The 144,179-nt window shown below is 44.3% G+C and overlaps 1 protein-coding gene across 3 annotated transcripts; it reads left to right on the forward strand.

Annotated features, from left to right (window-relative positions):
* The first annotated feature begins 271 nt into the window (after positions 1-271).
* Sema6a (semaphorin 6A) lies at positions 272-121,612 on the forward strand. Of its 3 annotated transcripts, XM_005069131.4 has the most exons (20): positions 272-1,109; positions 61,946-62,082; positions 64,175-64,292; positions 68,912-68,972; positions 69,905-69,967; positions 70,683-70,784; positions 75,773-75,863; positions 79,090-79,209; positions 79,885-79,973; positions 80,811-81,028; positions 83,336-83,467; positions 85,982-86,137; positions 87,458-87,634; positions 87,954-88,094; positions 88,181-88,261; positions 90,348-90,406; positions 92,771-92,791; positions 92,910-92,960; positions 98,220-98,384; positions 117,471-121,612. In XM_005069131.4, exons 2-20 carry the CDS (start codon positions 61,983-61,985, stop codon positions 118,670-118,672), a joined length of 3,147 nt encoding a protein of 1,048 aa, XP_005069188.1. In that variant the 5' UTR covers positions 272-1,109; positions 61,946-61,982; the 3' UTR covers positions 118,673-121,612. The 3 variants fall into 3 exon arrangements, with proteins under 3 accessions (XP_005069188.1, XP_005069189.1, XP_012968191.1); XM_005069132.4 differs by lacking the exon at positions 92,910-92,960 and having other exon boundaries at positions 273-1,109; XM_013112737.3 differs by lacking the exons at positions 92,910-92,960; positions 98,220-98,384 and having other exon boundaries at positions 274-1,109.
* The last annotated feature ends 22,567 nt before the right edge of the window (positions 121,613-144,179 follow it).

The raw sequence follows: 144,179 nt of genomic DNA on the forward strand, positions 1-144,179 counted from the left end.
TCCCTCCTCACTGTCTATTTTTATTTATTTTTCTGCTTTGGCAGGACTCAGCAGTGCTGTTTGGGATTTCTTTTTTCTCTCCCCCCTCCCTTTTTTTCCCTTCTCTTCCTAGAGCAGATGTGGGGGTGGGGAGAAGAGGGCTGAGGGCTGGGCTTCTGGAGTCGCCCCCGCCGGGACCTCCCGGGTGCGCGCCCCGGGGCGGGGAATAGAGGTAGTTAGAAGCGGTGCTGGAGACTCAGTCCTAAGACTCTACCTGCAGCCACGCGGCGTCAGGTCTCTCCTTCCTTTGGCTGACTCGCACTGTCTCCATCCCTCTCCCCCTCCCTCGCGCACACACCACAGCTCTCCTTCGGGTCGGAGACGCCAGCCCGGGGAGGAGGGGTTGCTGGAGGAGAGTCCGCTCTGCGTAATCCAGTCCGGGACTTGGCTCCGCCCGGAGCGTCGGCCTCTCCGGTGACACTGGAGTAGTGAGCCGCTCGGGGTGAGGCTGCAGCCAACTCCGCTCCCCACGCACTCGGCTGCCTAGGCGCTCGGGACGCAGCACAGGCGCTTCTCCGCGGTGCCGACTGCCCGAGATGCCCGCCTAGGAGCGTGCGGCCGCGGCCAGCGTCGCCACACCCGGGACACTGAGCTCGGGGTTGCAGAGCCGGCCAGAGCCCTGCGACTCTGCCTGAACCCCCACCCCGCCCCCCGCCCTGAAATGACTAGTTAATGGGCGCTGGCACCATTGAGGGGGCTCAGAAGTGAATCCAAGTGGAATCTGGATTTGGAAAAGAGTTTCTTGAACATTTACCTTGGTTCTCGCTGGTTTTTCCTGTTTTTCCCCCCTTTTTCTTTTCTTTTTCCTTTAAAAAAATTTTTTTGCCTTCCCCTCCCGTCCTCTTCTGTCATTGGAGATGAACACAGCTCGCTTGCATCCCAGAAAGTAATCGCCGTGACTGTTGCCCCCAAAGAGACAAGCACACATGTAGGAATGACAAAGGCTTGCGAAGGAAAGAGCGCAGCTCAAGGCCCAGAGAGATCTTCTCGATAATGGATTACTAAATGGGATACACGCCGTGCCAGTCCGCTCCGAGCCGCGGCCGCCTGCCCGTCGATGCACCGAAAAGGTATGGCCCTAGCGTCCCTGAGCGCCCCACCTCCTGGATCCAGGCTGGGGAGAGGGCCCCGGGGTTACTCCAGGTGCGTGTTATGGGCTTTGTAGAGCCTGTGTTGTATTTGGTCTTATGTCTCTGTCTCCCGAGCGTTGTTCCTTCCTGGGGGAGTAGCCCCGAGCCCTGCCTGCAGCTCTTTTCAGTCCCGAGCCCCAGAGACTCCGGGCTCCATGTCAGGAGCTTCCCCACCCGATCGCGCACACGACCGGCGCCGCCCCGGACCTAGACCGAGCGGATGGCTGTCCTGTCCAGCGGTGTGTGTGTGTGTGTGTGTGTGTGTGTGTGTGTGTGTGTAAGATCCGAGGCTAAGAGCTCACTCTTGGGCCAGTGGAGGAGAGCGGCCCTGGAGGGTGGGATTTTCAAAAGCGCCGGGTCCTGGTGTCGAATGCTGGGGAAGGGGAAAGGGTTCTGCCCTCGAGGGCCAGAGAGGCTTGGGGACTACAAGGCTGTTTGTTTCCAGCCACAGGTTTAGGCTCTGGTGTGGGAGAAATGGTTGTGCGGGGCCGGTGGAGAAGAGATGAGGATCTTTTGTTATCAGTGCGGGGTCTGGGCTGGGCTCCGCGGAGTGCGTGAAACTTGTAATGGCCCTGAGCATCTGCGCGCCCTCTCTCTTGGTGGGATCCACTCTCCAGTCGCCGCTGGCACCAGAGAGAGGTTCCTGGCTTTGTTAGTTGGAGTAAGTGCCTAGGAGCGGTCCGTGTCTTGGTATGGCGCGGCGCCCCCGCCCTAGGTCCTGTCCCCTGTCTCAGCTCCCACCCGAAAGAACAGGGCACCATTTGTCGTAGCTGCGTCTCTGTCAAGCACTGAGCTCTCCACGCTAGGACTGGCCCCTGCTGCGCCTTCCTCCAAGACCTGTGCTGTCCCTCTCGAGAAAAGATGTACCCCGGGAGAGAGAAGGGTGGGGAGACCTGGCAAGAAATAGCTCTGGGCTTGCCACTCTGATGAAAGCTCTGCCTGGCTGCAGATGGTTGGGTGTCCTGTCTGCTCGTTGTGTCCTGGAGCTGTCTCTGGAGCTGTGGGGTGCCCGAAGCAAGCACCCCTGCTAGTGACCCTACTGGGTGGGCACGTCACTTTCCCCCATCGCCTCGTTTTTCTCAGCTCCCCACGGAGGGAGACGGTATAGAGCAGGATCCTGAGCAGTCAGGCTGCTCTCCCGATCCTGCGTGTGTCAGGGATGGAAACCGGACCCCGACATTTTTCCCGCTCGCTCGCCGCCCCTTTCCCAGCTCCTCCTCCCCTTTACAGTGCAGGGCCCCCGTGCCCGGCGCTTCTGGAAAGTTTCTGTGATAGCTAAAGACTGCTGGAACCACCAGATGAGGACTCAAGAGTGTTCAGTCTGGCCCCGAGCTAATTGAGCGGACAACTGGGATGTGACTAGGAGCTAGATTGCCTGTCCCTTGGAGAGCAGCACCTTCTCTGGCCCGCAGCACTTGCTGTACTAGGGTCTCAAGCAGCTGGAGAAGGCCTGGGGAGCCGGGATTGGGACTGTTGAATTCGGGATGCTAATGTGATCACAAGTGGAGGACAGAAGCTGCTTCTAGGGCACGTGTGGACACTGGCTCTGGCTCGCTGGCTCAGGAGTCTTTAGCTCCAAGCGCAGCATCCCGACCCTCCTGCGCCAGTGGCAAGGCATTGCAGCTCGCACATGCCCAGGGAGGAGAGGAGCAGGGCCAGGTGTCGGTGGAGCGGAGGAGAGAGGAACGATTGGAGGCGCTGTCCTCCTTGCCTGAGCGAGCTTTTCCAGCGGCGGCCTCCAGGCTGTGGGGAAGTAGGCAGTCCTGCCGGCAGTTCCGCCTCAGTCTGTGGCTGCCTTCTCGAGAGTGCGGTGACAAGCACAGCCACAGAGGGATCTCTCCCTATTTACTCTGGATGAAATTCGAGTTACTACTGAATGGGATCCTTGAAAGACTTAAAATGCAGGCGAACGTGGACACACACACACACACACACACACACACACACACACACACACACACACTGTATTCATAACTTTACCATTTAATTCAGCTGTAGTCTTTTATTGTGGGTCTCAGAAAAAGCTGTCGTTTAGTGCCAGTCTGCTCTGGTTTTCATGCTTTTCTCGGGTAGGGAGGTCGAGTATCTTTGCCTTGTTTTTCCTCAATCCTGCTGATTTAGGCTTTCCTTCCCCTGACGGACTTATATTTTGGCGTCAGATCCACCATCTGCTACCGTGATGGCAGGGGGTTAGCGGTTTTGGATACATCAATCCTTTATTTAGCTTACTCCCCCCCAAGGTAAAGTCGCCTGTGCTCAGTTTTTGACTGAAAACGCTACACATTTTTTTCCTCCTTACCCAAACAGCTACCAGAAGTCAAGATAGCAAGCATTTTGTATGGTTTATAAATTCCACATTTAGTCTTCTACAATAAACTTTTATTAAACTACTCCAGGCACCAAAGTTAATTATTAACCTAACCTTAAATACAATGGCAGATCTGTGTCTCCCCCTATTAACCTAAACTGTCTGTTAAAACGTAATTGCACTAGCTGTTTGAGTTTGGTTTGCCCATTTCTGTTTATGTAGTAGCTTCTATTTGAATCTTAGGAAACCTACACTGTCTTGTTTTTATTTTGATTTTATACATTCTTGAATGAAGGGCTTGGCAAGCCAATCTGAGTGGAAAAGAATGAGTAACAGATTTGATAGCTTGATTTTGTTAAGAGTCTTTAAACTCATCTTGACGTAAGGAAATACTGTATTTGTATTTCTTATTTGCTGTGATTGGGAGTGATGGTCTCCCTCATGTGTTATGATTTATAGCTATAACTAGAAATCCCCACATCTCCAAGAATGCATGCAGCCTGCATATATGAATTTTTCCCAGATACCCTAAATCATTACCTTTGGGATCGCCTGAAGCGTATGTATTGGACAAAACAGCTAAATTTAACTAGGGTAAGAATACGCATGACTTTGTGTGGGACACTCAAGTGAATGATGAATGAATACATAGATGAATGAACTGCTCACACATGTTCACTATTTTCTTGTCCAGCAGGCAAGTCTATCTTTCCTGTAGTGCAAACAGCCTATGCTTTCAAGTGAGTGGTTGTGACAAAGTGATAAGGGTTACCCTTTGCACACAAATACACACCCCTCAAGTTCTTTCTACGACTAGTAATGCTTTTGCTAACATTTAAAAGAGGAGAACATTTGCATTTTGAGGAGGCGTGTAACATTGCACCAGTGAAACTGAGTGTGCTAAATGAGGATGGGAAGAGTTATACAGGCTGTTACCACTGAGCAAAAATAAAGCATCCAGGTTTTCAGGACTTGCACTAAATTTGCAGTAAGCACCTATGCTTTGGAAGTGAATGGGTAATTGCACTTTCACATGAAATGGGGGAAAATACTGTTTTGCATGAAGAGGTGTGTGTCTGACGCATATTATAGTTTAGTTCTCTTCGGAGTAGTATAGAGGGGTGTTGATGGGATGGAAGGGCTTTTTAGAACTAGTTTTGCAGAGCTGGTATATTCTCCCATCTAATTTGTTTGCACAAAGGGAATCACAGAACAAGCCAAACTAATTGAAATGCCTTAATTAGGCACCTGCCATTTCCCTCCATGTAAAGTCTATCTCTGCACTGCCCCTCCCTGCCACACCCTCCTGAAGGTTAAGTCAGTTTTTTGTCCTCCTCCCAGAGTTGATGCTTTTTGACATATTTACTTAAGAGCCGTGTGCTATAGAACCTGGGCTTGTGCCAGCTGAAGGTGAAGCATGGAGCACCCTGTTGTGCCTCCCCCCTCCTCTCCCACCCCCACACCCCTCCTCCCCCTTAGGGTATCCTAGAGCCAAATAGCTCTGAGATATTTCTATCTCAGAGTCAAGGCTTTTCTCATTTGCCTTAAAACGTACTGCAACAGCAACTGAGCTATTCTCTCTGGCAACCACATGGCTGCCTCTTGGGGATATGGTAAGGTAGGGAGGGGAGGGAGGCATTTAATCCCTCTGAAATGGGCAAGTAAGATGTCATACCCACAAACCTCAAGGGAGAAGACAGCTCAGGACTACTCAGCATGGGACTATTACGTATATACACGAGGGCATCTTGCTTTGTGAAACAGATGAGCTCTCGCAGACATTTTTATTAGAATGATTGTGATTACACTCTCGCAGAGTCATACTCCACTACCAGTACACTCTGCTCATGTAGCCTCATTACCCAGCATTCTCCAAGATCAGGGTTAGTGAGTAGCCAGGCCACGCTGGGTAGGTAGCTCTTCTCAGACCTAATAGGTATCTCAAATCAAAGATGTTCCAAAGCCGTATTCTGGCTTTTTCTACCCTACATTAGTTTTCTTCATCATCTCCACCATGTTAATTCCATGAATTTCTCAGGCCCCAGATTGTAAACATTATCCTCAACTCCCGCTTCTCATCATGTGCCAGTTACAATGCTGTACTCCACCTTCAGAAGGCACAGACACTCCATCCCGGCCTGCCACCTCCCTGGCCCCGGCATAGTTCTCCTCTGCTGGGTACTGTGCATCTGCTTGTGGCTCCTGTCAACTTTTCTCAACACAGCCAGCTAAAACACAGCAATAATTGAAAGTAAACACATTCCTGTGCTAGCGCTACTAACCCATCTTCTTCTACTAAAAGCTTAAATCCTCCCTCTGGCACAAGATCTATACTCTTGTGGTCTATACCCTCTGCCTGGCTTCCACAGCTCCTTGAGGTTAGTTGCATGTGGAGGCTTGCAGTCTTAGAGGCCCTCCTTGGGGTCTTTTGCCCAGGCTTGGGGGGGGTGGGATTGGGGCAGCTCTTTCCCCAGATATCTGCATGGTTTGCTCCTCACACCCTAACAGACATTTACTCAAATACTACTTTCTCAGCAAAGGTTTTCCATACATCTGATTGACTTGACCACTGGACATGAAGAACTTCTCATGTTCTTGTAGGCCTCACTTTATTCCCTTGTTTATATTCTGTCATTCTCTAGAACATAATACCAAAAAGATGAGTGTCTTTATGTTTTGTTCACTATATTATTTCCACTCCCTCACCCCCCCCCCCCCAAAAAAAAAAACCCTGCCCGGTCCATCACAGGCCTTCTATCTCAAGTGTTTGTTGACTGAATAAAGAGGGCATCTTCTTGTAGGTAAGTAGTCTACATATTATGTCTTTTTTGTTCTGCCTTGCCTTTTCTTCTGTCTCGATTGAGATGCCACCTTCCTTCATGTGTCTGCTGTCTTCCCTGTGTGTAGGCATGATTTCTGAATGCGTGTCTGCTATCATCCACGTGTGATTTTTCATCTACTATTTGTGGGATATTCACAGTGTGTTGTTTTTCTAGTCTTGATAATGGATTGGAGTCTGTTCATTCCCACAGCTCTCACCCAGTCCCCTTCTAGGGCCAAGAGCACACATCTGTGAGACACCTGGTTATAGCTGGAGGGACACTGAACGAGGGAAAATCAGCTTGCCAAGAAATGGAACTCTGAAGTAGCCAGCACTTGTGGGGACTGAGCTTTTGACTCTGGTCTTATTTGCTCTACACTCTAACACAGGATATTGAATAACCCCCCCAATAATTTTCAATTTGTATGTGTGTGTGTGTGTGTTATGCCTGTTAACCTCTGCGCTGTACCAGAAGAACTGATAAAGAGCCTAGACCCAGAAGACCCACGCTCCAGACTCCTACTTTCTCAGTTGAAACACTTTACTTCCCTGAGGCTGCATTATTTTCAATAAGTTCTATGAATTGTAAGCCCACTCTTTCCACCTTGTGGGACCACAGACTGAATAGTATGAAATGTGAATATGTTTCATAAAATAACTACTAGAAACTTGGGAAAGTTTTTTTTGGCAGGATAGGGTTTCTCTGTGTAACAGCCCTAGCTGTCCTGGAACTCACTCTGTAGACCAGGTTGGCCTTGAACTCACAGAAATCCACCTGCCTCTGTCTAACTTGGGAAGTTTAATGTCAATTCTTTTTTCTGTCCTAGAGTGTGTGGCATAATGTAGACCATACATAGTCTTCTATATCATCAAATGAGTATTGTATACTGTTGACCTTGTTTGAGTGTAAACCACATTATGAAGATAAAAAATTTCCTGAAACTCGTCAAAAAACCCATAGTCCATATCTAATACGGATCGAAGCTGTATCAATCAGAATGTCAACTTCATCAAGTAAGGATTGTTTTCAATATGACCATTACAGGGACAAGGTCATGAGAGTGGCACTCTGCCAGACATTATAAAAGAAGGAAAAGGAACAGAATTACTCTGCAATCATATGCATCAGTGTCAGCGTGGCCATTAATGTAGAACAGATATGTCAGGGTGAACTAGAAGTACTGGAGGAAGCGTTCATGTTTGCAGTAACAAGGGCAAATTCATTGTGGTTGGGGAAAGTTTAGGCTGCTGCATGGAATGCAATAAACAGGTGCAGAAGAAGCAGTTCTGAGGTCTGGTTTGGCAACACAGCACACTCGTGTGTGTGTGTGTCTGTGTGTGTGTGTGTGTGTACATACATACATACATATATACATACATAGTATGTATGTTGGTCATTTTACAAATAGAATGGCTTTGTTGCTCTGTCTCAGTTTCCATTTGTAAATTTTGAGAGTGCTGTTAATGTTGTAGATGCTGGAAGGGGTAGCACCTGTGACTATCACAATGCCTGGCACACGAAAGCGCTCATTGAATACAAAAGCTTACTTTTATTTGGGTAACTGCAGTCATGGAAAATGGCCTGGGAATTGACTTCAGAACCGCTGATACTGCTTTGTGGGGGCAGAGTACAAAAGGAAATGGCTGCAGATCTGTAAAACAGAGAGAGGATACAAAGGAAACAACCCTTGGACTCCAAAGGAACAACCACATCACGAGCCAGCCACAGGGTTACAGGGTTGAAGCGTGTGAACCATTTACTCCAGGGGAGGAGCAGCCGCCAATCTCTTCTAACTTAGGAAGTTGAAATATCACACCCAAAGCAGGGAAAAGGGACACAAACAAAACACTATACAACTGTAATGATACCAACAGCTCAGGAATGTATGGAAGATCAGAGACCAAAGGACTGTGGTTGTTGTTGTTTTAAATGGATAACTGCCCTTGCTGACCATATTTAGAATCTGAGGGTCATGTCTTCAGGGGTGAGCCAAATCCCAAAGAGAAAATGTGTAGAAGAAAAGCTCTGCTGCCCAGTGAACTTCTGGAGGCTCCACCTGCAGGGTCTACAAGACTACCTTCAGGGTGGCCATTTGGCCACCAGGTCACTCTTCCCTGACAACACTTGAAATAAGTTTGGAAGAATGAGGTCTCCAAGCAAAAGCAAAGGACTGACTTCTCCATTGCAAGTGGGAAATAGTGGCGCCTGGAGCAGAGCCTGACGCTTCACTGTACTGGCCGAACCCTCTCACCAAATGTCAACTTTGAGTCAAGGGGCAAGACTTATCAGTAAGAAATATATGATTTCTAAAAGGTACGACAGAAGGAGAAATAAATTGATGTTACCACTACAGTTCCCTGAGGATGCTACCTGCCTTGTGTCCTCCAGGACACCCTCCATCCCTGAGAATCAGTTCTTTTCAGACCCAGGGATAAGGAGGCTTCTCAGATTCTGTAAGTGGAGAGATGGTGTGAAGAGTGGGACAAAGTTAGTAATTAACATGCTCCAAAGACTGAAGGGCTGGGTCCTTCCAAGCAGCCCTTGTGACGGCTATTACTTTGAAAGGATGGTTAGCAATAGATATTTCCATATAGGTACCACTTTTAACATGGCCAGGTGCTTCTCAGTGACCAATCTTCTGCCATGATTTGATCTGATAACATGCAAGACAGTATGTGTCATTTTATACTATGAAAACATGCCCTTGGTAGAAAAATCAGTATGGACCAGAGAAAAGGGAGGGGTATGTTAATTACTGTGCGATGCTGTGTGTGAGTTCTGCAGAGGAGCAGTCTGTGATGGGTCCTCCTTTCCCTTTGTTGTTGGGTGGTTTTTTTCCTAAGGAAAGTAGTCATCTTCTCGTTGGAACTACAGTATCTCTACTGCTACTTCCCCAGACTCCAAATGCCCTTGAGTGAGACAGCGGACAGAACACTGATAGGCCTAGTGTGTGGCCACAGTCCTGTCCCCCAAATGGGATGCTTTATGTAATAGCACATTCTGCAAACATCTCAGATGACCCAGTCGCTGTCCTCCCTCAGAGAGCCATGTGACTTCATTCACATGTTTGGAAGTTTGAATGCATTTGTTCTTAGGCCTCAGGCACCCAGGTGGGAAAGCCTCCTCAGCAACATTCCTTTCACTAGTCTCAAAACAAGTCGGTATCTGAGTCACTAAGCAGAATCTCTTCCTGCATAGTGAATGAGAAATAGAAACTAAATTGTCGAGAGCCTTTGCAACTCCAGTGTGTGTAGCAGAATGGTGGTGTGTTGGTTTTTGAAAGAATCCTTGTTAATGGCTTTCGAGATGGATTCTGTGCTAATTCTGCTCACATCATGAATGATGGTCCCAGCTAGACACTGTCACGGGAATCTTCATCTATTAATCATGGAGGCTGCTTTCTTATTCGGTTGCCATAGTTTCAGTGCCTCAGCTAGTATTGGGGTGTCTTGGGAAAGATTTGAGACATACTAGGGCTTGCAAGCCTTGCAGTTATTTTGGCAGTGGCGCTCTGGAAGGAGCTGAAAGCTGCTTCTGGTGTAATTCAGTGCTAGATTAAAAGAGGCAACTTCTGAGAGCATCTCCCTGGACCTTGTTATGTGCCCACCCAGCTGATATTATATACTCCAGGATTTGCCTCTTCCTTAGTCTTGAAAAAAATTCCTCAGTGGAAAAAAATTACAGTCCAAGGGCTCATGTCACAGATGAGGAGGTAAACAAAGGTATTCATGACTTTGCTCAAAATTTCACCTCCCCCAGCTTGGTTTGGGCTGTAGATTTCTAAATTAGTATGATGACATCATGAGGGTTATGCCTTGTATTTGGCTTTGAAATATAAAGGTTTGAACTTTACTTCAGGTTTAACCTTCCCTGTTTTGACACTCATTACTGAGGTGTTTGACGCCATTGTTGTCTCTTAGAACAAAAGGGTGACCTTGGACCAGTGGTCTCCGGGCCTGTGTCAGCTCTCTCGCTAATTGACATTTTTCAGGTCTTTGTTGTTTTAGTATTTTGTTTTGGGGTTGCTGATCAGGAAGAGTTCTCTAGTTGTGTGACTACATCTAGAAAAGACTAGGAGGAAGCAACTGCTGCAGGAAGGAGACAAAGGCTGTGAGGCTGGCTAAGCCTCCTCTGTGAGGGAGGCCACAGCTGGCGGTCTTTAAACCCAATTTGGCCCTGTATGACACGTGCTACTATGCTTCTTCCTAGATCAGATAGATCAGACAAGATTGGGCTGGTTCAGGGTCGGATGGCCGTAGATGCTTCTTAATGTCTTAGCTCTCATTTCTCTAGTGGACTTTCTGCAACTCCTACATGTTCAAGCCAAGCAATTTGATTCCTTTGCAGATTAAAACATAAAAAAATCTTATACTTGAAGAAGAAAATCGGGCTGAATTCTGGACATGCAAGGCAGCATATGAAAATCCAGGAGATTCATAAAGCAAACTTTGACTTCATTACAAATAGGGCTAATCTAGAAAATTAGTCACTTAAAAAATCCTGGAAAATGACTAGTTTTTATTTCAAAGTGAGCTTCAAAGCAGCCGTTTTAAATTTCCCCCAGATCTAGCTTGCCAAAATGTCTGTGTAAGATCAACAAGCATTTTGAATGCACGTGCCTATTATATAAAGATAACTGCCTTACTCGACCACACTAGATGATTAATTTCAGAGACTAATAATATGAAGTAAATGAAAAGGACAACATGGCCGTAATTGCTACTGGTTTCACCCTGTTCCTGGACACGGGAATTCCTTGTGGAGAAACACTTTTAAGTGTCACATCAGTTTTTGATCATGTGGGCTGCCTGCCTTACCCATAGGTTATAATTACCCATCAGCCCTGCTGTACCTCCTCTTCCCAGAAGCAAGGAAATCGCCCTTTTGTAAATTCAGTACTATAGAACCTTGATTTGGGGGGGAAGGTGAAGCAGGGTAAGAAAATGTCTCTGCTCATTCTGCAGTATTTTGTGCATGTTTGCACATGTGGGCGCGCACGCAAGCCCAGGTACACATGCACACACCCATGTACACACATTCAAGCAGATACGCGCATGTAGACAGATGTGCTTTCACACGCGCACACATGGGTACAGAAGTGTAGAGATGGACGGGAAGAGAACAGTAGAAAAAGATAAAAAAGAATTGTTGTTTCTAAAAGAAGTATTCTAGTGAATTTAGTTCACTGCCCTCTCAGTGGTAACAAGATTGTGACTACCTCTGAGGATCCAGTTAAACATAGTATTGCAATACACTTTTTAGAGATAAAAATTCTGTGCTTTCTGTGTGGATATCAGTCAAACACAAAGCAGACTTGAAGCAAGTTTGTTGATCACCAGTGGTGCTGGTGTGGGCGACTGTATTTAGGTGGAACATTTCTCAAAGCAGGGCTGTGAGCATGTGCTCACTGACCAGCTAGGGAAAACAACCACACTGGACTCTTAGTGTGAGGGAGAGAATAATCCTGCCTCCTCACCAGAGTGGCCAAGTAAAGATAGGAATATTTCAGATGGCTGGAATGCTGTTAAGTGGTAGAGCCTTCGGATCTTTCTTTCCCTCTAACAATTCATCCATCCCGTCTTCTGATATTTACTGGCTCCATTCTGGATTCAAGACTATTTCTTCCTAAGACTAAAATGGGACATAGAGTGGTTCCCCGGATCTTTCAAATTAAAGCTGCATGCTGGACACTGGTCAAAGTGACAATCCCTTTACCTCAAAGCCCCTTTAGTTAGGGCTAAACATATCAGGATCTTTGAAAACTGTGGCGGAAACAGGCTCTAACTTTTGCTTAAAAGAGTTTTTCTGTGTCCTGAGTTTTACAACAGATAACAAGATACTGAATTATAAATGTTAATGTGCTATTTACATTCGCCTTTTAACTAGAGAGCCTAATAAAAGTTAGATATAATACATAAATGCCAACTTATGAATTAAATTTCGGTCTGAACAATCATTCTGAAGCTTATGTGAAACCTTAATGACATATAGCCTTATCTAGTTTAGCATAATTTGTGCGTATGAATTATAAATGCTGAGCTTTTACAATTAGACTTACCCATCTGTAGGCATCTTAATGAGAAATTACCAAAATTGAATTGATTTGTAATATCCACTATACTGTGTTCTAGAATAGTGATTACTACCCAAGGTGATTTTCAGAGCCATCTCCCACAGCATGCAGCACGGTATTGCGCTTACTAGAAAAGTTCTGTGCTGTGATCCCTGTTTGACCAGAGGAGAGGAGTCAGAAGTAAAAGAGCAGAGGCATTTCATAGGCAGCCAAGAGCAAAGGGAATACATCTTCTGAGTTTTCCAGTTTTTTAAAACTTACTATTACTTGTGTGTGTGTGTGCATACCTGCAATCCATCGCATGTGTGCTGTCTGGGCATGTGGAGGTCAGAAGACATTTTTAGGGGTGTGGTTTCCTTTTTGCACCTTGTTTTGAGGCAGTCTTGTTTCTACCATGCTGATGTGTACTCTAGGCTAGTTGGCCCATGAGCTCGAAGTCGATGCTTGCCACACACACACATCTGGCCTTTACATAGACTTGGATTAAATACGCATGTCAGGCTTGCACAGCCAGAGCCTTTGACTGGCCAAGCCACCTCCCTGGCTGGCCCTGGGATACTTTTTTTTAAAAGAGATGTTCAGAGTCCAGGACATTTTCTATTAAAAAATCAACTTTTATATACAAGGTGTTTCCTCTCATTTGTGATGAGGGGAAGTCGAACATCTTGAATATGCTGATTAATTAATTCTCCAGGGATATCTCAGAGGGTGGAGCTCTCGTGTCCCATTTTTCTGTGCCTAGAACACAAGCCCTGTTACTATCAACCACATCCTGTCCCAAGAAGAAAGAGAACAGCATCACTGTCTCTGCCAGTTAGAAAACAGTCACATGCAACTCTTCAGAAGACCATTCCCCCAACACACCAGGTGTGGAAGAAAAGGCTTTGAGATGTTGTGAATAGCTTGACATTATCACATTATTATTGAAATGCAAATTCTTCCTAGCAGAAATGAAAGAGTGAGGACGATGTATTTTTTTGCATCAACCATTGTCCTTGCCTTCCTAGCCTTAGCTGGAGGGCTTTCTTTGTGAAGGGTACTGGTGAGGTGCATAGTAGTCATTCATAGCTCGTATTTACTGTGCAAAACACCCCTTCCCAGGCAGTGCTTGTCCTTAGTCTCGAAGGAAAAGATGGCTGCCAGCGGTGAGCTGCTCCTATGGGGCCCTTCTGTAAGGGAAGGTCTTCCTTTCAAGCTGTCTTACCAGGTCCTGCACCAGCACTAATTGGATGTATTGATCCTTGTTGAGGGTGTTAAGAATAAAGGCTCATTTATATACAGCGCTTATGTTTTTCTAAAGTATGTCAACAAGCGTTGCCTCATTTCAGCCCATTGCAATTCTGGGTTGTAGGGCAGGTATGATAATGGGTTAAGGTGGGGCAGGTGTTATGCTCAGTTTGAAGATAACTGAAGGGCTGAGAGGTCAAATCATTTGCCTGAGAGCGCATCTCTGATAAAAGAACAGAGGCCCCCTACCTTTAGAACCTGTTTGTTTTTCTTCTTTTCCATCTCTCTAAAATGTTGTTTACTCAGTACCTAATTCCTAGCCACAGATAATCTCACCTCTGCCCGTCAGCAGTTTGAGCCCTGATAAGGGCCACATTTAAAAGAAGCTGTGAAAGCCATCAGAGGCTGCAGAGCAACTGGGCTGCGGATTCATACTTCTCAGGGGAGGGGGTTCCTGAAGTAGGCACTGTCCCTGGCAATGCCTGAAATATTAAGGTAACAGTCTCCCGAAGAAGACCCATTGGCAATGGAGCGTATTTTTTATTTGGGATTCTGCTTTATGGCTGGAGTGAAAACAGGAATGTCAGGTAGAAACTGTGACCCTGAGTGGGACAAGAGGGACAAAAAGTTGAGCTGGGTATTTTGATGGGAATAACCTTCTAGGATATTGCAGTTTACAACCATGGCACAGAAATGCATTTTTAGTAGGAATAGAGTAGGCCTCATAGCACATCCAGGGTGACCCTCCCTTTGGCAGCCATTTTAAACGTGACTCGGACTAACTGCTAGTTTAGCGAAAAGCACAGCTGGCCTTAACTCAGCCCTTAGACATTTAGCACCTTCTCTAGGCAAAGAAGCCTCCTAGCTGCTGCACATAAAACAATGGAGGGGTTTGGAATATACTGACTTATCATGAACCAATAGAGGGCTGGACCATGGGTCCATCTTCTATGTTTTTAACAAGAAGGCATCACCAACTAGGATTTTCTGGTAAGTATACACGTGACAGGGCTGTGAGAGAGAGGGAGCAAGCTCTGGCTGTAGGGGCAAGGTTCAGCCAGCAGGACCTGGGACCTCATTAGAAGTGAGGCACACAGAGTGGAATGAGTTTGTCATAGCTCGGAGATGTCCCATCTGGCTAACTCAGTGAAGAGCGGTAACACTGGCCAAGGCAGGAGGCCGGGTCTACAAAGTATTTAGCTAGCAGCCCCATGTCCTGTGTGTAAGTCACGTGCAGAGTTAGAATAAGGCTTGCACACTTGTCTACTGTGCATACGCTGCCTCTGTACTGTCTCAAAGGCCTTTGGATGAAGGGCTCCATGCTTTACCCTGACATGTTCTCTAGCCTTGAGAGGGTTCTCGGTATGGTCAAAGTTAGATAGCATAAGGAAGACTGAGCACTCTCTTGTGCATCTACGGCTCATGGGAAAACCAGGCCGTGCACAAGCCACCAGAGCCCCACTAGTCTCATTCTGAGTAACTGGACTTTTCAAAAGGCTTTGCATGTGAAATTGAGCATCCATATGCTTGTCCCTTTCCCTCACTTCTTGTGGGGCATTTCTAAAGGAGTGATTGTCTCTTAAGCAAATGAAATGGCACAAATGACATTCCTCATGAAACACAAATAATAAATACCTCAACTACACTGTTTATTTAATAAGACAGTGTCACCCAGGCAACTAGTGTGTGTGTGTGTGTGTGTGTGTGTGTGTGTGTGTGTGTGTGTGTGTGTGTGTGAATGAGTGCTCTTGTGTGCATCCAATGGAAGGGAGAACATGATGTTTAATGTTTTATTAAAAACATCTTTACTGTATAGGCGATTGAGGTCTCACACATTTCATTTTGTGGTTCAAATCTTTAGATAAATATTGACATTGTATAGTTGCCCAGAAGAATATTTCAGAGTAGTATAAATATTAAAAAATATTTATCATTTTGTAGAGTTTCCAAAAGGAGGAGTCTTCTATGTTTACTTTTATGTTGCATTTTTCTTATAGTGTTTTCTAAATAAAACCTGTAGCACAAAAGTCTTACTATTGTCTAATATTTCCAAAAGGAGGTAGAAGACTATGAGAAAATAATAGCACAATAAAAGTGAACGGTCAAAATTGTAAAGACGAGAAACTTCAAGAATTTTCCAGGGCTTTAACAGACTCGATTTCTAGAAGGGGAAACCCTGTATTTTAAGAGCCCATTCGAATTGAAAATTAATACTTTGATTCTTTGAAAAAAATTGGCACCATGTCTGAGTTGGTGTCATAATGCCGAGAGCTGAATTTAGATGACAATATCGCGTGTCACATAGCATAGATGTGGACCAGCTTGTTTCTAACTTCACTGGTAGACTGCCCTCTAGTGTTACTTGGTCTCAGCACATCCACTTTTGTTCTGTTTCCCTGGAAGGTGAACACACTGAGTTACCACAGCCACAGCCAGCCCAGAGTCAAGAAACTTACAATAAAAGGTCTGAATGGTTGTGAGAAATTAAAGCATGCCCATCACAAATTCTCTTGATGGCACAGAGGACAATGTTATGTGGAAAACCATGTTGATGATTAGACGTCAACACCAAACTAAAATGAACACCTAACAAGTTTCAGGACTATCAAGCAGTGGCACTTCTACTTGGTGTTATAAAAGACCCAGAAGCACTAAAATAAGATCCATGTAAACAAGTTTAGAAGGGATTTTAAATAAGATTATATAAAAGTAGCAAGTATCAAGAGAACTGTGTACCTTGGAGTTCTCAGACTTGCACGTTTCCCTGTTGCAAACCCTCTAAAAGGAAGTTTAGCGCTTTGTTCTCCGACCGTATGAAGTAGCTGGCTGCAGCCACACGAGGCGTGAGTCCTGTGCTGACAGCGGTGCCAGCCCTGCTTTTCCTTGACTGGGAAGGGAGTATACTCCAGAGTCTGCAGTAAGTGCAGGAGGAATGTCAGGCTCAGCAGTTATTTTTTTGCAGTGCGACGTTAGCATTCTGCCTGAGGTACAGCGGTGGCATGACAATGATCCAAGCGCATCCATCCACAGCAGCAGAATGGCTGTCATATTTCAGAACAATGGCAGTGTGATGATGCTGTTGCCCTGGTGGTGGTGTTTGCCCCCGCATCTTAAAATGGAGATCAGAAGGGATGAGGAAGAGCACATTGACGCCAAACACACAGCACAATGCAGAAAGTCTACTTTATACTGGGGACCTAGCGTTGTATATGATGTCCTAATAGAGTTCAAAGCATGAACTCCGACATTCGCTATTTGGTTGACTGTGTCTTTTTGGGGAAGTTACCTTAAGTCTCTGTGACTTGTTTTTCCCATCTGTAATACTACTTGTGCCTATCTCATAGGGTAATTGAGATAACATTGGCCTGAATGATGTCAGATATAGGCAAACACTCAAGCAAAGTCAGATGGTGTTTTCTGGTGTGCATTATTGGAATGGAAGTTAAAACGGAAAAGGCGAAGATTATGAGAGCACGACTGTTCCTATGGAGACATTTGCTTGCTCTCTTCTTGTCTCGTGGCCCATTGTGTGTTAGTGCATGATTTAAAAGAAATGACTCACTAGCCATGAGTTCATTATTACATGCCTCCTACATGCAAAGAGCTAGGTTAGACCTTACATTGGTAAACCTTTTTGTTTTGAGACAGGGTCTCAGTGTATGAGCCAAGCTGCTTCAGCCATCTAAGAGCTAAGGTTTACAGGCAACAGCCATCGCACCCAATTCCAAAATGTTGAGGAAGGCTTGAGAGGTGAGGAAACTGAATTGTGCCTTCCTTGAGTTCAGGGCTCAGTCAAGAGCATGATGTGAGGCTCCAGATGCCTGGCCAGGTTGTAGCTTTCCTGGATTGGGGAACAGGAATGTGAAGCTCTGGGGTTTGAAACTCATGGGAATAAAGGGATTCAGTTTTCTGAATGCAGCGTTCACATTGGAAGTGATGTTATGTTTGAAATCAGGGAGTGTCACAAGAAAGACAGTAGAGAGATCTCTTTTAGTTTAATGGTAGCCTCAAAATCAACACATAAATGCAAAGAAGTTGACTTTCTACACAAAACACTGTTATTAGCTACTTCCACCAGCATTCTACCTGTCAAATTGAGGCACTAGCATTACAGCCGTGGTTTCCAAAAAATAAAAAAGCCTAATTTCTGAACAATAATGTGAGCCAATAAGAAAGTCACTCCTTATTTTTAAAAATATTTTATTTATGTATGTATTGTGTATACAGTCTTCTGCCTGCATGCCAGAAGAGGGCACCAGATCTCATTCAAGGTGGTTGTGAGCCACCATGTGGTTGCTGGGAATTGAACCCAGGACCTCTGGAAGAACAGTCAGTGCTCTTAACCGCTGAGCCATCTCTCCAGCCCTCTCACTCCTTATTTTGACCAGATCTTTACCCCCTACTATGCCATGAGGTGCCATGAGGAGATGGGAAAATTGGGAGATTAAAGAAGAATCCAGAGAGATGGCTCAGTGATTAAGAACATATGCTGGTCTTCCAAAGGATTTGAACTCAGTTGTCAGGTTCAACTGCCTGTAACTCCAGCTCCAGGAGATCCAACACCCTCTTCTGGTTCCCACTGGCACCCGCACTCATTTACACAAACCCACACACAGACACATGCATATACATATAATCAAAAGTAAAATAAATGTTATATACATATAATCAAAAGTAAAATAAATATCATATACATATAATCAAAAGTAAGATAAATATTTAAAATATCTATATATAAAAAGGAAAAGTGGGCTGGGGATGGAGCTCGCTTGGTATACTGCTTACCCAGCGTGCACAGAGCTCTGGTTTCCATCCACAGACATAAGTTTGGTGGCACAGCCCTGCAATCCTATAATCTCAGCACTCATGAGACAGAATGGATCAGAGATTTAAGATCATCCTGGTCTTACAGAGTAAGTCTGAAGGCAAACGCACTCTCAGAACAAAACAAAAGAGAAAGATGGAAGAAAGTAATCTCTAAGCCAAACTGATCACTAACCTTCAAATAAGTAAGAGTTAATTCTGGCCTTATCTTTCCCAATTGTTTATTTCAATGGACAACAGAGCCAAATTTACACAAATAAGGAAGTTGTTGGTCAGGGTTTGGAGAATGTGCTAACAAGCAGGAGCTTGGAGATGGGGTGTCTCTGGAGGCAGATAATAGGAGCTGGGGCCCTCCTCCAGTAGAAGCAAAACTTGTGTTCATTTGGGATTCATCCAAAGTCAGGACCATCTGACAGCTGTGTGGTGTTTCTTATGAAATGGATTTGGACCCAGACCAGATGCTAGTGGACAGACGTTCACAACAACAACAAAAAGTTCCATCAAAATAGGCACTAACTGACACTGTCCTGACATCTTCACAAGTAAGGCAGGAATGAGCAGGTCAACCAATGGCCATCACCACCCAAGCCAGGCTGTAGACCCCTGTCGGGCCAGGGACTTTGGATCACAGGGTTTCTTACACGAAGCTTCCAAAAGGGTGTTTAATGCTTTCTTTATGTATACCTATGGCCTTTTAAGATGATCAGCAAATCAGAGGCCATGTGAACATCATCACCCCTTACTCACCATGCCAAACCCTAATGCAGAATTCTCTCCACCATTTTGGATTCTCTGTAGAATTTATGAGCAAATGTTTTACAAAAGAGTTATTAAGTATTCTTTCACATGAGCACTCCAACTGAACCAGTATAGTCCATTTCCCCCTTTGCCAGTTATTGACTGAGGGCAAGTACAGTGGAGTTTTGACTATACACTTCAGCTGAATTTAAGAATTTAGAGTTTAAAAAATGACATTAAAGCACGTGCTTTAGGGACAAACTGGTTTGACAATGGCTCATCAATAATTATATGGGCTTGCACCTACTGTGCAGTCTTCAATTAGCTGTTTTTAATTCAGCAGTCATTGGAGTGTCTGAGGCATGTTTTGAATTGGTTACTCTCCCTTTTCTTCCTTCAATTTTGCAAGCTGAAAACAAGTTTTAAGTCACTTAAGTACCAAAATTTGTGTCAGTGTGTACTGACAGGATCTATTAGCCTTCCATGATGGGCAGATTATTCCCGCTAAGTCAGAGTGCAATTTTACAATGTGATATAAACCTTTTCATCCATATTACTGTTCATTGTTTCTCTTTACAGAGTCAGGCCATATATAAGGGGAGGGGGGCTCTCCCTAACTGTAGGGCTCTCTGTGCTTTACTTCCAACACCCATTCATTCCTCTTTCCAGAGACAAAGATCTATCGGGGACTCCAGATCTTTTCAAAATATCGAGCACTCTAGATCCATGTAATCCAGCTAGTATGCTGGATACATTTTACTCATCGTAGCTGTTTGTTTAAAAGAGATTATAGTCTTTGTTGAAGCTGTGTCCAATTGGGTGTGAAAAGCGGTATGTCTGTCCTCATCCTGGCACTCATCCTACTTGCAGATATGTTGGGTTTTTCGCTAACATCTTACTCTCAGCATCTCTGCTACTGTGAGCCACCCCTCTCCCCTCCATTTTCTAAGGTGGCTCCTACTCCCATGAATGAAAAGCAGCTCTAACTAAAGGAGCTAGAATGTGCCCAGCAACCAGTGCCGGGTACTATTGAGCCCATTGTTTTCTCCCAGCTCTGTGGAGCCAAACCTCATTTTATAGTACAGTGTATTCTAGGAATTCCACTCCATCAGGACAACAGCCTTTCTCTAATGCCTTCTTATTTCCCCCATTTGCTGCTGTCAGGGGCAGCGCCACACAGTCCTGCAGCAGGCAATTAGAATTCATTCCTCCCCAAGACTCCGCTCTTCCCCATTTGCAAGGGGACCACAAGGCATCAGCTGCCATATTAAGTAGACATTAATGACAGCAAGCCGTGATCAGCCAAAGCAGTGGCAGAGATGATGTGTTTAAGATTTAATTCCTGTGAGGGACTAAACCTGGAGTCCAGATATGCTCCCACCCCTGTGCTAACACACTGAAGTTTAGGAGAAACCGGAAGAAGGTTATGCTTGATGGGTTTCTCAGATACTCGAGAGTAAATTAGGTGAGTATGTTTAAAGTAAATACATTAATAAAAGTTTCCCATTAGGGTCACAAAAAGTAGGTCTGATGTAAAGTTACATAGTGTGCTAATCAATGTGCTGTATATATTCGCTTTTTTCTCTATAGTTCTCAAAGATTGCAAGCTAGTAATACTGTTCTGTTTTCCAAATTAGGAAGTGTCCTTTGGAGACTTCCCAGGCATCTTGGAGCCGGTCCTCTTCCTGCTGGGCCCCTGATGTTTTTCTCTGGGATGTGGGATCTCCATCACTACTAACTCGCCCCTGCATACAATCCAGACACTTTTTTGGAGAATTTCTAGCGCACTTTGGCAATGCTGAGGGACAAGTTATTCATTTTTGTCACATCTGGTAATACTTGAGACCACTCATGGAATAATTTCCTATTGGATTTATAATGCTGCCCCGTTGGTCATATTCCTCGTGAGGTCAAGTGTGAGGAGTTATAGGTGTGAATGGGCCTTCCCATAGTAGTCATCCCCCCACTTTAACTTGGTTGTGGTCTTCTAGTAGAGAGTGCTCAGCCTAATGCCATCATTAGGGTGGGCTGTCTCACCTTCCTACTCCTTTAACTAGATTCTTTAACTAGATTCTTCCATGGTCTGTTTTCTGACCGTGGCACAGTGTGTTCTCTCCTGAAACTGGCCCTGGACGATTTCATTGAGTACCCAACCATTAATTGACCCGGGAGGTGACCAAGTAGTCAGTAGAGATTTTCAAAGCTCTTTTATATTTACCGTTTCATTTTGTTTTGACAGAACTGCATGCACCTGTCTGTGTCAGTTGGAGAAATAGAAGGAACATTCTTCTCTCAACACAAAGAGAGTCTGTGTAAAGTAGCTAGATTTTTTAAAAGAAACCGCCTCCCTCCTCCCCAGTGTTATACGGTGCACTCTCTAGCTTGACAAACTAAAACATGTTGAAAGGAAGGCTGCCTGCAAAATCCCTCCTTCCAAAAGTATGTGAGCATAGGAGGATGCCCTAGGCCACAAACTATGTTTTTTCACACTTTTTTGGGAGGTGGTAAAGAGCAAGGACTAGCCAGTGGTCCTTACAGTGTACTTGTAGTTCTTTGACAAGTGTCAGTGACATTCCAGTTCAGAGTGACTGCCAGGTTTTTCTCTTACTACTCTTTGGGTTAGTCTAGACACCTACAGGAAGCTCTGTAGACTGGACACCGTGTCTTGCAAGAGAATGCCTGTGGTAATGTCAGGCAGATGCCCCAGTGTCTTGCCCTGCCTGTCTGTCAGAGAGTTGATGGTTCCTGATGTGCTAGGCTGTCAGGCCAGACACTCACGTATCCTGAGATTATTGGTGTTGCCTTTTAGCATGTCTGCATTTAATTGCAAACCCAAAGCTATTAGAGGAAGCATTTGATTACAACCTATGTAATACCTGGTGTGTTTTAGTCCAGTAATCAGAACAAAAGTTAGAGGTGATTGGAGGGAAATGACTCCAGCAAACAGAAGTACTTGTGGAGCAGACAGCACATTAGTGGCTATCTACAGATCAGCCAGTGCCTAAAGTCAGATCCATGTGCCACCACTCACACTGTGTGACCCCAGGCAAATGGTAACCTTACGATATCTTTATTTTCTTGTACTGTGTGGTAGTTGGGTGACCTGATATGAGTCATAAGGATTCATTGAGTCAATATGTGTAGATTGCTTTCTGAACCTGTTCCACTGTTAGTACTGGGGAAGAACTCGCCACCCCCATCCGCTGTGAATGTGTGTGTGTGTGTGTGTGTGTGTGTGTGTGTGTACGTGTGTGTACACCAGTGTGCAGGTATGCTGGAAACGAGCACACAGTGAGCATCGTGCTCCTGGATTTAGCTTTTGTAGACTCCTTTACCTGTTTTGATACCTTCACTGCTCTCAAAGCTGTGGTTTCCCACTCCCTTCCGCTCTTTCTTCCTTCTACTCCTCCACCCATGTTTCTTTTAGTAGTGGCAGGTATCTCAACCAGGTGACCCTCCACGAATGCCATCACGTCACTCGTCTTTTGTGGGCAGTGTTGCTTGTTGAATGTGCTCATGGGTGACAAAGGATTGGAAGGGGAGCTAATTTCTTTGTCACTGTGGGCATCCTCTCGTTGTTGTTTTGTCCCATGTATCCCAGCTTGGCCATGTACTCTCAACATATTTGGTTAGTTTAGGATGACCTTGAGTTTCTAATCCCCCCCCACCCCTCTCTACCTCCCTTGGGATAAGGTTACAGGTGTGCGCTACCACACCTGGTTTTATGTCATACTGAGGTGATCAAACCCAGAGTTTTGTATATGCTAGGCAATCACTCTAAAAACTGAACTACATTCCTAGCCCAGAAATCCCCTGGATCAAAATCCTCACGTTTGAGACCAAGGAAGTCCATGGAGATAAACGCCCTCCATTTCCTGACTGTGAATACTCAATCCATTCTAGAAGCATCCTGAGAATACCATTCCTTGTATGTGAGATGATTTTGCTGTTGACCACATGATGGCCCACTTGCTTAAATGCACCAGGGAACTCCTGGTAAACCTAGCATTATTAAGTGCCAGACATCAGGGTTCTTGTTCAAGACCTTCAGACTACAGAGCACAGAGACGTTCATTGGGCACATGTGACAAGTCCTTCTAGAGATGGTCACTGGGGAAGATGACATCAACTTGGAAAAACATCTCCTTGTTTTCATGGAAGTTCAGGAAAAGCCAATCAGATGCAAAGTTTCAAGTCCAAGAGACCCCTGGGGCTCTTCATATCACATGGTTTTGTTGGCCTTGGTACTTGAGCATCATTATTTCATAGATCTCATTTCAAGTTCAAGAATAAAAGTGAAATTTGTGATGACCCTTCAGTAAGTGTGTATATTTTTGCCCTTAAAATAAAGACATAATAGGCCAAGAAGGAAATTAACTACTGAAAATAATTAGCAGGAATGAATAATTACTTTAAATTTGTTAAGCACCAAAATAATTGAACAAATTAAAACAAACAAATAAACAAAAGAACCCTTTAAACCATCAACCCCTTTCCAACCAAACTGCCAAGGGAGACACATGGATTCTTACTTTCTAGGTTAGGCTCCATCAGCAATTTAAGTATGATGTTAAGATGGCCATTTAGCAGGACCATGAAGGGTGTAACTCGGATTTTGGGGTCACAGCTGGTTGAGCTGAATGTGTGTCCTGATGGGCTGTATAAGTAGTATATACCCTGGTCAGAGAGATGTCTGTGATCTTGCAAAAATATTGGTTGAACATTCTAATTGTTGCCTATATACTATTAGCTGTTTTGAAAAGTATTATAATTTGCATGTGGCATAAAGAGAGGGGAGAAACTCAAGAACTTTGCAGAAATAGCGTGCTTTATTCCTGTGGTTGCCAGGAAAACCCTCACATGGTACATTCTGCTAACAGTAATTGGCTATTTGTGCCTCATTAGGAGTGTCATTTCCTAGTTATTATAAATAGCCTCATTGTTGTTCTGTGTCTCTAGTTTCCACACTTGCTTGTATGTCTAGGAATTGTTGACAAAGCTAAGATGAAAAGTGACCTCCACAACCCCTAACAGAGGATGAGCAACAGGGGGACCACTGGTTCTTCCCGTTGGGGCTGTCTCCGTGTTGGCTGTTATTCCTTCCTCTTCCTGACATCACAAGGCTATTACAGTATTGTCGTCTGTCAGACAATAACACAATCAAGAATCCGTTTCTGGTCTCTCCAAGTCATGGTGTTCCTGTCTTAATGTTAGAGGTTCCCCTATACCATAGAATGTTTAAAGCAGGGGCATATATTCAGTTTTTAAAGGGACCTCTCAAACACTATGAGAAAATTTTATCTCTTCACTCAGACCTCAGAAACTAGAAATTTATGAAGAATATAAAATAATATCTTAGTAGATACTTGGCTATATCCATGCATTCAGTGTGTGATTTTTCTACCCAGTTTTCAGAAATCAAGGAGAAAAAAATGCATGAGGTCCACTTTATTGTTTGCATGTATATACTTTTACTTGACCTTTGCATCAGCTAAGACCCAAAGTCCCTTTAAAGCTAGTTTACAGTACAGTATAAGACCAGGTTTCTCTTTCTGTGTGGTTCTTTCTAGAGGCAGGAAGTGCAGGTAGAGAAGGCTGCACATTCTGTCACTGTTTTAATTTCTAAGGCAGCATTCTTTTAAGCATAGTGCTTAAAGTACTTTGGTATCCTTTGTGGTTTATAGGAGACTGTGCAGCTGTTTTGAGATGAATTGAAGTCATCCAGACAGTGAGAATGAACTGTCTTCCTTTTTTGCCTTTTTTTTGAGGCAGGGTTTCTTTGTATAGCTTTGGAGGCTGTCCTGGAACTCGCTCTGTAGACCATGCTGGTCTCAACTCACAGAGATCCACCTGCCTCTGCCTCCCGAGTGCTGGAACCATCGCATGATCTTTCTTCTTACCTCTTCTACTGGCACTGTGTGACCTGCAGCCAACTGTTCCCTGGCCTCAGTGATCATTCCAGTGAAAAGAACAATTTTTGGTGGGACAGGGGTATATCTCAAACTCTTCAGCTGAAGTGGAAGTATGTATGGTGTGAGCACACTAACTTCCCTGTGCATGATCTCTATACACCATGCAATGTAAAGAGCTTTGAATTTAGCACATGCCAGGGAGAGGAGAGGATATTTTATCATTCTCATTAAAAAGTCTGAAATGTGCCAGGTGGTGGTGGTGCATGTCTTTAATCCCAGTTCTCAGAAGGCAGAGGCAGGCAGATGTCTGTGAGTTCAAGGCCAGCCTGGTCTACAGAGCTACACAGAGAAACCCTGTCTCAAAAAGAAAAAGAGAGTCCAAAATGAGTGAGCAGTGCATCTCTAGCAATCCTATAGCACTCGAGCGGGAGTTTCAAACTTGCCTCCATTCATCATCCCAAACCTATTTGCTCCAAAGTCGCAAGAATGTGATGCTTACCAAGGTAGAGCATGAGATTTGAGAACCATTGTTCAACCATGTATAGAATCAGAAGTCTGTGGGTTTTCCCTAGAATCAAGAATTAAGGTTCATAAATCAAGTACACTGTCCCCGAAAGAAAGCTGTCAAGAAGAGTGAAGTCACTCTAAAATGGCTTAGTATTCCATAGAGCCCAACTATGCCGATTATCGGAGCTTTGAAGTCTGTTGAAGATCCATCAGCCCAGACATCTCTATTGGGAGGTGTGAATGGGGATAGATGGTCTTACACAGTAACCAGAACAACCATGAAGCTAGAAGTGCCCAGCATGAAAGATGCATCCAGTGAGAGATACCTCGCTTCCTGGCTGGAAATGACATTAGTTTGTAACACTGCGCTTCTCCAAAAGAGTAGTTTACATGTTGTAGGTGCATATTGTAGAATTCTAAGTGTAATCTACTTAATTAATCATGCAGGCCGTGTCTCTTCCTTATTTGCAGACTTCTTTACATTCTCTGGTATTGACCAGAGGTCATTCAGTATCTTAATAAAAGTATCAGATTATAACAGTTTACATCATTGCATTTTCTCCTCTGGTTTCAATCCAAAGATATTATTGGCCAGCCCTAATGCTTGCTTGTTAATCACACTGTAAGGAAATAAAGCTTCTGTTGTAGGGACTTCCTTAATAGATAAACCAGAAGTCTTTTCTTAACCAGTATATTACTAAAGGGTGTCAACTTGTGAAGGAATGAAGGACAATGACAAAAGCTTTTAGATTGGTTTTGATAGTACCCTCTTTGTATGCTTGAGTATTGAAACATAAGCATAAATTGTAGTGTGGACACTCAGAGGGCTTAGTGTATGCCTTGGTAGCAATCCAGATAGGATGACCTGGAAGAAAGGGATCAAAGTAGGTATTTTCTATAACTCTGGACATGGTACTTTTCAGCCAATCAATTCCCAACTTTTCAGGATGCTTAGCACTCATGGTATTACCTACCATTATTCTTTAATGCCATGAGATAAAAAGGGCTTCCCCCCACCCCTTTGACTAATAGATTTTTTAGAAACTCTTAAGCCCTTTTTAGAACAGCAGGAAAAACTGATTCAAAGGCAGGGCACAAACAGAAGGACTTAATGGAAATCAGGCAACAAATGCAAGGGGAAAAACAAACTAGGTTTGGAACCTAAAATAAATTGAATATATAACACCTTTGCATTTTGCTCCGTGTGTGTGTGTGTGTGTGTGTGTGTGTGTGTGTGTGTGTGTGTGTGTGTGTGTATCAATCTGTATTTATGGAAAAGTCAGTTGATTTCTTATCAGGCCAAAGCCTGTGTTTGCTCAGACTAGTGATAATGAACAATAAAAAGACACAGGAATGGCTAAATCTGGCAGAGATAGGACAGGGAAAATGGGTGGGTTCTGTACAGGCTGTGAGAGCTCCATATTGAAAGCTCCGGAATTCCCTGCTGCACTCTTACGTTAATTGGAGGGGGTTTACTATAAGGAACTGTAATGAGTATGGGGGCTTCCCAGGCAATCTCCAGACCCCAGGGAAGAGCTCTCAGTAATTACTTAGTTACATCCCCATGGCTGGGTTGAGAGGCATCTAAAGCCTTGTTCTGAGCCAGCCTCAGCCCTGTGACCTGAGAGCTGATTAGAAATGCAGATAGTCACACCCATGCCAGCCCACCCAGAGAGGACTCATCACCCTGTCATGATCTGTAGGTGATTAGCATGCAGGTTAATTCGAGAGAGGCGCTGGTTAAAAGGACACATGGACTTGAGGTATGGGCTGCAAAAATGGGGGTTATCTTAGGAAAAGGAGGGGCAGGCTACTTTTACCTAGTGCATTAGCTACATTGCAAATGTGTGAGTGTGTTTAATAGTAATTTATCTTTCCAAAAGTAAGGAAATCACAGTGTCTCTGGGATATAAAGACCTGGACTTTGGCTTGTCCACGAAGTGCAGTGCCGAGACTAGTGTTTACGTAATAACCCTGTGGACTCGTGGACAAATGCAGCAGAGGTAAGAAAGCTGGATGATAAGGAGGATCTCTATTTCAATGGCCTGTAGGATTATAATTATCACCAAGCTCTAGGCCTTTCCCATCAGCATAACATGACTCTGCCTGGGTCTCTGGCACAAACTTAATATGGAAATGATTTATCATTTTATTAAAGCTTCTTGCTTCCAAAATGATTTATAGCCCTTGGGAAAAAAAATCTCAGTCATCCTAACAGCCTCTGGAATAGCTAACAGCTCAGAGCTGTGTTCCTTCAATTCTAAAAGGTGAGTGGTTTCTGCCACAGTGCCTGAAGAGCTACGATGGATGGCAGAACCAAAGAGCGTCGTGAAGGTGGTGGGGTGAAGGTGATCCCTCTTTGGAACAGGTTGTCACCATATCTGAATGATCCTTCTGAACCTGCATCAAAGTATGGATGCAGTGCCGCCATTTCCCAGGGCAAACAAGCCCATTTTACCTGGGCCAGTTACTTTCCCCTCACATGGTTGCCTGTAACAGGGGAAGGCGAAGCTGATAAGTCGTCTGCCAATTCATCTTTTAAGTCAAAGTTTAAAAGCAATAAATACCAAGCTAGAGAAACATTGACCAGAAATGGTGACATCATGGTGATCACAAGACTCTCTTTGTTCCTGGCCTTTGTGTGTGTGTGTGTGTGTGTGTGTGTGTGTGTGTGTGTGTGTGTGTGTGTGTGTGTGTGTGTGTGTGTATGGTCGTCTCAGTCTGTTTGACAGACTGACTCCATTGTTAGGGTCATGGGAGACCTCTCCACAGAAGTAGAAAAGGAAGCTATAGAGTTGGTAGATGTCATAGACCCTGTGTCCCTGTTAAGCCATAACCATGTCGCAGGGTGAACCTTGAGAAAGATTGAAGAGGAAATGCATCAGTGACCCTAGAAACTCACTTTGACAAGGAAGAGCCACTCATAGTTGTGATAGTTGGAAGGGGTTGGTTGCCTTCAAAGTTCCTAGAACCAGCAAGGAAACACACTGTAAATATATTGTTAGGCAAAAGTAGGCTGGCCTTATCTTTCCCGATACCTACATTAGCAGAAACATTGAGGGGCAAAGAAAATCCATTGTCTTGTCTTTGGCAAGGTGAAGGTGATCCACAGAAGAACTTCGTCAGTGAACACAATTTCCTGGCATGAGGAGTAAAAGCCTTCAGCCCCTTGTTTGGCTTTGTGGGTATACTAACAAGCCTGCGTAATCAAAGGCCCTCCATGTGTATTTTAAGGAGCTGCCCCGAGGATCACAGACCTTAACGGACAAGTAAAGAAGGCATAGATGCAAAGACAAAGTAACAAAGGCAGAAGTGATAAGGGGCAGCTTGGTCCTGAATTTAACCGCACTGGGCTGTTGATCAGGAGCCCCGAGGCTTGACCACACTATCAAACCACATCTGCTCGCTTTAGCCTCTTTACCTTTTCTTCTGCCAGCAAAAACTCAGGTCAGCATGTGGGTGCTTTATTTCTCCTACCTAATCTTTGTTAAACAGTCCTGGAGGGTCAGGAAGCCAGTTAGATTCTGAGCCTTTGGAGAAGATAAACTAGTCATCCTGTGTTAATCATTCCTAACACTCTTTGGGTTCGAAAGCAGAGTTCTTGGCCTTGTTTTCAAAAGCAACAAACTTAGATATTAAGCTTTGGTGGAAATGAATGGGGATTTCTCTGCAGCCAGTTATGTTTCCAGTGTAGTGGAAATAACCGGGGGTGGGGTGTGCTTAGCAGAGTCTAGTGAAAGAGAAAGACAAAAGATGGAGTGAGATACGGCTGTAGATTTGCAGAACACTTCAGGAAAGAGAGCAGAGGACTTTCAAGTGAGAGAGAACCACTTCTGAACTGGGTCATTTTGTCACATATTACGTGGGAGGGGTGGAGAAAGGCACTTTACTGGACCAACAGGTCACTTGTGAGAGTCTTCCAGAAACATTAAGTATGGTTGAATTAGTTATGAAGTGCAAGGTAGCTCTTTTAGGACTTAAAAGAATCCGTGTATTGTCATAATAGAAAATCCTGTCACCTCTCCATAGTACTTGGAAATGACTTGAAAGAGAAAAGCTACCATTTCCTGAGATTGCGGTAAAAGCCTTCTACTTGTATCTAGGTTTTTGAGTATGCCAACAGGCACACATAGTCCACATACAACTGAATCTCTTGCATTATAACCGGAAAATAATAGAGTCTCCAAAATGAAAAAGGAGGGGGTTCAAGGGTGTAGGCTGAGGCAATGGTCTCTGACAGTCAAGGAAGCAGTGACAGCCCAGGGATAAGTAGAGGCACTGTCATGGTGCCTGCATAGAAGAGGGACCCTGCCTTTGATTCCTTTCTCGTCCTCATCGCCAAAGACAATTCCTGCGTCTCAAGCTTGATGCAAGGACAGCTTTATTCCGGGTTTCAAGTGATGATGGCACCACACTTTTGGCCCCGACTGATGGCTTTCCAAAACCTTTATCTTCAAAGAAATCCAAGCTGTTGGAATCCCAGTAGAACATAGTTATTTGCCTTTTATTTTGTTAGTTTATTTGATGCAACAGATGTAGACACGCATGGTGCTTTTAAATTCTGTGTAGTAGGAAATTGGGGAGGAGGAAGTGAATGTTTTTGGATGCTGGTAATGAAAGATGAAAGGGCAGGAAGGGTTGCTGCAAAGGGAGTATTAAAATTACATGTGTATGCATATATGTAGAGAGGTTGGAGGCGCTTCTCATGGGAACAGTCCCAACAGAGCGATAAAGAGGAAAACAAATGACATGGAGGACCCTTTAGATGGGGATTTACTTCTCAAAGTGATGGGATATTTGCTTTTTAAGAACACTCAAACATTGATCTGTTTTGGTAGCAGACTTGAGTGAACGGCATGTACGATTAATAGATAGCATCTGAGAAATGGTGTAATAATTAATTAAGTCACTGCCCTTCTCAAAATCTTTGGGGCTGAGAGAGGCTTAGTAGTTAAAAGCACTGGCTGTTCTTCCAGAGGACTAGAGCTCCATTTCCAGTACTCACGTGGTGACTCACATCTCTCTGTAACTCCAGTTCCAGAGGATCCTGTGACCTCTTAGGGACTCTGTGGGCACTAGGTATGCATATGGTTCACAGACATACATTTAGAGAAAAAATTCATACGTATGAAATAAAAAATTGATTTAAATTCTGCTTTTTATATTTCCACCGAAGAGAAAAATAGACTTAATCTAATGGTACAGAAGCCCCAGAAAGCATGAAGAAGAAAATGAATGGGGGGTTTCCGATTTGCCTAGACCTGACCTGTGTTTCCGCACTTAGATTTTCTAACTAGCTAAAGAAGGTTGTCTTCAGGAATTTTAGGGGTTTGTTGTTTTTTTGTTTTGCTCTGGTGTCCATTCATAATGTTAGATGTTTCTAAGTTGCCCCAACTGTTAATTCGTCTTTCATTTGGTACTGACAATCATGCAAGCTAAGGGTTCCCAGAACAAACTTGTATGGGTGGCCTCTTAGCACTGGAACATGCACAATAACCCTCTGCTTTGCCACATTTTGTAGCATGGCTCCCTTTGAGAGCATTGGTTTCCAATGTCATTGAGTACTAGTAACCATTAGAATAGTAATAACCATCATTTTCATGATTCCACTCCCATCTATAGCATAGGAAGCCTGTAAGCTAACACATCAGGGTTAGGCAAATGCCAAAACCTTTCAAGTATTAACTTAGAAGCTGCCAGATTTTGCATATCTGCTGCATGCTGGCCTTTTGATTCTCACCAGCTTGCAATCTCTGTAGCAGGACAGCATGTGGTGCAGCTGGTTTCCTTCCCGCTCTGTCTCCACCCCTTCACTGCAGCTCCATGTTTGCTGCCCAGGAGAGACGGGATCCAGATCTGACTCCTGAATTTCTCCCCAAATCATATCAAACAAGGCAGAACAGTCTGTCCTGTAAGCAATTTATGCTGTCGTCTTACTATTTGCATGATTGAGAATTTTATTGTCTCGGGATGGACTGAGAGCTGTGACATGAGTTCAGGGCTGGTAATGGAAAACATTACTTACACAAGGCTTTCCTGTCTGTTTTCAACCGTGTGTAGAACTACGCTATCATCTAAGTGCCAAAAGATGCTGATCTAAAGTAGAAATTGTTGGCATTGGTATTGGTGCCTGTCAGATGAGAATACACTGCCAAGGAAGATGCAAGTGAAAAAGATAAGTTAGCCCATTCATACTCATATTCTCTCTCCCTCCCTCCCCATCTCTCTTTCCATCCCACCTCCCGCACCCCTCTCCAGGGTTATGCATATATACAATGTCAATCCACTGGAATTATAAAGCATGGCTGATTTCTAGGCAAACAGCGAGTCTTGAGAAAAAAACTCTAAAACCTGCCCCTGATCTTGCCAGTTTTATGGGCAGCCCCGCATCTCTGGCTTCACATGAAGTGTTATATGGGAATGGTAAGAGAGTTGATTTTCTTCGGTATTTCAGAGTGTGACAAGGGCCAAGCCCTCTAGGAGGAGTGGTACAGTGAAAACCATGGTACCTTTTGTGAAACCCCCAAGCAAGAGGCACCCATGGTGACAGATTTCCAGTGTGGTGGAGATGACACTCAGCCTTGGGCAGAAAGCAGCATCCTCGACACCTGTTTAATTGCATGTTTGTAATGACGGCAAAGTTGACTGTGACTCCATGGCACCATAATAATTTTTACTCCCTTACTTTGAAGGAAGTATTTGAAATGATTTTCAGTCAAGAGCACGATGATACAGTGTTTTCCAACGAAAATATGACTGTTTTAGTGTTACAATAACTATATACTTTGACACAATAAGTGTTTGAATCCTATGTCATCTATGTAAAAAAGAAAAAAGAACAGACTAAGCATATACAGAACTCTTTTACTTAGCCAAGATGTTACAGTGAATAAGACAAAATGAACTTGTATTGGGAAGAAAACAACAGCAGGAAAGAATGTGACCAGTAAATTCTCAAGTTTTAATCTACAAACTAAAATTTAACCAGACAAAGCCACATATTGCATTCTATTAGTCTAAGATATGTTAAGAACAACAGGGACATCTGAAAACCTAAATGATTAATATTATATAGAAATCAAGAGGCTCTTGTTCAGACAGAAGTAAAATAATAACTGAGTGCAAGTATCCACATTTCAAGAATTCTGGGAAATAATTTGTCTGGGCATCTGCCACTGATGTTAACCCTTCTGTGGGTGAATATCAAGAGGGAAACTCATCTTTCTGTAGACATTGTGTGTGTGTGTGTGTGTGTGTGTGTGTGTGTGTGTGTGTGTGAAAATCAAGAGGGAAGTCCATCTGTCTTTTGACATTGTGTGTGTGGTCTGAGGGAGCTTGATTGGGTATAAATTAAAGAAAAGAGTACACATATCAATGGGAGAACAATTGTTGAAATCATTGCATGGAGGTCACTAGGCAGGAATCCTGGGAGCCTTTCTCTGGAGAGTAAGTCTGGCACATGGGATCAGCTCTGCACACCACCCCACACAGCTGCAGCAGCAAGAGAACTCTCCTGTCATGACTCTCAATGATTTGTTTTGTTCTCGGATTGCAAAACAGGGCAACCGCTTTCAAAGCATGTCATGTTATGTGCACACTCAACAGTCTATAGAGCTTTAATTACCTTAGATTTAGGAATATGTGACATACTTCAGGGTAAACACTATAAAAACTAAATAAGAACTGCAAGAGCAACCTACTGTTGCCTGTAGCTTTCGGAGGCAGAACCACAGTGTAAGCTTCACACTGAAGATCTTGGAAAGATTTAATTCTTCCAAAGGAAGAGAGACTGTTTCTTGGCATTTCCCAAGATGGAAGCCTGGTACGATGGTACATAATGATGGTGGTGGAGATATTTAAAACTGAGGCTGATACTGAAGAGTTTGCAGAACACCAAATATTTTGTTAGCTGTTATTAGTGCCTTCCAGTGCAAACCACAGTCAACAAACGCCAAGGTTGTACTGACAACGAAATGTATTGTTGAACAAACATGCGAAGAAAAAAGAAAAGAACACTCTAGAAGTATATAAGAATTGGCATGTTAATGGATGTCACTGGTGTGGGATAGACTAGGAGTGTTAGAGGGTGAAGCAGTTTAAGATTAGAACAATCGGCCAGTCTATGGTGGTGCACACCTTTAGTTCCAGCACAGGTAGACACAGGTGAATCTCTGAGTTCCAGGCCAGCCTGGATTACAGAGCAAGTTTCAGGAGAACAGGAGCTACACAAAGACGCCTTGCTTGAAAAAAAGATTAGAGTAATGATCATGTTGAACTTATTTATATTATGAGAAGATGATCACCATGCATTAGGTATATAGTTTATGTGTGAAAAACAGCCACATAAAAATAAAGAGTAAGTCAATTAGTGAGGTCACACATACAACATTACCAATTATTGTTGAAATCAAAACCACACCTTGTGGCTGGGAATGTAGCTTAGTTTGTAGAATGCCTGCCTACCATTCCTAAAGCCCGGGGCTACATGACTAGCACTGCATAAACCTCCCAGGAGGCTCCCTGTGTGAGCAGTTTTAATGCCAGGATAATGTGGGGCATGCCTCTTGGCTATCCGCATTAGTACTTCAGGATACCCACTGATCATCTAAAAAAATCTAAAATGTTCAGCAACAAATTATTTTGAGAAAGACACATGGTGCTTTTAAAAGATCAATGAAGCCCTATTACTAATATTGGAAAAAATGAAGTCCAACCATTGAGCCTATTTAGCTGTATCAGAAGCATGCTATTCCATCTAAGGACGGCTGATAATTACTCACACCAAGCATTTGGGCCACGTTTTCAAGAGCATACAAAACCATTAAACCTCTGGCTTGTGTGACCTACCTGCATCTATCTATCCTGCGTATGCTGACTTTCGTACACCTTTGTAGTTATAAGCTATGTATTTCCCATTACCGTGTCTCTCCCTCTTTCCCTCCCCCCCAACCTTTCAATGCCTGAAATGAAAATAGTACTACTTTTTATAGAAATAAGCTCAGCCACCAACACCTATATAGTGTCCATGGCTTACCATGGTTGCAATCCTAAAGGCATATGTTACTCTTGTCCCCTTTTTTGAGTCGAGCTAGTTGAGATGGGAATTTTCCCTTACAACTAGAAAATAACAACACTAGAGCAGCAGCGTGTGACGAGGTCTCTGTGGAACCTTCCACACTGTTTCGGGTGCAGAGTGGGTAAAAGGGCCATGGCATCTCCAGTAAAGGGTGTTACGATATTGTTTGCTGATGAAATATGCAGGTGCCTTTTGGTGAGTCCCTTACCCTCCCTGGAAGAACAGGCTTGTCCCATGCCTGAGGCCCAGCTTTTCTGGTTCTCTGGTTCCTCCTGGCCCTAACCTTCCTGTGATTATGTTTCCTATTACTGTCTTCAGTGTCAGATGTTTGTTGTGAAGACATGCTGTCATTTCACATAGATAGGTCTGTGTGTGTGTGTGTGTCTGTCTGTCTGTCTGTCTGTCTGTCTGTCTTCGTATGCGACTGCTGCCTGCAGACACTAACCTCCTAACTGCTGGCTAGGTATGTGTTCCTAACACTGGCCTGCTCTTGTCGTGAACTTCATTCTTTGGAACGCCCATTCTTTCTGTCCACACATGCTAATACATTGCCCATCTTGCCTCTCCTAATAGCCCGTGAGTCTTGAACTTGGAGCCAGCAAAGCACTGCCTTTGTAAAGCACAAAAGAACACCAGTTTGGTGGGCTTTCCCCCCCCTTTATCACACAAGGCCTGAATGAAAAGCGTTTCGGCCATTCAGAGGCTGCTTGCATTGTGCAGTCGCCCCCGGACTGCCGAGAGCATCTCAAGGCTGACAATGGAGTACCTGACTGAGACTCCTCTCAGAGGACTTATTCAGGGCCTCGGGACTGGGACTGCTGCCAGTGTGCTCTGGGGAAGATTGGGGCCCTTTTCTCCGTCAGACCCTGATAAGCATATTGCAGTTTGTTGTAGCTGTTGTTGGATCTCAGGGCAAGCTTTGTTCCTGTTTTGGTCCCACCTCTGTGAAATGTACAGTGAGACTTGGGTCATAGTCCACTCTCAGTGAGCAATACATCACCGTGCGGACTAAATTCCCATGACGCTGCCTCCTCGGGACAATGTCTCTTTCTTCACCAAGCTTATGGTAAATATCTGGTCAACCTCGTCTATTTAAAACTAGCCAAGCAGGAGCCCTAGTGCTGGGAAGAGGATTCCTTTATTTGCTTGTAAGTAGACAGTGGACTCAGCCCTTCCTAACTAAAATTAAATGCCAATCACTCTTAACGTAATACCAAAGGATTAATCCAGTTTCAACAGCAGGGAGGGACGGGTTACACCGAGACAAATTTTCTGGCTACTGTTTCACACCTGTGCCTAATACCTATTTTCATGACTGATGACCCCTGTGCGAAGACAATTGTGCTCCTTGCTGGCGGAATTGGGCAAATCAAAAGTCAGGTGGGCATCGTTACTTGAAGTCATTCTGTTCTTGAAAAATAGGATTAGACTGAGGGAGGTGCTTGGGTTGGCGTTTAAACATTTGTGGGTTTTTATTTTAAGCTAACTAAAGAGTTATGCGAAACGGCCGTCATGTATTCTTGCTCTGCAGTGACCTTGGGTCTATGATTAATCTCTGGAAGTGGAAATCTGGTGTTGAAAACTTGAGCCAGGAGGGCTGATATGTTTTACAAAATCTATTGATCCGAGGCTCTGTGCTCATGGCTATAAGTTGCTGTATTTAAACACTCGACTTGGTTAGATAGATGCTTGCCCGGCATGTTTAAGGCTTCCGGTTCGATTCTCAAAACCACAAAATTGATTAATTAATTAATTAATAAGTGTTAGATATTTGTTGAAAGGAGCTATGTGCTTCCAACCTCTCCAGAGCTGAGGCCCAGCCATGTTTTATGGGGTATACTAGTACCCCAATGGAATGAATAGTATGTAAATGATCTGAGTTGATAGGCTGTCATCTCTTCAAGTTGAACTTAGCCCTCTTCTCATCAACATACATTCCTACTATCTGATATTTATCTATCAACGTTTTTTGCCTGTATTTCTTTTTTTGCTTTTCTTGAAGAGAGATTTTCTCACATAATGTACCCTAACTATGGTTACTCCTCCCAGTAACTCCCCCCACCCCATCCTGGCCTACTCACTTTCTGTCTCTCTTTAGAAAGGAATGTTACAGAACAATATTACTTTTATCATGGTGTCAAAATCCAAAGATCACAGCCTTCCCCAGACCGCTTCTACCTTCTTGCTCTTACAGCTGCAACAGCCTCCTACACCAGGGTGCAGTTTCTGTTCATTGTCACCCAAGTCCTTTCTGTCCTGCTCCCCTAACCAGCAGGGAAGCCAGCTGGCCAAGCAGTCCTTCACTGCTTCCTCTAGACCGGTGGCTTTGTTACCTGGCCTATGTTACCACTGCCTAGTGTTTCTCTCAGGTGTCTGTGTTGCTGGCTGCTCCTATCTTCAAGCTCCAGGCTACCTTTCCGCCCTCTTCTAGTGGCAGGAGTTACTCCTCCAGTGTTTGCTTTATGCTAGTACTTTCCTCGCCTAGGCTGAGTGCCTTCATTTACCTATATATAAGGGTTACTAAGTGCCCTCTCTGGTATTTAAATTGCCAGAAAGCTTAAAATGTGAATTTCTTCCATCGCACTTCATCGGGTAGGACTTCTGCAGTTCCAGAAAAGTCTTGTACAGTAAAGGAACAGTCTTCATCTTTTCGTTCATGAATTCAATAATGATGTTCCTGATACAGACCTCAGCACACGGGGGGGGGGGGGGGGCCCGGGCTGCAGCCTGGAGGATGTTCACAGTAATTCAGTGAGTTTGCATAGACGGGCATTTATCTTTACAGCTGAGGCTCACTCCTGAAGGGGCTGAAGGGAGGGACGACTGCGTTAAAGGATAAAGACAGTGCTGGTGAGGAAGGTGGGCTGAGATCATCTCCAGGTCAGGAGCTAGCATGAAACTCAAAAGGCAGTTTGCCTGGAAGTCATGTCACCCCAGGCAGAGCAGGGCCGGGAGCTGCACAGGAAATCTGCCCATTGTTCTCCGTGCTTTGGGAAGCTTTGATAAGACCCGATTTACTCTGGGTACAAGTGAAGCTAAGCAAAACAAATGGTGGCAGCAATTTGAGCAGAGGGAAGGACCGCTAGTTAAATTTAGGAAGAAAGAACAAGCCTTGGATTTGGTGACTGGTCTTTGATGGCAGGTGCCGGCGGCTCTGGGAAGTTACTGGGGGAGAGAGACTCACTTCTGAGTGAATGGGAGAATACGCAGTAAACACTGCTCCTAGCCCAGGCATTTGGTAAAGGCTCAGCCTTGTACTCAAGGGAAAAAGGAAGAAGAAAAAGAGACTGGCATGTTTATACGAATGTCTGTGAACAAGAAGAAAATGACACCACAGGACAAGGGCACAGGGATGGAGGGCCTGCTGGAGAGTCTGGGACCAGAGCAAGCTTAGCTGAGGCAGGGCAGCCTGGGATTCAAGGGCAGACTGCAAGAGAAGGCAGAGGAGGGGAGCGCTGGCCCCTCCTGCCTGTTGTTTGGTCCTTGGGTAAGTGAGGAAGTCAGTGCTACCAGGGGCAAGAGGCTTGGAGGGAGAAAAAAAAAACCTTGGCATCCCAGCTGCCTCTGGGAACTGCTTTCTAGCAAGAGGAAGGACTGGCCAGCGGTTAGCAGCTTTTCTAAATTTGTTTTTCTGCCTTTCAAAACAGCTCTGTTCATTTCTCTGCCACAGCTCTACCTCACTCCAGAGAAAAGTGTGCTGATATGCTTTAGAAAGATTTTCAATAACAAGGGCTTCTAAATAACTTTCAGTTTCACCAGGAAATCATTCAACCGGAATGCCCTTCCCCCAAGAATTCCAGTTAGTCAGAGTTTTACTGAAACATGTCAGCACTGAAAAATGCAGAAGGCAGCTAAGTCCGTCCAATAAAAAAGGCGTAAGAAATGTCCCATCTGCGCGAGAGCAACAGGGGCTGCCTCTTCAGCTGCCTGCCGTTTCCAACATTCTGTATCACAGGCACTGGAGCCCCGAGAGCTACAGCTCAGAGCAGAAAGAGGCCTCTTCCCAGGGGTCCAGGAAACATGTGATTGCCTAGTTCCACAGGACATTCCCAACTTGGAAGTTACCCGTTAGCATCAAATAGCTGTAGCGTTTTACTTGTTGTTATTGTGTGTGGTGTGTGTGAGGGCACACACGTGATATGGTGAGGGCGCATGTGTGAAGGTCAGAGGACAACACTGTGTAGTTGGTCCTCTCCTTCCACCTTTTTGTAGGTCCCAGGGATTGAACTCAGGTCAGCAGGATTGCACAGCAATCGCTTTTACCTCCTGAACTATTTTTACCAACCCCGAATCGTTTAAAAGTGAACAATTAAAGAGTCTCAAATGGCCAAAGTGTTACCAAATGGATGCCCTACAGGATTTATTTAAAGACAGCTCGGTGAGTGTGTGTACATTACATACAACAGAGAGAGAGCCAAGATCTGGTGTGGTTGTGAGTGGTTGGCAGAGGGTGTGGAGAAACCTGATCCTGCACGTCGTAAATTATGAACTGTTTACACCTGTCATCTCTGTCTGGGGCCATGCTAATGATACCTTAACAATTGGCTATGTGTACATATGAATGTACACACATAGGGAAGCTAGGGGTAGGTGAGGTAGATGGCTTCCTTGATTGCGCTCTACCCTTAGTTTTTGAGACAGGGTCTCTCATTGACCCCGAAGCTCATCTGTTGCACACACACACACACACACACACACACACACACACACACACACACACACACACACACACACACACACACACACACCAGCACTGCCTTTACAGATACACCGACCACCACAGCCTGCAATGTGGGTTCTGGGGACCTGAACTCAGGTCCTCATGCTTATACATCAGGCACCTTACCGACTGAGCTGTACACAGCACCTGAACTCTCCCCCTTCCCCCATCCCTTTTTCCACTTTATACCTTCCCCCACCTCTAGTGCAATGCCTTGTACAGACTAAGTGGCACGTATTAAATGTCTAGTGGATTCAAGATCAGAAAGATGACTATGGTTAGATGCACAATATACATAGTTGGGAATGTGGGCTTTGGAACCAGCTTGGCCAGGTCCAAATCCCTGCTCCCCCACTTACTAGTTAGTGTGTGGCCTTGGGGAGTCTCCTCACTTGTAAAATGGGGATTAAATAACAGCTTGCACCTGAAGGTGTTATGAGGATGAAATGACTGACTCATTACACATCAACAGCTGGGTCTGAGCCCGACACGTGGTAAACATACAAAATATTACTTTGCAAAAATAAATCCCTTTGGGTCAGGTGGTGGTAGCGCCTTTTATCCCAGCACTCAGGAGGCAGAGGCAGGCTGATCTCTGTGAGTTCGAGACCAGCCTGCTCTACAGAGCAAGTTCCAGGACAGCCTCCAAAGCTACAGAGAAACCCTGTCTTGAAAAAAAAAAAAACACAAAATAAATACAAAATAAATCCCTTTGGGCAGAGAGCTCATTTATGAAAATACACTAAATAAAGGCAAGCAGGTGCTTTTGGTCCCTGATTAATGAATGAAGGACACACAGTCTCTATATTTCTAATAGCCTGTTCTTAAGGTATACACTTTTGTAAACATGGGCTTGGACCTTTCAGAATGCAAATGAAAATTGTATATAACCTTAATTTTAAAATAAAAAGTTCAGTATAAATCTTCTTTAGCAGTAAACTAATTTTTCTAGAATATTTTTTTTTTGCCTTTGGAGGAAAAGAAGCAATTTCTAGGCTATTTCCTTTTTGGAAATACATTCACATAAGGGATGCCAAATTTCAATCTTAATACAGCATGGGACAACTGAGTTATGATTTGCTGACCCCCTGGAACACACAGACTTCTGATGGGAATGTGGGAAAGAGCATTTATCTTTTCAGTTCAGTGGAAACGGAGCCCACAATAGTTTAGAGAACTGAGAGAATAATTCATATTAAAAATTAAGACCATGTGTGACAGGGTGTGTCCACATAGCTACAATTCTGGACTCTGTGAGATGACCCTATGTTCAATGATCACAAGCATTAGTAACTCATGTATTGGCGGTATGTGAGTAATGTAAAGGTCAGTAATTTAAATGTAATTTAATGTAAACTAATTTACAACATATTGGTTCAAATGGATGTACCTACAGCCACAATGGCTCTCAGCCACCTTCTGACCAGGAAAACAAAACACTGCCCTCGGAAAAAAAGAGCAGACAGAGAATTCAAAAATCGCTTCCATAATGTTCAATTTTCTTCCATATGACAGCCTCTTATAGATAGCTATAAGTCTTAAGATGCTAAAACAACTCATTGAAATAGAAAAACATTCTTTATTCAAATCACATTCTTTATTCACCCTGCCTAAATTCTGTTTGGTTCTTCTGATTTTGTTCCAGCCTAAGTGTTAATGGTACCCTCAGAGACCGGAAACATCTACCCACTGACATCAGGACCTTGCCTTATTGTTATGCCAATTTCACAACTCGAATCCATTAGTTAATTTAACACAGTCAGAGAAAAACTCATTTGTCAAAGTCAAAGTGACACCTGGGCAGCGCTGTCTGGTGGAGGAGGACAGTGAAATCAACCCCTCACCCCCATCCCCCACCCCCGGGTACAGACATTCAGAGCCACGGGACTGGACAGAATTACAGAACCACAGCAGCCCGCAGCGGCTGGGTACCTGTGAAGTATCTCTGCACATCAGTCAGGACTTAGGAAACTTGCTGGTTGCATTTGGGGAACTGGAAATGCCAAGCTGGGTCTGTCTGTGAAGCTTCTGCCTGGTTTTCAGATGGGAGAGGAGGAGAAAGACTAGCAGCGTGCTGACACTTCTGCCAGGCTCCTATCGCAGGCTCATTAGCTGAGTGGACACTTGAGCCTAGTCTGTTTCAGTACTCTGAGGGTTCACCTGAGCCGGCAATCCTGAAGTTCAGCCGCTTCTGCAGTATCAGCTTGATATCGAATATAGACCAGAGTGGGGCTGGCAAGCGGAACTCAGGTCTGTGTGGTTACTCCCATTTCAAGAGAGTGGTACCCCAGTTGCACATTATATTCAGGGGTGTGAGAGACAGCAGGGAGTTTGCTAAGTCATTACCCACTTTTGATTTCAGAGGATTGCATTGGATGTGGAGGGGCCATGCTCTCTGTCCATCACATAAGAATGCCATTAAGGAGACGACAAGGAGAAGGAAGCAGAAGAGATTTGTTGATTGGGTGTTAACTCTAGTGGGGCTGGAGAACTGGAAATTGCTTTACAACTAGACCCACTGAGCTGATAGGCCTAAAGGAAAGCTTTATCTACAACTAAATCCCCAACAGGAGCCTGCTCAAGGAAGGGGAAGCTGTATTGTTTTCTCCCCACTTCTCTCTCTTTTTAACTTGCATGCTAGTTCTCTTTGATTTTTATCCATTTTAAAAATGAGGGACAGAATAGTGAGTTTCATTATGACACTTTCTTTTGTAAAGATTAAAAAAAGAATTTATGTGTATGTTAGGAATCCTACATGTGTTTATGTGTAGCAGATGTGTGCAGGAGCCCTCAGAGGTCAGAAGAGCACTCCGGTCTCCTGGCCCTGGGATTGCCAGAGGTTGTGAGCCACTACGTGGACACTGGCACCTCAGCCCACTCCCTCTCTAAGGGCAGTAAATGCCGTTAACTGCTGAGCCCCTCTTCCGCCCCTCATTATGGCATTTTCATACATCTGCACATGGTGTGTTCCTCCCATCATTCCTCCCTTTCTCCATTCCCTTCTTCTAGAACCCTTTCCCCACTTCCCAAATAGTCTTTTCTGCCCACCCCAGCACACACAAGAGCGGGGAGACATGTGTGAGAGAAGACATGAAGTATGAAGTCCCACAATTACCCTCTCCCCTCCCTTTAGGCCCCTTCCTCTCTCCAAACTCCTCCTTCTACTTTCATGACACGGCACACACACACATCTACACACACACACATATATGTGCATTCTACATGTGAGAGAAAACATGGTATTTTTCTGAGTCAGACTATTGTTTAACATGATAATGTCTGGCTCCATCTGTTTCCCTGCAGATGGGAAAATTTCATTCTTCTTCATGACCGAATAAAACATTGTATATCTAATGTTTGTCTGTTGATGGACATTGGTGCATATCTAGGCTGGTTCAATGTTTTGACTTTTTTCTTTTTCTTTTTCCTTTCTTTTTTTTTCTTGTTTTACAATAAACATGGGTCTGCAGACATCTCCATCACAGGCTCACTTAGACTACTTTGGAAATATGCCCAGGAGCGATGTACCTGGATCATATGGTATTCCGTTTTTAGCTCTTTGAGAAACCTCCGCACTGATTTCCATAATGGTTGCACTCCTGTGTATTCCCACCAGCAGTGTGGACCCTTTCCTCTATATTTGTCCTTCTTTTAATAAGCGGCAGCCTTGTGCCTTTTAGACTCGCAAGTTATTAAACTAGTGGCACCTGACTTGGACTTGGCATTCATTAGATGGGTTTGGATGCTCAGATCTGAGCTGTTTGTGTATAATAATTTAATCTTATCTATAGTCTTGTGCAGCACTGGTTGTCACCTGACAAAAAACTCTTACCGCTTTCACACCATGCTATTGACTCTGACAGCCTAAGACTAATAATAAGTCCTGGCCTAGAAGTGACTTATTTGATGAGAAAAATAAAGCAATTGTCAAATATCACACACACACACACACACACACACACACACACACACACACACACACACGCAGGCACGCACGCTCACACCCCTTAGGAAAAGCATTTATGTAAACGTGAGGCTGAAGTGTGTGGTGCCAGTGTCTCCTCACATCAGCTTTCAGGTGGCAGATGGATAGAATTCCCCCCCATCACCCCACTTATACTTTCATATTTTCATGGCTTACTGGGACGAGACCAATCACATTATTTATCCATTCATCATTCATTCATTTATGTTCAAGGATGTCACAGTGCACGTATGCAAAAGGTCAAGGGACGCCTTTCCTTCTACCATACAGGACCAGGGACTCAACTCAGCATATTAGGCTTGGCAAGTGCCTTTACCCACTGAGCAACCTTGCTGGGCCATTTTCTGACAGTATTTGTGTAAGAAATGCTTCCCTATGTGTAGAAAGAAGCCCATGTATTTTCTTGCATTGAAACATTAGAAATAGCTTGTTTTTATCATCATTATCATCATCATCACCATCACCTTAAAGCAAGCCTATAAATTAATTTCCTTAATTTGACAATGCTTATCTTTTGGTCATACCCAGTTTTCCTTATCCAACACCAATACTATCTATCACCTGGAACTTGCAATATAGACCAGCTGGCTTCAGTCTCGTAAAGATCCATTTGTCTCTGAATCCCTAGTGCTGGGATTCAAGGGATGTGCTACTACACCACTCAAGATGTTTAATGTTAGGTGTGACTGACAGTAATTACCTCCTTCTTGATTTTCTATTTTGCTGGTAGTAGCTTTGGTAACAGTGTTAACTTCATTGTCAGGAGTAGATAAAATGAAATATCATCTTTTCATACTCAAGGGATTCTGATCTAGCTACATCTCTCTGTGTTCTTATTTTATTGTCCATAAAATTGAATAAAATATCTCCTCTAATGCAATAATAAGGCCATAGATTTAATAATACAGAGCTTGGGAATACAAAATTTACTTTTCTCAAAAATCACAATTTTTATCCTGTGATGGGCCTCATATCCACTCAGCTAAACTCCCAGCAATGTAATGAGGTCAGAGATTCCAGAGAGTGCTGAGGTGTTTGTATTACTTTAAGAATCCCAGAGTCTTACATCTCATGGGGTTGTGTTTTTGAGGACAGAGACAAACATCAGTGTGTTGAGTTACTAGGGTGCTTATATGCAATGGGCCTTTGAAATGGAAACTCTACTGCCATCTGTAAGAACCATTCACTTCAAGGACACCAACGCATGTGAAGCAAGGCAACAGAACAATGTAAAGTGTAACGCATACAGTGTTTTTCTTGTGAGTTACATATGTGTGCACACTTCATTTTGCAGTTTGTTATTACCACATCTGTCTCCTCCCTGAGTTACAAATCCCCCAGGGCAGGGATTGTCAGTAGCACTGTTCATCGATCCATTCATTTACACACCAAGCATTTGTGAGCCCTTGCCGGGGCTCCCCATCTAGTGGTGTGGACAGATTAGTAAACAAATAAGATCTCCTTGCTGGCTGTGATGAAGTGTGTGGGGTCAGGTGCTCTGGAAAAGTGAGGAGAGAAGCAAGGGATCGGCTGTCAGTGGGAGTCGGGAGATGTCACAGAAGAGCTGAGGTCTGGGGGAGCCTTAATGGAATGGTAGGAATTCCAAAGGCAGACACAAAAATGGGACACAGGGAACTGGGTTGTGGACAGGATGTGAACGGTAAAAATCATCGTTATCAAAATAAATCCAAACGCTAGCTGAGGGAAAAATAGTGCAAGGTTTGAAGGGAAACAAAGAAGAAAGCAAATGGAAATTCCAGAAGAGCCACCCTTCCAAACCCTTTGCTCACCTGTCCAATTCAAGCGAATCGGAGTCTGGACCATACTGCTAACCCCAGGTATTAGGCAGGAGAGCCCCAATGTGGTGCCGAGGCAAAACAGCTCACCCCACTGCTCTCTGAGAAGATTGCAGATTGCTGAATTCTGCTTCCGCCCTGCTTTTCGGATCACCCACCCTCCTCTTTGTGAGGGTTATAGTACATCAATAGCACCGTGCTCATAAATAGACAATCATGCTTAGACTAAATTGTTGGAAAGAACTGGAAATAAAGACAGACTCTTTGCTCTGAGGTGTTTGTAGTGTGACTGGCAAAAGAGCCCTGGGCCAAGTAAATCAGGACCAACACCAATGACTGCAGATGACGCCTGTCTTTTCGCCTGAACACGACACTGAAAAATGGACCCAACAAAATGCCGCCTTCCTTATCCTGAAGGCATTCTCTAAATTTCCACCAAGTTTTATAGTCAACAGCCAGAACACTGTGCTCAGAGTAACAACAAAATAGGGCCAACTCCAGCTTGAGGAGCAATAGGCTGTGGTTATGAAGTTTTGGGATCCAGGAAAAAAATGAAAGCTGTAGCGATGAAACAGTTTCATGGGAAGTAAACAATGACGTATGTATGAGAGGCACCTACACAGTTCAAAATGAGGGATGACACAGATACTTGAGCTCTCCAAATGCCAACTCCAAGGACACTGAGAGGAGATAAACATGCATTACACAGTTTTAAACGTGGGTTGGGGTGTTTCATCCTCAGGATGACCAAAGGAAAGGAAAGGAAAGGAAAGTTCCATTAACCCATTTCAAATCCAACAAACCTGAAAATTAGAGACTAAACAACCCAGATAGGACCACACTGGTAACTAATGGGAGGAATATGCCCATCATAGAATATTTCTATCTGAATACAGAGACTTCTTCACCAGTAAATCCCAATATCCACAGAATGCTCACGCATTAGGTACCCCAATACTTTTCTTAATCCAGAATTCAAATTCCATGTCTAGGGAGTACATAGGGGCCAGTTAGTCACTGAGATGATACATTCTTGTACCTGCTCTCAGGATAAAGAATTGTCAAGATAGGCATGCAAAGCCTATCTTGGGGAATAAATATCAAGGGGAATAAATAACCAGGAACAATGAAGACAAACGAGATAAGGAAGACTAAGAGTTAGAGATAGTGTTGCCTAGATCTTTGTCCAAAATATTTTTTCTTATAGTAGCAGAAAATATTTCTTTCTTTTCAATAAAACAATTGCTAAGGCAGCATGCAGAGCATCAGATTTCTGGTGAAGCTGTTCTGAAGGCTGTGTGTGTGTGGGGGTTAGGTAGGTACCATGTGACACTGTGTGACCTTACCCACATTCTATAGGAGGGAAACCCGTGAGCATCATTTGCTCTACAGAAAGTCTTTAACTCTGACTGGAGCATTTGTTGGTGGAAGCTCTGTAATTACTGGTAGGACTTTGGTGGAGACTGCTGAGGATTTCAAGGTTTGACAGCTGCCCTCCTGATATTTATGTGTTTCTTGCTAGGAGTTCTGAGATTCACAACTCCAGGCTTGTAATGAGGAAAAGAACATAATACAAATAACATGAAAAGGACTCTGAGTCGGATACCACCGGAGAGACAAATCACATATTCTAGCTGCTTTAATTGGAAAACAGCTCTTTCATGGGGTTACTTTCCCTTCAGCTGAGATAAGTAAGCCTGGGCAGACACTGGTGACCAGTGCCGAATGATATATGGTTAGTTACTAACAACGCAGCAATCAGCAATCGAAATTTATATTTCCCAGGTTACAAGAGCATGGTTGAAGAGAAAGGCAGTTTCGATAAGGCTGGGAGAGGGCTCCCTAAGCCGGTATTCACATGACCTCCACTCCTCCATCTGGGTGGGTTAATTAGGCCTGCTTTCTTTCAACTCTGTCATAGGAGAAAGCACACCTATTGTCTGTGTTGACATTAGGAATACTTTGCAGGCCCCATGCTGGAAAAGAAGTTTCTGCGTGGCTCTCTGTAATTTTTAATGGATTAAATTATATTTGTAAGTGGATTGGTGTGAGGGTAGGTGGGCACAAAACAAACTCAGATGTTTTTAAAGCCTCTCCATGAAGCTGGCCTGAGCACAGGGTCTTGAATCAGGATTAATTATCCCTGCCTGTGGTTGAAAGCTTGGTGGTGGAAGGGATTAGGACTTGAGTTTGGAAACCCTTTGTGTGTGTGTTAGAAGTTCCCAAACTGGATTTGTTTACTAGTAGAAGCCCCTGGGGATCTACTAACAATTCTAAAGCCCAGGTCACGCTGCCAGGCCAGTTGAGTTGCCATCTCTGGGTGTGGTGCATAGACACCTTTAACTTTTTGAAGCCCTCCAGGCAGCTCTAATGTGTGGGCCAGTTTGGAAGGCAGAGGTTAGGCTGATCATATTGCGGACATCTGTGATTGGTTATGGACATGGTAGTGCATCTAGTGGTATAAGGGAAAGAGGAAGGCCCCATCTCAGGAACATCACTTGCCTCCAAGTTTCAAGTTGGAGTTAAAACGGGAATAAGAAACTGTCCTGCCCCAGTGAGAGCTTGAACTCTGTGACCCACTGCACGAGAGAAGCAGCTTCAGAGGCCATGGAGTGGAATTGGTCATAAAGAGTGCCCATGCCAAGAAAAGAGGAAGTGAGCCATCATGCTTCCTAGCGTCCAGTTCAGTGTTTGTGAATGGGACAAGTGAAAAAACAAGCAAGTGTCCCCTTGCTTCTCACGGTCAGACAGGTGAGGGCTAGCATGGAGGATACTCTTGAAGATCATCTCCCCACACCATGGGTACCTCGCTACTCTGCCGTGGTTAGCTCAGTAGCCCTGGGCCACCATACAAAGACTGTCCCAGAGGAAGGACATCCATTCAGCTTCTAAGCAGCAAGTGTCCTTTGGGTTTATGTTTAAAAGTGGAGAGAGAGGCAGCTGAGAAAAAGATAGTAAAGTTAGGAATCATGGGACAGGCATGTGTGCAGAAATAGACATTCAGAAAGAGGAGAGGGGAAACCCCACATGAAATAGTAATGCCTTATTTTGGGGAGAAATAGAGAGAGAGCATTTGCCTTGAGTTTGCTGATTCTTTGTCTTGGATTTCACGGTGCTCCGCCTTTCTGAGTTGGCCACATTTATAGAGGGAGATTTGATATTAGGCAGCTGTTTATGTAGCATTCAAGAGGCTGAACACTGAAAGGATTCTGGGGTTGAGAATTGGCAGATATTATTGGGCTAAAATTTCAGGTTTGCCTCTGGAGATGAAGTTGTGGGGACCTTTATTTTAAATACAGTAATAGCGAGGTTTGTTCCATACTCCCCAAAAGTGTAAGAATCCACCCCCCAATACAACTCATAAAAAGAATGCAATATAAAAAGTGTATTTCATTCTCCCCCTGACCCTTTGTTGTCCTCCCTCAGAGACACTGTTCCTAGATGCTTACATATTGGAGCAAATATGCACAACACATTTTAAAAGAATCAGTCAGTCTTGGCTTGCATTTCAGTTTTCATTAACAAAAATAGCCCCTTTTACAGTCATTGTAGGATATCATACACTGAAATTTAAAAATATTCAAAGGCACTCAAACTAAACCAACAGCTAACAATGTGTATAATTTTTGTTCAAGCAAGCTACTCTGAATGGAGATTTTACACACATATTTCATACTTTTAAAAACAATCAACTAGTGCAAATTTATAATAGCACAATAAGGAAGTCTTTGTTCTAGATTATATTTTTCTCCCAATCAGAGGTGATCTTTTTCTTTTCCCTGCCCCCCAACTTCCCAGTCTTTCGTACATACTCTAACTGAGGTCTGTGTGTGAGGTCCATCAGGGTGGGTGGCACACTCTGGTCAGGGTATCTCTTCTACCTTCTGCGGATGGACCCGGCAGAAATCGGCCCATCCCCCCCCCAAATAAAACATCCTGAGACTGCAGACAAAGAAGAGCTGCTGTGTACTGTTTCACACACTTGTGTGCTACAGGATGAAAGCGGTCAAGCAGACTCGCTCTTCCCACCCACATGGGGAGAGGGAAAGCCCTAACCCCATGGCCCACTGAGACAGTCTGAGAGGACAGCATGAATGGGAGTTCAGAGCCCCTGGAGCTCCAGCCAGCAACATCTGGATGTCTTCGCTCCAGCTGGCTGGTCCAGCTGTTCTGATGTCAGGAGAAAGTTATGAGTCACTGGGAAGGGATTTGAGACAAGGGTGAAGTTAAATCAGCTCATGGGGTCTGTTTGTCATTGACAGTTGAATCTTAGCATCAAGCCCGTGGCTGACATCCCCGGAAGGCCACACACCCAACACCCTCTAGGACTCAGCTACCTAGACTGAAATGAAGTGGGATTATATGGATGCTGTAGGTCCCCAACCTCAGGGACCTCTGGCCATAGCTCATGTTTCTAATTACATTATTGACCTCTCTCTCTCTCTCTTTGCAAGCATGTTTTGACTTTTGACCCATAACCATGCTGCTGGCCAGACAGAAAAGCGGGATGGGTGACACTTTCACCAAAGCCTGAGGACTTTGGGTCTTTTGATTCTAGGCACATTATTTCATCATCAGAGCCAGAGGGAAGTAGCTGCTCAGAGAGTCTATTCTGGACGCGCTGTGGCTTCCTGCTCCAAGCAATACTTTCCCAGGATGTGGGAGGAAGATTGTCAAAGGGTGTGAGAACCATAGGCAAGCAAACTCTCCGCAGAGACCATAAATGTTGTGTAATTTGGCTCTAAGTCCTCTGTCTGGGTCCCCTGGATACTATTTCTTCTGTCCTTCTACTCACCTGGACCCGCTGTACCCTAGGATAGGCCAACTCCTGTTCGTGTTCCCGGGACTGTGGGAAATCCCTCTCTCTTCCCCACAGAAGCTGTCTCCTCACAGTTGCTACTCATTGCTCTTAGTGTCATCCCACAACCATATTCAAGGCTTCTCTTCAGAGAGCTGAAAATGCCTAGCCTTGCCTTCGACAGCTCTTCTCTTTCCTTTGTCTTAGCAGTAATCTTTCAAAAGCTGTCTGGAGTAATAGTCACTCATTATTCAGTGAGTATCTTTTAAGAGTTTTTGGACACATTAGACTTTTTCTAGAATGAGGGGCGGCAGTGATATGCCCACGTGGACCTTATATTCTAGTAAGAGAGCAACAGACAGTGGCAAACGGGAATATAAATATGAAAAGACCACTTAGGTTCAAATCTATTGCAAAAATTAGGACTAAAATGATAGAAAGTAAAAAAGGTGCGAAGCTATTAAGGAGGCCAAGGAGGGTCTATCTGAAAAAAGTGATGTTTTAACTCAGTGGAAGTTAGCTATTTCCATAAACCCTGGTGTGTGCTCCTTCAGAAGACAAGGACAGTGAGTCCGCATAGAGCGGCCTTTGAGGAAGGCGAGACAGAGTGGGTTGGAGCACGTGGAAACTTGCAGAATGGAATGTTAAAAGGGAGGGAGGGAGGTGATACCTTCTGTTCTAGGGGTTGGGGTCTTCAATTTTGTTGTGAATGGAATATGAAGCCATCAGAAAGGTTTGTACAAGGCAGGAGGACATGATGTCGTTTATGTTGTTGTTTTTCTTTTCTTTTTCTTTTACAACCACTAGTTGTCGTATAGAAATTAAACTGAAGGGAGACTAATTAGACAGGCCCTGCAGAAATCCAGATGGTGAGGGGGTTGGGTTAGGGTAAGAAGATTGTAGCTGCAGATAGGGAACTGGACAATGGGGCGTGCATTTGAGACCCAAGTCAATACCTGGATGGTGTCTCTCAGTCTTTTTAACCTTTGCAGCATAGCTGCAGCTGCCTAAATGCCATCTGCCTTGGTCGTGAGGAGGCTTTCTAACAACGGAATGCTTGCAGAGCCCCTGGCCGGCCTTCCCTACTTCCCTTCCCTTTCAGCAGCTTGTCTGGAGCAAGCGGACGAGCAAAGGTAGTTCTGTGCTTTATTGAGTATTGAGAGTGACACCTCCGTTCACTGTTTACACGCCTGCACAGAGCTTTCTCATGCCTCATGTTCTTGATGGTAACTCCCCAGACACTGTGAGAATAATCCATGAGGTGCAACGGTAATGTTCCTTTGGAATGAAATTACTTTCCAAGAGTGGAACTGTCACTGATAACGATTCTCATTACCTTGGAAGGAGAGACATCCCTCTGCCCCTCACTTGCAGCAAGATGAAAATCTTGTGCAAGCTTCACGTGGCATCCGCTCTCTCTCTCGGCATTGAAGATCCTGGAGAATGCTTAGCCTTTATTCCATGCCTTGGTGCCCCGGAAAGAGCTGATTACACAGATGTGTGAAGAGCGCATGTGTCTATTTTTGCGTCACACTCGAGAATGACTTTTCTCCCCACTCTTCAGCGAGATGAAGACTCTGTTAACTAAACAGGAAGACTGTTGTTATTCTTAGTCTTTTAGTTATTCAAAGTGAACCTGGGATATCTCCTTTCTGAAATAATGTTCATGCATGATTCACCTCCAAGCTCCACAGCTGTGGAGTCCTGTCTGTCTGTCTGTTCTGACCATCCAGTCCTTACCAGATAACCCATGAGGACCTTTGCTTCCCTGTAGCCAGGGCATCGGAAACTTCCAGTCCCCTGTCCCGTGACCTGTGCCTCCATCTCCTCTCAAAGTAAAGGAAGCCACTGCTTGCTTTGGATCTTCCTGCTGCAAGAAGGGGACAGGCCTGGGCTCCTCTGCTGCTAGGTGTCACATACTCTCTGACTCATCATTTATTCGACCCTCAGCACATTAATTTGGTCTCTGCCTGTCGTATTCAAGCTTATGGGACAATTTCATGTTTCCTCCTATTTGGAACTCTTCAGCAGAGATTCTAATTACAGTGATTGTTTCTTGTGCTATTAGTTTCAAGACAGTGATTGTTTCTTGTGCTATTAGTTTCAAGATGATAATCGTGTTATCTTCTCTCCAGGTAATTTGAACTGCAGTAATTAACCTCATGTCCAGGTTATATGATATTAGCCAATTGCCTCCAGTTTTACTTCATAGTTAAAACTGATTACCATTGTGCCTGATAATCAATGCCCACTTAGAAAGGAAAGAGATGGAGAGTGGAGAGAGAAGAGAGTAGGGTGGCCTGGAGAACAACAACATTCATGGACTCATATATTTGAGTTCCCACTTAGTGGAACTATTTAGGAAGAATTAGGAAGTGTGGCCTTGTTGGAGGAATTATGTCACTGGGGGCAGGCTTTGAGGTTTCAAAAGACTAAGCTATTTTCAGTTTCTCTTTCTTTGAGTCCAATTTATGGATCAAGATGTAAGCTCTCAGCTGTTCTTTCTGCTTTGACTTTGATATGCCATTTTGGACTCTCACTCTCAGAAACTGTAAATTTAACTGTAAAATTAAACACTTCCTTTTGTAAGTTACCTTGGTCATGGTAACTTATCACAGCAATAGAAAAGCAAACAAGCAAAACTAAGATGAAAGTTGATACCGGAAAGTGCGCTATTACGTTACTGTTACAGATGTAACTGCATTGTTTTTGTTTTTGTTTGGGAGATCTGTTTGTTTTGTTTGGAGGACTATGGAAAAGTCTTGGGCTCTGGACTAGAAAAGCAGCCAGAAGCTTTAAGTGGGACTTCATAGGCCATTCTAGAAGCCTGGAAGACAGTGCTGAGAGCCAGGAGGACTGTGGAGGCCCAGCTTAAGAAACTCAGAGAAAAGCAGGGTCTTTAACAGCAATGGGAATGGAGGCCGTTCTTGTGGATGTTTGGCAAAGACTAGGACTGCATTTGCCCTTATCCTCAGAGTTTGCCTGAGGTGTAGTGGAAAAGTAATGGCTAATTTCTTTGGCAGAGGATATTTCAAGACAGTGTAATAGAAACGTAACTAAGACAGGGTGAGAGCTTGTGTGTCTTCCAAGCCCATGTTGTCCACTGGAAAGATCCTGTGAATCCAAAATTCCAACTTCTCCTTTTTGTTTCCTAGTTCAACAACTTCTGGTTTTACAAAAAGAACGGAGCAGGGATGGAGTGGAGGGGTGGCAAGGTGGGAGAGAGAAAAGACACGAAATTTGCAGGTGTTTGAAAATTTAATGTACAAACAAATAAAGAAGCTACTGCTGGCCCCCCAGTGCCATCCCTGAAAAAGGCTGTCCCTGGAACACTGCGCTCTTGAGGTCAGATTGGAGAGAAAGTGAAGCTCACCCGAGCAGAGGGGTGTCAAGCCTAGGCAAGCAGCCACTTCTGTTGGTTAGTCATTGCCTTCCCATAGGACACTTTACAATCCTCCCTACCAAGATGATACCTGCTTTGTGAGCCTTGTTGCATTTTGTGGAAGCCTGGAAACCTGCTAATAAAAACACAGAATAAAGGAAATTAGAAGGAGACAACTCACTGAGCAATTTCTAATCACTGAATGATCCCTGAAGAACAATGTGACACTAGAAAAAAATACATCAGTTCAGAGGTTCTTTTTAATTCTCTGAAGATTTCACAAGATGCCGTGTGATGATCAGAGAGTTTGCTGTCTCAACAACAATGCATTGACAACTCTGTCCTGAGAACTTTCCCTCTTTACTCCGTTTCCACTCTCTTCCAGGGCCTCTGTTTTTTAAGTCTTGGAAAACGTATGTTTCAGAGTTTAAAACTTAGCAGGTGGTGGGAAATTGACTAAGGAACAGATACTCAAATCAGGTCTGCAGCAATGTGTAGCAAAATTAAACCTACTAATAGTTTTGCAGGGAAATGTGTAAACATTTACTCTAAAGACAGTAAACAAATGGCCTCATGCTAGTTCAAGTCAAATGGCGATGCCAAACGAGCAGGGAAAACTTTTGGCTTTCAGGAGGCTTGTTTTGTTTTGTCCGTGATTGCCAGTAAGAGGCCGTGTGCCTGTGTTTCCAGAGAAGCATTCCACATACGCAAGAGAAGGGGGAAGCAAATTTTGTTTTCCTTTAAACTTAAGGAGAGTTGAGACAGATTTAAGGACAGCTGGTGACACCAAAATGGTTTGTCCAGATGCTGACCACCTTGATGGGCTCTGTCACTTTCCAATAAACAGGACTGTAACCCTGGATCTGTGTTCTGACCCTTAAGTCACCTATGAAGAGAAGCACATCTTAGGGCATGGAGACATTTAAACAAAGCCCTGACTTCCTGGAACTCATGTTCATTGGCCTTAAAGAAGCATTTATGCAGGATGTTTAGGAATAATTATTGATTTTGAAGGTAGGACTTCTTATTTAAAACAACAACAACAACAAAAAATTGAGTGAATATTTTAAGGAGTGGCATGACCGGAGCTGCCTCCAATTTGGGCAACTAGGGCATGCGTCTCCTCTATCCCAAAGCAAATTGATAACTGCCTTTGGGAAAGTCCTTGGTTACTTTGCTCTCAGTAAATAATGCCAAACTCTTGAGTCACTGTTTTATGTGTAAAATACATGAACACAGCTAATGAAAATGGTATTAACTTAGGCAAACTTGGCAGTATCTCCCCAATTCAAGAGTAGTTTTAAATGCGTGGGCTTGCGATTTCACTCTGATCGTTAGGACATGAAGCAGACTTTGGGAAAAAAAATTAATGACGTATCCACAGGAATGTAGGTAAATCTGGGAAATGGTGCTTCGATCTCATTTATGTGTGTGGTCATGTCCAGACATTAAAAGGCCTTACTGAGGGGGATGCTCTATTAGGGAACAGTCTCTGTAATGATATTATGTCTCTTTTTGTACAATCAGAAGCCATTAGTCAATTACAAGTTCTATTTTTGGCCTTCCTCGAGCATCAGAGCATCTTTGCAGAGGCAGAGAATGGAAGGCAGGGAGGCATAGGCAGCTAGCACCCAAGAACTTGACTGCAAAACTAAGGTTATGCACTATTCCTACTGTTGAGACTGTTTTAGCAAAGACAAACCTTTATAAGCAAGAAAACAATAAGGGTTTGTTGAGTTTCAAAGCTTCCGTCATCCATGATTGGTAGGGTCACTGGTGACTGGAGTGTGTGTATGCGCAGTGTTTCTTCGGTTGTTTGAAGTTGATACCCATTCCAAAGTGAGGAAAGAACACCTCCACACAGGATGGGAACCCCACAGGCCAGGGAGAGGAAGGGTCGGGAGTTTAGAATTGTGGCTCGGGTTTCTTTTCTCTGTTAACTGTCCTGAGACAGTCCTGGATAAACTAATAGAGCATAGTGATTGCTTTATTTCACTTTACGCCCTCTCTACGTGCTGACCGGGACCATAAAAAGCTCTAGCCACCAAGTCTCTGTAGTTTTCGCCTCTCAAGTCATTCTACACACGCTCTTCTAGGCAGCTGGGCAAAGTGCCTTAGACCTACTGTGTTTCACTTTTACTGAAATTAAAAAAAAGTAAACATGTACAGAAAATTAGGCGGACTGATGTAAATGACCCAATGCGCAGCTGTGGCCACTCATAATGACATCATTAGTTTGTCCCTTAGAGCAGTCCTCACCCTTAGAAGAAAGCCCATCAGACAGTCTTTATTTTGAGTGGCAATACTTTTAAGTATTTGATGAAATGGGGAAAAAATCCATCCATTACATTGTACAAATGTTTGACTTTCCTTAAGCAAATTTTCCTCTGGGCCAAAGTGAGCGTCTCAAAGTCCAGTCAGCACAGAGTTGTCTGCATACTGCCTTGGCTTACTACTTACTTCTCTCTGAACTCAGAGAGGAGTAAGGATCACAAAGTGTCCCCAGGCTCTCCCTAGACTTCTGCTGGTCTTCTCAGCCCACTTAACCTCGGCAACACCCAAGGCCAAGGTAAAATCCTAACTACTTCTGAGAAGTTGTTACATTTGTGTTCTCTTTGGTGCAATGCCAAGAGTTGTCAGACCCATCCGTGACACGAGAGAAGACCAGAGCATATTCACGGAGTTCCCATCCCTGCGTCAGCATCTCTGCACCGTGCCTGGCTCCTGGTAGAAAACAGTCAGTGAGATGAAAATCAAGTGAACATCAGGCAGCAAGCCAAGGAGAAATGAATGAATTTTGGCTCCCTTTCAGAAGGCAGCATCATGTTGGGAGAGCTCCACGGAGGAACAGGAGCCCTCAACTGCTGCCTGGCTTTGCCACTTTCCTTAAGTTCCGTCTTTGGCAACTGACCCCACTTCTTGGGGTCTCAGTTTTCTTAACAGTGAGATGAAAGGAGTGTTTGTTTCTGCAGCTGGAGCAGATATTTGAGTTCAGCCATATTTTTTAAAGTTTAAAAGGGACGGGCATGGCAAAAAGCTGGGTTTGCCATGGGCACACAGGGTTGGGCCAGGCCTTGCTGGTTTCTGAGATCAAGATCTCTGCCTCAGTGTTTTCAGGCCTGGGGTTATCATGCCTACAGTGACAGAGACCAAATGAGCCCATAGATTCTATCTGAAGCAGATAAGCAAAGTCCATTGAAGACTCAGGGTGTGTGTTTGGGGGAGGGCTGAGGGAAAGCAAGTACATAAGACAGAAGCCTCAGCATGCCCTCTTCCCTCTGAAGGATCGCAGATATGCACCAGCCTTTATGCAAAATATAAAACTAAAAATTTTCTAGAAGTGCTTCTGAATTCACGGCTGCTTTTGTGCCCCGTGGTTTCAGACCTGAAATGGACCATCTATTATACACAGTCGATATTTATTACAACCCTCCATTGAATGCCATCACCGGTCTCCAAAATGTGTTGAAGTTAGGTCTGTGGCATTTCCCTTCCCTCTAAACTGGCTACTTTTATGTCTCTGTTAATGGCTAAGAAGAGAAAGGATGCTGTATTAAGAGGCTGATGCTTTATTGAGAGTCTAGAGCTATTTTTCTCCTTCTCTGTAACCCTTATCTCTTACTGCAAACACCACTGGGCATGTGGTTCTAGCTCATGGTCCCCTGAAGCCTGCATACTGTGACCATTTCTACCACAATCAATGGGCCCAAGTTGTTTCTAATTTCATTCGGGAAGTGTTCTTTCTTCACCCAGCTGCACATCCTGTGGACAGCAGCATCCTTCCCCTGCTGCCTGCAGTCCTTGAAGCAGGGCTGTCCAGGTCAGTGAAGGACACCTACTCTCTAAACACCCATTAATTCTTTACATTTTCTTGCAGTATGAGAATAATCAGCAGTTTCGATCTCTGGCAGGTCTCTAGCGTTCAGTGAGCTGGGTTTTCTGCACAAACACCTGCTTCCCCACCTCTCCGTGGATGTAGGTTCCTCTCTGGCTCGAGAGCTATCCACTCTGTGCAGGCAGCCTCATTCTTGCCCTTAACAAATGACACTACTTTCTCTGAAGCATCTGACTTTAAAACATCACCATCAAGGGAGGCAAGAAGGAGGGGCTCTGAGTGGCCCCACTTAACACGGTGGTGTCCTGACATAATCAATTCCTCCTAAATCAGCGGTGGAGAAGCATTTGCATCTTCCCTTCACCCTAGGCCTGTGATCACAGGCCCATAAAATGGAATGAACCTGAGTACCTACATGTTTGAGAGTGACTGTGTGCTCAGTTTATGGATTTTTATGACTAATGCCATTAGGGACTTTCAGCTACTTTATCCATGTAAGCAAAGATACATCAGGCAGTATTTGGTTATTATCTTAAGTGAAATTTCTACTCATGCTTTCCCTTCCCCTTTTCTGTCCCCCCTCCTTGAGGTCCTAGGAAGGACATAAACATTGCAGGCAGTCACACAGATCTGGGTTTGAGAGCTAGCTCTCCGTTTTGATTATTGTGCTGCTGCTTCTTCCTAATGTGCTGTAAATGTTTACTGTGTGCTATCTAGAAATGTAACTTAGCCTCCTGCCTGCCTGGGCCTCAGTTCCTTATATGGGCACAGTAAGGCCTGTCCATCAGGATTGCCATAATTATGTGATTATGCTCAGTGTAAATAGCAGTTAAACACTGAATATGTTTAAATGCTGACAGTAGCACTGTCTCTGGGCACATTAGAAGTGTTTATCAGACTCACACTTGACCCTGATGTTGAGATGACGCAGCACGGCATCCTGGCGGTTATTGGCACCAAGATGAAATGTAAACACCGCCTTCTACACTGTGTCCATTGGCATCTACTAGATCAGTGGGTCTCAACCTTCCCAATGCTGCGACCCTTTAACACAGTTCCTCATGTTGTGGTGACCCCCAACCATAGAGTTGTTCTTGTTGCTACTCCGTAACTGTAATTGTGCTACTGTTATGAATCATAATGTAAATAGCTGTGTTTTCTGATGCTCTTAGGTGACCCCTGTGAAAGAGTCCTTCTACCCCAAAGGGGTCGTGACCTACAGGTTGAGAACTGTTGCACTAGCTTGTTGCTAGAAGGATTTTTCCCCCACCCCTCCTGTTCATCACACACAGTACCACACACGGGCATGCAGATTGTCTCTACAGTTCTCTCTCCACACACTGGGGACAGTCTGGAGGAACTGGAGGAAGGGAGGAGTCCTGTTCCATGACTGACTTGGCGAGCAGACTTCCCAGGTACTTGGAACTTTTCTGCCTGGCGAGTCTGGCTCTTGTCCCCATCTTAGGACCTCGTCTAGGTTTGGGCTCATTGTTGCTCCTCTGACTGCTCGTTCTCCCTCCTGGTCGGTGGCCTGACCCAGTGTCGCTCCCTGTGCTACACATCCTTGTCCTGCTTTCTCCCCTCTTCTCCCTTCTTTCCTTCCTCCCCAGCTTCACAAGAGCACAGCCTCAACCTTGAGGGCTTTTAGAATCCATCACGTTTCCTGTCCTTTCATTTTACAGATGACAAAACTGAGAGCCAGCCAGCCTGACTGAGTCGCCTAGAGTCACACTACCAGCGTGACCTTCCTTCTAATAATGACAGTGTGAATTATCGATTATCGTTAAAACTTCCTATGATGTCAGTAGAAGATGTGTTTTTTAAAGGGATTGCTGAACCTTCATGGCAATTAACTTGGCTCGTGAGGAAAACGCCCCACTACTACTATCATTTCCTCTCTCTATTCAAAGCTACCACTAGGGTTTCCAACTATCTTCCACATCTTTGCCACTTACACTTTGAGTGTGAACATGCTGGAAGATTGCATTGTGTGTAGCAAACCAGACAAAAGTTGTACCTGTACGGTCAGGTCCAATAGTGTTCACATATTTCCTACAGCTGGACTGGCAGACAGTGAGTGGAGCAGCCCCATGCGGTCTTAACTCAAGCAGCATACTCTCATTTATGTGTGTAGACACTGGTCCCACAAGGCTGGCTAACTTTAACCACTTTCATCCTTGGGATGAACTCGTTGACCACCCGACGGCCAGAAGATAGAAAACAACTATTCTTTGCTGGCAGAGAGCCCGACTGTAAACCGGTGGTAAACATTGGTGATGTATCTGAGTTGTGATGCTGACTCTATGTGAGCATTAAAAGAAGTGGTAGAACTGCATAGCAGATTTCTCAGTTTTGTTCTTCCAGCCAGTTTCAGGGCTTGAGTATTTTGCCCTAAGGCAGAAAAGAATTAAGATATATTAAAGAAGAAAAAAGCGGGCCTTTGTCATGAGCTTGTGGACATTTGTGCAGGGTGAATGCAGTTGTGGAAAGGTAGAGGCTTACTAGTCATGTCAAGAAAAAAAATCTTTAAAAAGCATATATTACCTATTTCCCAACATTCTAAGGGGAGGCGGCTCTGCCTTCTAAGTCTCCTTTCCTCTTGTCCCATGCTGTCATGCTGTAATTCTGCCCTGGTAATGCTGCTGCTTGCCTTATGTTTTCTCACACAAAATGTAACCGCCGATGCGCGTTGTGTTTGTGTTTTAGTAGCTCTTGTTACCGATTGCTCCCCCCTTAATGCCATACCGAGCAGGGCTCCTGAGAAGCAAGTGGGGGACCCCAGAGCTTCTTTTCTTTGTGTTCACACGCCCCAGATTAGGCAGTACTGGCAAAGAAGGGAATGAATAGACCTGTTGTTAACCGTCCTGTAAATACATGCTATGTTTCTTGGTAAAGGATTGCTTTTTTTCAAACAAGTAATCATTCAAAGTTCAGTTTTAATCTTTACATCAGAGATAGTGATATAGAACTGTTTAGGTTCTTCTCTCAACTTCTGTCCCTCTTTGATTTCTTTTGAGATAAAGCAAATTAATTAATGTGCACTTTTCAGTTGAAGAAATGATTAAGACCCAGCTGTGTCTGTGAAATTATAACCTACAGTGCACCCGGGACTTGTTAATGCTTTTTTTGGCATGAAGAAAAGAGGCATAGGTATCTAATAGTAAGTGGTGTTCCACAAAATGTAAGTTAGCAGTTTGTTTGCCAAATTAATTTTCAAAGACATTTAGGTTACTAGGTTTGACATTTCTAAACACAAATCTTAAATGATTGATGGGCTGCTTTAGAATAGCTTTGTTCAGAAAAGATAATCTTTGGCAGGCTGCTTCAAAGAATGATACTCTAGAAAGATGAAATGATTCCCTATTTTACGTTAATTTCCCCGACACATCAACGCTTATTTGAAATACTCCTGAGAACGTTGTGGTATTTACTGTAGCATGAGGCTATGTTCACTGTATCCTGCAGCTCCCTGGGACTTTTATATCTAAACTGTAGAAGAATCTTTCTACAAATGAAAGCTGCTCGAACAGAAGACAGCTGAGCAGAACAATATCATTGCAGAGCAAATGTGCAGAGATATGATTCTCTTTAAAAAGCCAGCGAGGCTCTTCCAAGATGCCAGTTCAGATTCTCTTGACAGAACTGGAAATGGTGTACTTCTTTTTGAAAATAGATTTGTGTACCCCCACCCTGACAAAGAACTACAGGCAACTCGCCATTGATGAGAGAGAGTGTGAGAATTAGTCTTCTCCAGGGACGAGCCCCCTAATATAGAGTGACACCAATCAGACCAGCAGGTTGTATTTCTATATTTCTATGTTTATATGAATATGTGTGTCTAGCAAAGAAAAGAGAGGTTGATGGAGAGTAAGAGGGGCATGGGAAGGGTTTGAGGGAGAAAAGGCAAGAAGGAAAATAATATGATCATATTTTATTAAAATAAAATAGATTGTGTAATTTTTATTTAGGTCTAAGGTCACTGTAAAATGACATAGACAAGAGTTGAAAAATCTCAACTCAACTAAGTAAGGGGTTCCATAGGAAATAAGAAAATAGGGTCAGTTGTGTGTTTTATGAGTATATGTGTGGCATGCTGGAGGCAGAGGTATACTATACTGTCCTTGGATCACAGAATAACATATATTTTAAAGTTGGAATTCTAGATTATCATCAGTTATCAGCATTCTTCACTACTGACAATGCCATCACATTTCTGAGACATTCTTGGCTGGTCAAAACAACAAATAAACAAAAACCACACGTGGAGATGGCAATTTTTGACCTCTGTAAAGGAAAAGGGGAAAAAATAATGCTTTCAATTGTTCATACATTTTGGAATCCAGAGTTTCATAATCGTGAGATTGTAGTCACAATGGCCTGTAACGGCTGAGTCAAAGGAAGTAAGGCTTTTTACAAAAAGTGTGTGGTACCAGGGTGACGTTGGGCACAACGGCTACTGGGCACTGTCTTTATGTAAAATGCTGTAATCTGTGAATTCACTGTGAGCCAGGCAGAGCACAGAAGCCTGTTGTCTCGAATTATGTTCAAGACCATTGCACTTTCTGGAGCTGAATGAAGCTGACTTGCAAAAGAAAAAAGGGGTTCATTTTTGCACTCCCCTCTCCTCTTGCTCTTCTATATCCCTTCCTCTAACCCCCCCCTCTCTCTCCCCTCTGTCTCTTTCTTCCCTTCCCCCTTTAATAAACTCTGTGGTTTATGTAAAAAGAAGGGGGTGACCCCGAAAACTAAGCAGCCTCCTTTGCTCTTTGGCAGGGTGAAGTAGAGAAATACGTCTCCCCGCTGAACTACTATGAGGCCAGAAGCCTTGCTGCTATGTCTCACACTGCTGCACAGCGCTGGGGCTGGTTTCCCAGAAGACTCTGAGCCAATCAGTATTTCGCATGGCAACTGTAAGTATCACACACTCACGCACTGGCACTGACTTTTGAGGACACCAGCCTGCACCAGTCTAACCAAAAGTGAAAAGGAAGCAGGGAGGAGGCCCAGTAGCTGCAAAGTGCACTCCCGACAGAGGCAGGTCACTCACATGTGGCCAGATGGGTGGAGTCACATGGGTCACTGTTGAGAGCTTCATCAAGTGTTGTAGCAACACCTCCAAGTCTTTGAAATTCCTCTCCAGCTGCCCGCCCAATGGAGTCTCCCCCTACACACAGAGACCTGCTCCTGCTCTCACCCCAGCTACGGGGGGGGACGACTGCCCTCATTTACCAGAGGACTGAGAGTGTTATGTGTTTCCATCTGTAACCTGAAATGCTATAAAACATCATAAAAAATAACAACAGGTGTTTTGAAATACTTAAGAGAAAAAAAAAGACTTTAAAAAAAAGCCTTACAAGTTTGCTAGTCTCAGGGAAGGACTGGCTTTGAATTTGTAGAAGATTTAGTCCACTTTTGTCAGAAGTAGATGCTGACATAGTTAAAACTTTGGATGACTCCCTCAAAGGAAAGTCTTACTCTGTTTAAGAAAGCACATCCAATTTCTTATTTTATTGTCTGCCCTCCAAAAGACCAGTGTATTCCAGCAAAGGCAAAGGTACTTCCCCAAGTACCATTTTCCATGTAGTTATCCCAAACCAAACACTGACAGGTGAAACATACCAAAAGGATATTCAGTAACTCCACCAGTGCTCAGCTTCCAGCTGGAATTTCTGAAGAAGGAGATAATTTTATATGCAAAAATGAGGAGCCAAGACTTGAATATATAACAATGAAAGGACAAAGGGTCAAAGGTCAATGCTATCACTTCGGAAATAGCCAAGCTCCCCACACTTAGGATTGGGAACCAAATAACCATGCATTTATCTTCAATCAAAATAAGATTTCGATCTTTGGTGTCCCACTACAACAGGGACCCCAGCCTGAGTATGCTGTTGACGATCATCAACGGTCACACAATAACATGATAACAGATGTGGGAGTTACCATAGCAACCCCCATGATGACCACGTATATGAAATTAAAGAAACATTGAAGGAAAAGCTTAAGATAATTGTACACCAGCCTTGTTTGGGAGTTAAATATATGGAAGCTCTCTAGTAACACTGCTGTGAGAAAGCCCAGATGCCACAAGGTTAAAGTGTAGTCATCCAGGCATGAATCTGTGAATGGTTTCCCACTCATAGTTAGACCCCCATAACTCACCAGAAAACATGGCCTTTTGAATGTGACTCATCTTTCTTTCCTCTTCTTGGAGGATTGCCAATGCTCTGGAGACTATAGGTTTAGAAACAGAGAGATGTTGAGATACAGGTATTTCTAAAGGTCAGATATTATTACACATCACAGACTCAGCCAAAGAGCACTAGAGGAAAGAAATGTGCTCGTGGACTATGCCAGATCAGCCGACTGGCTACGCTTACTTTGGCCCTCTCCTGTCAAAGCTCACTTTTCTGTGAGATTAGCCAATTGCTTAGCTCCAGAGTGCACTTCCCACAGTTCCTAGAATGCCAACCAACTTAGCCGGGCTGCCCTCAATGGTAGATTATTCCACCCGGGCGCCTGTGGAGACTGTATTTTTCTTCTGGCTCCTGGATGAAGGCTCTCGCCTCCAGACCACATTGCCTTTGTGGTGATTGATGGGGAAGGCAGCTTTGAAATAGTTTTGTCCGGAGACAAGATCTTTGGCAGCCTGCCCCCCCTCAGGCTTAGCACTCCACAGAAGATGAAAAGAAATCTAGGGAAGAAAAGAGCACCACCTCCATGCAAAGGGTTGACCAGCAAGTTTAACCCTCAGAAATGGTGACACTTAGGAATGTTATGACCAGGTTTATTATCATTTGGAATTGGAGTGTAACTCGATCATCCTGAAGGGGCACTTTCACGTAGTTCCCAGAAACAACAGCTTTGCCAGAGATGGGAAATGATGGCATGGTCTGAATTAAACATGGTTTTGTTCCGTGGCCCACCCCCTCCTCACACTACCCCGTTGATTCTTGGCTTGATCTACATTTCCCTCTCTTACCACATCTCCTCTTTTCACAGATACAAAACAGTATCCGGTGTTTGTGGGCCACAAGCCAGGACGGAACACCACACAGAGGCACAGACTGGACATCCAGATGATCATGGTCATGAACAGAACTCTCTACGTTGCTGCTCGGTAAGAGACCTTCCTCACTCACATCTTCAGAGGACCTGAAGATTCCAGTCCCCACTCACCAGCAGTGTCTCTTTCCAAGGACTCGAGGTTCCTAACTGTACTATTTAAACTAAAAGCTAAATTGGATTTGTCAAGCAATCATTCTTTCAAGATTTTCTCTGTTTAACCTTTTTGGGATTTTCTATGTCTGTTTAACCTTATGTGGGTTTTTGGAGGAATAGTTGCATATTTTGGAGTTTAAAACTCAAATAATCCACTGTGTCTCTTGAACATATATGCAAATATTTATCCTAGTACATAGTAGAGAACCCTGTCACTTGGAAGTTGTTTAACGAACTTGGATGTACTAACATGTATTATACAGTGTGCGTCTATTAGGCCTATCTATATTTTTGTAGTGAATATTTGTTATTATTTTGATAGAGCGGTAGTGATGACCAGGAAAATACAACACTGTGTATGTTTCATAAGTATGTTGTATTTAACAGTAATAATAGAATAAGCTCTACTCATCCCTTGGGATATGACATCTGGACATACTTATATCCTAAGGCAGAGTGGAATTATAAGAATGCCGTTTGGACAAGGGCCACGTGGATCTGGGCTTTTGTTGTTACCCTGCCCATGTTTCAGCTGTTCCACAGCCTCCTCTGGTTTTATGTGCCCTCTTCCAGGGGAGAGGTTAGGCAAGTGTCTTTAGGATGTCCATGGTGATTCCAACAAGGTGTGGAACTGTGATGAGAACAATTCATAGGAGATGCCCAAGTCAACCTATTTCCCACAGTTCCAACCAGGTTTGGGGTATGTAACTCATGGGGGAGGGGTGTACCATCCTGAGGTGTTCCTCTGGGGACTTACCTGACTCTAAAGAGATGAGTTATTTCATGATGGGAAGAAGACAGACAATGTTTGTACATGTCTGTGAGCCCAGGACCAGAGCAGCTAAAGTAACAACAGGTACCAGACTCCTTGACAGTTTAGCTGTGGGTGACAATCTCTGTAATATACAGTGAAAAGTCATGAGTGTGATGAAAATGCCCCAAGCCCAGCACACATTTGGTCACAAGAAGCAACACTGGACACTTACACAACAACAACAACAATAAAAGCCTTCACAAATGCTGCTCCTGTTGGCATGTCCATACAAGTAAATGATGTAGTCGTAACTTCATAACTTTTGGTTTGCTGGGTCCCGGAAACAACCTCATGAGAAAGGCCAGCAGCCCTCCCCACTTCCTGCAGAAGGGTCCCAGGGGACAGAGATGGGAAATTAGTGGTCCCGGTGAAAGCTGCAGTCCTTGAACTAGGATGGCAGTGCTCTGATGGCCAGTCACATAGCCAGTCATGCCCTGTCCTGGGCTGCCCACTGTGAAGTGAAACTCTTCATCCTGAGTTAATAACTTTCCAATGGCTATTGACTGAGAACAGCCTTTGTGGGTATTCATTCCAGAACATTCCAGTAAGGGCTCAGTGCCCACCTCTTAGGAAGCGTGGCAGCTCCTTCTTTGGTAGTAAAGTGAGATTATACTTATGTCACAGCGCAAAAAAAGGCTGGTCAGAACAAACGGTTAAACATCGAACCTGAGAAAAATAGGTTGACTTGGGTATCTCCTGTAAATTGTTCTCGTCACGATCGAGTCACTGGGAACAAAAATGGTTGTAACAGACAGCCCTTGTAGCCAGTGATGGAGCATAGGTATGGGCTACAGACCCAGGCCAGCAGGGACATTAGAAGCCAGGTGTTGTAGAGCCTAAGAAGCATTCCTTATTCCAGCTCATTAAATTCAAGACAGTTCCATCTGAACTCTCTTCCTCAAGGAAAGGAAAAAGGGGAAATAGGAAAAAAAAAAAGAGTGTTCCCTTCCAAAGCAATGGAACAGACTTACCGTTAATTGAAGGTCAAGGGTCTGCAGCATCTTAACATTGACATGTTGCATTTACCGCATACCCAGGAACTTCCCTTCTATATACACTCTGAAAAATCCCAAAAGGAGTTTTGTGCCTGCTGTATTTAGGGCCTCTCTTTTTAATTTCACATCCCCAACACTATCCCGAGGCATCCAGGCTCCTGGGTTAGCACGTTAACACGATTTCAAGTTCAGTCCTTCTCTGAGACTCAAGCCATGGCCACACAACTCAGTGGTATTCAATGGACTGGGGAAAAGGAAGTCCTAGGATTAAGTCAGTTTGAATTCTAGTCCCTACATTCAGATACAAGAGCATCATATGAGTCCCAGGATGCACTTGGGCAGCTAGAAATGATCCTTTACCCTGGATTATAGTTGACCATAAAGCCCCAATTTATCCACTGGGTCCATGTGATCTTTGAGATACTGAAAAAGATTGCCTCTGTCCAGAGGAGATTTCACTCATGGAATTGTTTTTAAAAGGTTTCCCAGTTCTCCCAGACAATTGGTGTCAGCGATCGAAAGCCAAATCCCATCCAGAACCCTGGGGACTGATGGGGCTTGGTGACAAGGACGCCTTCCAATTCTTATTATTATCCACTTTGTAAATTCTTCTTTCTTTTTAATCTCTAAACTGCTAATTAACATAAACAGACCATGCCAAAAGGGGGCAATCTGAGAGCTTTCTGAGGAGCTGCCAATGCATATTAATCAGTGGTTAATTTACAATTCATATATTCAGCTTCTACTTAAGTTTTGAAGGGAAAAGGGGCAAGGAAAGGTTTCTTCTAGTCATCTCAAACCCAATGCCAATGTCACAGGCATTTCCAGGCTAATAATGTGCCTGACCACAGCGCCATCATAAAGTCAAGCAAGTAATAAACGAATGCAATAAACGGCCTCGAAATTAAAGGGCAGAGGGATGTTGGCACCCTACTAAAACTGGGAGAAGCTTCCCAGTCCAGCGGTTGGTAAAGCAGACGCCTTGCTACCCACTTCCCTACTCTGACACAAACATGCGTCTTTTCTGCCAAATGTTCACACGCACACACACAAGTGTGCACACGGTTCAGAAGCAGGCCTTGGAATCTGTAAGCCAACCCCCCTGCGTTCTCCTTTACTCTATGTGAGAAACCGTTTTTGATTTTTCTGCTGTGTTTTCTCCAAAAACAAAGTAAGCAGACGTCTCAAAAATGGAATACATATGTATATGTGCATATTTGAATATATACATGTACACACAAATATCATATATGAATCTTACAAATAATTGCTTCTTTTCCTCTCCCCAGCCCCTGTTTCTTTCTAACTAATGAGGCAGTTTGAAAGCCTGCACAGGAGCCCTGAGGTCCTGCTTTAAAGCTGTGGATAATTTTCCAGCCCCAGGACTTCCTGCATTTTAGAAAAAGTCAATGTTATTTCAAGGGAAAATGAGCTGTTTGGATTTGCCCCCACCAGCCCCCCACCTCCTCCATTGAGTGCGTTTCTTTTCTTCTCTTTCTTGGGAATTCCAGACAAAAAGGCCCTTGTACTCCCCTCACACAGAAGGGAGGTTTAAATACAGCCCCACACCTGAGCTGCTGATTCTGAGTCTCCCCTTTCAAGGGGAGGTTGGTAGCAAAAACTGTAGAGAAAACCAAACACAGAGCAAAACCAGAGGGTTTGAAGAGGCACAAGGTTTCAACCGTAGCTCAAGTACATTTATACTTTAATTAATGTGATCTTGCGGAGGGAAGGGTAGCTTCTGGAAATAATTTTACCTTTCTTCTATCTTGTCTATCAAATTATCAAATGTACCATGTTGAATACCAAGCAACTTGTGCATGGGTTTGAAGATACTGACAGCCAATGTGAACCCATCTCTGCTCCACCTCTGGATCACATAAATCTGCAGATCCTCCCAGCTGAGCTCCGTTCACATGGTTCTATAGTTCTGAGATTAGGAGAACAGTTACTAAGAGCTTTTGTATATCAACCCAATTCCACCATAAACCATAAGTACTAAATATGGTTCAAGATAATCTCTTACACTAAATTCTTTCCTTTTTCTAGCATGTGAGTATCTTGTTTTTGTTTTCTTTATTTAGGTTAGAAACAATCTTGTTTCACATGTCAATCCCAGCTCCCCCCCCCCACCAGATCCCCCAGGCCCCAACCTAATCTCCACTCCAATCCCCAGGGAGGGTGAGGCCCTCCATGGTGGATCTCTAGTGACTGTCATTTCATCCAGGGCAGGGCCTAGGCCCTCCCTCAAGAGTCCCGGCTGAAACAGCCTCCCATATTGTGGCATGGGCACTCAAAGTGCCAGGGATAAATACTACTCAAGGCCCCATAGATTATTGTTTTTGTTTTCTGTTGGTTTTTTTTTTCCCAGACATGGTTTCTTTGTGTATCTCTGTATGTCCTGGAGCTTGCTCTGTAGACCAGACTGGCCTTGAACTCAAGATGTCTAAATCCCTCTGTCTCCAGAGTGCTGGGATTAGAGGCATGTACCACCACTGCTCAGCTGATTTCTTTCTTTCTTTCCTTCTTTCTTCTTTCTTTCTTTCTTTCTTTCTTTCTTTCTTTCTTTCTTTCTTTCTTTCTTTCTTTCTTTCTTTCAACAAGTATGATCACAGGCTTATCTGCTCCAAACATAATAAACTTATTCTGTAGATAATGAACTGTTCTAACTGTCGTGTTTCACTTTGTATTATTTTTTTTCTTTTATAGGGACCATATTTATACTGTTGATATAGACACATCCCACACAGAAGAAATTTATTGTAGCAAAGTAAGTTCTTTTTAAAATCATCATTCTAAAATGAGGTCATTAGGAAACATGTAGCTTAAATGCAGTGATTGGGATGCTGTGGCTAATGCCAGCAACACCTTTTATAAAGTCTGCTTTAGGGTTAGTAAGGGTTTATTACACATTCCAAAACACATATTTCATCCCTGTGTGCATATACATGTTGGGGATTTGTGTAATTTGTAAAATCCTTTAATTTAAATATGGCCATGTTTATCCAAGAAAACAACAATTTTCATAAATAAAATTCTGTCCCCAAAACATATTAAAACGTATGTCAATGTCAATGCTTCTACGTCACGAAACATGTAAGTTACTTGACTGGTGAGGTTCTGGAATTTAATCACCATCCACACATATATAAAGCCTCATGTAAGCTTTTCGCATGACTCCACATGGAGATATTTTAGTTAATAAAGCTGTGCGGTACAATTAGGAGACTTAGCCCATGAATTTACACGAAGTAGCGCCATCTGAATTAAATCGCTGTCTGCCTGGAGCAAATGTCCACTTTATGTTTAAGAAAATGATTTCCATATTTTAGGGGAAAGGTCATTTTTACAAAGACTGATTGATGAACTGCACAGAAATGTTGGTGACACACGTTTTACCCAAATGAGCACAACTTGCAAGTGGCTTTGACTATTTTCACGTGAAATTCCCGGCCTTCTCCTCTACCTCCATCTCAAAAAGGAGACATCGGGTAGTTTAATGAACAGATAAGGATTCAGAAGTTAGCATAAAGTTCCCTCCTAATATTTTGTTGTCGTGGTGAATTAATCATGGGGAAAAGTGTGTAGAAAGCGTTCAGTAAATATGTGTTCAGCCTCTAGTCGCCCCAAGGGAACTTTTACTTCTAAAATCAAATGCAGCAACCTCTGGGCCCTAATTGATTTCTTTCTTGATCCCTGCAGAAACTGACATGGAAATCTAGACAGGCTGATGTAGACACGTGCAGGATGAAGGGGAAACATAAGGTAGGCAATTTTCATTTCTCCTGCGCCTGCCACTTCGGGTTCCATTTTTGACGGTTATCTCCAGCCGTAGACTATGATTTGAATGCATCTTGCTCGTCCCTTTTCCCCAGTAATTGCTTTTTCCATCAACTTATTGAAAGCTTTAATTTGCAAAAATAGTTTGCACTTAATGTGATGAAACCTTACGCCAGCTGGCAGGACTGCATTTAGAACCGCTCCCCGAGCGCAGTAGGGATCAGCGACTCAGAGCTGGCCTCCTGAGTCTTCCAAGTGGCCTGTCCCAGGAACCCACCTCGCAGGCCAGGGGATACCTCCAGACTGTGGGAGCACGCAGGAAAAATCATGGCAGACTCACAGGCTCTTGTGCCTTTGGTCAAATAACAACACCGAGTGTCTTCAAGGCACCCTGGAACATCTGGCATTACAATTAATACGGTGGGAGGTTGCTGTATCAAGGTCTCCTTTCTTCTGTGACATAAAAGAAACATAGGTTATCAGTCCCTGCCGTGATTGTATTTACTGCTGCAGTAATCATGGATGTCCTTTCTTGTTTAACGGCAACTACTTGACCATGTAGCTGGGGATCTTGGCTCTGTAACCTTGCACACTGTACTCTCCTCACTGGGATCCTTCTGTTGTCGGATCATGGTCCAGGGTGATGAATGGGCTTTTGTGCTGAGTGCGTTCTGTTAAGCCAGTTTGAATTTTGTTTCAGGATGAGTGTCACAATTTCATTAAAGTTCTTCTCAAGAAGAATGATGATACCCTGTTTGTCTGTGGAACCAATGCCTTCAACCCTTCCTGCAGAAACTACAAGGTAAATGTCACTTGTCTGTCTGTAAGCACACTGCCAGGAGGTATTTCGTAATTTACTGTCACTGTACCTGCAGCCGCTGAAGAGGGGTAACTGAACACCGTACAGGTTCCCTTCACTTGCCCAGCTTGGTGTATTGTCCCGAGAGAGTGATCCTGATCAGGGTCCCAAGCTTCCTGTTTGGTCAGAATTGATTGATAGCTTTAAAGAGCCTTTCTCCTGAAGGTTATTTCTACAAATCGCCATTCTTTATTGTTCCGAAGACTGCATTCTTACCATGTATAATGGCATGTAGATTTCCTCTCTCCTGCTCTTTGTTCCTCCCACTCACATATTACCTCTGTGAGGACAAAAGCTCACTTAATCAGTGAGGAATTCCTATTGTAAAAGATATTACCAAAGCATGCTGCTTGAAACCATAGACTCTCGCATTGCAAGATTTTCAAGAGCGGGATTTAATTCCATTTTGTACCAGCTCACTTGGCCATGGCCTTACTTGCTTTGGCCTGTATACAAGAGAGGAAAAGGAAAAAAGAACTGGCCTCAAAGACTCAGGAAATCAAGTGGGGGCAGGGGAGGTAGTTTACGGTTGAGGAACCTAGGAGCGGAGGTGCCAGAGCACTAACATCGTGGCTCCACCTCTGTTAGCTTTTCTTTGTGCAACATGTTTCTTCTCAGGAAATGTATGTTGATTTTCTATAGTGGCCAGGCACTGAGCCTATAAAGGCAGAGAAGTGTTGACCACTAGGGAGGCCAAGCTTCAGGAAGTTGCTACGTGTCCACGGAGTTGCTGCTGTGGTCAAATGATGTGAGGAGTTACAGAAGTACAACACAAATGCCATTACCCTTACCTGAGGTAAAAGGGGTGGAAGCTGTAGGAAGGAGGCAGATGAGACCCTTCTAAAACGTTCCCACTGGCTAGTCTCATAGCTGGAGTGTTAACATCACACAGAGACTTGGCGAAGGGCATGAAACACATTTGTGGTTGCTCAGAACCTGAAATAGTGTCTTCTAAGCCAGCGCCTGGTCAGATAAATGGTGAACCAGGCAGTCTTTACCCTTTGACTTGATGGGTAGTAGGAAGTCAACTAAATGAAGGCTGAGGCATTCTGGGTAGGGAGAGCTTCACAAGCAAAGACATTGGACAAGAAACAACCTACTGAGCTTGGGAAGCTTCATCTAACTGAAATGTTGGACTCTGAAGTGACAAGGGACAATGACAAGAAATTGAAAAGGTAGGTTGCCCTAGGAATGAAGGAAAGTGAATAGATTCAGGAAAAATGAAACAACTCAGGGTTGTTGAGATGCACAGACAAGAATGGAGAGAGAGGTGTCAATATGGCCTCCTAGACTGTCTCCTAAAGAGTAGGTGACCCGGCTGCCTCCGGCCTAGATGCAATAGAGGATTCACAGAACACTCAAGATGGGAGTTCTACAATGTCATTTATGGACGGTACAGTGCAGGTGTTTTAGTGCTTCTGTTGTGCAACAAAACACCATGACCAAGAGCAACCTGGGGAAGAAGTACATCAACGAGAGAAGTTAATGCCAGAATCTGGTGGTGGGATCTGAAGCAAAGGCCATGGAGGAATGCTGCTTATTGGCTTGCTCCCCATGGTTTGCTCAACCTGATTTCATTTTCAATCCAGGACCACCTGCCCAGGACTGGCACCACCCACAGTGAGCTCCCTCCCAATCCCACATTAATCATTGATCAAGAAAATTCCTCCATGGACTGTTCCGACAGGTTAATCCGATGGGAGTGTTTCATCTTCTGAGATGACTCTAGCTTATGTCAAGTTGACAGAAAACACAATGAGGATGGCAGGTAGCACCCATATAGCTTGAGTAGACATGTCCAGCAAGATAATGGACAGAAGCTTTCTTTTAGGTGCTATGTGGGGAGAAATACATTGGGTTTGGTCCTTATAAAGCAACACCTTAATGGCGTGGAGAAAAGCAGTGGTGGGCTGGCAGCATCCATCAGGCTCATCCAAAAAAGATCTCCCAACTCAGGCCTTTCTCTTTTGGCAGAAAATGTTGAAAAGAAGGTATGTTTCATCTCCACCTTAGAAACTCAGAAGAGTGAAAAAAATTAGGGTGAAACAAGAGAGGTACCATCTTATCTTGTCACAAAATATGAGACAATGCCCCAAATATAGATAAACTAAAATGAAAAATAGTGCAGCAAAGTCTATCTGAGAGGAAGGAACCAGGTTCAGAATAGACACAGCCTATCCATTTTGAATGACTACAACCCGTCTGTTCCAGTGTTCACTCTTGTCAGTTGGAACATTGTGCTACTATTTCAACTTAAATTCTACCACTTGATATCCCATCCCTGTTTGCCATTGCTTAGGACTCATTAAGATTAACGCTTCCAACACACTCCAAGGAATTCCCCAGCTGGGAAGCTATCTCACGTGAGAAGTTACACATTTTCCTGGCACCGTGATACTCATGCCATGAGTGTTCTAGATCATTCCACCTGTGCGTATTCCAGTTCCTCAGCTGTAGCAGTGCTGTCCCCTCTCACTTGCAGTCACTTCCATGGTGACATGTCTAGCAGCCTGGTGCTCTCAGAAGCCACACACAGGATGGTGTTCACTTCTTGTCCTGCCTCAATGCCCAGCGTTGTGAATGTTCTGTTAGACTTGGGGCACCCCACACAGGTGATGGTTTGACACGAAGTGCCACAGCAGAGGTTCTCAGCCTGTAGGTCACGACCCCTCTGGGGCCAATGACCCTTTCGCAGGGGTGACCTAAGACCGTCAGAAACACAGATATTTACATTTTGATTCATAACAATAGAAAGATTACAGTTATGAAGTAGCAACACAAATAATTTTATGGTTGGAGTCACTACCGCACAAGGAACTGCCTGTATTAAAGGGTCACAGCATTAGGGAGGTTGAAAACCACTGTGTTACAGGCAAACAAGAGCTACTCTCTTCCATGCTTTTTATCAACAAGTCAGGACTAAGGACTCAAAGCAAAATCAATGACTGGCCTTCCACCACGGGGCTCTAGTCTCTTCCTAGCAGAGAAGCAAGTGGCAATGTAATTAGAGTAACTCGGCAGGTGGTCGGTCTCTGCCTCCTCACCTAGACCTAATTTATATACATATTTAAATAAAGTTGGATGTGTTAGAAAGGTATTAGACCCCAATAAAATTATCTGGGGAAAATTTTGAGGGCTTCTCACTATTTCTAAAGCTCTACCCCTTTTCTCTTTTGGGGCTATAGACCTCCTGAACCTTCTCCAAAAGTCAGGCAAGTTCTTTCTATAACTATTTGTCCTCTTATGGGGATTTAATTTCCCATGAACTGGGGTTTTATTCAGAGGTCTTGTGACTGCAAGGATTAGGTCTTACTTCATGGAAAAAGGTTTTTCACCATGGTATGTATTTATTTGTTTAGTCTCTAGGCTTTCCCAAACACACAAATCGGTACACCATTCTTTATTGCTTCCTCCTTTGACTCCTGCAGCTGTAGCTGTAAGCTGTAGCTGTAGCCCCTGTATTCCTTCTCGGTGTTAGGACTAGAGCAGGCTCCACTTGGAATAGGTCATTTCAATAGTGTGGTGTGTTCAGGTGTCCATTGCTGAGTGCCTGCCAGGTCTGCAGACCACACCGTCTGTGCAGTTCAACAGAAAGCTCTTGTTAGGATAAGGCGTCCAGAAAAGAGCCTTGTGAGGAATGCTCTGATGATGGAGAGTATATCGCTTTAAAGGGTATCTCTCACTTGACCTCTGTCCCTCCAAAACAGTTACATTTTAAACACTGCTCTTTTATGTGACTTACAAATGCACATTGCAAACACATGATAACTTTAAACAGGGGCCACCTCAAAGTGTTCACCAAGAGGAAAGGCCTGTCACATCCGTGCAATGGGGACATCAGGTCAGAAGGTACAGCTGACTGGATGTCACAATGCCTGCCACATCCTCAGCCTCTATTCAAGCAGTGACTTTAAGTGTCTTGATTTGGGCAGCGTGATGCACTGCAGGTCGCTTTTCTGTTTGAGGTTTATCTTCCCCTCATCCTCAGATCGGGGGTCAAACTACGCTTAAGTTGAGAGGAGTCTGGAGATGGGCGGGTGTGACAACAGTGATGTTAATGAGATCAGTTTTGAACTTGGTGTTGAGCTCCTTCCTCCTGGTAAGATCCTAAGCAATGAGGGAGCAGACGGCAGGCACCAGAGCAACAATTCCGATTCATGTGACAGGTGTCCTCCATGCTTCCTTTATCTCTCCATACCAATAGAGTCAAATAGAACTCCCAAGCACCTCATGTATAGCCTTCTGTTCTTTAGTGTAAGGACCCAGGTTGGGCTGTGGGCTCAGCAGGTAGGAGCCCCTCCTCCCTCTGTATGTGACCTACGTAGGCCCCTTTACCTTTGGGGCCTCAGCTTCTCTGCAGTTCATTCTGAAGCTGGGCTGACGTAGGTGCAGAGGCCATCTGAGTTTTGCTAGCAAGCATGTTTTTCACCTTGGCTGATGCCACACTGCTCTGCCAACCAACTGGAGGAAAAATTCCAGTGTCTCCTACTGGGATTTAATCCACAAAGGAAGACTCATCAGGCAAAACAAATCCAGAAGTGCAACTCATTCTCTATAGAGTTCACGACTCAGGAGATAATTGGGGCAGGTAGGTTTTCCTGGTAACTACCTTAGAAATGCCTTAGTGTAAGATGTTTATTTATTGACCATTCCACTAGGATATGGAAATCTGCCTGTTGTAATGGGTTAAGAGCCAATCAGACACACTGGAATTTCACACTACCCTAATTACAGAGTCTTGATCAAGTAAATTGTCTCTCAAAGCCTCCATTTCCTTATCTGAAACTAATAGATTTACTTCAGTGGTCATTTACAGGGATGCATTTGCAAGGTGCCTATGAATTACTTTGCATGTTAATCACTTTTTCAATATCAGTTTCTGCTCCTGTTGTTGGTGTCTGGTGATAATTCAACCCTGTTATTTTATTTAGATCGATACTTTGGAAACTTTTGGGGATGAATTTAGCGGAATGGCCAGATGCCCTTATGATGCCAAGCATGCCAACATTGCTCTGTTTGCAGGTAAGTGGCCCAGTTTCTTCTCATTAAGTTTGCTTTTGCATTTTCCAGCCTGTGACTGAGGCTCTACTTGGAAGGATTTGTGGAGTTGCAGTTGTACCAATTCTCTGGTGAATATACTGTAATTAAGAATGCCTCTGCCATTTGAAATTAGACTGTAGCTTTGCTCCTCAAAAGAGGTCTGTGCCCCACTCGCACAGGCTTTTGTGCCTTCTGGAAAGGGTGACGGTGCGGCAGTGCATGGGCGAAACTGGGTTTGGGCTCAGACACTGATAGGGGACCGTCAGTGTGGCCCCAATGCTAGAGGCCAGGTTGACAGGGTTTTACAGCCTGTCTCTCCTGGCCATTTCCTTCTTCCTGAGACAACTGTTCCCTCAGCCTCAAAGACTTCAGGTCTTCTTGTCTACATATGGAAAAAAAAGGAAGAGAAGTAAAACGAAGCCTCCAGAAACTTATTCATACCAATAGAGCAGCTGACTTCTCAAACGTCGTTGATCTGACTTGGCTACACGCATACCTCTGACCAAATGACCTACGGGCATTTTATTTGTGCCCTCTAACTTAGTGACCTTGATCTGCTGTCTGGTAAAGATAACCGAAACAAACATCCTCTAACTGTTCTCTCCTCTCTACAATAAAACCAAGACTCAGTTTGCCTACGGGCGCCCGTGTTCCTGCTGAACAGAATGTACAGGAGTAGCTGCTAGGCCATCGTTTTCCAGTTTAGTGGGATTTCTGTATATGAGTATATCTTAATTGGGAAGTTTGTTTAGGAATCCATTGCCAGCTGTGTATGTGGAAGTGGACAGAGAGAAAAATTGGTGTAAGAGGGATGGACTGTTCTCGGATGCAGTCCTTCTCAGCTGTCCTTCACGACTTCACATTGGGACAGCAAACACCTGGCATAGCCTAAGTGGGGAGGGAACTTTTAGACCTTGATTATGAAGCAGAGTTCGTTTCTAGCTACTTCTCAGTGGCTCCCATTGTGGGTTGGTCCAGAGGGACAGGGCACAGAAAAAGCGAGGTTCTCCCTCCAGGACAGCGCAGTTTTATCCGAAGCAGCCCTGCGCTGTCAGCAGCACACGGTCAGGAACAAGGCCAGGGGAAGACCCAATGTTAAAGGGAATCTAAAAAGAGAACTTCAGGCAGCCTGAGCTAGAAAGCGGGGAGTTTATTGAGTTTATTAAGGCTGCCCAGCTCCCAACAGCTACAAGGAAAATGGCGTGTTTCCTTACCCAAGCAGGAGGGATATTGGATCATTTTTCATTGGAATGTTTGAAATCTTATAAAAACTAAGTGCTTGTTAATGGTGAGCCCAGTTAGAGCTAAAAGGCATTTTTACCAACAGAAGCAGAACATGGTGCAAGCAGGATCTACCTCAGAGGTTAGGAGCTGCTTTTTCGGAGGACCAGGGTTGTCTTCCCAGCACCCCTGGGGCATCTATAAGCATCTACAACTCTAGTTCCAGGGGGTCCTGTGCATTCTTTCATTTGACATCCCTGGTCACCGGATGCACACACCGTGCACATACCTACATGCTAGCAAAATACTTAGACACAAAATAACACTTGAATCTAAAAAAAAAAAGTTTTAAGGATGTTTATTCAAGTTTAAAAAACCAAAACCCTCAGCCTCAGAATCTACATATGGAAAACAGAAAGAGCACTATGTTATAGTAAGTCTCTTTGGGGTCTAATTAGTGGGACCATGAGATTCATTAAAAATGGATCAAAGAGGGTTAAGGCGATGGCTGAGGTAAAGCACTTGCCATACCAACATGAAGACCTGAGTTTGAATCCCCAGGACCCACATAAAAGGTAGGCCTAACAGTGTAAGCTTGTCCTCTCTGTGTTCCTGCAGTACGATGGGAGGCAGACATAGGAGACTCTTCAGGAGTTCAACGGTCAGTTAGCCCAGCTTACACAGCAGCTCGAAAGAAAAATACCTTGTCTTAAACAAGGTGGAATGTGAGGACCGGGCACATAAGGGTGTCCTCTGACCTCTACGTGTGTGCTGTGGAATAGGCACACCCACATTCACACATATGCAAATATACACACATACATATACATATCACAATGCACATAAATGCATAGAGAGATTTTAAGAATTACTAAAGACCTTAAATTTTTATTTGTTTATTTTGTGTGTGCAAGAATTGTGTGCACATGTTTATTCATATACCACATGCATGCCTGGTACCCCTGGAGGCCTGAAAAGGGATTCAGATCCCTTGGGACTGGTGTTACAGCTATTATGAGCTATCATGTGGGTGCTGGGAATCAAACTTAGGTTTTGAACTGCTGAACCATCCCACCACCTCCTCAATAAGTTGTCCAAAGTTTGAATGTACTTGGTTTCCATTTCATTGACATAGGTCTTTCTGTTCTTGGCTATCCTATTTGGTGTTTTTGGTTGTAGAGTATTTGCTAGTCCAGAAAGGTACCAGAAGTTCAGAACCACACCTTCAGTGTTCTCTATTCTCTTTCCTTTGGACACACCTTCAAACGTATCTCCCGAAACAGGGAGCCCCTAAGGAAGGGCCAATATGAACCCAGCTCTCCCCACCCTTGAGTCTTTCCTTTGGCCACTTCTCTACCACGATGCTTCCATTTCGCTTTCTTGGAAACCCAGAAGCAAAGGCTATTAGATTGGCAGGGCTCAGTGAACCTCAGGACTGAAGGAAAGAGGAACTGTGACACTCAGGATAGAGGTAGTCATCTGTCCAACCACTGGAACCCGTGAACCCTCCCTTTTCCCTTCGCTCTACCCAACCAGGCTCAGCTAAGGCTCAGGCCATTCATACTTCCGAATGGATTTAAAACCTGTTTTAATAAAAATCGCCTTCTCATTTCTCAGGGCCCCTCCTAACCCAGTTGACCATGAATTGGTGGCAGTAGCAGCATCCAAGGGTCCTCAGTCAATGTCTATCTAATCAAGTGAAGCAAATAACATATTTTCTTTATTCCATTCCCGAGCTGCGGCCACTGCCACTGTTGCTTAGGAAAATTGCCATGCAATTTTAAAATGAAGAATGTTAACTTTTTCATGATCCCGATTTAAAATGTTGAGGAATGTGGGTCAAGCGTTTTCCTCGAGACTCGTGGATTATCCCGAGTCGTCCTATCTCATTTGCCTGATGTAGGAAAGCAGTCTGGGGGACATCTTTATTGTCATCCATCCCTGCCTTGCTCAGCACCCTGTTCAACTCTTTCCTTTTTCTCCTAAGATGGAAAACTCTACTCTGCAACAGTAACTGACTTCCTGGCCATTGATGCAGTCATTTACAGGAGCCTTGGAGACAGCCCTACCCTCAGGACAGTCAAACATGATTCAAAGTGGCTGAAAGGTGAGCAATTAAACGAAGTGAGGGAGGAGGTGGTATCTCATGAGAGATTTGGAGTCTGGATGGACCAGACTGTAGATTCATTTTAGTAATGGTTTCTGACAGATAAAACCATGCAAATTGCATCTTTTGCTTCCACTGATTTATTTAACCTCCCTTTCCCTCTTCCCATGAGCTTCTGGAGTATTAGCAAAACTACCAGTGCCATGACAATAGGATACATTACATTCGTCTTTCCCTGCCTCGAACTCTCATTTCAGAGTCCCACATGAAAAGAGCTGAACAAGACCATTCATGAGAGGGAACAGAGGGCAAATGGGCGGGAACAGGAAAGAAGCTCTTCACAGCCCCGTGTGAGTCAGGGTGATGAGCAATGTGCACAAACCACTTTAGGCAATAGGGACATTCCAGCGTGGAAAATAAAACTACAGAGATTTGCAAAACGCACTTAGGCTTCACTCACGGTCGCAAAGCTTGCGAAAGATGTAATTTGTAGACTCAAGTGCCTTCTGAAATCACTAGCGCTGGCACTTGTGAAGTCATTAGAAATGGTTAGTGTTAACCACATGTCTAATAGCCCTACACTTCCAATTAATAACACGTCTTTGGCTACACTTGATTAAAATTCTCTTAACACTATGTGACATATCTCCAATTAAAGTGCCTGTTTGTCTGCAGAACCATACTTTGTCCAAGCAGTGGATTATGGAGAATATATCTACTTCTTCTTCAGAGAAATTGCAGTAGAATACAACACCATGGGGAAGGTAAGAGGGGAAACCCATTTTTGAGCCAGTGTTGTAAATGACCTTGAAATGCAAACTGTGAACCCAGTAACAACACAACCAAGGATGGTTGGAAGTGGCAGATTAAGCTGTCTGGAGGCCTGATCCACTTTTTCAGAACAGTAACAAATTAAAGGGAATCTCTTGAATGTTTCTACCGAAGATCCAACCAACAGATGTTTGGTTGCTTTCATACCGAATTCTAAGTGTTTTGAGATGTAGCTTCCAGGTACAATTTTCCCTTTTAATTGAGTTACTCCACAGAGAGACTACATACTCAGTGTCTTTAGGCAAACTGAGTCTTGGTTTTATTGTAGAGAGGAGAGAACAGTTAGAGGATGTTTGTTTCGGTTATCTTTACCAGACAGCAGATCAAGGTCACTAAGTTAGAGGGCACAAATAAAATGCCAGGGTGGCTTGCATGGTTAGAGGGACTCACACTCCAAGTATGGGATTTCAGGCCCCAGAGGCAGCCAGTGGGGATGGCAGAGGTGGTGCATACAAAGTGTGCTTTTGTGTGAGGAAATAAAAGCTAAGCAGTCTGTATGGAAATGAGTTTATGTGGCTGGGAGCTGATCCCCCGAAGGATTGATGACTCCGTATTAAATGCCATAGCCTTATCTTTTAAAACATTCTGTTTCTATGCAGAGTTTCTTTTCCTTTTTTCTTCTTTTTTTTGTTACTGATTTTAGAAATACAGTATTAAATTAAGCACCTTGTTGTTCTGTTTCTGTTGTTAGGCAAAGGCAGATTTCAAGATCTTCTGCATCTCGGAAGGAAAGAACTGCATTTCATTTCCCTATGTGCTTTTCTCTGCAGGTTGTTTTTCCCAGGGTGGCTCAGGTTTGTAAGAATGACATGGGAGGGTCTCAGAGAGTCCTGGAGAAGCAGTGGACATCTTTCCTGAAGGCTCGCCTGAACTGCTCAGTGCCTGGAGACTCTCATTTTTATTTCAATATACTCCAGGCAGTTACAGATGTGATTCGCATTAATGGCCGTGATGTTGTCTTGGCAACCTTTTCCACACCTTATAACAGGTAACCATGCCCTGGCTGTATTGACCTAATATATTCTTCCCAGCTCCCTTCTCCATGGGGGAAAGAAAGATATGCAAGTCATGGAAAAGTAGTCATCACTATTTGTAGATAAAGGGCACTTTGTTCTGAGTTTTCATCAATGAGCTAATTAGAATTTACGAGTATTATTAAATTAAGATTTTTAGGGAGGATAAGTAATGGCAATATCTTCTATTTATATGACTGACATATAAATACTCTTTTTACACATGAAGAAATAGTATAAAACATTCCATTGTTTGGATCTCAAAGTCAGTGACAGAAGGGACAGGTTTGGAATTCAGTGTTTTCCTCTGATCTCTTATAGGTCACCTGGCAATTCCTGTTTAACTTATAGTATTTCCTTGACTGAACTGGGTTTTGTGTGTGTTAAAATATTGGACATTTATTAAAATGCTGTAGTGAGAAATTTAGGGGCAAGGTGAACCTGCCAAGGATCCCACCCAAGACCCTAGTTATCATCCCACTGAGGATGTAAACCTCCAGTGGCCTCAGACTTCCGGGTCATGGCCCAGATCCCAACCCTAGCACACGTGCCTCTGGAAGGGCCAAGTGAGGGCTTATAAGCTATCAAACACTATCTGTAGAAATACTGTCTGTCACTTCATTTCTGTGTTTATGTTTAGTTCATCAGAAATATTAACTAATTAAATGACACATTAATAATTGCCCCCAAAGCAGTGAATATATATGGAAATGACAGAATAGAAGAATTACCATCTTTCTCTGGCATCTAGCTCTCTATGAAGCCAATAAGGTTTCAAAGTCCCAATACTGTTGTATGAAATGAGTATAACTCTGGGGGTAACTCCTGGCTATGAGCTGTAAATGCAAGCACCGTGCTCTCCTGTTTGTGTAAGGCTTTAGCGATTCTGTATGGAGTATCTTCTTCTAAGAACAGACTCAGGATTATACTTTTTACAAGTACTCTCATGAACTTCATGAGTACCTACATGACAGGCATGAAAAATGATAAGATTGGAAGATAGCATCTAGAAAGACATGCCTGGGTATTGGGAAGATCCCGGAAGAGAGCAAGCTGAAGGATGAACTCATGCTCCTCAATTACAGGGAGGGCAAGTGTCTGGAATTTCTCATTGAAGGTAAATGAAAGTGGGAGCTTAGATTGCAGCCAGAAGTATTTGATTAGATTTAGAAAAGCTTTAATCATCCACAAGGGTTTTTAGACTTAAGGATAGGAAAGATATAAAATATTTCAGGGCTTGAATATTCACTTTTAAGGTCCTGTCTAGGGTGTTTGGTAAACATATTGTCTTGGTACACAGGAATGTGGGGGCTAGTAATTTAAGAATACATTTCTAGTTTGGGGAGTTTAGTTTTATTAAAAGTGTGGGTTACTTTGTGATTATAATACAGTGTGTTGTTGTGTGTTATAGATAATCCATTTGCTTTCCTAAGTGTCCCTAAAATTATCTTCTTATGATTGTGTGGCCTCAGAAATATTATTTGTTCAATAAGATCAGACAACCTAATTTGCCAATCTGCAAATGTGTTTACCATTTTCATCCTAAGTCATATGTGGTCTTTCTCTCATTTCATCCCTCTCCACACAGGCAGACTTGGTTGTGCCAGATTGCTGGCAATCTGTAAGGGGTCCGTCTTCTACCCTGGGAAAAATAGCAAGCAAGCCTTGGTCCAGCACACCAGCCCCAGGGTGGTTTGACTCTCTTCCCTCCTCAGCCTGTTTCCTCCTTTTTTTGTCGAACACTACACCACAGGCTTACCAGACCTAATGTCTGGTTCTGGAATGTACCTTTCTTCCTCTTAAGGTCTTCTAGCCTGACCAGTGTCCACCCATCCAAGTCCTGTGGCGGGGTCTCATGTCATGAAACCTTGTGCTAATTCATGTACAGTTCTCACTGGCTTGCTCAGAGTTTATTATATTTGTCCCCATCCTAAACTGTGATCTAGCTCCTAAAGGCAGTAGTACCCTGTTTTCTGTGGGGTTCATAAAACTTCTTTAACCAGTTCATAATTCTTCCCCATAAAGGGGGCTCAAGAGGCAATGAAGAAATGATGGGCTCGTCCCCCCAAGTTTCCTGTACTAACTAACCTATTCTTTAAGATTGTTGATACAATTTGATTGGCAGACACATTCTCTTTATAGTTATTATACCGTTCTTTGTAGTGCTCAGGGTATGGACTTTAAATTCTACTGCCTGTGATAAGAGTTTCTTCAGAGTATGTTTTCTATAGGAGTGTATAGCAGTAATGCGAGTAACACCTTGTGTGAAACATCATTTGTAGCATCCCCGGGTCTGCAGTCTGTGCCTATGACATGCTTGACATTGCCAATGTTTTTACTGGGAGATTCAAGGAACAGAAATCTCCAGATTCTACCTGGACTCCAGTTCCAGATGAGCGCGTCCCTAAACCGAGGTACGTACAAATATTTATTTATTCAGCTGTTTCCAACTCTGAAATGGTGAAACTGACTTCTCTGACAGTGAACATCCTGTAGACCACATACTGGTACCTTTCATCACAAGCCAGGCAGATTAGAGAGCCAAGAACGACAGAAAGACCCTCATGACCATTTGCATTCATCCTCTTTACCAAAACCCAAAGTAATCTTTAGTACCTACAAATCAGGACTTTAATCTTCTGCTCAACCTCTGTAAATGTGGCCTGCCCCGTATACCAGGTGATAGGAGCCATCTGCTAGAGCTAGTCCTGTTGGCCTATAGGTAGGAAATTTAAGGACCAGACAGTAAACTGTATTGTGCAAGTTCATATGATTAGAAGGTACCTCTGCTGTGCCTCTCTCTGATTTTATGCCAACTCTTTAATCCCAATAGAATTCCTTGATTTTGGGCAACAAGTGGGATCAGAGTTGAGTCCAGGGCGCCAGGTCAAGGGTAAAAGTGTTTAGTCCGTACAGTGGGTTGCTTTCTACTATAGAGTGCTAGCCCTTTCCAAGCTGTGTCCTAGACCTTCTCACACAGAAGCCCACGACTCAGAGACACTGCTCAGTTCAATTTCTTCATATGCTCCCATTAAATAGTTAACTCTGGAAGAACATACTTCACATCCTGACCCCATGTTTTCCAACTCTACTCGGCACATGCTCCCCACCCTCCTCACCTTTGTGATCTGAGTTACAGAGGAATCTCTCCGCAGTGTTTATGTGGTGCTGGAATCAAGCCCAGCGTCTTCCTAGCTTTTTGTTTTCTAGTGCTCTCCCTTGTCTTCCTATCCTACTTCTACCAAAAATACCTGCACGTGCATTTAATTGAAGCAATTTAGATTCTAGGAACCAAAGAAGCCCAAGTGGCCATCCCTTTCTGTCGGCTGAGTTGCCTGGCATGTTCCTTCTCTGTTTGAGGCAGTCTCAATGTGAAAGTACAGACTGGGGACCAGACAGACTGCCTAACTCAGCCCCTGGGACTGTTCCTCGCCTTCTGAAGGAAGTCAGGGAGTTGGAGAGGAGTAACTGGTTTCTAGGGAGAACATATACATATTTCTTGGTGGGCGAATATGATGTCACATAGGCATTACAAGGACATGTGTTGAGAGATTTTTCTCCCAAGTCCATGTGATTACCCACATGCTTCTATATGCTTCTTTCATCCGTTTTGCCAAAAGTAGGCTGATTGTGGAGGGCTGGCTGGTTGTAGCTACATGGCATGGGAAAAGGTTGTCTAGCAGGCCACAGTTTCCTCTTCTGCACAAGCAGGCAGCTGGGTGTCTAGACCGCAGACTTTAGTATTCTCTGATCTGACTTTGCTGAGATTTCCCTGTAACACCCAAACCACAGAATTTCTTGCAAAGTTCACTTTCATGATCTCCGTTGAGTTGCAAGGAACTGGTCTTTCACGAAAGGCTCTTCAGTGTGGCTGGCTTTCCAGACCTGCCCAAATCTCATAACAAACAAAAATGAAAAGTGAACTAATATACTCTGAGAGGTTGTGACATTAAGTCTTGCTGCTGTGTGCCCTGGCAACTAAGAATCTCTGTTTTCCATGTTTGTGACAATGTTAGCCTAATCCCTTCCTTTGAGGACAGTGGTTCTCAACCTGTGGGCTGTGACCCCTTTGGGGGTCGCATATCAGATATATACATTATGATTCATAACGGTAGCAAAATAACAGTTATGCAGTAGCAATGAAATGATCTTATGGTTGGGAGTTACCACAACACGAAGAACTGCATTAAAGGGTCACAGCAGTGTCTAGAACCTCCAGTAGGGTGTCCTAGTTTGCTTTCTGTTGCTGTGATAAACACCATGACGGAAAGCAACTCAGGGAGAGTTTACTATAGTCTGTCAACAAGGGAAGCCAAGGCAGGAAGTTGACACAGACACCACAAGACACACTGCTTACAGGCTTGCCTCCTAGTTTGCTCAGTCACCTTTCTTACATAGTTGGGGCTCACTTACCTGGAGGTAACACCATCCACAGTGGGCAGGACCCTCCTACATCAATAGCCAACTAAGAAAATGCCTCACAAACAAGCACACAGACCAGTGTGACAGAGACATGTCAGCTGAGGTTCTTTCTTCCCAGATAGGTCTAGGTTTGTGTGGAGTTGACTCACAGTGTGAAGGACCCCCCCCCCCAGCATGTATGACCCCACACCCTCACCACTCACTCAGCTCCAGCCCCATCTCTGTTCACTGGGCTTGGTGTGTGCATCTGGAAGGAAGCCAAGCTGCCTGGAGATAAAACTGAGCTGTACCAGCTAAAACCTCTTTGCAGAGTGAGGAGGCGGGCCAGAGGAAATCTCAGCATATTGTACTTGGTGGCATTCTGCATTGTTCAACTTCCTCTTCTCTGCCTGCGATGCAGCCTACTTCATGCCAGATGCTTAGGGGAGCAGTTCATTCAAAGAATTTGCCAGAAGTCATGAAATAACTCTTCCCCCGCTGCCATGCCACCCTTTTTCTCATTTTAGGCCAGGGTGTTGTGCCGGCTCATCGTCTTTAGAAAGATATGCAACCTCCAATGAGTTTCCTGATGACACCCTGAACTTCATTAAGACACACCCACTCATGGACGAGGCCGTACCTTCCATCATCAACCGACCTTGGTTCCTGAGAACGATGGTCAGGTGGGTGCCGAGCAAAGCACATCCTACATGGATTTCCTTGGCTTTTTCTTGTGTTCATGAATCCTGTCAGTAGAGCATGCTTTGAAATGCCACAAACATCTTCTGCTATCCTGGGCATCAATTCAGCTAGGAAATATTGACGGGCTGGGTAGATGCCACCAAATCCCCATCACTGTATTCCCAGTGAGAAGAGTGCCAGCATTTTCAGGCCAGTTCTGCACGTGCCAGCAATTAGAAGAAAGAAAAATACTTCCTTCAAGATTAGCTTATTATTAATCCAATCTGTGCGGTGCAGAGGAATGGTGAAGGAAAGCCCGTGAGAAGTGGTTACCTGCTTGGTTACGTATGGTTGGGCTGCTGGCACATGAAGGGACACTGCATTTGTAATGGCAGGCCAGCATGGAGGAGTTATACTTTAGTATTTGTTATCGGAAGTGATGCCAACAGAGCAGTAGCTGATTGGAGATTTCTGATAGCATCCATATCCTTTGTGATGGGAGCTTCTTTTCAAATGATACAGCAGGCTTTTCTAAACTGTGGCAGTCAATAACACAAAACGGTGAGCTTACCCTGTTTTTAATCGCATGACTTTTATTGAACTATGAAATGGCTTGACTGTACCCTAGCGACCATGGCCTATTGCTTATAGGAAAGCTGGTGTTTTCTAGTTCCTGTCTTGGTATCTAGGGCAAATAAGTATCCAGGAAAGATGGAATGACCAAAGAATTTCATAGAAAGTGGATACCCACTAGGCCTTAATTCTATGCTTGTCTCTCTGTTCCCTTACCAAATGTGGTTTGGCTTGCACAAATGTGGTAGTACTGCTCTGAGCCCTTCAGGACCTTCCTTACTCCTGTGTGTACGATCAAAGGGTTCCTTAGTCTTGTATCTCATTACCAAAAGCAGAGTGCCTCCTAGGAAAAGTGTGGAGAATGGGATCCAGCACGTTCCTTCTCGATGTTAAAAAATGCTAAGCACAGTCACTTCTTATGCCTGCCCTCTCCCTTGGCCCCGTTAGTCTTCTCTTACACAGATGAGAATGCTGAGTGGTTTCATATGGTTATGGATATTTATTTGTTATGGAACTTGGCCTCTGTACACACATACTTCCTTCTCCCTGTTGGAGCTATCCTAATGTTCTGCATATGAAAATAGAGGACCGGAACAGCTTGAGAGCATTACTTCCATGCATACATTTCTCATGACATTGTTACTAGAAAGCCGTGTCACAGTTGTTTGAAGCGGAAAGGGGACCTTTAATGGTAGACTAACAAAGAGTCTTTCTTTTTTCCCTCCCCAAACGTAATGCTGTCATTTTAGATACCGCCTGACCAAAATTGCAGTAGACAACGCTGCTGGGCCGTATCAGAATCACACTGTGGTTTTCCTGGGATCAGAAAAGGGAATCATCTTGAAGTTCTTGGCCAGGATAGGAAGCAGTGGTTTTCTAAATGGCAGCCTTTTCCTGGAGGAGATGAATGTTTACAACCCAGAGAAGTGAGTCAAACATTGGGACCTTTCTTGGTAATGATTGTCGTGTTACTGCGATCCTTTCTGCTCATGGAAAATCATGGCAGACAAGTGAGTTTATGTAGTTTTCCATTACTTTTCACACCATCTCTAGTAAGTACTGAGCATTAGTTTTCTTTGCCGGTAATGTCATGACCGTATGGCCGCTCATGTAGGATGTCCACACAGATGTTTTAGATCAGGAGGTTAGCATATCAGTGCAGAAATGAGTACCAGGGTGGTGGCGTGGGGAAGAAAATGGTTCCCAAGAATCTGCTAATGGTCTCCTCCTACCTCATAATACTAGGTGCAGCTACGATGGTGTGGAAGACAAAAGGATCATGGGCATGGAGCTCGACAGAGCCAGTGGCTCGCTGTATGTTGCCTTCTCCACCTGTGTAATAAAGGTGCCTGTTGGCCGGTGTGAACGACATGGCAAGTGTAAAAAGTATGTATTTTGCCTCATTGACAGCTGGAAAATCCAAGAGAGTTAGAAAGTAATCCTGGGTAGCTGACAGTCATCTTTCCCTGCAGAACCTGTATTGCCTCCAGAGACCCATACTGTGGGTGGGTGAAGGAAAGTGGCTCCTGTGCCCATCTGTCACCCCTTAGCAGGTAAGGAGCCTGAGGGGTGGGAGGGCATAGTGCTAGATATTGGCCTGTCCCTGTTCCCTCAAACCATCAACACGGAACTGCCAGGCGCCTTCTCCATCCCCAACTCAGTTCAGAGCCTGAGCATCATGCGTGGCAGTGTCCGAAGGATAATCCACCTCAGACTAGACAAGAACACAGAAAGGAAGCTCAGTGGGCTTCAAAAGTATTCCCTAGAAAGTGGGACATGAAAATGCACCTTGAGCAATCATGGTTTGAGGACAGCAGAGAAAGGAGCCATGGGCTACCGATTAGATTAGTGGACGAAATGTCCATCCATGGCAAAATGAGTCTGCTCACTGACCAAATACGGCTGAGAAAAAGCAGCAGAGCCTTTGTTAACCATGTGATCATGCTTCAAGCATGGTGTCCACATCCAGAAAGCTTTCACCTATGCTGAACAACCATTATGACTCATCAGACACACAATCAATGTTGGCAATTTCCCAGTTGCTCCCCTAGATCAAGCCACTCTGCTCTGCCTGTGTTTTTTTTTTTTAACTTAAGTGGATATGAAATCTAAAATAACTTTTGGAAAAAATATTCAAAGCATGCCTCAGAGAAGTTGTGGACAATGCAAATGAGGTGTGTAGGGCAGTCCAGGGCTCTCCTTCAACAAAAGAGCCTCCCCAACCCCTCCTATGAAAAAGAGCTATTCCTATGTTGGAAGCAGCCTTTCTTTTTGAAATAGCTAGGCAACTAGGAGAGCCCATTTGGTGCCCACCATCCATATAATTTAAGAAGTTTTCTCTTTACCAGAGCTAATGATAACTGTAAAAGGTGACCCGGAAACCCAGGGACTGCAGATGACCCACTAGGCATGAGTAGCACAGCTTTGAAGCTAGCTCTGCTGACTTTTGATAGAACTGGGGCTTCGTATCTTTTCATGAGAATCCTCATGGTGGAGCAGAAAGAATCAGGGGCGGGGCGGGGCTGAGAAGGGGCTCAATAGTTGTCCTGTATTCAACACCTGACCAAAGGTAGCAACGTTTTTATAAACTACTTTAAAGTTACTATCAGAGCTGCCAGAGACTGCCTTTAAAGCCTGCACCACGTTTGATTGCCACAGGCACTGCTCACCACGCACAGAACTCTGCTGGGAGATTTGGGTTTGGGGACTGGATGGCTACTGGCTTTCATTATAAGAAACACACATCCTTAGAGGGGGAATTTAATGTTCATTATAGCCAAAGACATTAGAGGCTAAATACGGATTATTAGATCAAGGTGTGACTTTCAAAGTAGTTTTCTTGTGTGGTTCATGATACACTGGGAGGCAACCACAAATCAGAATTTTCAATTCCATTTTAGAAATATAAGCACAAAGATCTCCTGAAGGACACCCTTCCCATGGACAAATCTAGTGTGCTTGTTTGAAAACTCAGAATGAATGGTGATGACCAGGAATGGGGGAGGAGGAGGAAAGGAGTGCTGAGCGTTGGAAAGAACAGGGAGAAAGCACAGTCTCAGCCAGTCGTGCCTTTAAACCTGGTCATGTGTGCGTTGTAGGCAAGGGACTAGAGGAGAGGACCTGGGGAGCACGGGAAGCAGTGTAAAGGGAAGCAGAAAGGACCCGGCCCTCCCTTTATTGCTTGTGTGAGGAGCCAGCTTTCGCATGAAAACTTTCAAATGTTTAAGTCCATCTTAAGGAACCAGAGTAAGGGAGGATAAGAATAATCCCAAGCTAATTAGCTTCCTGCAGAAGATCTGAATTTACTACTCTCAGAGCTTCTCTTTGAAGACTCACAGAAAACCCATTTTTATAACTGTCAGAGAGCTGTTTCTCTTTCACTCCAGTGGCTCAGCTTAGCAAACGAGTCATTTTTTTTTCTGAGACAGGGTTTCTCTGTGTAGCTCTTATAGACCAGGCTGGCCTCGAACTCACAGAGATCTGCCTGCCTCTGCCTCCCGAGTGCTGGGATTAAAGGCATGCGCCACCAATGCCCAACTTCAGGTCACTTTTTAATGAAACTAAAGACTCATTCCTGAGTGATGACTCATGGCATTGTATTTTTTTTTCTTTCCTTGTCCTCCCATTTTTTTTAAAAAGGCTGACTTTTGAACAGGACATAGAGCGTGGCAATACAGATGGCCTAGGAGACTGTCACAGTAAGTAGCACTTTTAAATCTCTATTTGCCTATGGGTAGAGATGCTATTGCTGTTATCGAATGGTGAGCATCACATCACATGGAGAACTCAATGCAGCAGACTCTGGACATAACAAAAAGGAAATCGTAGTGTGGAAACCCAACACTGTCAGGGTTATTGCTGTAAATGTGGGCACGTCTCTCCTTATTATAATGCTGAGGATATTAATTATAGCAACAGTAAATTATGTCAGTATTTCCATTACAAAAATGAGTTTTGCTCTTTTCCATCATGTGCTATTATACTGTATTTTAGTCAAATAATCAAAAGTTTAATCATTGCGCTCTAGCTTTTTAATTGAGTAGGACTGTTTTAGTGTTCTTTAACATATTCACCAATGAAAGTAATTATTTTTCAAAATTGAGTATGTGTGTGTGTATGCACATGTATGAAGCCATTTAAGATAGGAACAAACTTAAGAAATAACTCATGAGCATAAAGCATTTCTAATGTCTTCTTTGTAGAAATTTACCTACAGTGTCATTCTCAGAATTCATGTCACATACTATTAAATAGCAACATTGTACTTAGGACTTTTTAGAAGAGATCTGAGAACTCTGTCCTGTTGTCTTATGATCTGGTCAATATCAGGATTCTCCTGAAAATGCTTTAGTGTTATAAACGTAAATAATAATGCTATGCTCTTGGGAAAAATAGGTTTTTTTCCCAGTCTCTCAGCACTAGAGTTAAGAGAAAGAAAGGCGTTCGGGAAGAAGCCAGGACAGATCTGAAAACATGGTGTGGGTTTCTTAGAGGAGAGTCACCTAGTTTACAATTTTTGAAAAAAAATGTTCCGTGTGCTGAATTTCATGAAACTTGCATTCAAAATGGCACTGAAAAACATCTCTTACAGAAGCAAAACTGGGTGGCTAATAGTATATGGCTTTATAATAAAGATCATGGATATAAATCAAAGTCTTTAAGTTGAAAGTAATGAAATTCCAGGCTAGGTTATCATTCAACTTTCTATCATATGCTTTTGCAAGAGCTATAGAATAATCAAATAAAGAAGACCATTGTCAGCCTTATCTACAAGTTCTTAACCCTACATAATTTGTCTTATTAGTAAAATACGTGCCCGGCATTTTTATTTGTCATGTCTTCACATGAGACAGTTATACATCAGAATTGGTGTAGTGGATATGTTACCACCCAAATGTCTGTGTCATGTGTGTGATTCCTCAGTTGTATCAGTAAAATGGCTTGAAGTTCAGTCGTTCCACCTTAATTATCTTGTGCCCTGTAGTTTCAGTTGTAGAAAGACAGGTTTTGGGGGGGGTCTGGGGGGTGTTAAAGATACTTAAGTTAGCTTTAGGAAACATTTTTGTCTCATTTTGTGATCTGGTGGTATGAGTGTATGTAGAACAATTGGAACATAGACTTGGCTTACATCAGGAAATGTACAAAGATGGGGCGATAGATTGCCATTTGTCTTTAAGTGTCCACACAGAAGACAACAAAGACGCCTAAGAGAACAAGTATACGTAAAGTAGGAGGTTCCAATTTAGTGATCTAGTCTTTACGCTCAGGCTCAGCTGTAAAGCCTGTTTCCCTGGTGCCCCGCCCTTTACACTATTCTGGGGGCCCCTCTCAGGACAGAAGGTGAGACTGTGCCTCTGCCTGCCTGCTGTCCTGAGGGCTTGTCTCCTCATGCTCCCACCAGAATGGGAGCTACTTCTATGACACACACTTGTGCACATCCGTGTTCGTATCCAGGGGACATTATATAATTGCCACACTGTGAGCGGACTTTTACAAAAATCACAGAGAGCCAGTGCTTGGTGAACCAGTGGTCTAACCTAGACACCAACACACAAACCTGCATATGTGGCTTTCCCAAGTGTGTGGGTTTGAATTTTTAATTTCCAAACTAAGCCAGCCGATGAGTTCAGACCATTATGATCCTGGACAGTCCTCTTAGTTCATTCATGAGGATGAAACAAGAGAGCATGAAGAAAAGTTCTTTCTTGCAGATGTGGCCAGGTTACTTTATCCACAGCCACGCCCCTTTTGTACAAAGTTGAGCCTGGCTCCCTGACTCTCAGAAAATCATTGCAGTGACCACTTCCTCTGCTAACAACCCTTGGGTTTTCTCTGCCAGTTAGCAGCAACTTTGGGGTAAACTCGCCAGGAAAAGAGAACTAGAGATAGGACACTAGACTGAGTAGGAAGCTGCTTTGGTTACAAGCAGGAAGTGACGGATATATTCCGGTATTGGGGCTTCCCCATTGGCCCAGTTCTCATGAGCTCATCCCCACTCACTGTGTAAGTCACACTACGAATGTGTGCAGTTAAGTAACCACCTCCCCAATTTTGTCTTTCAGATTCCTTCGTGGCACTGAATGGTAAGGAAGATGTTACTGCCTTAATCTTGTGTCTGTGGAAATCTGTTGCACTAATCCGTCTGAGTATTTTTAAACCTTAGGATTCTTTTTAATTGATTTTTATCCTCATTTTTTATAGACATTTCAACTCCTCTGCCAGATTATGAAATGTCTTTCAACACAGTGTATGGTCAGTTTATTGATATATATATATATATATATACACGCATCAATATTAATACTTAAAGTTACTTATCCTTTGGTAGTTTGTAGTTTTCATTCCTAATCATAGACCAGATTCTTTGTTACTTCAGGGCCCAAATTCACTAAATTTATTTCTAGATTTCACTATGCTTAAAAAATAAATAAATAGCCGGGCGGTGGTGGCACACGCCTTTAATCCCAGCAGGCAGATCTCTGTGAGTTCGAGGCTGGGCTGGACCGACAGCCTCCAAAACAATACAGAGAAACCCTGTCTCGTAAAAACCAAAAATAAATAAATAAATAAATAAATAACTGTGCTTATGGGACAGTTGATAAGGGAGAGCAAGTCTTATATATTGAATCCATATTAATATGAAACATGCTAATGTTCAAGAATTTGACAAATACCTCTAATGGATTCTCAAGTGAAAACAAATTCCTCCTTCTTGAATATGCTTATGGATCAGGAAATTCAAGACAAAAGAGCAGTGGGTCTAACTCATAAACTGTAGCCCCTCCATACGATCTCCCCAATCCTGACTGTCAGGATAAGCTCCCCAACAGGAGAATTCCCATATAGGGCACACACACTAGGGCCTTATGAGGCACACATGTGCAGTGTGGCATGAAATCGACCAACACAGTTTAAGCTCAGAGTTTGAACATTTAAACATTTTTTCTAGTCTGATTTCTTCAAAACATGTATGAGGAAGGAGAGGCAGTGGGCCCAGTGTCCAAACAGGATTTCTCCCTTCGTTCTCTGCCTGAAATACACAGGCAGTGGCTTCACATGTAAGCCCGGAATGCAGCTGTTTCATTTTTGTTTTTAAATAAACCTCCAAATGTCTATTAAGTTAAACGATTGAATGTGTTTTTCAAAACAGAGTAACAGAGTATCAAAACATCTCTGTGGTATCAAACTTAATCTTTTGCATTTTAATTTGTACCAGGAGTTCAGCCATTCAATAGTTTTTGCCTTTGAGATATACAACAAAAGGATAGTTAAGGGGTGGTCTTTAAATATGAGTAGGTTAAAATGGAGGGTAGGATGAAAAGAAGAGGCAAACACAAGATTTAGGATGCAAAGAAGAGGTCATGGTGTCTACAAATGGCACTCAGGCGCTCTGTGTAAGTTTTCAATCCCAGAGACCGATTAGCATAAATTAGAAGGCTCATTGAAGTCTTCAAGACTGTCTTAAAAGCCAGAGCTGTGCAATACACTTCTCCTGTTCGGCCCCCTCATGATGTGAGGCATGGTGGTACAGACAAGTCCACAGGATTTCTCCACCTTTGACATTCTATGATTCAAACTGGAATATTGAACAACAGAGACCAGGAGAAAATTGCTCAAAAGACAAATGCCATCTAGCTTAACCTTAACCTTCAGGAAGGGAAGCACTTAGCACCTGTTCTTTTGTAAAGTCAGACTTTGCATCGTCGCCTATAACTGAATAATTTTTATCAGATGTTGAGAAATCCAGACCTTGAAACTAGTTCATCAATTGTTTGAGACCAATTTTAACTCCCAGGGAATTTTTTGAACATATACTTAAGCTCTGGGATGCACTTTATGAACAAAAAAAAAATTCACTCTTCAAGCAAGTAGATCTTTCATCTCTTCCTCAAAGAGCAGGCATTTATTAATTTTCCATATGTTAATAGAAAAAATGAGCCTATAAAAGACAATGGCCAGTTGTTGTAAGCGCTTGCCCTGGAGCTTCTGTAAGGAAACCAAAGAAGAGACGGGCTTTCCCTTTAGCTTCTGATGCTGCCCATTGCAGGTAGGAGCTATTGAGTATGCAGGGGTTAGGTGACTAACTGACCATAGAAATGAGAGACCGCCCACCACTAAGGTCAGGAAGTTACTAAGGGGGCATAGAGAGAGACTTCCAAAGGAAAGAAAACATAATATATTGTTTTAAAGAAAAAAGCAGGAGTAATGCTCTAGACAGCACATATATATTCTCGAGCTATGACTATCTTGGCATTAACTAAGAAAATATTTAATTAATTCATTCAACAACTATTTGTTGAGTGACTGCTATGTATCAGCCAATGGAGGAGGTGCAGGATTTGAAGGCTAAGGGGAAGGACCAAATGACTACCTCTATGGGCATGAACACAGATGAGGAAGGCAGGCCAGAATGTACCTGTACTGCGAGTGTCCTCGGTCTGTCGTGCACTTCCTGGCTAATTTAGGCCCACAGAACAAATCACAAAACGGAAGTTCCTTTCTCTCATAAAGGAATCGTTTTAGTACCCTGTGCCAGTTTTCTGTTGACTAATGTATAGGCATTATATGTATGTATATGTATGCAAGAACCCCTTTTAGTGAATTGGGCCCTGACTATTTTCTCTCTCTCTCTTCCTCTGTGTATTGAACTGGAGTGCCTTTTATGTCTAACCGGCTATAATCATTGCTAACAGTTAGAGTAGCAGGCAGGGTCTCTAGCCTCTAGAATCACAGTGACTTGTAGATGTAGAGAAACAACATGATGCATGAAAGTTAGCTTTTCAAATGCACCTGTAATTTTTTGTGTCTTCGAAGACTTTGAGAGCATATGCTCTGTCCACTGATTAAATGTGACCTCTCCTATTGGGCTGCATAATTACAGCGAATCTATTGACAAGCAATGCCGTATCCACAAGTCATTTTGGTTACAAAGTCTCACAGACTGTGTGTATGAATAATCCAGCCTATAAAATCAAGCTGTGAGAAAGAACACCCATGATTTCTAGTAGCCGTGCTTAAGCGTGGCCAATCGTAAGAATACCCGCCTTGCTTGCTCACAGAGGCCGCTCTTCTGCATACTCTGACCTGCCAGCTCGAAACTTTTTGAGGATCAAGTATTTGCTCTGATTCATCACTAGCCTGTGCTTTCTGTCCTTAAGCACCAGTTTAAAAGATTACAAAGTGTTTTTTTTCTTTTTTGAGTAAATCAGATGCATAGTTTCTCTAGATTTACATACAGAAAATTGAGATGTGGTGTATTAGACTAACACTTCAGAGATATGAAGAGGCTGATTTCTCACATTTGTGTAGAGCGTTTTCCTACCTAACCACCATCTGGTCCACATTAATTTCCTTTCGTAGCCATAGCTTTCCATCACCAATGAGTTTTCCATGTATCTGTAGCATATGGTCCAGGAAATCTTTCTACAGAAAATGTGTCCCTTAGGCATATATTTCCCCTAGATTACCATATTAAGAAATGTTCTCACTAAACCATACTTATGGCATTACCATAAAATTGCCCCTTGAACACAGTAAAATTGAAAGTGCTCAATATGCCTGTCAATTCAGGTAGAAGAAATTCTTGCTACTTGAAGGGGAGCACAACCCCCACCCCCTCCCTACCACCTACAAAGCCATTTCAATTTGTTTTCTTATGTTGGGTGCTGAGTTGTCTTCTAGGCTGGCCGTTTTGTTTTTTTGTTTTTTTTGTTTTTTTTTTTTTCTTTATGTAGTCTTGAATTCGGGTGTAGAAATGAACATGTTTAGACCCTAGTCTAAGCAGGAAGGAAATTCTCTCTTTCCCATTTCTCAGGCTGTTTTTTCTCAACCTTGTTCTCTTATCAGCATTAAATGGTATGCAGAGCTCAGGCAATGTCTAGGAAATCAAACATTCCTTGAGTCTTAAATGAGCATATTCTTAGCAGTGGGCTGCGAAGCAGACTATTTTCAACAAAACAGATGTTGGGAGCTGTGTGGGAACCACCCAGGTTCTACATGGAGAGAGACTTCTTAAATGTTACAGAAGCTTTGTGGCAGCATTCAGGTGTGGTGGTTCCAATGACATCCTCACTGCTTCCATGAACTTATCTTGGCTTACCTTTCCTGGTAGGAGAAGTTCAAGATGAATGCTATTTTTAAATTTGTTTTACATTTGTGATCTTAAAGTCTCCTGGGACTCCATCTTCTGATGATAGTTATAGATTAAAAGAGTAGAGAAAGGTGGGATGCATTTACCAATAAGATCTGGTGGCCAATGTTTTATTCATCACATACAAGGTGATCAGATCCTGGGGCTAGAATTCTTAGAATTACTCTGAGTCTATTTTCCTTTGTACCAAAGGCACTGGTTACACACATACAGTGACTATCTTGGTTTCTTTCCCAGGCTTACCTGGAACTTAGTCTATCTAGCCTTGACTAGACCCAAGCTCAGAGCAAATCTCCTGCCTCAGTCTCCCAAGTGTTGGGATTACAGGCATGAGCTATGATGCTCAGTGATTTTTTTTTTGAAGTGCTCAAGATGTTACTTTAGGCAAGATGGTTTAATAATCCCCTCAAAAGTCACAGAGGCTGTATTTTATGTCTGCAAGAGAGGACTGCTAATCAGGCTTCTTTAAATCATTTTGACAGCCCAGATGAAAGGATCTGATACAATCTGCATTTCATCTTGTGGCATGATGGGGAGCGAGCTTCTATGCCCGCTCATAGGAAATGTCTAGGGTAGCTGCCGTGACTCCCAGGCTCACCTGTCTTCTGGCTCTATCCTATCCTGGGCCACATTCAAGATTGAATGCACCTTTTTCTAGTTTAACCATCTCCGTCAATGAGGCCACAAAAGCAGTGCCTCATAAATTTGAGTTATAAAACTCAGAAACCAGCTTTCGACACACACGGTGCATCCATAGGGACAGGCAGCGGAGGAGGCTCCCATGCCGAAGAGGTGGGGGTGGATCCTTGGGAAAGAAGGCGTCTCCCAGAATGGGGACCGCCCATGAGGCTGAGCTGACCCTGAACACTAGACAGACGCACTGTGGATGGAGCCTTGCCGGGACTGGTTTGAGACTGACCGTGTTATTTGTGATGGGAGAGGCCACACACTGCCATTGATGTCCCATCAGTCACAAACCACGTTTCTGGAGTATCTTTCATGCTACATGGGAAGTGCTCTAGGGAAGGACACTAGTATTCCTGAGCATCTGTGGAACAGGCACTGTACCATTTTATCTTCCCGAGGCTGGGAGGGGTCACTGTCCCTATGGTGTGACAAAGGACACGGTCAGTTATTTCCAAGGCTCACCCAACTTGTGGCCGGGACAGTCTCTGGCCTTTTGTCCTTTAACCACATATCCAGATGATCTTCTGCCAAGCACAGAGCCACCCACCCCTACCTGCAAGCTAGGGCATACCCTCGGTCTCGAGGTCATCATGGGTGTCCTGTCTCCTGGCCTCTGAGCAAAGGGAATGCAGTATGCGGTGATGTTTCCCTAACTGTATTTGTGATGAAAACAGGCCACTCCAGTTCCCTCTTGCCCAGCACCAGCACGTCAGATTCGGCATCCCGAGAGGGGTATGAGTCTAGGGGAGGCATGCTGGACTGGAACGACCTGCTCGAGGCACCCGACAGCACAGACCCTTTGGGGGCAGTGTCCTCACATAACCACCAGGACAAGAAGGGTAAGGCCTTGGAAGTGCCTCTTCCTCTGGGGGGGGGGGCGGAGAAGGGCAGGGGAAAGGGGAGGACTGTGTACCTGCTTCCAGCTGAATCCTAACAGTGTTAGGAACATCCTGTGCACCTTGGTTAAAAGCATCTCAGAAAAGACTGCAACCCAGCCCTTGATCTCCAGTTGTCCTCTGACCCAGGAGAAACCACACAAAACAAATAGCACATCCTCGGGGCTTCCTCTCTCCAGAAGAGGCTTAGGGTGGTCCAGAGTGAATTCTTGCTCCTCAGATCCCCTCCCACTCCTCTGAACTCCTCCTAGTGTGATGCTATGAGTTTTTAGACCCCTTCCATACCGTAATGGGTTGGAATGCTGTGCCACTGTCTTTGGCAAGGAAAAGCTGTGGTAATAAAAAGCCTGCTAGTCAGTGACTTGAGGAATAACGGCGAAGTCTTTTCCCTCCTGCTAGCATCGCCCCCTCTCTCGTGGGGCAGAATCTGAATAGGCCTGTGGCCCTCAGACTCTCGCTTGGAGGACAAGAGCTGAAACAAAAATATGTTATTTAATCAAGCAGAATCACTATGCATTTGCAATGGAAAGGAAGCCTCACTAAATGAAAGGGACTCTACTGTGAGCTGTCCTAAATTCTCCTTTGCTTTCTGTGCTGGCCTCCAGACAGGAAATGTCATGCCTTTCCTAACTGTTTACTGCTTCTAGTAACACATCCTACTTCAGCTGCAGCTGCAGTCAGAAAGGCCTCTACTTAGCCCCCAAACAGCCTTGGAAATCAAAGCTCAGACGCCCAGTTATGTTGCTGAGCCATCTCCCCCATTCGGAGCTGTTTGCTTCTGTATGATCTCAAGGTTTCCATCCAAGTTGCGGCTGGAGTTTTGAGGGTCAGGCATCCCAGGGGACCCTTGGAGGACAATCTGTCATGCCTTCTCCTGGAGTTTTAAGCATTCATATTTTCCTCCTTGGGTGGACTCCTTTCTGGATAGACTCCCATGCTGATTAAATTTATATATTTAATCTGCTTTTGGCCTGTGAGCTCCATGCACTCTCTTGTCCCAGTTCCCGAGTCTAAATGGTAAAGATGGCCCTTTTATCCTGTTCTTCTGTGTGCCCTCTTTGCCAATTTTATTATTCTTCTATGGACTTCATATGTCCTGCTCCAAATCTATTTTAAGAAGAACAAAGCTAGTTTTGTCTCATCGGTTTCTTGAAACTAGAGGGATCTGTTCTTACCAGCCTAAGAAAGCATTCACTAAAGGGGAAACTGCCCGACAGGCCACAAGTCCCAGCATGTGCTGTTATTTGTGTGTGGCTTCAGACCTCAGATACATATGTCATCCCTGACTGTATTCTCAAGTAAGGACAACTTAGTTTTTTTTTTTTAATCCCTTTGTTTTTGCCTGGGGAGAAAAAAGTCTTTCTGGTCAGGCATGGGTTGCAGTCATTTTCTCTGCTCTTAACTGAGAGGGGGCAGCATGGGTTTTCTCCATTCGTCAACTTCCCTAAGGGATGAAGGCTCTCAAGGAGTCTGATTAGCCCTTTGAGAGGCTGTTTTAAGATTCGGCATCGTTCCCTCTCCCAAGCCTTGTTATGAACGCTGACAAAGCTGGAAGCAGAGTGCATAGTGTCAGGCGATGGTGGCAGAGGTGACTGCATGGGTGTGTAACACAGTTGCTGTCCTTGTGCTATGATCAGCCTCCTTGCCTTGCCCCGTCAAGTATGAGTTTGATTTTTGGACAACTGCGGTATATAAGATTGACGGGGCAATGCCAATGAGTTGTTATGCAGAAACTGAAAATGACAGAGCTTAATGTTTCCTGTACCATGATTCTTATGATTTTTTTGATTCTCCCTTTCTCTGAATGATCATTCTGTTCACTGTCCATGATTCGTTTCCAACTTTCGTTTTGTTTTGCCAAGCGCTGTGTGGTATGACTTGGTGATGATGTTTCTCTGTTGAAAAAGTTCTGTTCCTTTTCTTACTCACTATGACGTCCCTCAACCTGACCCAACCTGTGGTCTCCTGGCTTCCTTTCCTCTCCTGGTGTTAGTGTTTTAATGACTTCGCATCTTTGTGTTCGGCATCTGCTGGGATGCTGGATTTGTCTGGGTTTCCTGGGGCCTCTGCGGTTGCTCTTTCACTGGGCCGGACTGTCTAACGGGAATGCGACACACGTGTGCTCCAGCTTTCAGAGCCAAAGATACTCTGGAATTGTTTCTAAGATGCCTCGCATTTCTTCACTGACCAGCTTCTGAGGAGGAGTTAAGCACCCAGTGCCCTTTTATTGGAGCTAGTGAAAAAGCGCCAGTGAGCAGTGTGAGCCCTGCTCACACAGTCACTGACTGACCCTGGGCCGGGCCCCTTCTTTGTTCATTCCGCCCTCCAGAGCACATTTCCAGAGTATGTTTGCTGCTTTGTCTTTCTGTTCCTTGTCATGCCATTGGTCTTGGTTTAACCCCATGCACCCGCTCCTCTGTCACAGCACTGTCCTCACCTTGCGGTCTAACCCCCCTTCTGCTGCCATTGCTCTTAGCCTCCCCTTTCAAAATAGTAGACCCAAGCCCTCTGCCCACCCCCAACCCCCCCATGGAATGTTCCAAGGCTCTTTCCTTCTGTACTGTAAGTAGCATTCAGATGCTGTGTAGATAGATATGCCATCACACTGACGAAACGTGAGAGGAAGCCTGTGAGGCCTAAGGACACGCTATCGTAGAAAATGAAGTAATCTTCTCTCTCAGTGACGGTGGCCTTGCTCCTCATTACCCTACTGGCCTTGTCTAATGTCTCTTGCCTTGCTTCTTTTCTTTGAAAAGGCCTAATATTTTTCAAGCCCTGGATTCATTAGTAAAATACACAAGTAGCCACTGTTTTATCTCTGGGTCCCTAGATATCTGGAGCTTCTCAGGCCAGCCTTTTAATCATCAACTGGATAAATTAGATGCGGGCTGACTACTTCTTTTTTGGCTTTTGCCACATCTAAAAATATATATTGTGTATTCATCCAATAACCATTGGGGTAGTAATGGCTAGTTACAAAGGGGCTCTAATTACGTATAAATAAAAGAGAAAACCCAGTTTATTTTTAGTTCTGGCTTACTCTGCACCATGCCTCCCCACAGCAAAAGAAATAAGAGCTTTCTTTTTTTAAATTCGACAAACTTGGGGGAGAGAATGGCCACTGTTGTACCGCCTTTCTCTTACTGAAGTTAGGAGTAGTATAAAACCGGATTCCCGAAAGGGCAGGGAGGTGGGCAGACACACAAAGCCGCCACGGCTGCAGAGCGCCACCGATATGAAATGTCAGCCCCAAGCCTGCTATTGATAGATATGAGTCAACTCAGGAGCAGGAGAAGCACCCCCCCCCCCAGACTTCATCGTGTGCTCTCGTGAGTCCTCTGAAAGCAGACGACATGGTGACTAGAAGAGAAAATGCTCTCATTTGATGAGAAGTGTTGGAATTGTTGCATTCTTAGCCACTTCAGGAAATTGATAGAGTGAGATGCTGTCACCCAGTCATGCTTAGTCAAAAAGGGACGGTCACTGTAGACAAGAGGGAGAAGTACAGGCAGCATTCAAATGAAAATAAAAGGAATGGTAACTGTAGACAGTATTTTAATCAGTGTGTAATTAGTTTGGGAAATACACTTCTGGTAAGACTTGTGAAGTCTGCTGGGGATGCTGAATGGATTGCCCATGTCTTTATGCCCATGCTGAATGCAGCTATGAGTTAGAACTTGTCAACAATCCTCTTTATTGCCAAGTGCTTATTTTCTTAATGCACCATAACCCGTGACGGTATTGCCTCCACGTGGGATGTGTAGCACCTTACATGGAATGGGAATGGTTCGGGTGACCTAGGGAAATTGTGGCCCCCAGGAATAGCAAGTGGTATGGAGGGAATGTGTGCCTTCTCTGTCTTTCTGAACTGTGACTCTACTCTGCACTTGGTCATCAATAGTTTCCTGAACCTGCTGCTATCCCTGCGTAACCAAGAGTGAACAACAGGCTTTGGAGTGAGCTTTAGCTTGCAACTGGACTTAACTAGAATGAATATTGTTTTGCTTTTAGTTCATATTTTTCGTCGACTTTCTGTCCATGAAAAGTGACAGTCATGTAAATTCTCCATGTGAAATACATTGTTAAACCTAATTTAAAGCAAATATTAAGGAAGGAGTAATAACCGGGGCCATAAGATACACACAGCACAGGGCCAGTTTATAACTATAATACTCACCAATGCTTAAAACCTACCTGATTTTGGTATTTTGAAGCATGTGAGTTCTCTCAAGAAGAAAAAATAATTTCTTGGCTCTTATCAAATTATATACGAGTGGTTTTATGCAGGGAAACATTACGCCTCATGACAGTAAGATGTGAAGGAAAACAGCTCCCTTCTTGACTTGGGCCAGATGTTCTGTGTTCTTTCTTCAGTAACACACTGTAACAAAAATGTTTTCTGGGATGTCTTAGGAACAATTCATCACTGATTCTGTAGTGCAATTTTGGATGCCATTGCTCTTGAATGAGTGAGACAAGACACACTCACTTGCTGTCTAAGGCATATCCAGCTGCCAGACATATGACTAACAAATAAAAATGAAAGTGACAATATACCTACCTATGTGGCCAGCACAGCCTCTATGAGCCAGATCAAGACACACACAGTCAGCCCTGGGAACAGCTACAGGCCCTGACTGCAAACAGCAATGGTGTGGTTCTCTGATAGTTGCTGTGGCCCAGACTGTTTTCCTTCAGTGCCAATATCATAGCAGAAATAGATCACCAAAGTGGGAAGAGAGGAAACTGGGAGCATCGAATAGTCAGATACAGGATTTCTATCTGCAATGTTGCACACACTGGCTTCTTGAATAGCTGGAGCTTTCTCTAAAAAGCTCAAAACCAAACCATACAGTTTTATTGTACCGTCGCAGCCATGATCAGATGTGACCATGGAGCGTGACTGGACTCCAGGAAACTTCTAGAGAAAAGGCTGCTGTCTTGTGAGTCCAGTGGTGGGAGGAGCAAGGGACCCTTACCGCCAATGAGCAATTTGAAGTTCAAAACAACAAAAACACGCATGGTCAGAGGTAAGGCAGCTGAGAGAGCGAGGATTGGCCTTTGAGCAGAGTTCATTTATTTCTATCTGGAGGTATCAGAGGGAAGGCGTCCTGTCCATGGGAATATGGTACACAAGCTGCTACTGATGGTAAGGGAAAGAAAACTCGTAAAACGCTAGCATGTCTGAGTGTGAGCTGTGCTGTGTCTGCCACATAAAGATTGAGCATCATTTTTATAACTCTGTCAAGCTGTTCTGACCTGCAAACCGTTAAAGTCTGTATCGCAAGTGTTTGCGGGCGGGTGAAATGGCTCAGTGGTTAAACCCTGAGGATCTGGGTTTGGTCTCGGGGACCTACATGATGGAAGGTGAGAGTTGGCAATCACAAACTCTCCTCTGACTTACATGTGCATGTGTGTGCTCGCGTGCACAGACACACACAAAGCGATTTTAAACGTTTAAGAGGATTGTGGGAGTCTTAGAGCCATGGAAATACACTGTCGGAAGGTAGAGAAGGAGGTCTGCTTGGTAATACACCATGCTCAAATTAATTTGAACTTCAGATAGACTTAAATGCTACTTTTCAAATATTTAAATAAAACAGTGCTTCTAGTGAAAGCATATATCAAATATTGCACGAGACGTGCTTTTCTTTTAAAGCACAACTGCTTATCTAAGTTTATATTTAGCCAAAAATCTTGTCTGTTTTTTTTTTTTCTACCTGAACCCTATTGGTTTATCCTAGAAACCTTCTCCAAAGCGTTACTGTGTCTGAAGTTTAACAGCTGCTGAGTCCTGGTTGGCTTTTTGTTGCCGTGAGGTCACCATGACCAAAGGTGGCTTGGGAGGGAAGCCCTCACTTGGCTCACACATCCCCAAAACAGTCCATGTTGAGGGAAGTCAAGGCAGGAACCTTGGAGGAATGGTGCTTGCTGAGCTTCCCTCTTCCTGGGTGACTCCAGCTTATGTCAAGTTGTCAGCAGTCTAAGTAGCGTAAAAAGGCACACTTCCTGCCATAAGGAGTGCTGGTGACATATGTATCGAGATTTCAGAACTGGTCTCAGAGCTGGACTCTGGACCACACTTGGAAATTTAGGACAAACCATGTCAGAGAAACTCAATTCAAAAACTCCTTCTGTAGCTGGCCATTGTGGCCCAAGCCTTTGATCCCAGCACTCAGGAAGCAGAAACAGGCAGATCTGTGAGTTTGAGGCCAGCCTGGTCTACAGAGCAAGTCCCAGAACAGCCAAGGCTATATAGAGAAACTCTGTCTCGACCCTCACACATACACACACACACACACACACACATACTCACACAAATTCTTCTGTGACAGCTTTATCACATTTCATTTCAGAAAACAATCACTAAAATTTGCATATCCTTCTGAAGCATGGTCTTGGTACCAGACACCAACTGAAAGTAGACTCCAGTCAACAGTAATCTGAAGAAGGCTCATAAATAGAATTGCTCCCAAGCAGGATGGTTAATAAACCGTTTTTTAAGTTTATTTGACATGAAAGTTTTCACCAATTGTCATGTGATCCACATAAGTGGTCTCACTTTCGTGTTTGCATGTTTGTGGGGACTAAGACTGAGACAGCACTAGAAAATGGCAGTTCAGTAGTGGTGACAAGAGCCTTAGTCTCAAAGAAAGACCAAAGGACAAACTTTCTTAGGGTTGTGGGGAGGGCTCAGTCAGTAAAGTGTATGGTGGAAAGAATGAGAACATGAAGTCTACTCCTTAAGTATGGTTGCTTGTGTCTGTAACACTAGCACTGGACACGTGTGTTTGTATCCATGCACACACACACAGAAGATGGATGGCTTCATGAGGAATGACACCCAAGGTTGTCCTCTGGCGTTCACAAGCACACGCGTACACACACAGACACACACACACACACACACACACACACACACACACACACACACCTCTTTCTTTATTCATTCAACAAACATCCATATACAAATATAAGTCTTGTACTGGATATTAAAGGTGCAGATTTTGTTTTGTTTTGCTTTGTTTTTTTCAAGACAGGGTTTCTCTGTATTGCCCTGGCTGTCCTGGAACTCACTTTGTAGGCCAGGCTGTTCTAGAACTCAGAGATCCACCTGTCTCTGTCTCCTGAGTGCTGGGATTAAAAGCATGGTTTCATCATTGTCCGTGGAAAATACAAATTTTGATAGGAACCTGCACAGAAGTAACTTAAGGTTAGAGTTTATGATACACAGGCAGCTTCTGGTGAGACAGAAGCTCAAGGGAAAAAAGGGGGAGACAGAACACTGCTGAGGTAAAAACAGGCCATGGCTGTCTCCAAGTAGGGTAGACTAGGAGAAGGCCTTGACGAGCACTGAAGGAAATGTTGGATGTCAGTAACATAGGAAGAGAAAAAAAAAAAACCCACAAGGAGAACAAATTGAATGGACAAGTTACGGAGCTGCTCAAGCTCTGAGTGAGTCACTGTGAAGCATGCCATGTGGGTGACTAAAGTGATGGAGAATATGAAGGGCTGGAAAGTGAGCTGAGATCAAAATAAGAGCACGGTGCCCTAAATGTCATGCTAAAGAGACCTGGCTCTTTTGGCAGGCAGTAGGGTAGAATTAAAGAATGATGGCAGAAGACAGAGACCCAAGGAAAGGAAGGGAAGAAAAGACAAACGTGGAATTGTCAATGATACACACACACACACACACACACTAGCCTGCTTGCTTGATCACATGCGGTTCTGAATGATATATATTCTATGAATTTGGGGGAGGGATTTTTTTCTATCAATTTTGATTCTAATATGTCTGTTACTGCTTATTGTTGACATTTTCCTTATAAATGATCCTTGCCAAAGTAAATACTCGATTCCAGGCAAAGCCCTGGCAAGCTGAACTCCAAACTCTGGCTTCTCTGTCCTTTAGTGAGGCGCTGAAGTATGTGGTGTGTAATTTGTTTCGGCCATGAAAGAACTTGAAGTCCTGGGTGGCTACGGGAAAAAAGTGAGAATGCACTCCAGTGAGCTACCTTCAGCTTTAGAAAGTTATTTGTCTCTCCTCCCAGGAAGAGAATCTGAGTGTGGTGTCTGACCTTCCTTGGGAAGGACCCGGTAAAATGGTACCGGGGACAGTTAAGGCCTGGGCCTTGGGGTAGAGGATGTGGGGGCTTCCCCGGGGCATTTGTCAGGGAGGAGGTTCAGGCTGAGAATCCCATCCAGTCAGTATGATTGTTCCTTCAGTTGTACAGGCAAGAATGCAGATCTGATCTAATTAATTTTCTATTCTCTTGACAACCAGCTGAATTCATCTAAGGTCTTGATGAGATTATTGTGGAAAGGGTAGAGAGGGAAAAACAGTTAAATGTCAGCCATGCAAAAGCTATTTCATCTTCCTGCCTGCCTGAATCAGTACACCAATATTGGAATTTTCCAGAGACACTAACTAAGCCCCCTTTTCCACATACCAACCACTTTTCTTCCAAAATGAAGGTCTTAAATTATGATTAGGAAAGCTTAAACTTCTACTTTTAAAACAACCACTTGAACCATGGTATATTAAAGTCACGCTTCTTGTCTCTCTTTCCTCTGTATCTGTGTTCTCAGGCCCTATCATGCTCGACATGACACTTACCCCACCCTTCCCCTCGCTGTCTCCTATGCTTTTTTCCACTCTTTCCCATCTTTCGTACTAAAACACACACAATGACAAAGTTTTCTGACAGCTTAATGGAACTTTCAAGGACTCCAGGGACTAGGCTAGGCATGATCTTATTAACGGAACATCTGGAGCAGTTACACACTTGCTCTTTAATTGATGCGACTACACTCTGTTCCCTTAGAATCCATTGTGTCTTCATAATGAAATGGTGAAGAGTCAATTTAAGAGTTTGGGTCCCATGTAAGCATGGAAAAATAATGCTAATTTCAGCGCCTACTCTGAGCCTAGTTTTCTGGAGGTTGTTGGTTTTTAAGACTTCTAAGACAGCTTGATCGGGAGCCTTCCTTGTTCTGTAGGCAGACTGGACTACAGAGGGCCGAGTAAGATTGGCAGTTTCCTAAGGATGGCTTCTCTTTGCCTAACAGTACATGTGGGAATGGCTTCAAACTCTGTAGAGCTTGAATATGAGCATGCATATATATATATATATGCGACACTGCCCCCAGAGAGAATGGACATGAAAAGCTGTGCTATCTTGTTGATACCAGGGAGATACATGCTGTTCAAAGCCACCAGCAAAGCCCTGCAAAGAGCACAGACTGCTGCCTGGACTGTCAATAGCCCTGTGAACTTCATCAGGTGTAAATCTCTTTAACACTTTAAATCTCAGCAAGGTCCTGAAGCAAACTACCGAAACCTAGTTGGGTATCCTCAGATTCACTGGGTACATGTTACACGGATCTTCATCAGTGTCAGAAAGCCTATTACTGACAATATGAAGGTTTGTCATTTTCAATTAATGTTTCTTAATCTCTTACACAACTGCAGCTTGGGAGCTGTCTGTGTGAATCGGTTCATTTTTAAGGGAGTAATTGGAATTCTCCCACCCTGGTTGTTTTCAGAGTTCATCTTTTTACAAGGATGCATTTTGTTTCAAACATGTATCACCATTACTTCACTGGAGTCAGAGGCGGTTATTATGGATGGTATAGAAAGAATAGAAGTTCCATATGGACAGCCACTGACAGTGCTTTATTCAAAAGGGGAAAATGGGTGTCAAGAAATTTATAGGGCTGTAAACTGTATTATGCCTAACCTTTTAGACATATTAAAGTGTGTCATTTGCAGTCCTCTAGCCTCTTGTTATTCATAAATAATAGACAACACTGGACACAATCATCTGACATTTGTTAGGGTAATAAATACAGCCCAAGTGCTGATTGGCCTTGCACTCTGTGATTTAAAGGCACACAACAGAAATTTAATGTAACTTAAAATATCATGCATTTCCACGGGTTTTCAGAAACAGTTTATCTGTGCAGACCTGAAGTGCCAAGTCCCACTGAGAGCTCTGCGGTGCTGGGCATTTTTGGTATCATAAAGCAGTACCTTCATGTTGGAATGAAACATGAACTCGGCCTCCTCCTTTCAGTTGAAAAACTATAAAGAGAGAGGACCGTCCTGGGTTCCTTTTCTTGCATCTAGTCATGGTAGGGGGAAAACTCTGAGCAATTTTCAGTGGTCATGAGTGGAGTTTAAGGAGCGGATTTGGTGCTGTGTTAGATGTGGTCCATTAAAGGAGGCGACTTGACCTAACGCTAGGCACCCAGAAACATTCTGCTGCTTCTCCCCTGAAATCCAGGCACACCTGGTCTGATCCAATCTGGGACACATTTGAGTTATGTAATCCCAATCGAAAACCGATGTCCCCGTTACAGAGTTTGGAACATCTTGTCTTCATGTTAGGGCCATGAAGGTCTTCCCAGGAGCCATGGGACTGACAAATTGGGGTGGTTTTATTCGCTGTTATGAGTATAGCAGCTTATTTAAAAGCATATATAGTATTTTTGTCGGGTATCTTTAACAACTTCAAGGTGATGATGATGCTGGGTGGTGCTGACTCATCACACTGTCCAAATTGCTGATGGGGTATTTTTGAAGCTCATTTGCCAAGACTTGGGGCTGTGTGTTGTAATCTTTATTTCTCCACTCTTAACACAGTTGGGTTGTACCAAAGTGTGCTTTACAGTAATCTATCTTGGACCATGTTCAAGGCTAGCAGCTCATCCGAAATTCTAGAAATACTGCTTTGTGTGTTTCCTGAACAGACCAACTGCTCTCCATGTGTTAATCTACTAAGATTATGTCATCCTTCCAGTAACCCTCATCTTATAGCCCATGTTGCTGGGCTGATTAAGATACATGCCCACAGGTCACACAGTGGGCTATTTATACAGACAAATCTTCAACCCAGGTCCTTATGATGTCACAGTTAATGTTCTTAACCAATGCCTCCCAGTGTCCTCCTCGAAGTGGACTATTAGTAAGGCAGACCTCTTCCCTCTTATCTGTTTTATCTTTGCTTTGTAGAGAAAAATCAAAGCACTACAGCACAATCCAAACAAAGAATTGGCCACATTTCCCACTTTATAAGGAGACCCAGTTCTCCGACTCATAGTTTGATGCCTCGTCATAAGACAAAGGAAGAAGACAGGATGAGACAGCTGGTCTGACTTCAGGGATCATGTGGGCATTGAAGATCACACTCTTACTTAGAAAGAAAACCTTAGGGCAGGAAAATAAGCCTGTCCACACGGGGCTGAAGAGATGGCCCAACTGTTAAGGGTATAGACAGCTCTTCAGAAGACTGCAAACCCCCACATCAGGCAGCGTAAACCTATCTGCTGCAGCTCTAGCTCCAGGTACGGATCTGATGCCTTCCCCTTCCACCGATGCCAGGATGTGTACATACATGTCCATGTACACACACACACACACACACACACACACACAATTAAAAATAGTAAAACTGTGCAAAAACGTTTTAAATCTAAAATGATCACTGCACTTACAGGGACAGTAACTGTTCTAAAGCATGGGCCCACAGGCCAACATTCCAAGGCTCAACTTTAAAAATGATACTACTGTGACTCTCCATCCAGCAGAGACACTAGTCTACTGTCTAAATGTACAGTCCCACTGGCAAGGTCACGTCTAAAGTAGCAGAGCAGCCGAGGATTCTCGGGCCAAGCCCAGGGGAAAATGAAGGCAGCATTCTAAGCAGACACGGAGCCGGATGAGTTTCACGCCTGCTCTCCTTTCTCTTCCCATGAAGGCATCCTAACCAAAACTGCATCGCTTCAGAGGTGATAGAACTGGCAGCAGGTCCCCCGCCTCCCCCCCCTCCCCGTCCTCCCCCCCACAGTCAGCCGCAGCAAGCATCGTTTCAATGTGTGTGTCCTAAACTGAGGTTGCTGATTAGCCAGAGTAGCAGGCTGCACATACTCAGGCATGGTGAATCACTAACATCTCGAAGACTACGACTACTCAATGCCTAATCTATATCATGCCAGAAAAAAAATGAAATAAAAAGGAAAGTTTGAGTTATAAATTCTGAGCCCATTTCCAGGCTGCTGGCATTTTAGTCTATCCCAAACCATCTGGTTAACGTTAGGCCCTAAGACAAGAAGAACACCGTTTCCTGCCAAGATAACCACAGAAAGCTCCCATTTCACTTTCAGTGTGGTCATCCCTACGGGCTGGGGTGTGGTCCCGAGGAGAGATGGTCTGCAGTTGAGGTTTTGCTGCTGCTTGCATTTTCTCTCTTCATAAGGATTACAGTGGGCTCTGTGTGGTTAGCCCTGGTGGTGCTGGCTCTTGGTTGGTTCATTCATTCGGCTTGCCTTGGAGGGCTCTGAGCCTGGCAGTTTGTTGCAATAAGATTTTCAAACAAGAAAAATTGGGTTGTTAGATTCTATTCACTCAAGTTGTTATGAGGATTTCAAGGAAATTGCAGGCTTGTCTTACTATAAAGCAGAACCGAGAGTCTATTTTTAGGGGATTCGGCTCTGGGGCTTTTCTTGGGGTTTTGCCATCGTTCTTAGTTCTCAGACCCAACACAAACCCCCTCTGGCTCAACGATGGAGGAAATGTCCATCCTCCCTTTCGCCTTTGCATATTTCTCTAAAGGACACAGAGAAGCGTTGTTGTCTTTGTGGTCACCGGGTCCGCTCTACACAGATGCCTATTAATCACCTCACTGTGGAGACAGACACATCCATCATACCACCGCAGCTCCCAAATAGGCAGCCCCCTGGAGGGGGCGAGAGGCTAACATACACTCTTAACCATTTCGAGTTCCCCGCCGCCTGCGTCTTAGACCAGGAGAGGTCACTGGAGGTACTGGAGAGGGTGCAGGTTTTTAGCTTACTAAACAGAATTGCTTTTTATCTCTTTGTCTGTTTTGATAGGTCTTATAGTAGCTCCCAGGTCTCTGTGTAAATGGCAAGTAATAGGTACATTTAAAGACTGAGAGTTTTAATTTGAAAAAGAATGATAGCGATAATAATACGATAGCTGTGCTTTTGATGCAAGGGTGCTTGGCTCTAGTTTCTTCGTAAGCGAGTAGTTTTTCAGTAATGAATTCAATATAGAACAAAGCAAACTTGGAGTCAACTTCTCCTGACAAGAAGGAAGAATCTTCAAAGACTACCAGGTTTTCTAAACACCGTTTGTTTGTTTGTTTGTTTGTTTTTTTAGTCGTTCAAGGCCGTTCAAATCCTTCTCCCAAACGCTTGTAGCTTCTATTTGTCTTAGTTCTCATCCAGCTGTGTCCCTTGACCCAGTGTGTGTTTACAATTGGTTTAACAGATATCTGTTGGACACTGTTCTTCCTGGGACTAAGTGATGAATTCATTTCTGTTAGACCAGGCATGCAGAGGAAGATGAGCATAAAGTATACATCCTACCAGTGATGGCTTTAGGAGAGAGGAGCAGAGCCCTGGATTACACATAGGAGGTAGACCTAGCCCAGCGTGAGGAGTTCGTTCTTCTCCATCCCAGCCCAGACTCTAATCATAGAGCCACATGTGTGAGAAGGTGGACGGTGTTCCCAGACAGAGTGGGCAAAGGTCTGTGAAACTCCAGTACCCAAGGACAGTGTCACAGGGTGGGTCTCAGTGAAGCGTAAGGGACCAGAAGGGAGTTGACACTTCCCTATTGCTGAATACAGCAGCTGCCTTTCATTTGTCCCCCACCCCTTTTTTTTTCCTTTCTGTATTTCTACAGCCCTACACGTCTTTAAGGCTCAGTTCAATTTCATCTGCTTATGAAAGCTTTTGTTCAGCCTGGGAGTAGGAATAATGTATCCTATTTTATTTCCATGCTTCGGGTGGGGTTCAGAGCAGGGTCGCCTTCTTCCTGGCTTGTGTCTCCTTTACACCACCCCAGCACTGTGCTTCGGGGTGCTCAGGAAGTGTCTGAGGAGGGCAGCCACAAAGATGCTCCTATCAGGAGGATGAAACAGACACTGAGAGAATCGCAGCCTAGCCTGACTTAGGAGATAGCATCCTATCCTAGGGACCAGAGCTGGTCCCATGCAGAGACAAGGCAGGCCCAGAGGAGTCATAATCAGAGCTGCCTACCAAAGCCACTCTTCTAAACAGAGGACTGGGTTTCTGACATTTCACAATTCATTTGCAAGGTCATCACAGCAAAATTCAGAACTCTATGAGTTCCTTTTGATATTACAATCTATAATTGTTCTTATTTTGAATGGTGTGTTGCAGGGCCGGGGGGGGGGGGGGCAGTAGCATTCATAATCTTTTCATTGCTTTGGCCTCTAAAGAGCTTCAAATTCCCTCCCTGAGGGCTCCAGGCAACCTGAAAACTCTCACTGCAAAAAAAAAAAAAAAAAAAAAAAAAAAAGCACAGGGACTCCACTCTTCTTAGTTCTGCCAGTTTAAGGCCTGATTTCAGAGAAGTCCCTATGCCATTGTGCTCCTTGCTTCCTGACATAGGAAGGAGGAAGTGAAGATCTATTTAGCACCTTATGACTGGTGAAAAATAGCTGGTGGTTAATGAATCAATGCAAAGCATTTTTCAGATACTGTTTCGTTCTAACACCCCATTTTCATCGGGCGAGAACACAGGTCCCAGGGGTTGATGGAAAGCATGTCAACAGCCCAGAGTGGAGAAACCTAGTTTTTTCCTCCAGCCACGTGGGTGGGCAGGTAAGATGGTCATATGGATGCTCATTCCAGCCCCAGCCTGTGGCCCTCTGCAGAGATGCATTTGTTTCGAATCAAGCAATCTCCCTGGAGCATCAGTTATCACAAATCACCCTTTCACCCTCAAAGGCTCCTTTGGAATTATCCCAGAGCCAATTTTTCTTCATTTATAAGACAATTTCTCCTATTGTTTAGAGAAAATACCTGGGTACCTTTATAGATCTCTCTCTTTATTTGTCTGATAGTTGTTATTATTAAAATGATCAAAATTGACGATCATTTCTGAGACTTCCAAAATCAAGGTTATATAGTCAATCCAAAGATGAATTTCAAGGTTTAGAAATGTATTTTAAAATGTCCCTACGATGTACCGGAAACCCTTGTGTTCCATAGTCACTTATTAAACTACATAACTCTGAGTGCTAGGGAAGGCCCGGGTGACAAGTGCAGATAGCATGGTGACTGCTTCAAGGACCTGAGAATGGGATTATTAGTCCACAGGGCATCTAACTGTCCTTGCTGGGTTTTGTTCAGTATTTTCCAGCTTTGTTTTAATTATTTCAAAGTTCAGGACCTACAAGCTGCCCTGAAATAAAAACATTCTCTTGTGTTGCCTTGAGCCTCCTCTCATCTCTTTGGCCACATCTGGGCAGCATGCAGAGCAGGAAGGATATGTCTGCCTTCCTCCCTGGGGAGATGGATAATTGGCAGACTCAACTAGAGCTGCTGTAACTCGCCATTCTGAAGCTCTCTGACACCCACGACCCTACCACTCTTGTGAATTCTTCTGACATTTAGTGTTGACCCCACGTTATGGATGATAAGACGGAAGTCCTGAGGTGTTAAGTCACTCCCTGAAATATCACCAGTTTATAGATGAGGATCCAAGACTTCAGACTCTGTGAGGTCTTCTGTAGTGCTGCTTGAATCAGCCTCACTGGGCCTCTTCGACTGCTTTGAGTTCGAGCCCTCACCGTGGCTAGATTACAGAGTTAGTTTAATCATTGCCATGAACACTCCTTTGTTGATTTTCATGATATACACAGAGATCTTTAAGTTGGAAGGCATTTCTAAAAATAAAATCCCCTTTCCTAATTTCACTATTTATTATCCGATTTCAGTATGGAGCTTAGGGTTTCCGAATTTGTCTAAACAGATGAGCAAAGCGCCCCACCCCCATCTCCAGTCACCTGAAAGATGAAATGATACAGAAAGGTGTTTTGTTTTGTTTTTGCTTTGGGTACTACTTCCACAGCAAAATGAGATTGAATAGTCACCCCATTTTCCTGAAAGGTCATAGTCTACTTGAATTGCTAGCAACCAGAAGCCAGAACTCAAATATCATCAGCTAAGAAAAGTCTTTGCTGGTGAAAGAGTGAGTAGTTTCTATGAGTGTCAGATAGCTAAAGACCTTTGGGCAGGAAAGAACCTCAGGAGTTGAAATTATGAATAAGAAGCAATGAATGGGTAAATGTGGTAATTGCACAGAATTCCCAATGAAGTAAATCCGTTGTTCTGCCTTATTGTACTGAAGTCATGCTGTGCCATCTGCATGGTGGGGACGGTATGTGAACAGGCAAAGGGGATGGTAGGGGATGAACTCAGTCGCATGAGTGAGCGTTTTGAGATGAGGGACCACCTTCTCGTAAATGGGCAACCTGCAGGGAGAGGGGCTGACTTGTGCTGTAAGGAGATGTGATAGCAGACCTGTTGGTATTTTCTTAGAGTGTGTGGCCAGATGACAAGCTAGTTAGGATGCTCTATTTAGAAGATGGCTTTCTGATTTGCAAGTCTTGGGACTAAGACCATTATTTCCTGGGACTAGTCTTCTAACTTACTGTTTGCCCCCACGCACATCTTGACATACACAAAGGACAAGATGAAGGGAGTAGCTTCCTTGTGTTCTTACTTATCTCCAAGCTTGCTGCTATGAAAGGAAACACACTGCACTTGGTTACTGTGTCAACTGGGGGAAGACATTAAATGGGGAGTCCTTCTGATATCTGGTCTCAACACTCAGATTTGGTGCTTGTACCTTCTAAACCAGAGGTTCTGAACCTCTGCACCATAAACCCATAACAGTAACAAAATTACAGTTATGAAATAACAATGAAAATAATTTTATGATTGGAGGTCACCACAACAGGAGGAACTGTAAAAGGCTGCAGCATTGGGAAGGCTGACAATCTAAAGTGAGAATCATTTAAGCTCTAGAACACCAAAGTCCATTGTAGGCAACTTCCTCTAACAATTAAAAATTTCTTGGGAAGACAGTCCCCCACTAAATATAAGTACCTAGAGAACTCTGTGAAATGCCCATTGTAATGAGAACTTTCATCTACCACCTTCTAATGATGGGAATCTTGCCATGTTTAGAACCATGAAACTCACCAAGTCAATGAGAAAAAATGAAACCATTGTGCATTTATGTGTAGGAAGTTAAGAATATGCTCGACAGAATTTCACATACAATCAACACTGAAGGAAAATCAGTTGCTATTTTAACACAACAATAAGAAAATGCAAATTTTAGAAGAACTTTTCATTAACACATTTTCTTTCAGGCATAGGTATTAAAACATATTTGAATGCAAGACACCCATCATCTGGGGAGCACCACACTTACAATGTGTGAAGTAGAACCACATTTCTATGCTGCTTTTTCCCCCTCCTTCTCCTCTTTGGTTTTTATCCCTTAAAAATCCCCTGAACATAGGTCTGGACATATTTGAGAAGTGTCATGTTGGGAAATTATTCAATAGCTTACCATCTTCCTCTTGTGCTCTGGGCACCTTGATCCCTCATCACCAGGGGTATTTTGTTTAATCACAAAATTTTGCATCCTAAAAGGTGTTTGCTACTTAAGCTTACTCCCACTGGAAGTCACAATCCTTTGTCACGGGACAGTCATTTTCCCCCTGAAAGCACATGTGATGTCACTGTCAGAGAGGATCCTTGGGAGAGAAGAGTATAATCTTCCAGTGAGGTCCTCTGGGCTTCTAAACCATCACTTTAGTAATCAAAATATTTTAGTCAGAAAACCCCTCATGACAGAGCTGTGTCTCTTCTAGGTTTGGGCTGTGACATTTCAAATATAACAGCAGCAATCAGCAAAAGTTTAAGGAATGAGTGGTATGAGTTTAGGAATGGATAGAGATTTTTATTTCATTTCATTTTAATTCAATGCCACTTACACTTGCCAGTAAAATGCATTAAACATATTCCAGAAAGAGTTGATTTAGCAGGTGAAAAATGTGCCTCCAGAGACCAGACAAGGTACATTTTCTGTCTTGCCATCTTTCCATAATAGGAACAATGTTTACATTTCCTCATGCAGTGCCTCTAATGTATTCATGTTCTTTCACTCTCCAGCGGCAGGGATGGAAGTATTTGAGATTTTATTTTTTTTTAGCTACTGGCATCAAGCACTTAGGATCTGAGGTTTGTGGTGGCTGTTCACACTTGGCATAAAAAAAAAAAAGCCTCAGTGTTTGCATTTGATTACAGTCGCTCAACTTGGTGACTGATTAATCAGGATAGAAAAGGCAACTTTTTTCCAGAAACAAGGCTTCTTGGTTAATGTTGTGGAAGATAATAGATGGGGTAGCCGCTTAATTTTTATTAAATCGACGAGATCAGCTTTGCTGAAGAATCCCACGGTGACAGCAAGCCCTAAGAGTAATAATGGGACCTGACACTTTACAAGCCCATAAGGGCCCCCTGATTTAAATATTCTTTCAGTTCTGCTGCATATTTACCTGAAATTGAGTGTGGGTTTTCCTTTTTGATGCAAAATAAATGTAAATATTGTAACCTGTGAGCTTCAGCTATTTTTCACTGGGGTGACATAAAGCCACTATCCTCTTGTCACTTCAAAAGCAAACATGCCTTTCTCCAGACAGAGCCCCCATTGTCATAGGCAGTCATCAGAAAAGACTGAGTGGAAAGCTTGGATTGTTGTGTGATTTGTTCATTTAACATGCATAAAATAGTTGCTACTTCCTTCAGGCTCAAAATAGCTCATTTATTCTAATTCTGTAGAAGGTGAAAAAGATCAAAAGGAAAAGACAGATAAATAAATTTTGAACTTGCCGTCATCCTTAGAAAGATGTTGGAAAATCATGTACCAGAGAGAATGAAAGCCACAAAGAAGACAACAAATAAAATTAATTTACATATGTCCCGGGGCTGGCTGGGGTGGTATGGGGGCAGGGAGGATTAATTAGTTAATGTTTGGCAAGCTGCACCCTGAAGACAAGCTATGCAGAGGTGCTGTTGTCACTTATTTCCGTTATTAATTAACAGTGTGATTGCCAAACACCAGTTAAGCCTCACAGTATGTTTGTTTCTTAATGCCATGTGCGATGTCTATTACAGGAGTGATTCGGGAAAGTTACCTCAAAAGCAACGACCAGCTCGTTCCGGTCACCCTCTTGGCCATTGCAGTCATTCTGGCTTTTGTCATGGGGGCCGCCTTCTCGGGCGTCATCGTGTATTGTGTGTGCGGTCACCGGCGCAAAGACGTTGCAGTAGCGCAGCGCAAAGAGAAGGAGCTCACACACTCACGTCGGGGGTCTATGAGCAGTGTCACCAAGCTCAGCGGCCTCTTTGGGGACACCCAGTCCAAAGACCCAAAGCCCGAGGCCATCCTCACTCCACTCATGCACAACGGCAAGCTGGCCACGCCTAGCAACACGGCCAAGATGCTCATCAAGGCTGATCAGCATCACCTAGACCTCACCGCCCTGCCCACCCCAGAATCCACCCCGACACTGCAGCAGAAGCGCAAGCCCAACCGCGGCAGCCGCGAGTGGGAGAGGAACCAGAACCTCATCAATGCCTGCACCAAGGACATGCCCCCTATGGGCTCCCCTGTGATTCCCACGGACCTGCCCCTTCGGGCCTCCCCAAGCCACATCCCCAGCGTGGTGGTCCTGCCCATCACGCAGCAGGGCTTCCAGCATGAGTACGTGGATCAGCCCAAAATGAGCGAGGTGGTGGCTCAGATGGCACTGGAGGACCAGGCTGCAACCCTGGAGTATAAGACCATCAAAGAGCACCTGAGCGGCAAGAGTCCCAACCATGGGGTGAACCTTGTGGAGAACCTGGACAGCCTGCCCCCCAAAGTTCCACAGCGCGAGGCCTCCTTGGGCCCCCCAGGAGCCTCCCTGTCACAGACCGGCCTAAGCAAGCGGCTGGAAATGCACCACTCCTCCTCCTACGGGCTTGAGTACAAGAGGAGCTACCCCACGAACTCGCTCACGAGAAGCCACCAGGCCTCCACCCTCAAAAGAAACAATACTAACTCCTCCAATTCCTCCCACCTCTCCAGGAACCAGAGCTTTGGCCGGGGAGACAACCCGCCTCCTGCCCCGCAGCGGGTGGACTCCATCCAGGTGCACAGCTCCCAGCCCCCCGGCCAGGCCGTGACTGTTTCGAGGCAGCCCAGCCTCAATGCCTACAACTCACTGACGAGGTCGGGGCTGAAGCGCACCCCCTCGCTAAAGCCAGACGTACCCCCCAAACCCTCCTTTGCTCCCCTTTCCACATCCATGAAGCCCAATGATGCGTGTACATAATCTCTGGGGTTGGGGGCCAGGAGTCAAAGCATCAGACCAGGCGAGGCACCCACCCAGCTCAGCAAGGTCTCCACTGCCTCGAGTATCCACCCGACCAAGATGGCTCTGGAGGAGTTGAGGACGCCGGGTCCTCCTCCCTGGGACACAGGGACACTGAAAATCGGGCCATGTGGTTTGGTGAAGGTTTAGCAACAGTCACCTCCATTCTCTTCCTTCACACAACTCGCCCACATCGTACAGCAGGTCGGACTCACAAAAGACTTGACAAACATGAGCCAAAAAGCACATCCGTACCCCGTTCCCACATGAACACACACCCACACCCAACACTCACACTCACACACACACACACAGTTGAACAACCACCACCACATTTTGTCCCTGACTGCACGGGACATTACCAAACTGGGCTAAGCGTTCGAAACTTTAAAACACATTTTTCAAAAAAAAAGAAAAAGAAAATTAAAAAAAAGAGTTCATTGATAATTCTAACTCAGACTTTAACAATGGCAGAAGTTTACTATGCGCAGATACTGTGAAATGCCCACCAGTGTTACAGCATTGCTATAGCAGGTAAATGCCATGTTGGGCAACGATGTCATAGATCTCTGCTCCTCTTCGCTTTTAATGAATAACGTGACCGTTAACGCAAGTAATTCTTATTTATTGTTCACCCTTTTCTTTTTCCTTAAGGAAAAGACTTCCAAATGCCACCGTATGAACAGTTCTGCAGAAGCCCGTGGAAAGCTAAACTATTTAACGTGAAATCCATTAACTGGAATAATTGAGTTTCTTTATTTTTACAATAAATTCACTGAGTAAATAAGTTGGAGCTGGAATTCTGAGCTTTGTGTTTGGACTCTCGGGTCAGTAGCTAAAGGACCACAGTGCTAAGAGGGGAATATTTATTTAAATCTCCCAGTTAATTTGTCATTTCAGTCCATTAAAAATCCTTCGAGATCCTAACTACCAACCAAGGGAGAAACGTTTAGAAGGGCACTTATGCCCCATTGCCAACACATGGCTCTGTCTGAGGCCCCCACTGTCATGAAGGCACCAGCTGTGAAGCCCCCCCCACATCCCAATTCACCTTGCATGTGAGACAGCAAACAAAACTCCACAAACTGTGTGAACTAATTAATACGCTGGCTGCTACCTTGCATAAATTATTGATTTGGTCACACGGGTGTTTCGTGGGGTTACATCTGTGAATAGCCTGTTTTCCACATGTAAATTTGTGCCTTACACGCTGAGTTGTATACGCTTGTAAACTGTCGTTATGATCAACTTTTTTTTTCCTACTTGAAATAAATGCAGATATTTATTTAAACCCCACCCTTCACTCAGCCCTCTGGAAGACTGGAGTCAAGCAGATGGAAAAAGAAGGCAGTAGTGGCGGCTGTAATACCGAAGGCTGGGTGACACCCTCTTTTAGTTCACGATGCCTTCAGTTGTGCCCGCGCTTGGCCGTGCTGCAAGCATGCACCCCCAGTGTCGTGGGTGGCAAATCCCCTTTCCCAGAGCTCTCTGCTCCCCTTATATTCCCAGATCATTTCAATATGGTGACATCCTCCTGAGCCAGCAGAGGAGGGACTGAAGTCCCAGCCATTATTTCTGCTGTGTCCACTGACTGGAGAACTTGCTGTGGAGGTTGGGGAGGCAAATGAGAGGAGTCTCCAAGCTGTGCCTTCAGCACACCCATGCAATGCACAGAGAAAACAAGGAAATAGACGGGGCAGGCTGGTCCCTGCTGTGATTAATGGGTATCCCCAAATACAAGGCAAACCACAATGGATGCTGCAAAACCCATTTTCTGGAGCAAAGGTTCTTTTGGTTTAAGTTCCTTTATCTGTTTGTTGTTTATAGAGGGTTGGGAGGGGGTAGTGTGTGTGGTTTTGTTTTGTTCTTTTCTCCCCTTGTTTTTCTTTTGCTAAAGCACACAGAAGGAACCTTTGTTTACTCCATCATAAACAAAAGGATTGTCTGCACACTGTAAACCATGAGCATTGTTTTCATATAAACAGTTTATTCGGTGGTCTCTTCGTCTCTTTCTTATTCCAGTTTGGTCTGGATTTAGTGTGTCTTAAAAATAAAAAATGGACTTTCAGGAGAAAGAAAAGATTGACAAGGAAAACTTTGAATTGGTTAGTTACTATGTTGTATCTGTAATCAGAGCAGTCCCCCAGAGCCCGGAGTGTACAGCTGAGGGCAGGTGCACAGCCCTTTGTCCCAAGAGTCCTTTTGCAGAGCAGTGAGGCTGTTGCTTGGGGTACATAAGATGTCATTGGGCTTTATTTTACCTTTTAGTGAAGTCATTGTTCGTGTCCTGTAACCACTGTGCCCTGAAACCATGAAGACTTTCTAGAAACAGATACTGTTTTCCCCCTTACCTTTTCTTTGCAAATACAAAATCTATAAAGGTGATGGGTCTCAGTCACCCTATGACCTTCTTCTCACCGGTGTTAGAGTCCCAACAGTATTGCCCCAACCTGTGTCCATCTTAATGGGCTTCATTGCCTCAGCTGTGTTAAGGAGACCTGTGTCAAAACCCACATCCCTGTATCCCACAGCCCGTTGCTTTTGGTGTTAATCCTGCAGTACCACGTCTATTGAGCTGGTCTTCAGCATTTAAGCATCCCTCTCCCTTTCTGCCCTCATCTTGTGTTGGGGTGTCATTCATAAACCCAAGCCACCCTTTGCCTGGCTAGACACTGTAGATGCAGTAAACTCGGACTTACATTGGTTGTAACATTGTAAAAATGTCATGATGTCACCAATTTTTTCCTTCTGTCTCCACACACCGTAACATCTGATTCACAGTTTAATCTATGTTGTGAAAAGAAGAAGAGAAAAAAAGAATGAAAAGGGGGGAAGAAAGGAAAATCGAGGAAAGGGCTCTTTTATTACTTACGAGTAATAAAACCAGACTGTTCTACGTTACCTTTTGTGTCCAGAATGCTTTTATGTCTTCAGTTTTCATTTTTTTAGTCACTCTCCTGCCCCCTGGTTCTCGTCTTCACCTCTATCTGGTTTCTACAGTATAAATAACCATGTGGTCAGACACATTTGTTTGCAGCCTCCTCGCCCTGCTCCCTCCGCCCAGCTTACTGATGTGTTTTCTCTGCCCGCACCCAGCCTGGAGCCGGGTTTTAGCAGAAGCTCTGTGATTAAAAGGCAGAGTTCTCCCTGACTCTATTCATTTCATGTGCTTTCTTTTTACGGGCTTGCTCATCATCAAACATTTATGGTAGGCTTGGTAGTTAGACACCAAGGCTAGGATTTTAGTATGAAGGGACCACTAAAAATAGATCCGTGCACAGATGTGACTTGAGCCTTCTTCCCTATGGATAAGGTGGAGGGCGCTGGATTTTGCTCCCTGTGAGTTATTTCCATCTTGTAGCTGGGAAGGTGACTGGAGTCACATTGGGATGAAGGACTTCCCGCCCCGCCCACTCCAGCCCCACCCCTAGCATCAGGATAGTGTTATGAAATGCCTGTGTTAGGTTTTCCCCTCTGGAGACTTTTTAACCAAGTCCTTGGCGATGGCGTTTTACTTGTGACCTTTGGTGGTAAAACCTGCTCTGAGCCAGTTTGAGTGTGAGAAGCAGCAGGATGGGCCTCGGTTCACATCTAGAGTAATCTATTGGTCTGGCTCAGTCATCTTTCCATAAATCGCTTCTAAGTGTTTGCTTTTTTTCTTAATGCCCTTTTATATTGGTATATAGTCATCGTATCTAGTATCACAATGGGTTTTTCTTATAAGCATACCATGTAACTGGCCATATCAGCTAGCGGTGCTTTTTGAAATTCATCCATAGTCCATCTAGTTGGGCACAAAGTTGATTGTTTTTGTCCCCTGGTTTGCACAGAGGGATTAGCATAGCCCTTTTAATTGCCATTCAAAGGGAAGGACTAAGTACTGAACAAGGTCACATGGACACCTTTGAGCTGACCATTAAAGGAAGCATTCTCTGATCATCTAGCTCAGAAAATGGCTAGCTTATGCAAAGGCAGCTTGTGTCGTGTTTGGGAAAGGAATGGTTTGGTTTGCCCTGAGCAAGGCCTGTGTGATCCTGTGAGGACAGGGCTGAGGGTGGATTGGAACACCTGACTCATATGCACTAGGTTTTAACTGCTCAGCACCAGAGCCCAACCTCCCCCACCCCTGTCCCTGCTTAGAGAATGTGCAGCCACATATATCTCCATGCTCCTAAAAGGCCACCTGGCAGCAATGTGGCAAATAGCTGGTCCCTGGGCATAGGTGCAGGCAGTTGGAAACGTGCCAAGTGATATGCCCCAATGGCAGGGGCAACTTAAGGGGAAAGCCCACATCCAGCACCATGTGTAGAAAACAGAAAGTCACTCTGAAATTGTCCTTCCAAGGCCAGACAACAAACAGCTTCCTTCTTACATGACTGGCAAGGTTGTCCTGCCCAGTTGTCCCCAAGTGTCCTCATATAGAACTGAATGGATGGCCCACAGCTGGTCCATTTAAAAAATAATCATGGGGGAAGATGGGACGGAGAGAAGGATTGGCTTGTGATCCCAAAGCTGACAGAGAACAGCTGAGCAGAACACACGTCCCTTGCCTCTTACCCATTCGCTCGGATCCTCAGAGCTACGTTTGATAGAAAGACCCGATGCCCTCCCTCCAGGGCCTCTCAACCCGGCTCCTTCTTCACAGACCCCACACTTCCCCAGCTAAACACACTGGAAACCTTTATCTCTGCCAAGGCAAGGGTGGGCAGGAGCTCTAGGTGTGAAGTAAGCCGTCATTCCAGGGCAACCTTATGTTTATCTGGTGCCATCGGCCTGTCAGCCTGCACTGGTGTTGGGAGGAGGCAACAGAGGCTGAACAGGCAGGTGTAGCAAGTATTTTAGCTGGAGCCCCAGGGATGCCCCCACCTAGATGGGAAAAAAACACCTCAGACAACGCAGATTTTTAATTGCTGTGTTTGCTTGCTTGGGTGCTTGTTAACGAGACTGGAGGTTTCTGCAGGGTGTCTTTAAATTGTTGTGCCTAAAGAATGACTGTCCTCATACAAAGGCCAGGCTAGGTGTTTCATGGGTCCACAGCGGACATCTTGGGCCTGACTTCCTTTCTTAAGTTCCATGTCAGGTAAACTCAGCCTTGCAATTTGGCAGAAGCCAACCATGATGCCCCAGAACCCCCATGCCTGGGTTTTGCTGTCTGAACAAAGGCTCTTTCAAAACAAAGTCATTCAGCAAGGGAAAGTGTCAGAAAGGCAGCTCTGATTTCAGACACTGGTCCATTTGGCTGGAGGGAAAGGGACAGGGAGAATTTAAAAGAAGCCCATAGAAATGAAGTAATGTGATTAAGAACATAATCCTTTCCCTGGCTCAGCCCTGTGACAGCTGGGCGTTTGGACCAGTAACCCTGAGAAACCCCATCTCACGCTTGTCTTAAAACCAGGTGGTGACGTGTCTCTCCTACAGAAGCGGGATGGAAGGGCTCACATTTATTGATCGGGACTACCAGACAGATGGGGATCTTCAATATTCCATTTAGAGTATTGAGTATCCCCTGAGATGGGGGAGGTTGACCTCAATGGAGGGTTAGGGCTGAATTGATGTGCATTAAATGTGGCTGAGCAGAAAAATGTGCAGATGTCCCGGTAGTAATGGAAATGAAATTTGAGCAAATCAAGGGAGGCAGCTGATTTGCACGGGGTTTCCCAACCCCCTCAGAAAACATGGGTGCTTATGTACACATGTGTGCGTGTGTGTGCATGTGTACACACACACACACACTACTGCGGCTTTTTTCTTGGACCCAAACTGTCACAGAAGTCAGAACTGCAGAAATGGTGTCTTCTTTCAGAATCACTGTCTCCTCTTTTCTTGGTAAATATGGGATCTAAGCACTTTTAGGGAGAGTCGTGATGAACTACAAATTCAGAAATGTGAACCAAGGAGATTTCCAAAGAGCTGTATGCATGTCCCTTACAGCCAGTGACACTGGCTGAGGTGGCTGACGGCGTCTTCATTCTTCCTAATGATATTCAGGAGGAAGACTCTAGAGATTCATTAGCATGGTCCCCAAGGCAAGTCCTCCATCCTGCTAGGCCAGCCCGCTGTAATAATGGTCCAAATACGGGAAATGTGGGAAGATAATGACAGGAGAAAGTAGGGAACCATGAAATCAGAAGCAGTTCCCATTGGTGGTTTCCAACAACAATGAAAACAGGAAGGTGGCCTTGAGCACAATACCATATACCAGGAAACCAACTACCAGGACACTTGGGCTAGGGCTCCTAGGTTCCTTCTGATAAGGACATTGATGACAACTCAGATCACTTCTTGGGTGTCATGACAACTTTCTGAGCATGTGTAAGGGATGTGAGAAAGCAGGCTGCTCTCAACAAAATGTTGTGCCCACTCTCTGATGTGGATACTGCATGTTATACATAGCTAGTGTTCTTTTTTTTTTTTTTTTGGTTTTTGGAGACAGGGTTTCTCTGTGGCTTTGGAGGCTGTCCTGGAACTAGCTCTTATAGACCAGGCTGGTCTCGAACTCACAAAGATCCGCCTGCCTCTGCCTCCCGAGTGCTGGGATTAAAGGCATGCACCACCAACGCCCGGTTCATAGCTAGTGTTCTATCGGTGAAAAAGTGTGAATTTTAAAAGTAGGACTACCTTTATAAAAAAAAAAAGTGGAATGGTCCTGACACCCAGAGGAGGTCTTTGTTTCCAATTACTGAAAAGCATAATATTACACATGTTTAAATACTGTAATTTGCAAGCATGCTCTTGTCCATTATATCCCTTGATCTTTATCTTAGCCTAATGTGATAGACAAGAGGCGCATGGTCATCCCCGTTTTGCAGAAATTGGAATTCAGGGAGAGGCCTCTTAGGACAGCACTTAGCATGGAAATGTAGTCATGGTTCACAAACCTGTGTGTTGACATCGTTCCTGCAGCTCTCTCAGGGGACACCTCAGCTTCACTGCAAGGGACTCCTGTGGTGTTTCCCAAGAGGGATGATCACAGCAGTAAAGTCCCCCAAATAAGGGCTCAGTGCACATGTTCTATTTTAGGGCCATTGTGCTCTAATATTTTTCCATAATTAAAGAACACAACTCTTCCTTCCCGCGTCTGCGGAGTTCTGGGGCCAGCCATGTTATTAAGAACTCTCAACAAAGCCGGGAAAGAAGGAGCCAGAGACAAGCTGGTGGCTGCCCTTCTAAGGGTGGACCCTGCCACCTCACACATGGTGACAGCCTGCCTCCAAGCAAAGAAAAGGATAAAATACAGCCTTGGTAGCTTGTCCCTCCTAACACAAAAGAAAGGCTGGGCAACTTACAACAACCCAGGGGGCATGAGGAGCAGACTACAAACAGGAACCATCCTACCTATACTTGGCAGCTTGGGGAGTTTTCCCAGCCTTCTTCCTGCAAAGGACAGAGGTAAAAAGAAAGGTGTGGAAGGAATGTCCACTGTTGTCTCTCCAGCCCAACAGTATGATGATAACGTGACTAGTTGATTTGCTTACATGCCTAGAACGAAGTTTCAAGACATAGAAGATAACATCTGTCCTCTGCCTCACATTGCCATCACCATCATCATCATCTAGGACCCACGTCCTGTTCTGTAACAGCCACAGACTGGCCCTCCTGGAGTAAATAAGCTAAAGCGACACGCTGCATGGGAGAGAATGGACTGTCCTCCCTGCTGTCTCCAGGCAGTGTGGCTGGACATTCACCAGGCTGGACCTGTCTACAGCACTCTGAAGAAGCCCACCTCCTCCAGCCATGGGCAGATGTCCTAAGGTCCTGCTGACAGGGATAAAAGTGGACATTCTCGAGTTCCGCTGTTTTCTTTATTCTGGTAGCTCGGTGTTTTGTTTGCTTGCTTGTTGGACAATTAAAGATCTGTTTCCAATCTCTGTAGGCTTATCCCCATACACAGACGTGCTTTGCGGTAAATAAGGAGGCTTGATTGTGAGCAACTACTGTAACTCGGGCATAAAACATGTATGTAATCCCATCTGCACTGTGGTACTGTTTGCTTAATTGTTCACTCATTAAGGGTAACAACTTTGGAAGCAATTAACTTTCCCCTATCCAAAGGGTCAGGGCCAATAGCCAGTTAACTTTGAAAAAGATGTTATATATTTTAGAATGTGGATTGCCATTGCTAAATGCCTGCCTCCTCATTTCCTGGAGGTGTGTGTGTGTGTGTGTGTGTGTGTGTGTGTGTGTGTGTGTGTGTGTGTGTGTGTGTGTGTGTGTGTGTATGTGTGTGTGAATTGTCTGTTGAAGGTTGGTGTAGGTGTCAACTGATTTGAATTCTTATTGGTGTTTAATTTTACCTAAGAACCAAAGATTTATTCTCCTCTGTTTCCAGGGTGAAGAGAAAGCCTGTGATCACATTTCTTGCTTCAGGAAAAAAGATAATGTGTTAGACGTATATGTATGAATAGAAACAGGTATATAGTCATATTTCCTCTGACTGTGTAATTTATACAGTGTAAGTCAGTAGGGAAGGGCTGTAATTGCAGCCAAAGTAAGTGAGGTGAAAATTACTAGGTGCTGGAGCATCTGCATCTCATTTTAATTAGGGGACTATAATAGCAAGATCAAAAACTTTTCCTTGTCACTCAATCTGTTGGGCTTTCTAACAGAGAAGCCAAAGGGATCATTTTGTCCTCAGGAAAGAGTTACCCAAAAACAACCCTCTCTCCTTACCTGGCCAAAGAAACAGATGGATCTGGACCCTGGGACACAGCTCAGTGTGTGTGTGTGTGTGTGTGTGTGTGTGTGTGTGTGTGTGTGTGTGTGTGTGTGTGCTCGCATGCGCACCCTAAGGGTGAGGGGGAGTGGGTGGGGTGGGTACTGTGGGAAAGAAATGCTCCAAGCTCACCCTGAGAGGCTCCTAAGAACAGTCATTCTTAGTAGCTTGGCACCTTCCCTTCACAGAGCAAGGCAGCTGAGAAGAGAGCCCCAGCGCTCTGTGGGTCACCTTCTGGGACAATAGTTCAAATTTCTGAATTGTTCCTTTCTCAACCTGAAAAAATAGATGTGATGATGTCTGTCTACCCTCCAGTAGGGTGCAGAAGTAAAATCAGGCAAATGTTTAAAGAGTACTTGAAGAACTCAAAAAGCGCACTCCATCTTCCTCTGCCAGTGTGGCTAACAAAAATGAGAATCGCAGCCCTCTACAAAATCAAATTAAAAGGCATTGAGTTCCCATCTTGCTAATAATGAAAACCTCTCTCTCTGTCTCTGTCTCTGTCTCCCTCTGTGTCTGTCTGTCTCTCTCTGTCTCTGTGTGTCTGTCTCTGTCTGTCTCTCTGTGTCTCTCTCTGTGTCTCTTTCTGTCTCTCTGTCTCTGTCTCTGTCTCTCTCTCTCCCCTCCCTTCCTTCCTCTTTCCTCTTACTCCAGCTATTTCTTATCTAAAAACAAAAGCAACCAATGGCTCCTGGCCAAGCAAGCCATACTACCTTGCCCAGACAGCCAAAGAGTCCTGTTTCTGTTTCATTGTTGTGACCATGTGCTGATGCCCACACGGTGGCCTGGGGGCAGGAAATCCTGCAGTGCCGCTCTCCTAGTCCATTCCCAAAAGATAGTCTAGACAAATCTGCCTCCTCTGCCACCCAGGGCTCTACTGTACCCCTTCAGAAAAACTGCAGCCTCTGAGCAGGATGCTCAGGCCTGGAAAACGGGGCCAGAAGTCCCTCCAGGGAATCGTCCGTAAATTTACTCAGTTTTGGGGCCTGGAATCTTCCACCCTGTGTCTCAGGTCAGGAGGCCTGGTAACCTTGGCTTGACAATCTGCTTTGGTGGCTCGTACTTTAAACTGACTATGCTCACAGCTCTGTATCCCAAAGGCATCTCAATGTCGTTCTGCCCAGAACTCAAGTGCTTCATTTTCTACTGCAAAATGGCCTTGATTAGAAGTGTGATTCCATCCATCCCAAATTTGTTTCTATTTCATGTCCCAAGAGTTCATGACTTTCCTTGCAGGTGAAAAACTCTAAAGTATTATACCAAAAATATTAGTCATTATTATGTCATGGTATTGAAAGGCCTAATTCAATACTTTCACTTTTGAGAAGAATAAATTTAGACATGAGTGTTTGCTTCTTTGAAACAGATGTGGGGAGAGAGACAGGTGACTCAAATTATTGTCTCATTGAATGAGGCTATGCTATACTAAAAAAATGCTAACTTCTGATGAAAGTAATTCCAGAACACAGAGGCTAGAGAAAAAAAGCTGGATAGAAATGTATTTCACTGTCATATAATAGCTCTACAGCATATGGTCCAAGGTCAGTGGGACAACTTTTGAGTCAATATGTGGCTCCCATACCCAGACTCAAGTTCTTCCAAATTCTGACAATTCCATAAAATTTCTGACGTTTTCAATAAGGTTCTGACAAATTCTCAGCCAGTGCAAATAGGAAAAGATCCAACTCAGTTATTGTAAGAACTGATCTCATGGATGACATGGAGCTCTTTGTTCATAGCCCACCGGAGGGGGTATATATTAGTCAAGGCCTACCTTGGACTTTTGAAATCTCAAAGCCCACCCCCAGTGGCACACCTCCTCCAACAAGGCAGCACCTCCTAATCCTTCTAAGTAGTGTCACTCCCTGATGACTAGGCATTCAAACCATGAGACTATGAGGCCATTCCTGTTCAAACCACTGCATTCCGCTCCCTGACCCCCACAGGCTTGTAGCCAAATCAAAGCTCAAAATGCATTCAGTCCAACTTCCAAAGTCCTCACCATCTCTAGTACAGTCTCAACACTGTTTAGAAGTCCAAACTTCCAAGTCTCTTCTGAGATTGAAGGCCATCCTAACTGTAATCCCTGTAAAATCAAAATAGAAAAACAGACCACATACTTCCTATATGCGGTGGCACAAAATATACATTACTATTCCAAAAGGGAGCATAGTGAGGAATACCAGACCAAAACAAGACTAAAAACCATTTCGGCAAACTCCAAATTCTGCATGTCCATGTCTGATGTCAAAACACTCTGCTGATCTCCAACTGCTATCAGCTTTGTTGACTGTAACATACTTCTCTCTCTTGGGCTGGTTCCACTCCCTGTTAGCAACCCTCCTAAACAGGTATCCCACAACTCTGGCATCTCCAACATCTTGGGATCTCCAACACAACCCAGGTTTCACCTGCACAATGGTCTCTCAGGGCCTCCATGCAGGGACACCCCTGGCACATGCCTGGCTTTGGCAGCTTTCATTGACTGCAGAGGTAACTTAAATACCAGAAACAGATGGCTAAAGCCACAATGTTCTTTTGCTTTCTAGAACTTGACCCCCTCATTCAAATACATTTCACAAGATTTCTGTTTCTGGTGGTTTCTTTCACTGCTTAAGGTTTTCTTTTTTTTTTTTTTTTTTTTTTTTTGATGATGTTGATGTTTATTAAATTTTTCTAAATATTAATGTTAAGAATACATATGTTTGTTTTGAGGCTGTGTCTCCTTATTACTGAGCATGATTTCACACTCATACATTCCCTAGAATGGTGATGAATATATTCTTTAATGTAGAGGTATGCATGCATATATAATCCAGAAGCTGACTTCTAGTATTTTCTTCACAAATACTTGAGTAGGGGGCTTGGGTTGTAGTATTTGTGCTTCCCTTGGAGGGTAAAGATTGATAATTTGTTGGTGAGCTTGATTAATCACTCTATAACGAATGTGTATGGTTACATACATCATCGCACTCAACACATTCATACAACCGTTGCTGATTGGCTTTCAAATAATGTGGGATACAGGTAAGGTGGCAGCCCTCAGGTTGTGGAAGCAGTAAGATAAGGAATTCTAGGCAAGCCGTACCTATCAGTACCTGTAAAGATTCTGGCATTGTGCTGGCCTGCCCCTATCAACTGGAAGAAGGCACTCAGGCAGTACCCTGGTCAGCCCATGGTTCCATGATTAGTCTGCTAGAAGGTGCAAAGGACCCCTTTAAAAGACAGACGCCTGCCCACTTAATCTCTCTTTCCTACTCTCTTCGCTGCTTCCTTTCCTGCTCCTCTCTTTCCTGTTCCTCCATTTCACACTCTCTTTCCTGCTGTTCCTCTGAGGCAGACATGACTTTTCCGGTATCTCTATTCTCTTCAGTCTTCTCTGTTTCTGTGTCTTTGCTCTGTGTCTCTTTACCTCTTTTCTCTGTCCTTGTCCCTGCCTCCCCTTTCTTTTTTTTTTTTTTATATTAATATTTTTTTTATTTTCCATTTTAAATTTAGATAAGAAACAAGGTTGCTTCACAAGTCAGTACGAGGTCCCTCTCCCTTTCCCTCCCCTCCTCCTGTGCCCACCGCTTAAGGTTTTCTTTAATTCCTTTTCACAGGTCAGAAGCTCAGCTGGGCAGGGTCTTGCCCTGAGAACATCACTGCCTTTATCCCACTTAGCATCAGTCTTTTCTTCAAACTTTTCATCTCCTTGAGTGCTAGGCTTAGCTCCATTACACTTGCTGGTGCTCCTTTTTGTCCTCAAACTGTACATTTTATGTTTTTCCTTACTTGGCTTGTACCTTTTCAAAATAGACCAGTGTAAGAATGGTCACTAATAAGCATATAACAGAGTTTTGAAATCTCTTCTGCCAAAGCCATTAATCCAAATCTCTTCAATTTAGCCTCAAGCAGATATGTTGGACAAGGGAAGAAAGAAGTCACACTCTTTGCCAAAGTTTCATAAGAATGGTCTCTAGACCACTCACTGATATTCTTCTCCTCTGAAACCCCTTGAGCCAGGCTTTCGTGGTCTACACTGCCCTTGGCACCACGCCCTTCCATTTGCCTACTAGTGTGGCCCATTTAGCCCTGCGTAAAGCACGCACCTCCTTTCCTCATCCAAAGTCAACATTCTGCAAACAAGCAACATGGTCAGGCTTGTCACAGTGCCCTGATCTCTGGTACCAACTTCTGTCTTAGTCAGTGGTCTATCGCCAAGAGGAGACACCATGACCAATGTGTCTTATAAAGGAAAGCATTTAATTGTGTCTTGCTTGCAGTTTCAAAGGCTTAGTCCATTTTCATCACGTCAAAGAGCATGGAGGCATGCAGGCGGACATGATGGTGGAGAATTGGCCTGAGACTTCTCCATCCGTATCTTCAGGCAACAGGACGAAAGAGAGCCACTGGGCCCGGCTTGTACTCTTGACACCTCAAAGCCCCGCCAAGCACCTAATAAGGGCATTGAAATCCAAAATACACAAGGAATTCACAAGACAGTGGGGAAAAGCAAAATATCTGGCTAAAACCAGGCAAAGGATTTGAATACACCTCCCAAAGAAGACACACAAGTGCCCAGGAGATGTGCAAAAGGCGGCCAGCTTCCCTAAGCACCAGGAAGTGAAAACTCAAATCCACAATGAGAAGTCACTTAGCACCTTGTTTTTACTCTATTGTTCACAAAAGCCAGTCTATGCAAATAACTTAATCGTTCGTTAAAGAATGAAAAGATAAAAGGAAGTGCAGTGTATACCCTTACAGAGGAATACTCTTAAGCCGTAAGAGAGAGGGGCCTTATATTTTGCAACAGCATGGATAAATTCATAGTACATTATGTTAAGCTAAATAAACCAGTGAAGAGTGACTACATAGTCTTACTAGTGTGTGGAATATACAGAAAGTTGAACTCACAGAAATGGGAGACAGAATGATACTTGCTGGGAACTAAGGCAGAGTGGAAATGGACAGATGTTGGTCAAAAGTTACAAACTTTTAGTTATAAAATGAACCAGTAGTAGGGGTCTAATGTACACCCTAGGCATGATAGATATGTTAATTAATGTGATTGTGGAATCACCCAGTGTATATGCATATATATATATATCAATTAGTTATCTTATGTATCAAATAATCATACAATAGACTAAAGTTCAATATCAATTAAATATTTTAAATAACATTTTTAATTAAAAAAGGAGAATGAATACTGTCAGAAGTCACCCATCTATCCCCATTTGTATATGTAAGGTCATGTAAATCTTATTGTACATTGTGAAGATACAGTAGCCAACCAGGACACAGGCTGCATAGGCCCTTAGCTTAGGCCCCTGTTCCCAATAATTCTTCCCTGAACTCGCTGGTACTCCTGACTCTCAGAGTACCCTCTGCCTAAAGTTTCTATTGCCTGTCACAAAGTTTTGCTCACCCTTGTGCTATAAGCCTATCAAGAGCGATAATTTTCTATTTCCCACTTTTACAAGCCCACAGTCTACACCAAGCCTAGCAAATTGTAGGTGTACAGTAATCATTTGCTAAAAGGAGAGCTCATTAGCAGACTGTAGGAGTTGAGCTCCATGCACCATAGAGACAAAAACCACTGCTAGTGGTTGGTGGCGATACAATGAATTTTGAGGTATAAATTGCACATTTATTACTCAGGCACTGGTCTAGGTGTTTTCTGGTAATAGGCCATTTGATCCTCACAAGAATCATATCAGGCAGGCAGCCTTTGTTATTTCTACTTGACACATAAAGCAACTCCAGTATAGACACTTAAAGGATTTTCTCATACACACCAAGCTAGTAATTAGTGGATCTGGAGTGTGCATTCAGGTGACCCAGTAGTCAAGGCTTTCAGTCACCATGTCTCATTAGCTGGGATGGGGACCCTTTTAAACATGATCAAGGGTGACTAGCAGAAACCAAGAGGCAGCCTACACTGTAGGAACCAGTGATTAACGACATGAGGGATGGGAGTCAGACTAATCCCTCAGCAGCTCTCTTCCTACAGTACACGGTGGCAACGAGCAGCCAGTCTGCAGCTGCAGCTAGTCCATATGTGGACACCCACGCCGTCCTGCTGAGACGCGCCTCCTGTTCTCCAGAGGATTTTAGCATCCGAGAGAAAGTCAGTAGCTGAAGTGCTTCAAACAAAACCACAAAACATCCCACTTGACCCTCACCACATCCACACTCGGGTGCCTGTGTGGGTCCGATGTCACTCACAAAAACAAAATGATGAGAGGAATGCCCCGGAAGTCGGCACACAACAGCATAGCCAGTATCGGGGTGGGGGGGGGGGGCATTCTGACCGGAGGGGCGCCACAGACACAGAAGCAAATCATTTGTGGGGACCAGACACGTGCTTTCAGATCTTAGATGGAAAGAAGAGAGAGGAGAGGGTGTTAATGCTCTGCAGAGTAAGTAAAGATAAGACTCTCCTAAAGCCACCTTAGGAGATTATGTTAAAAGCAACCTGGACATATTGCAGGGGTTGGGTGGGGGGGTGTAGACTTGTAATTTGGAAGGGGAAAAGACAACAAGATTTGATTTCACGGCCGCTTCGCAATAATAGCATAATCTTATCCGTTTCCAGCAAATACAATCTGAAACATTCAACCTCCCATAAAGGTATATCGCCTTCTCTGTAGCAAACTGCAGATTAAGCTTTTTTTTTTAATGCTGTTCGAATTGCCTGTGAAGCAACCTTTTATGAGATATGATGGCTCAAACAATTTTGCAAAGAGCAGAAGACAAAGAATACATTTTACACCGAACTGGTTTCCTAGGAAACACAGAGAAATGTAATGCCATATCTCCTAGAGGTGGTTCAAGGACCAGGGCTCCTCTTGGTTTTTTTTTCAGCAGTGCTTAGCATCTGCCTTTTCCTCTGTCAGATGGACTGAGTAAATTCAACCAGCAGCCCAAGTGTCCCTTCATTAGCTGACAACCTGTCCCACACAAAGGAAATAGGGGTGAGCCACCATTAATTACTCTCTGAAGCAACTAGAAAACATTAAGAAAAATGTATACCATTTTGCTTTACCATTAAAACAAAACAACAAGAACAACAACAACAACAAAAAAAAACTCCAAACCACAAGTAATAAATTAAGGGGGGAAAAGTCAACTCTGTCTTTAAAAAAATCACATCTAAATTAGTCTGCCTCCAGGTCTGTAAATACCATTTATTTTATTTTGTTTTTGCTTTGACTCTTCTTCCATCCTGTGATATCCTGGCGTATGTAGGCTGACAGAGAGGAGCCTGAATTAGCAGGCTCATACATTTTCCAAGTTCATGCGCAAGGCCACCACCAGTGAGCAGAGGTGGCTGAGAAGTTCAGGGTGGGAGAAGCTGCCCCCTAAGAACTTTTTAAGGAACGGGATGTTAAGGATGATACCTCTGGAGGCCCTGGCTTCCTCCGTCTGACAGAACCGGTGTTGAAAGGATAGCCTAAGAAGCCTGCGGAAACATCTGGGCTGTGTGGGAAGGAGTTAGATTTTAAAATAAACAGAATCAAAGCTTCAAGTTTCACTTATTCAAAACTTTGGGATGAAAAGCAAAATGATGTTTTCAAGAAGTTTTGGGAGTTTGTGGGGAGTGAATGAAGGATGGGGCAGCTGCAGCCTCGAAACAGCCCTCCTTCTGGGTCCTTCTTCCGTGTCCTTCCGGGTCCTTCTGTGCCCTTCTGTGCCCTTCTGTGCCCTTCTGTGTCCTTCTGCTGGGACTCGGGGAAGACGCCAGATGCGGGGGATGGATGATGACAGTGCGTGTGTGTGTGTGTGCGCGTGCCTGTGTGTGCGCGTGCGTGCGTGCGTGTGTGTGTGTGTGTGTGTGTGTGTGTGTGTGTGTGAAGCTGAGGACAGCAGTCTAGGTCAGGTGTCCTCCTCTATCACCCTCCCTCCTCCCTCTATTGTTTTAAAGACAGTGCCGATCACTGAGCCTGTCACTCACAGTTTGGCTAGAATGGCTGGCCAGAGGTCTCTGGGAACCCCCCTGTCTCAACCCCAGCACTGGGGTTCAGGTGCACCACCCACCTTTTACACTGGCGTTAGAAATCTGAGCTCAGGTCATCATGCTTACAGGCAAGCATTTATCCACTGGGTCAACTCCCAAAGAGGTGGGGCTGCAGTGAACCTTATTCATAAGGCTGGGCTATGGCGTGGTTCTCTCTATGAGTGGTCTGAAGTGACCACTGCACAGAGGAAAGACACCTGCTCAAAGCACAGCCCACTGTGAACCAAACCCTTGGGGAGACTGCCAGTGAATGCCTTTCAGATTTGGCATTGGGCTCTGGAGCCCTGGGTCTGAAGCTGCTGTGTCCTGGAGGCCTAGCAGCCTGCTAGCCTGAACAATCCCAGTTTACCTGCAGCCCACATATGGACAGGTGCTCTTCCTGCTCCCTGGTGCCATCCAAAGGCTCAAGAAGGAGTATGGTTGGGTGCTGGGGTTCTCTTCACCTGAGCATCTGGGCAAAGTTACTTACAGTCTCTGTTTCTTTTTCTTCATCTCAATAGGCCATTCCTCCAGCTTGCCTAGTCGTGTGATCAGAGGCTAACAGTCACATGATCCAGGGATCCCAGCACATGCAGGGAGCACTAGGAGTGCATCAGTTAGGTCCTGGCTATGTGTATGAACTCACTGAGCTTGCTCTAACATGTAGACTGGGGCGTACAAGACCATTAGGCTGAGTGACAGTGCGGTAAGCGTCTCTAGGACCCAAATGTGTTTAAACAAACACAGCCTTCTACGTGGCTAATGTGACTCAATAGGTGTTCTGTGTATTTTTATGCTTTAATGGTAAAATTAAAATTATTTTCCCAGAATATCAGAGTACCAGCTGTCAAGTGAGGAGGAAGAAAATCTCGACACACAAATTGTATTCATAGATGTGGGAATGTGGGATGCCTGAGGGCAGCGGATAGGAAATGGAGTTTTAATAATCACAGTTCCCCTTGGCTAAGCCTCACTAAACATCCTATTGTTTTGATGTTAGGATCACAAGGATTGGAGCAGAATTCTAGTGGTCAAAACAAACAAGTACGTTTCCCTGAAAATGTCTGCTAGAAAAATTTGAAATTGATTCATTTAGTCAGCAAACACTCTGCCGACCATGCTTCACGTGCTGTTCAAGGGGCTGGAGAAAATGAACAAGTAAAAGCGATGAGAGTGCCACAGTGGGCCGTGCGCTCATGCGCGACCCAGAGAAGAAGGAGAGGAGCCCCCCATCCCCGCACCCCCCCAGGCTGCAGGGCTGGATGGAGCTTGAGAAAGCATCTTTTGGGCTGGGGAGATTCCTTGGTCAGTGAAATAATTGCCAAGCAAGCATGAGTACGTGAATTTGGGTTCCCCAGCTCTAAAGTCAAGCATAGCAGCACACACATGTAATCCCAACACTGGGGGCTGAGCTGGATAAGATCTCAGAGCTTGCTGGCCAATCAGTCTAGCCAATTTAGAGAACTCTGGGCTCATCAAGATACCATGTCTCAAAAACTTAGGATGAAGTGCTGGTTATGCAGAGAGATGACCCGGGTTCCATCCCCAGAATTTACAGTGGAAGGAGAAAGTTAACTCCCCACTCAAAAGCACCATGGCCGGCACACATGTCCCTGCAGTCTCTGTCTCTGTCTCTGTCTCTGTCTCTGTCTCTGTCTCTGTCTCTGTCTCTCTCTCTCTCTCTCTCTCTCTCACACACACACACACACACACACACACACACACACACACACACACCTGCATCACACACACCCCTCCACGATAATAACAAATGAAATAATTAAAAACCGAGGTAGAGAGTAATTGATGAACACACCTGACGTCAACCCCTGGCCTCCACAGGCAGACACCAGCACATAGGCACACACATGAAAACACGTGCATACAACATACACATGTATGTATACAAGGCAATGTGGAGGTGTTCCCAACTTAAAAGGTGAGGGATAGACAGCTGTGGGAACAGTTTTTGGTTGGTGGGTATCATACTGAATCTTTTGGGGTTGTACTAAAATATACCGATAAATGCAGCTTACGAGAGAAAAGGTTTATTCCGGTTCAAGGTGACAGCAGTGCATCGTGATGAGGACGCTGTGGTGTCAGGAGCTTGAAGTGACTGATCACATTGTAGCTGCAGTCAAGAAGAGACTGGCTGGAGCTGCCTCTCAGCAGGCGTGGGCATATTGGAGGAGATGTGTCACTGGGTGGGCTTGGAGGTTTCAAAGGCCCATCCCATGCCCAGTTAGAGCTCTCTGCCTTGTGCTTGTGGGTCAGGTGACCTCCCGGCGACTGCTCTAGTACAATGCCCCCATGCCCACTGCCATGCTCCTCACCATGATGGCCACGGACTGGAACCATGAGCCCCAAATTAAATGCTTTCTTTTAGAAGTTGCCTTGGTCTGGGTCTTTTGTCACAGCAACAGAAAAGTAATCAAGACAGGAAATAGCACAGTCTACCTGCAGAGCGAGTCTGACCACTTCATCTGTCCTAAATAGTCCTTCACGGGCGTGCCTAAGAAAGGAACCTCCCACAATGGGACAGTAGGTCCTTCTATATCAATTGGACATCAAAAAACATCATGCAGACCAACATATCTGAGGCAATTTCACAATTCAGGTTCCCTTTTCCCAAATGGATCAAGCTGGCAGCCAAGATGAGCCTTCATAGGTGACTTAGAGGTAACCCATAAGAAAGGGAAAATGTATATAAGTGAAAGTCTAGGCTCTATGAATGTGTCTTCTCTGAGAATAGATCTAAGATAGATGTGTTTCTTCATATGTTAAGGTCTCCAAAGTCAGCTCACATCACTCAGTCTCTATTTATACATAATATTCTTTTTATCTCTGAGCAGCCCCCTCATACAGGAGAACACACACACACACACACACACACACACACACACACACACACACACAGAAATCACATCTGACATTGATATATACCCTTACATTCTTTGTCTTTCACATGATTTAAGTGTAAGTTCTATCTCCACCCCAAAACATATATTGTGAAATACACTGTATTATCCAAATACCCAAGACAATAGTAATATTATTCTCCATAATATTATAATATCATAAATATACAGCACTGTGTATTTATAGGCTATAATACATAAACCTTAACTTAAACTTTAAAATGGCATTATACTTATTTCCTGGGTTTCTAAAATTTAGGTTAGTATGACGAAAAGTATGTATATTCAATAGCAACAGTTATTTCTTGAATATGTTCCTATAATTTACAGTAAAGTCAATAACAGGTAAAATTACTCTTCTCATGTCCTGATATCCCATTCAGGGCCTCTATATCTTCAAGTTTGGCCAGTCTTGTGGGTAAAAAGGCTTATCGTCTTAGTTTTAATATTCCTCAGTATTAATCAAGAAAAGCAAGTTTACATTAACTTAGGAAGCAGAAGGGGAGTTTTCCCTCTTTTTTCTTCATTGACTCTCTCCATCTTTTTAATCTCAGTTTCATACAAGAGAAGATTGTAATTGTCCCGTCTCCCACGTACACACAAGTTGTTGTAACTCTGTGTATTACGTGAGCCCACTTCCTCACTGGCTTGTAACACCAGTGTGGTCACTTTGACCTCTGAATCCTCAGCTGAGCCACAACTCCTGTTTCTGAAATCCTCTTCCCCGTGTGAATGCAGGAAGAAACAGTTCAGGGAAAACCTGGACGTTAGTCACGACACAGCTGTGCTTTGAAGGTCACTGCAGGGCGCAAGGTGCCGTGCCAACTCCTACGGGCCTTCTGCCTGGGACAGCACCCAGGCCTGCTGCTCTTGTCTGAGCACTGGGCCTGCTGCATGCCGGCATCTCTGTCACACAGCATTCCACACAGCTTCCCCTCAGCCTCAAGGGTGCAGGGGGAGACGACACCTCTGGCCCCCGCTGTTTCTCCCAAGGTCCTCTTTCCGTCAGCTCCATGTCCAGATTACTGGACGGGACTCTGCTGCGGAACCCTAACAGACCTCACCACTGAGCAAGGCCTACATCCCATCCTTAGTCCTTTATATGGTGGTTTCTTAGCCTCCTTGTTACTGGCATTGGAAGTAGAGGACTCTTGGTTGTGGGGACAACCCTATGCATGACAAGATGCTAGCCACTTCCTGTTGCCTCTGCTCATTGTTCGCAGGACCGCCTGCATCCTACTTGTGGCTACAAAAGTACTGACCAGGACAAACATCCAGATGACCCCTGGGGAGAAACCATCCCTGTTGGAAACTGCTGCTCTGTCTTCTGAGCATGGCTTTCGCTCCTTTGGCCACTCAGGGAGATCATCAGGCGTATTATATGTTTTTAAAAAGGTTTTCATAGGTCTCCTTTCCCTTTCTTATTCTATCCACTGATCAATAGGTGTGTTTATGTCAATACTATGCTTTCAAAAACTGTAGTGGTCTCCAAGCGAGTAAATGACAGCTGCCATGCTCTTTCTTTTGATATTCTTGGATTTGCCACATATTTACCTAACTACATAACAGCATCTCCCTTAAGCCAGTCTATAAAGAATAAGTTTTTAAACTCAAGTTCATGATCTGCTTGAAATTGTATATAAAATTGCATGGCCAGAGATGGTATGCTGGTGGTCACTCTGTGTCTTAACATTTTTCAAATTATCCTGCTTTTTCAGCATCCTCCCCAAGAGTCTTAAAGTACCTGGCAGGGATGGGGCATTATTGTCCACAGCGTAGGTGAAAGTATCGCATGCACAGTACTGTGTGCTGGCATTTGCAAGGAATCCTGAATCTTTGCACACACAAAGGTTCCCTCCCTGGGTCTCAGCTGAGCTGATACAGAGAAACAGACCTTGTCAACTGCTAACTGTGACCCAGAATTCAGGGTGTACATCTGCAGGGGTGGGGCAGCGCGGGGAGCAGGGACACAGAGCCACGCACGGCAGGGAGAGGTTGCCTGCTGTAGCAGGCAGCGAGGCATCATTAGAGTGCCATATCTCATTTATTATTTATACCCCACCTGCTTCCAAAAGGATGTCACCCAGCTTGCAGTGGAAAACATGGATATGAAAGACCCGACCAGCTCTAAACCCACTGTCAGAAGGCAAGAGGCAAGAAAGAGACGGGGTGATGTGGGGAAGGAGGGTTCTATAGAATAATTATTTCAGTTTATCTCTAAATTTCCATCTCACACATGAATATGAGAAAGCATGCACGCGTGCGCGCACATACATACACACACACACAGAGAGACAGAGACAGAGACAGAGGCAGAGACACACAGAGAGTCAGAGACACACAGAGAGCTCACTGACACACAGAGAGTCAGAGACACACAGAGAGTCAGAGACACACAGAGAGCTCACTGACGCACAGCTGTCTTTAACTTGCAGGCATCAGGAGCATCGTGAACCGCCTCCAAGGAACTGACTCCTTTGGTCAGGCGAGCTGGCTTTTGCTTTGTATGGAGTTTTGGAGGTTTGTTTGTTTTTGACGTTTGTTTTTAAACCGCCCATTTTCTGGTGTCCAAGGGAACATTACCCTTCCAGAACTATTCATTTTATCCATCAGCTACCTGCTGGCCACAGTCGGTGCTGAGAGTTTACCAGTGAGAATAAGAACCCAGCACTAGGGAGGAGGGGAGGGAAACAGAGAGGGACTTGGAATTGACATGTGAAGCAACCTTATTTCTAATTTAAATTTAAATTTAAAAATAAATAATAAAAAAGAAGGAAACACAGGAAGGTATAAAGCTCAGTAGTAAAGGTGATTGTGCAAGCAAAAAAAAAAAAAAAAAAAGAACCCAGCACTAGGGCTGGTCAGTGGTGGCACACGTCTTTAAACTCAGCACTCGGGAGGCAGAGGCAGGTGGCTCTCTGTGAGTTCGAGGCCACTCAGGGCTATACAGAGAAACACTGCCTCAAAAACCTGGGGGGTGGGGAAGAACCCAGCGCTATCTTTCATTGAACTCATAGTCAATTGAGGAATGCAAACATGAGCAAAAAATTAAAATTGATTTTGATGATGTTCCAGGGGAAGGTGGGAGAGGATGTCATTGCATGGCTTGCGCCCTGGAACTGTGATTAGCGGTGATGAAGAAATGAAGATATGACAAACACCGAAGAAACTACACACACACAGACCCATAGACATGGGGGCTCAGTGTGTTTACTCTATACAGTTGAAGAGGAAGGCGGGCTTATTGCATCCGTAGGAACAAGGAGAGGACAGGTTATGGTACGCAGCTGAACAAGGAGGCAGGTTTATCTAACCCTGTTAGGAGCTGTCTTTATTAGGGAGCAGAGGGAGTAAGGAAGCAGTGAACATTTTCTGTACATACTCTCAACATTCATGCCACAACCAAAGGAAGGCTGTGCCATCCCTCAGAGCCTAACCCTGGGAAGGCTTTCCCACCCCCGGGGAGTCAAGGGCATTGATGTCCGTGACATAGGCACGACCATGTCAACAGCCCACATCCCTTCAGGACTTCACTCCCTCCCCACAGAAGACTCGAGTGCAGAGGCTGTCAGGAGTTCTAGGTGGGCGATGCCGGGGCAGAGGAGACAGAAAGGTAGCAACGGGATCCCGATCACGCAGGGAAAATGCAGGTTGGTGCAGCCAGTTTCAGGGCAGGGTGGAGCGGATAGTGTGTGGGGTGTGGAGTGCATGTCCATGGAGGCCTGGGTCCTGGGTACCGGGAAACAATGAAGGATTTATTATCCAGCTTGGCCTTTCATGCAGGAGCCACAACTTTTTTTTTTTAATGCAGGGAGTGATGAGCTCAGATCTTGGATAGGGGTATTTAGTCTAAGATCCTAAATCTAAGGGCCTCAGTCGGTACAGTGCTCAAAGCCCTGGCATCAATCCCCATCACCACATAAAACAGATGTGGTGTTCTGTGCCTGTGATCCCAACACTCGGAAGACGGAGGCAGGAGGATCAGAGAGCAAAGGTCATCCTGGGCTCCATGTAGAGTTCATAGTTTGAGGCCAGCCTGGGACGAATAAGACCTAGTCTCAAAACAAGCAACCCAATAAACCAAGGAAAAACCCTCAAATCTACACCAGAAGGAGGAGGCTCAAATTCATAAAAAAAAAAATCCACTTGGAGCAAACGAGGGCAGCATCAGGGGCTTCCCGTGTGAACTCAGTGTTCTTTCTCAGCCGAACTGCATGTCCTTCCTCATCCTTAAGCAGATAATGAGAGACTCGGCACAGCAGCCTTCCTTAAACACAGCCAAGAAGAGAAGTAAAGTCAGCAGCAGGGGGGCTGCTTCCAAGAATAAATCTAGGAGTTTGAGGAAGGGGAAAAAAAAAGAAGAAAGAAAAGCCACGTCTGTGAGTCATCTAAAAATACATTCGGTGGTGAAGGACGCACAGGTACTTTCTGTCTCTCTGCATAGTTAGAGAATAAAATGTGGCCTGCCCCCATTAACGTCAGTGATGAATGCAGGCATCAGTGGAACTCAAAGCCCAGGGCAACACAGCTGAATGAGGGGCAGGAGCTCAGAATAGGACCAACGACAGTGAATTCAGGCAAAACCCAAGAGTTTAGAACAGAGGTGCGCATAAGAAATACACCTATTCTTAAATGCCTGGGGTGGGAGAAGACTCCGGGAAGGGTCAAAGCTTCAGTCTGTTCTCCAGCTCTGCAAGAAGAAAGAGCTCTGCTCATTCTCTGACAATCACTCTTCTTCCAGTATGAGCCTCTGCAGGTTCTCCATGGGATCTGACATCCCTCACTGGTCCACAGGTCTGACATCCCCCTCTGGTCCATGGGATCTCACATCCCTCACTGGTCCATAGGATCTGACATCCCTCACTGGTCCATGGGATCTCACATCCTTCCCTGATCCATGGGATCCAACATGGTCTGCTTCCAAAAAATTTGCTCACTGTCCAAAACTGAGCAAATCCAGTAGAAAAGGAAATATTTTTATAAGCTTGAACACAGAACACAGACATGATTTGTAATACCAGGAAGGCTTGGGATTTAATCCACCCCCTCCCCCCCCCAAAAAAAAGAAGGAAAAAATCTGTTTTTAGATGACTGTAGCCTCAAAATGCAGCACTGAACATTGCCTGTGACCTGCTGTTTGATATAGGGAGTCTTCTCATCGGGCTCTGTGGCTATGCTTGTTGGCCTTTTAAAGAGCAGAATGATTTTTTCTTCCTCTGTGAACCAATCCCTCACAGTCTCCCACAGTTTTCGTGACTCTCTTACAGATGGCTCTCAGGCCAGGGTTACCTATGGTCACTTACTCCTCAGATTTCCCAGAATCCTGTTACAGATGTGTCCTCAGAATTTTAAACTCAGCTCCAAAAATACAGGTAGGCACGGTGCATACCTGTAACCCAGCCCTTTGGAAGCTGAGGCAGGAGGATTGTGAGTTCAAAGTCAGCTGGGTCATGAGTTACTGTCTGAGAAAGAAAAGGATTATTGACAAGAGGGAGAAAGAGGGAAGGAGGGAGTGAGGGAGGGAGTAAGGAGGGGCCATGACAGGTGAGAAAGTCTCTCTGCATGAGCAGCCCACTCTATGTTCAGAAGAGTTGCCCACCCAGCAGTCTGAGTCTGGTGTCTCTGCACTCACCCCTGCTCTCTCTGCACTCACCCCTGCTCTCTCTGCACTCACCCCTGCTCTCTCAGCACTCACCCCTGCTCTGACACCACACAGTACTCTCTGCACTCACCCCTGCTCTCTCTGCACTCACCCCTGCTCTGACACCACACAGTACTCTCTGCACTCACCCCTGCTCTCTCTGCACTCACCCCTGCTCTCTCAGCACTCACCCCTGCTCTGACACCACACAGTAC

This window comes from Mesocricetus auratus, unplaced genomic scaffold (assembly GCF_017639785.1).
Source record: "Mesocricetus auratus isolate SY011 unplaced genomic scaffold, BCM_Maur_2.0 Super-Scaffold_6730, whole genome shotgun sequence".
NCBI lineage: Eukaryota > Metazoa > Chordata > Mammalia > Rodentia > Cricetidae > Mesocricetus > Mesocricetus auratus.

Excerpts from the sequence above, each read along its gene's own strand:
- Sema6a (XM_005069131.4), top strand. The coding sequence starts at position 61,983 with ATGAGGCCAGAAGCCTTGCTGCTATGTCTCACACTGCTGCACAGCGCT. Across the intron at positions 62,083-64,174 it reads CAGTATTTCGCATGGCAACT|ATACAAAACAGTATCCGGTG; the intron begins GTAAGTATCACA and ends CTCTTTTCACAG. Across the intron at positions 75,864-79,089 it reads CAACATTGCTCTGTTTGCAG|ATGGAAAACTCTACTCTGCA; the intron begins GTAAGTGGCCCA and ends TTTTCTCCTAAG.